The following is a 142,334-nucleotide window of genomic DNA, read 5'->3' on the forward strand; positions in this document are numbered from 1 at the left end:
TGCTATTATCATACTTCTTATGAGATAGTAAACATATATTTTGGTAATTTGTTAGACTCTAAATCCCACATTGAGAAAAACAGAAAAGAAATTATCTGCAATAATGTTCTTTGTTGATAAGACTTCATATAAATTACAGGAAAATAGGCAGAAAACAATTGATCTACACAGTAATGTCCATATGGATCACTAAATTATCCACTGTAAGGATAATTGGAGGCCTGAAAAATTGCAGTGACAAAATTTCAATTATATTTTAATGCATGACATATAATTAATTGACCAGGAGTTTTAAGCACTGTGTTTATAGCTGACAAGAGAAAACCAGTCTATCCATGAATAAATACTTCTATGCCTTGTTTCAATTGGTAGAAATAACAATAGGTTTCAAACCTGTTGAGGTAAAACAATGCTTTATTAAGAAGTAATGATGCCTTTAATTCCAGTACTCAGGAAGCAGAGGCAGGTGGATCTCCTGAGTTCAAGGCCAGCCTGGTTTACACAAAGAGTTCCAAGACAGCCAAAGCTACATAAATAGATCTTGTCTCAAAAAAAAAGAAGCAAAGAAACAATGATGATCAGCCAAGCTAGCTCAAGCGGCAGAGGTGTCTGCCACCAAGTCTGAGGAACAGAGTTCAAGCCTTAGGCCCACATGTTGGAAGCAGAGAATCAACTCTTGTAAGTTTTTCTTTGATTTCCACAGGACTGCTATGATACACAGAAATGCCTCCCGATGAAAATATAATACATAAAGAAAAATAAATAAGGCCAGAAGGATGGCTTAGCAGATAAAGGCCGCATAAACCTGATGACCTGGAAGACGAAAACTAACTCTGCAAAGTTGTCCTCTGACCTCCACATGGATCTCCACATGTATGTAGTGGCACACAAATATCCCCGATTGCACGTGTGCACGCACATACACACACAATTCTAATAATAAATGCAAATATTTTAAATGAAAATTTTCTTTCTGTTATAGAATTTAAACTCTTTAATAACTTTAACACTGAATATCTTTTTTGTTGTTTTTGAGAATAGGGCTCAGTATGTAGACCAGTCTGGCCTCCAACTCCAGAGACTTGCCTGCCTCTGGCTTCTAGGTACTGGGATTAAAGGCATTTGCCACCACACTCAGCCTAATATCAATTGTTTTTTGTTTTTTGTTTTGTTTTGTTTTGGTTTGGTTTTTGTTTTAAATGGAACTCTCTCCTTTCCTGCTGGAGCCTGTAATATGATATCACACTTCACCTAACCTCCTAGGCCCTCCTGAACTTGAGAATTTCTAGCAAACCTCTGGCCATTCAAGAGAAATGGTCCTCATTTCCAGATAAACTTAGGGTATTGACCTTCATTTCCACTGATGAGCTTACCCTATTATAATCTCCCAGCACAGCTCTTTTGGTTTTATTTTATAGTATTGCTGTGTGTGGAGGGGGCATGCGTGCCAATGTTTGTGTATGGAGATCAGAGGACAACTTTGTGGAACTGGTTCTCCTACCTTCAGGTAGGTTCAGGGGACTGCACTCAGGTTGCCAGGCCTAAGAGGCAAGTGACTTAATGTTGAGCCATTTTGCCCCTTTTTAATATAAAAGTTCTTTATTGAACTATGCACATAGACACAAAAGTGATGTTCTACTCTTTTGTATGTGTATTATAACTTAATTTTTCATTGGTATTATTATTATTATTTTATTTCGTTTAATATTTATTTATTTATTTGTTATGTATACAATGTTCTGTCTGTATGCCTGCAGGCCAGAAGAGGGCACCAGACCCCATTACAGATGGTTGTGAACCACCATGTGGTTGCTGGGAATTGAACTCAGGACCTTTGGAAGAGCAGGCAATGCTCTTAACCTCTGAGCCATCTCTCCAGCCCTATTATTATTATTATTATTATTTTGGCTTTTCAAGACAGGGTTTATCTGTGTAACCACAGCCCTAGTTGTTCTGGAATTAGTTCTTGTAGACCAGGCTGGCCTTGAACTCACAGAGATCCTCCTACCCCTGCCTCCAGAGTGCTGGGATTAAAGGTGTGCACCACCACCGCCTAGCGATTTTGTATTATTTTTTACATTTATTTAGTTAGTGTGTGGTTCTCTCCTTCCATATATGGATGAGTCTTAGGGATCAAACTCAGGTCTCAGGTTGTTAGGCTTGGTGGCAAATGTTATTATCTGCTAAGCTATCAGGATAATTGATATTATTTTTTTTGGTGTATGTGTGCATGTTTGTGTTGCTGGACTTGTGTGTAGGTACACATCATACACATGGATGCTTGTATGTGTGGAGATCAGAGGCTATCCACCTTGCTTTTTGAGACCAGTCTCCCTGACCTGGGACACCTAAAAGGCTGGTCAGCAAACCCCAGGGATCTAACTGTCTCTACCTCCTCAATATTGAGATTACATGTCTGACTTTTTCTTGTGGGTTCTGGGAATTGAACTGGTCTGCATGCTTCTAAGTCAAGCACTTTGGCAAACTGCTATCTCCCTATCCCTACTTATTTGTGAGATGTATTCCCCTGTTTTTCAGGCTAGCCTTGAACCAGTGATTCTCCTGCCTCAGGCTACTGAGTAGTCAGATAATCTCTCAGCTGTGTAGTTGTGTACAATATTTAGTGGATTTTTTTGTTTACTGATTTTTTTTTTTTTTTTTTGGTTTTTCGAGACAGGGTTTCTCTGTGGGTTTGGGGCCTGTCCTGGAACTAGCTCTTGTAGACCAGGCTGGTCTCGAACTCACAGAGATCCGCCTGCCTCTGCCTCCTGAGTGCTGGGATTAAAGGCGTGTGCCACCACCGCCCGGCTTGTTTACTGATTTTTGTAGTTACATATAATGTTCTAGTGATTGTCTTTGAGCTTTGTTCTTTAAACATTTTTACTAGTTTTTTTTTTTTTCTAGAAAGAAGTAGGATTGTTGGATCAGTGGTTAGGTAACACATAAATATTAGGAGATCCTGCCAAATAGTCTAACTGACTTTAAAACCAGTTTATTATTCTATCAACATCATTTGAGAGGGTACAGTCTTTACTTCTTATGGTTCATTTTTATTATTTTTAAGTGTGTGTGTGTGTGTGTGTGTGTGTGAGTGCATTCATGAGTGCAGGTGCCAATGGAGGTCAGGGGCATCGGATCCCCCTCAGCTAGAGTTACAGGCAGTTATGAACCATGTGGCATGAGTAGTGGGATTGGAACTTGAGTCCTCTACAAGAGCAGTATTCATTCTTAACTGTTAAGCTGTCTCTTCAGCCCACAAACTTTCTATTTTAGTGCTGTAGATGGACCCTAGACCACATGTATGCTCTGCAAGCGCTCTAATTCCCGAGCTATACCCCATCTCTAAGAGAGTACTCTTTTGAGTCAAACTTTCTTTAACTGGAGGCTCAATAGTGAGTAGTTGAGAATTTGATTCTGAACTGTTTAGTATTTATCTTTAATGACTACTGAGACGCTAGGCTTTTCTCCCTTAGAATATTTTAAGTTCCCTGGAGGCTGGGGCCATGCCATACACTTCCTTGGCATTCCCCATAGTGCTCAGCATAGGCTGGGCAAACTGTTGGTGATCAATACATACCCAGTGAATGACTAATAAACCGGTTTATATTTGTGGGCTACTCAATGTTTTGAGGTCAGCTCCTGGAATGAGAGGGCTGGGCAGAGTCAGAGACTAGAGATGTGCCAAGTCAGTATCAGTTGCTCTCACTTGGACAAGTTTAGACCCTAATCTGGGAACCTTATCTGTATCAAGCACCTAGCACGATTCCTGGCCCAGGGAAGTTCCCGATAAAAGACCTCTATTTTGCTGTTGTGATTCCCATTTAATGTGATAGTGTTAAGGGGAGTTGAAGGTTCAAGCAAGGCACCTAAAACTATTCTAGGGAGGGGCTGGAGAGATGGCTCAGAGGTTAAGAGCACTGGCTGCTCTCCCAGAGGTCCTGAGTTCAATTCCCAGCAACCACGTGGTGGCTCACAACCATCTGTACTGAGGTCTGGCGCCCTTCTCTGGCGTGCGGGCATACATCAAGGCATATGTTATATACATAATAAATAAATAAATCTTTAAAAAAAAACTATTCTAGGGAAAGTCAGAAAGCCGCAGCCCACACAGATGGAAACGAATCGGGAACCAGCAGGAACAGCCAGGGACAAGGACAGAGGTGAAATGGGTTTGGAGGGTGGCCAAGGTATTGTAGTCCTATAATCTTGGCATATGAGGGGCTTAGGCAGGAAAATCTAAAGTTTGAGTATAGCCTGCACCACACAGCAAGTCCCCACGTCAAAACAACAACAACAACAACAACAACAACAAAGCCACCAACAAAAGCAAAGAAGAAAACCGTGGGATGAGGCTCAGTTTCTAGAACCTGAAATAGATTTTCAATTGCATTATGGATAAACATTTTCTCTAACACCCCAGGCAGGTTTTTTTTTTTTTTTTTTTTTTTTTTNTTTTTTTTTTTTTTTTTTTTTTTTTTTTTTTTTTTTTTTTTTTTTTTTTTTTTTTTACTGGATTGTTGTATGTTTGGTTTTCATGTGTGGACAACTTTTTGGCTTTCTGAGACAGGGTTTCTCTGCGTAACAGCTCTGGCTGTGCTGGAGCTCACTCCGTAGATCAGGTTGGCATCAAACTCAATGAGATCCGCCTGCCTCTGCCTCCCAAGCGCTGGGATTAAAGACGTGCACCACCACGGCCCGGCTCCTGGTGTGGACATCTTAGTGGTGCTGCTTATTCTCAGAGAAGAGCCAGCAAGTCAAGTGTAGTGCTGTGAACAAGAGGGTGCTTACTGAGAGCACTTTCCATCTCTCTTTCACCTGTTGCAACGGAGACTGTGGCAGCGTTGTTGAGGATTCATGGAGAAGAACAGGTGTTCGACTAGACTAAGATTACTGGGCAAACTACCTGGTTGAAGTGAAACGTGGGACTTGGCAAGCAAGCCGCCTGTCAGATAAGGATTAATTCAGTGGTGAATGTAGAGAGTATGAAAACATGGTGGCGAGCCTCGTTCTTAACTCTCTATCCCTAGTCTGCAGCATGACTGAAGGAGAGAGGCGGGAGATGGCAGGCTGAACAGACTTGACTATAACATTCGACATGGATTGTGTTTCTCCTATAAGCTAAGCATTTAGAACACATCATCTCTAAGACCCTTTAAGATTCTATGAAGTAGGTACAGTTGTCCCTCATTATCCAAAGGGGATTGGTTCTAGGACCCTGTGAATATGAAAGTGCATGTATGCTCAAATATTTCATGTGGGATGGAATGGTATTTGCATATAGCCTTTGCAAGCCTCCCATGTATTTTATTTTATTTTTTCCTCCCACTTTTTAAGTCCAGATTATTTATGATATTGACTGCACAGTAGATGTTATACAAATGACGTTTGGGAGGCTAATGACAAGAAGAAGTTTCTATATGTTCAGTAGAGGTACATTTTACTGTCTGAAACATTATTTTTAAATATCTGTATTTAATACATACAACTGAATACATAAGTTGCTTGCCAGGATTACCCCAGATATTAAGTATCCTGAATTTAGATCTGCCTGGTCATAAGGCTTATGTTCTTTCTCTACCGAATACCATTCTTCGTCTATATTGTCCCCACAGAAGCAGATCTTGCTTAGAAACACTAGCTGGTCATGTGTGGGCAGGGCATTCGTGATTTATTTACTATTATCTATTTGTAGCCAGGGAGTGGGGAGAGGAATGTAAGTTAGACAAATGGGGTGAGAAGAGGCACGTGTGTATTGAATTGAGTATAGGAAGAAAAGGGGTTATCCTGAGCTCAAATGTAACCTAGGGTTTAATTTGATGCATATGTTCTTGGCCGTGGTTCTGGATGGTCTCTGGAACAACATTGACAAGCAGTGTCCAATCCAGCGGTGACATTCAGAATCGGAATCTCTTCAACATTACTTTACACCTACACATGCATAAACACATATGCCATAAATATGAAGACAAATTCTTAAAAAAATAGCATGCTAGACATATACCACTAAGTCATGAGCTGCTTATAAGATGGAAGTCTACCCCTTGGTTCTAGTAGTGTTTCTCCTACTTGCTGGATAACTGCAACTTCCTTTTAAAAGAGGCAGCACTGATTTGGGTGCATAAAGTAGGGAAGTTTGTCAAAAACAGCAAAGGGAAGAAAAGAAAGATAAAAGGGAAGGAAAACCCAGCGTCAGTTTATACTTTTTATTAAAACTTTAAGAGGCCGGGCGGTGGTGGCACTGGCCTTTAATCCCAGCATTTGGGAAGCAAAGGCAAGCAGAGCTTTATGAGTTCGAGGCCGGCCTGGTGTACAGAGCGAGTTCCAGGGCAGGCTGCAAAACTACACAGAGAAACCCTGTCTTGAAAAAAAAAAAAGTAATTGTGTAGAAAGAAATATTTAGTCATATAAAATTTCCTTAATTTTCTTTCAGTGAGCAAGACTAATAAGAAATTGTAATAAAGCAAGCCTGATTTACAAAACCATTTAATCCCAGAGGGAATGTGACCCAGATCAGGGAGGGGCAGAGCTCAGGAATGTGTTGCCACGTTCTGTTCATTCCAGAACTTCCTAGGCCTCACCTGCACCTGAGCGATGACCAAAGCATGTTTTGCTTTGGTCACTTCATCCTGATGGCTGTACACTCACAAGAATGACAGCTAGGCTGAGCATGCAGTTCCCAAGATCATCTCGTATGCACACGCTTGGGAATTCAGAGAGTTGACAGGGCCAAGAGAAGTTCCTGTTCCTTCCAAGCCAAGTGTGTAATAATATCAGTACCCTCCAGGAATTGGAGGCAATAATGCTGATCACATACTTCATAAGGAATACACCGATGATTACAGTTAGCTTGAGTGCTCAGGAACAATAGGAGGTTTACAAAGACATACTTTCAGCAACAAATTAATTAGAACACATCTCTCTTGTAATACAATTGGGTCATGCTTTTGAAATCCTCTAAAATTTTTGACTGAAAGATGTCATGAACGTCTCAAGAATAATTATCATTATAAAGGTTTTTATTTTATATCATGTGGGACTAAAATACTATAAAGGAAGACTAATTCTTGAACCATAGATGTAGTCCTTCATTAAATCTATCACAAAACTGCCTTTAGGAGAGCATTGGCAGTCACCTGTGTACTAATTCCGACTACTGTGACCCTAGGGAAACTTTGGTCAAGCTCTGGAAAACCTGGGCTGGTAACATAGTGTGGCAGGCAAGAACAGACCACTTTAAATTAGCAAGAAGCAAGCATGCTGGTGGAAACAGGCCTGGTGCCTTGTAACATCCACCCTATAATATAACGCTGTGTTTCTCAGCTCTTTTCCTCACTCCTGTCGTCTTCCATCTCTAAATGATGTTCCTCACCACAACTGAGAGCCAAAGCAGAAACTGCAGAGGAGGCATCAGAAGGACAGAGCCAATCTGCTGGATGTATGAAAATTGTGCCTTGGATGCCCCTCCCTTAATTATCATAATATCCCCAGTTCTTTTGTTTTGTTCCTTTGAAACAGGATCTTACTATGTAGCCCTGTCTGGCCTGGAACTCATGTAGAGACCAGGCTGGCCTCATACCTACAGAAACTGACTTATTTCTGCCTCACCACACCCAACAAGACCTCAGGTTCTAATAGAAATTAGTTACCTTCTGGCAATCTTTACCTCATTATCTACCTGGAAGTATTTATGTTTTCTCAGTGGAGTTTCTCTAGCTCCCTGAATGTCAATTACTTATTTTCAATATCACAGGACGTTTTCAGAGACGGTTATTTCTTTTATCATCTTTTTTTTTTTTTTTTCTGTTTTCTTCTGAAAGCTTTCGAGATTGCATCGGAGTCCCTGGCTTCTGAATGGTGGGGCTTGGGAAGCAGAGAACTTAACACGGAGATGCCCATTAACAGACCTTGGTTGATTTTAAGACAAACAGTACTGGAGAGGCCCAGGGCACACCTAATTCAGGGTGAGCGCCCGGATCTGTGAGCTCATGTTGCTTCAGCATCTCGCCGTGTGTTTGTGGGGAGCCTGCTTTTGGCTCCTCCCCTGCCCGGTCCACACTACCTTTCGCCTCCGCTTTTGCGTAACAATATTAATAGAAGGGAACACTCCACATCCTGGCGCTCAGGCCCCAGAGACAGGCTGGCTGTGGCTTGGCAGGTGGGCTTGTAGCAAGGAGATGGGTGGGGGAGTGGGTGGAGCCGCTCCGGAGTGGCGTTCGAAGTAGCCAATGGCAGGACGCGGCAGGGGCGGGCTGGAGGCCCTGTGACTGTTCAGCCAATGGAAGACGAGCAACTACTGGAGCGACCTGGTGACGTGAGGAGCGTTCCATTCCGCCAGCGGTGGGCGGTTGCCACAGCTGGTTTAGGGCCCCGACCATTGGGGCCCCCTGTCAGGAGGAGGCACCCTCCCTGTCAGGGAGAAGTCGCTAGCACCTTTGGCGGCTGACGCGATCCCCGGGGACAGGGCACTTTCTGTCCTCAGTTGCCGGCAGAGTTCGGTCTCTCTTATTCAGGTAAGCAGGGGTGGGGGTGGGGGGGGGTCTCCGGGGCTCGGCTGTCTGGAGGGCTGCATCCCACTTCAGCTCCGCTGGCACCCGGGGACGTTGGCACCGCCCTGCTCTGCTCGCCAGCTGCCAAGCCCCTGGCCCGGGGTGACTACACGTGGCGGGGCGTGTGTGAGTGTGTACGAGCTTGTGGACGCGTGTGCGTGTGGATGTGGCGCGCGTCCCAGTCAGCCTGGGGCGGTGGTCGGCTGCGTGGCGGAGGAGGCAGGGCGGGCCTCCTGAGAGGCCGAGCCCGCTGCTGCACTGCCCTGGCTTCTGGCACTCGGGCTGCTGAAGCCGGTCGCTGCTTCCCGACGGATTTTCATTTTCCTCCTCCTCCCAGGTTGGGCTCCCCTTTCCTAGTCTGTGTTCTCCTGCTGGGTCAGTTTCTGAGGAGGAGATTGTTTTCCAGGTTAGTTTTTACACAAAGGAAGTGATCTTTGCACCTCTGGGGGCCCCCTCCCCTTTCCCAGCGCCTTCCACCCTTTCCATCTCGCAGCTCAGCTTTTAGTCCTCTTTTGGACCTTTGCCCTCTTCTAGCTCCAGAATGATCTCTGGCTGGTTGTTTCTTGCTCATCAGGCTGCAGGCTTCCGCCTCATTCTTGCCAGCATGGGGCATGTGGTGCCAGTAAATAGAGGACACAGCCCCACACCTGAGAGGAAGAGAAGGGGGTGACTGAGTGGGAAGGCTAGGCCTGGAAATCCAGGATACTGAATTGAGCTGGTATTGGTGAAATGTCCCAGAAAGCCCCCAAGGGACTTACCTTAGCCACTGCCACCGCCCTCAGGCACCCCTCACCCCATCGCCAGTTACCAACCATCCCGGAATCTCTCCTGGTAAAGAAAGCCCTTTATCTACAGGGTGATGTGGTTTATTAAGAGTCCCACAAACGTGGGGCTAGACCAGCAAGACTTTCATTTTCGGACTCGGGAAGTTGCAAAAGGTTTGATTAGGGGAAATCTGGTTCGGGTAAATACAGTGTGTGTGTTCTGTACAGAATGCTCAGAACATCTTACCCCAGCCACAGGATTACTTGTTCCCTCCTGGAATGGATATTTTGAATGACTAACGGAAGAAGGTGAAGGACTGGAGGAGGGATGGGAAGGGCTACTTAGGGACAGACAGCAACAAGAATAACAAAAACCTACTACTGTTATTATAGGTGTCTTAATGAAGACTAAATAATATAGGGGTGTAGTGGAAAGTACCAGGGACTGGAAGTCAGTGCGCATGCTTTCTTGTCTCAGTTTTGTTGCTGCGTGACCCTGAATAAGTTATTTCATCTCATTGGTCCTCAGTTTACTTCTTTGTAATTAGGATGGACACGAAGAATTCCTGCTTCCTTCCAAGACTCAGGATTAACCAAATCGTCAGCATTACTTTGGAAACGGGATTATTATTTAAATATACTAGTCTCTTCCCCTTTTGGAGAGCTGTTGTGTGTGTTTGTTTTTCTCTTTAGAGAACAAACACAGATTAGAAATAAAAACTTCAGACCTCCCCATTTCCTTCAGGCAGTGCTCATCTTTCTGTCTCTGGTAATGAGGGTTCAGTTGCATTTTGTTATTCTTGTCTCACCCTCCCCCCTTTTCTTATTTTAGGGTTCTTGATAATGTTTGACCCAGTGGCAACAATAGTAGACGCCGTGATTTCAAAGCTGGGCTCAGCCTCTGTTTCTGCTCTCCTGTAGTCACAAAGCCCGTTTGGACCAGGATCTCCAGTCATGTCTGTGATGGTGGTAAGAAAGAAGGTGACACGGAAATGGGAGAAACTCCCAGGCAGGAACACCTTCTGCTGTGATGGCCGCGTCATGATGGCCCGGCAAAAGGGCATCTTCTACTTGACTCTCTTCCTCATCCTGGGAACATGTACACTCTTCTTTGCCTTCGAGTGAGTTTTCATTGACTACGGTTGTCTGATGATGGTTAATCTGGGTCCAAGGAATGAAACTGTCTTTCCTGGGTGGCTCTTGCATGATTTCACTCTTCTCGTGAACAGTGTCGATAGGTTGTGTCTATTGAACTCACTGCTTTGTGGTTATAGTAGAATACATACTCCCTAAAAAGACCAGGGACTTTAATGTCAACTTCATAGCACTGGTGGGGATAACCCTTGACAAACAAGGGGTTTGTCTTAATTATTTACCTTCTTTCATTGACAGTAACTTAGTAACAAATTACTTCTTCTCTACCCCTCCCAGGTCTGGGAGTAGCCCTCATTGTTATAACACCTCTCAACAATATCCACTTAATTTGCTATTTTGGATCCTATTTCTATAAGGCCTACTTCTTACTTAGCTGTTAAATTGAAAAACTGAACTGGGAACCTGAAGATTGGTTCCAGCATCAGCTGTACCACAGAGGAGCTGTGGGAATGCCATATAGGTGCTTTTGAAGCGTGGTTGTTCTTTCTCTCCCCCCACCCTCCAAATCACTCAGTATTAAAAAAAAAACCATTCTATGTCTGCCTAATGTTAGCCTTGAAATTATTTTTTTTCTGTGATGTGACACCCAGTGCCAGAGACGCTGTTCGTTGTGTGTATGTATAGGTCACTGCTCCAGGGAGGTGGCCAGTTGGGAGTCTCATGCACTGTGGCATGACAACTGGGTATGCTGAGAATGAGTCTCCACTAGGGATGGGAGCAGTGCTAATTGTTTTGGGATTACTGTGTTAAGGAGGCCCTTGAGGAAACAAGAGGTGTACTCGTGTCTACCGAGGCCACACCTGCTATGAGCCTGCCATGGCTTGTGTTCATGGGTGACCTGGAAATAAGAGTTCCCATGATGGGGTGTGGCTGGAAGGTGCCAAGGGGGCTCCTTGGCCAAACTGAGTAAGTCATTAAATGAGCTCCGGGTCATTGAGACTCACTTTTGTCTTTTTCTAAGGGCTAGAGGCTTTCACTGTGCAACTCAGAGCGAGGGGGGGGGGGCTTTGCTAGACTTTTGATGATTGCATCTGGCTTGAGTAACAGCAGTGGGAAGAGTGTTATGATGTTCTATAACAGGGCTGGTAAAATAAGATCAAATGAACGCTTAGTTAAAGGTCCTTTTGTTGTTATTGCCACTGACTTGATGGAGGTTTTCCATTAAGTTAGACAGGCTGCTGAAGGCTTGTTACCTGTTTTCCATTCTGAGTTTTACAACTCTGTGTGTGTGTGTGTGTGTGTGTGTGTGTGTGTGTGTGTGTACATCACCATGTGCTTATGTGGGTTACAAGTGAGCATGTGCATCCAGGAGGGTTATACATAGCACAAAACAGTTTGTTTTCCTTCAGCTCACTCTTCTTTCTATATTTTTCTTGCTTCGTTCCTGCTTGTCGTCTTGATGGAAGTACAACGTTGAATCTTGCTCCCTCTCTCTTCTTTTGGTCCCTCCCCACCTCTGTACTTAGATGTTTATGACTGGAATCTTTCACGACAGAGATGAAACTTATTTTCAGGCTCTGAGTGACTTGGTAGTTCTGGGTCCAGGAAACCTGTGGTTTGGTCAGAGAAACATGGGATTTAGAACTGTGGCTTTTGGGCCTGTTTTTGTACCTGGAAGGCTTAAAGAGACTGTGCCTTGGATCTGTTCCACTTAGGCCCCTGAAGGCCTCTGAAGAAAACTGCCCATGGGATGAAGCTTCTAATTAGCTAAATTACTGTTCAACAGAAGCTTGATAAGTTTTCTTCTAAGACAACTCCCATTTCAAAGTTATTTCTTGGGGTTTTTCTGTAGACACGAAGTTTTGTAAAACTGTCCCGAGTTTCAGCTGTCTGTTTGAAAGAGTAAATATTTCAAAAGTAAAGGCTGGGGGAGGGAGGAGAGAAGGAAGTAAATGTGTTAGCTTAGTGGAATGGGGAAGTGTAAATCTGACCAAAGAAAAGAGGACTCCCGTGATGAATGCTTTTAGGTGATGAATGCTTTTAATAAGGTAGAATCTGGTTTGTGTGTGCGCGTGTCTGTTTGGCATATGCAGGCACATCGATAATCTAAGTGGTGGCTACTTTGTACCTATCTAATGGTAGGCTGTGCAAGGTACAGCAAAATAAGAACGAGGAATTGACTCTTTTTTTCTGGTAGACTAGTCTATAATTTACTCTCAGGCAAATAGTGGAGGGTAGTAGGGTTTGGAAGCCAGAGTTGGGGCCCTAATGTTAGTATTAAAATGTGATGAGATCCAAGGAAAGCAGATCTAGTCTCTAATTTCAGGCAGCTGATGATGACATTTGACATTACACTCGATTTTAACCAAAACACCAAGAAGTGATAGGAGAGCATATTTGAATTCACAGATTGCTTCCTGTTGTCATTCTTAAATTATCTGTGAGTCTAGATTCCCTATTCTCTAACTGTCACACTTTTGCCACCCAGGAAGGTAGTTCAAATCTTGATACACATCTGGATGTGCTTTTTATCAACCAGGTCCTGTTAGCAGTAGGTGCTTAGGAACAAGTGTGAGCAGACTTATGACTGTGTTTGGCCAAGCTGTGGGCCTGCCAGATGGTTTGAGCATTCTGGTCAGTCGTGTGGGTGCCCCCTTCATGAAAAAAAAAGTGCCTTGTTGGTACTAGTGCCAGCCTTGCACTTTGAGATTTTGCTTTTCCAAATCTTGAGTGTTCAAAGGAGAGATGTGTAATTTTCAGTGAACAGGTTACATGTTGGATACCTAAAGCAACCTGAGAGTAGTTAGCACCAAATTGTTAGAAGTATTTCTGAAGAAGTTAGGTGGCCATCCCTTAAGGTTGCTGTCACAGATTGGAAATTCCGTGTGAAGTGGTAGCTCTGTTGGAATTCTGCATAACTGTGTCTGAACGGATGTGAGGGTGCATAAGGGGAGTATAGATGACCAATCGGTAGTTGTATTTGTGGTAAGCATGTATACATTTAAAAGTGGAGTGAAAGTTGTAAAAATGCATAAAGACAAAGGATTTTCTGATTAATTCGGGGGCGAGGTATTTAGGAAATGTGCTTGTGGATGCCAGTTTTAGCTTTCAGCACAAGGAACAATATTGAAGCCCTTCTGCTCAAACCCTGTCTAGCTTCCACCAGAACCTTACAGCAGAGTGACATTGATAACCTGCGAGCTGTCCAGCTACTGAAAAGCGTTGGTGATTAGGTGTTTTAAATCAACTTCCTGATGAAGTGTAGACCTGGGAAAAGGATCAAACACACTGTCCTCTGAAATGAACTTTATAAGCGTTCTCTTTTAACTGTCTGACTGGATTTCTAGTGGGGTCAAAGTCTCCAGACTTTATGTGGCAAGAAGGACTGTATGACTCTTGACCCCTACGTAGTAGTGCCTTGCTGCTGTGATTGGTGCTGATGCTCTCTGTGTGCTAGATGTGGAAGAAATTGAATAAAGGTGCTGTCAGACCTTTTTTTTTTTTGTCAGACTGGTCCCCATGGGTACCATGGGTGTGCATATTAGAAGAGAAGTCACTGAATCAGATAAACTAGAAAAGAGATTTATATTATTGCTTAGTAATTAATCTCAGTTCTCCTAGCACACCCAGATTTTCCTCCCTCCTCTTTCAAGTTCCTTGAACTGTACATTTGCTCATTGAACAATAATGTGACCTGTCTTACCTTTCTGAGTTTTTTCTTTGATTTTCTGTGTGCGTTGGGATCTCAGGTAGCTCAGGACAGCCTTGAATTTCCCCTTTGGCTAAGGATGACCTTGAGTTCCGGACCCTCCTGCTTCCAGCCCCAGAGTATTGGGATTAGAGGTCTGCGCTGCCACACCCAGCCTGGCTGTTTTTCTCTTTCTATTATGCTTGCACTCTTCCTGTGTCTGCAGAGCTTCAAGCTCTTTCAGGCTCAGGTGTTATCTCCTGTGCCTGTAACCCCTGTGGTAATTTATCCTGGAGTAGGTGGTCAGTAAATGTTGCCAGGAGAATTTCTGGAAGCTTTTAAAATTCCAGTCTTGACTCAGAATCATAGCATGGTAGAGTTATAAAGAGCTCTGGAGACTCTCTCCAATCCTTTTTGTGGTTCAGGAAATCAGGCCCACAGAAGTAAGCTAATTCAAGATCTGTTGACTGCTTTTCTTATGGCTATGCAATTCTGAAGACATTCAAATTATTAAAGTATGATGCCAAATGCTAAATCTCCTAAGCTCATGCTCCTAGGAAACCAAGGAGTATTTTGTAGAAAACTGACAACATTTTGGCACGGCATCCTTGCAGGAGCACAGTGACCTATCACTAAGTGAGCACTTAAAATGTAAGATGTTTTGGGAGTTCATGAAGGATTACTGTCTCTGTTTCCACTCCTTGGTCTGGATTCCAGTATGAAAATTGCTGGGAGAAAGATTGAGCAAAGTGTGCTCCTTACCTAGACACTCTGTGGGTACTCATGACTCAGTAGAAAAAGCAGATCTGGCAACAGTTAACCAGGTTTAAGGAAATACAGCATCACAGAGACCAAAGTCCCAGCTTGACATGGTAGAAATCTACTGTCTATCCTGAAGAGCCTTCTTCACCGAGACTGAGATGAGGTAAAAGTGACTATTATGACCTCTGGTCGAGAGAGTGTTCCTCTGCGAGTTGCTCTGGGAAGGTCAGTCTTGTACTTTATGTGGGTTAGAGCTGTTTTGTACTTGAGCAACCAAATGAAAGTTTTGGAACACTATAATGGCCACCGACCTCTTTGATATCAATCTACTACAGTTCTTAGCTAAACTTAACTTTTTCCTTTTTTGAGATGAGGTCTCATGCAGCCTTGGTTAGCTTCAAATGTACTATGTAGCTGAGGATGACTTTGAACTCTTGATCCTCCTTTCTCTCTCTTGAGTGCTAAGATTGCAGGCAGGTGCCGCCATATCTGGTTTTATGTGGTGCTGAGGATGGAACATCAGGCAGGATAGCAACCGAGCTACATCCCTAGGTGTAGCTCTGATAATGCATGCTCCTTGAAGATGAGTCTCCCAAACGATTTTATTTCCTTTAATAATTCCCAGTGGTTCTGTCATCCAGGATTCCTTTGTATGGCTTATTCTCTTCACCATCTTTTGTGATAATGGCATTACTTACTGTCAATCTGTTTTGAAAATATTTTTTAAAATTTCACCTAGATGAATATTGTTTTTTCTATACTACCCAAGGCCTCACAAGTGTTCTATTTAGCTGCACTCCTACCCCCCAAGAGGCAATTTTCTTGAGATGGCAATTTCTTTATGTTCAAATGACTTTGAACCCACGTGAGCCTCCTACTTCAGCTTCCCAATTATATGAAACCAGAGCCAAGAATGAGAGCAAGTCATTTGTTTGTATGTTTGTTTGTTTTAGAAAGGCTCTCTACTTAGCCCAGCCTGGCCTGAATCTGACCACACTGACCTTTCATCTGTGATCCATCTTGTCCCAGTCTCCTGAGTGCTAGGATAGTGGGGCTTGAGCCAACGTGCCAGTTTAGAATGAATCTTAATTAAGTCTGCAATTCTCTATATTGGAAAAGGTGAGCACAAAATACTAAAATGTTCCTGGCAATCTGACATGAGTTAAGATGCTCACTCAAGGAGAGAAGAGACCTCAGAAGTGTTCTTCCTCAGATGAACAGAGATGTCAGAGCTAGTATTGTTTAAGAATGAACAAAGGAGGCACCTTGTGTCTCTTGCCAAATCAGGAAGCTAGGTAATTCAGTATAATTAGTGGGATGGTTCTGAGATGGAGCAATGAGAAGGCAGGAGCCTTGAGATGATGATTAGATAAGGCTAGTTAATGGAAGGCCTTGGAATACTGGTCTGTGGACTTTGGGACTATACACACACACACACACACACACACACACACACACACACACACACACATAGTTGGCAGCAGTACCAAGCTCTTAAGCAGGGGTATACTATGATTGAAGTTTAAAAATTATCATTACAACTAACATTTGGCCATTTCTGAGTAGATTTTGTATCTACTGGTACAGATTATCTCTTCAAAAAGAATTTTTACCACCACAGAATAGAAAACGCCCATTTGATTAATGTTCTCCATTTCTACTGAAGCAAATGAGGGTTATGCATTTTCCTCTGACCTTTATGTAGCAAAATGTCTGGAGGTTAATTTTCAATTAAGTTTTTAGTGTTGAAGAGGACGTCTTCCCTTTCAGTACTCTGAGTGTAGCTATGATAACCTTGAAAATGTGTTCTGGGTGCTAATTCTACATGATTATTTTGCTCTAGAGGTAGTTCTTGCTAGTCTGTTTAGGCTGCCATTACAAACTATTATAGACTATGCTTTCTCAGTGATGGAAATCTGTCTTCCAATTCTCGAGGCTAGAGGGCTTTAGGTGAAAGTACGGGCAGAATTGGGGTCTGGTGAGGACCTATTTCATAGCTTGGACATGGCTGTCCTCTTGTCATTTTCTCATATCATAGAAAGGCAAAGGGGGTCTGTTAATATGAGTCATTAATATCATTCATGGAGATGGAGACTTAGGTGACATAATCATTTACCAAGGACTCTGCAGAGACTATTGAATGAGGGGCTGGGATTTCATCATGAATTTTGTGGAAACAGAAACATTTAATGTATGCCAGTAAGTAGTAAATAAGGAGCCAACTATCCACCCATATCTGGGAGGAAGTAAAATGAAGTGTTATTTCTATCATGGTGGATCAAAGCGCATCACTGGGCTCAGATCCTTAGGCCTTGCTTGCTGTTAAAAGCACAACTCTTCTTTAACAGCTGCTATTGGAACAGTTTCAACAGCCACCAGCTCCCCAAGAGAGCTCTTTCCTGACCACTTACAGTCCAGAGAGTCTGAATCACCATTCTAACACTTGATTATTGGTCTCATCTTATGCTTTAGCTGTTTCATATGTTAGTTATGTTTTCCCCAACAAAATTAGCTCCCATTTTTCTTGTTCTTCAGTTGTTAGACCAATACATACTTGTTGGCTTATTGATTGTACTGATAAAAGAACAAACAAAGCATTAAAAATGCAGGAAGAAAGCTATTAGGGACTTAGAGACAGAATGTTATATAGAACAATCCAAGATTGCAGTCTGTGAGGCAGAGCCCTAACATAGAATCTATTTGGTCTCTTACCAGCTCCGCTCATGAATCTATTTTGAGAGTTTTTTCAAGTGAATTGAAGTCTGTGCCATTACTATCATTCCTCTGATGAACTAGCATGCTGGGGGTGGGGCATGAGACATGATGCACTAGCTTAGCCTGGCACTGCTGGATACTGCTGGTCAGTACCAGCATGTGGCTCATGGGAACATATGGGAATCCAGTATTCTAGCCCAGCTATGGAAACCGGAGGTCAGTCAAGGAGTTGGGAGAGGATATTTGAAAATGATAATGCCCTTTCAGGTATCAGAAATGAATGCTTAGTGGGCACATGGCTTATTTATAGAGAATGGGAACTTCTAACCGCTGGAAGGAGGAAGGCCTCCTGGTACTTGGAAGACAAAAGGGACTTCTGTTTCCATGAGAGTGTGGATATCTTTATTCCAATAAATGATAGAGATGGAAAGTAGAGGGAGTTTAATAATCAATTAGCTTTTGTTTATTGATGACACATCAAGTATTTCTCTAAGACAAATTAGTGAAGTGTGAGGTTACCTTGGCTTTGGGGAATTACTACTAAATTTTCATGGAGCTTATTCCTGTCAAAGAGAGTTCCAGCTTACTGCAGCCATGGAACTAAAATAAGGTTAAAATGTTTGTAAAGTGGCAAGTACAAACTCTATTTATAGTGAACAACATATTTTTATGCATGTGTATGTTGTAGAATGGTTAAAATGAATCTCCTTAACATATATAGTATTTCATAGACATTTTTTTGTGCAGAGAACACTTAAAGTCTATTTTCAACCATTTTTATTATTGTTACTAACTATAGTCACTATTATGTGTGGTGGGTCTCTTAAATCTATTCTTCCTTTCTGAAATTATGTGACCTCTGACTAACCTCTCCACATTGAGGGAGTTTTTTTTTTTTTAAAAGCACACGTGTTTCTCTGTATTGACAAGGTGGTCCTTGAAATCATGAACTCAAACAGTCCTCCTGGTTCAGCCTCTTGAGTAACTGGGACTACAGGCATATGCCACCATTCCTTACTTAGGATGCTGTTTTTACTTAAACATGTTTATTTAGAAGTGAGATAATACAAGTTGTAGTTCACAATAGTCTTAGTTTTGACATATTCTCTTACTTGGAGTAGAAAGGCCTGCTGGTCCCCCATTTCCCTTTTTAACCACGCCCACTTACTAGGGACAACTGACTGCCAGTAGCCTCATCTCTGGAAGAGAATAATACAATGAGCTTGTTGTATGCTTGTTGACATACAGAATGGATTGTTTTAGCAGGTGCAGAAGATAGTCTGTATGGAGACTACAGAGACTTTTATCCTTGATGGAGTAGTAGAATTCAAATCCAAGTTGTCTTTTGTCTAGTCTACAGCAGGTGTTGAAATTGGGCTTAGTTAAGCATTGGTCCTTCTTTGCAGGGGCCAGCATTGATTTGATTTTTTTTTAATTTGGTGGTTGTTTTACTAGCTCCATGTCTTTTTTCTTAAATTAAAAGAAATGGGGTTGGTGAGATGGCTCAGTGATTAAAATTACTTGCTGCTCTTGAAGAAGACCTGGGATGTTTCCCAGCATCTATATGGTGGCCCATAACCATCTATAACTCTGGTTTCAGGGATCCAACACCCTCTTTTGACCTCAAAGGGCACACCAAGCATGCACATAGCATGTATACCTACATGTATACAAAACACACATACACATGAAATACAAATAAATCTTAAAAAAGAAGCAACCTCATTTTTGGTAGATAATCATAGCTCTGCTGTTTTAAAGCTTTAAAAAACTTAATTAAATCATTTCCCTTCTCTTTCTTCCTTCCAACCCCTCCCACGAACCACCCTTTTGCTCCCTCTAGAAATTATGGCCTCTTTCTATTTAATTGTTTTACACACACACACACACACACACACACACACACACACACACACCCTGCTCTGTCTGTTTAGTATGACATAACCAATTAGAGGGCTCTTCCCTGGGGTGGGAGATTTTTCTCCTGCTCTTAGCATTCCCCAGTTGCCTGTAGCTCTTTGTTTATGGGTGGGTCCCCATGCGATTTCCCTCTTCCGTGTTGACTGGAGACTATACTCAGGGCAGTTAGTCCTGGAGACATTGCTTCTTTGTTTTGAAGAGTGATCTTATAGATGATCAACGACTAGGAAGACAGTTGTTTTCTGTTAGTGTAGTGGTTGTGCTTGGCTTGCTCATGAAACATGGCTTCATGATTCCTCTTGTGTCATTTGGGTCTCTGGCAAGTGGGGGTGACTTTTGTTTTTGAATTTACTTTTTGATTATGTGTTCCTGCAAAGGGAGGAATGGAAAAGAAATTAATTTACAAACTAGTAATAGTCATGGCCCTTAGTTGTCCTGAACCCGTTTGCTAGGTCCTTCAGTTCTTGACATGTTCCCCCAATGCCCTTTTGACTTTTCAAAGAAGGAAGTAAATTGTTAAAAGGAAAGCTAAGACCACAAATTATGTTTTAAAAAGAACAAAAGGCCACTGAAATCATTTTGCAGGTTCAGTACATATGCTCACTTTCATTATAAATACTACTTAGCCTAATTTAACAGTGAGTTCACACCCCCACCCTGTGTACTTATATTGTGGAGGGGAGGCAGGGGAACATCCCATGGGAGTTGTTCTGCAACTAGAGCAAACATACAGCCTGGAGTTAAAACATTTGCCCTGAATAGACTGTGGCTTGCTTACTCTCCATGCTGATGAAGTAAGCTTTTTCCTCAGTGTACTTTCTCTGCTCTCCCTCTGCTTCTTGCTCATCCACTTATAGTCTGCTTCCAGTGAGGATCTCTATTTTCAAGGAGAAATGTGCCTTGGGAAGAGATGGCTAAAAATAGGTCAGTGATAATGCTCATCACATACTCTCATTCATTTGGTTTGATAGTCAGGTCAGATCAACAAGTATTTATTGATAGCTTCTTTGTTCCTTTACTTGAATGAAGATCTATCAAATATACAGTCGGATGCTAATGCTAATAGAGGTCATTTATTCAGGGTTTATATACATCAAGTACATTTCTTGAATTTTTTATAATAGTGCATTGGGTCTACACAGTGACCCCATGAAATACTACTACTATCCCCATTTTACAAATGAGGAAACTGATGTTAGCTATCACCCAGTTGGGAATTGGTAGAACCAGAATTTGAACCCAAGGTCCTATGAGACCAGTTTCTTACTCTTAAGAAGTCAAGTTGAGGGATGTAGGATCAACATACTGATAACGAGCTAGGAAATAATGCAGGGCTTTCACAGTAAAGCTGGGGCAGGAGGGAAGGGAGAATGCTGCTTCGCATAGGCCTTTAGGAGGAGACAAGACTTAACTTTAAGTCCCAAATTCTTCATCTATCAATAAATATAAAGGGTCCTACCTTGTAGCTTTGGTGTGAGAATTGGATGAACAAGGTATTTTAAAAGTAGTTAGCACAGTGCCTGGTATATGGTAAGTTGTAGTTGCATTGATGGCAGTGATGTTTCTAGGACCTGAAAGATGAGTTCACTTGGGATATGGAGAGGAAAAGGTGCATTTTGAGGAAAGACAGAAATGGACATTGTGTTGGAAAGTGGCACTAGGGAATTTTCTTATTCCATTGCTGATGATCGTTTATCACCTACTAGCTGAGCTATTTGAGGAGACAAAAGGAATGGATGTTACAGAGGCAATCAGCAGCCTGGAAGCTTTTCACTGGTCTTAAAGCATACTGAGATACCCTCTGTGTGCCACTATGAGCCTGCTTCCTGATTGATCCTATTTTTTCTCCTCCTCATTAAACTCAGTCCTAATGCCAGATAAGGGGATAAAAAAAGGTCTGTATATTCGCAGAGCAAAAGTACCCTATGTTGTTTACAAGTCCAGGCTCTTACTTCTCTTTCCCTAGCAAGCATCAGCCTTTCTTGAGATAGACAAAATGTTCCTAGAGGCCTGATAAGAGGCATGAGTTATAAGAGGTATGGGTTATCTTAGGCATAAGGGAGTTCCCTTGAGATTGTTTTTATATGCCATAGGTGACCCCAATCTATTAAGTATGTATTGAGGTTACATTGTATTTAGAATCAAATCTTAAGTGTTTGGAATATCCAGAGGAAGTAAATAACATAGTCTTTGCCCTGGAGATCTGCTGTTCTTGTTGTGGAGACCAGATTGATACAGTTGTAATAACTGCATATATATAAAATTAAATGTTAAATTGATTCCTTTCTTCAGGTGTCGCTACCTGGCTGTTCAGCTGTCTCCTGCCATTCCTGTGTTTGCTGCCATGCTCTTTCTTTTCTCTATGGCCACTTTGTTGAGGACCAGTTTCAGTGACCCTGGAGTGATTCCTCGAGCACTACCAGATGAAGCAGCTTTCATAGAAATGGAAATAGGTGAGTCTTGTAACCAGTTGGCAAGTTGTTATATAGTGGGTGGCCCCATTGGATAGGGGAGTGGGATCATCATAGTCACAGATTCAGACTACTATCCCAACTTTTCCTGTCTGAGATCCTAAATGACCACCTATGAATTCAGTAAGACTGCTTCAGTAAGCCTGTAAAGCTACATGCTTTCTTTTTCTGCATGTTGGGTTGTGTTAAAGAAAGGGTTTGTTGACTGAATTGTTGCCAAGAGAGTGTCTTTTCCATTTTTGGAGGAGGCCATCCCATCAGATATCTGCTTGTTGAGGGAAGCTGTAAACTGTCTTTCCATAAAATGTTCTTCTTTGCATATACATACAACTTGGGATATAATTTCATAGGTCTTCTGAAGTTCACTCATGAGTCCAAGACCAAGAATTTCTGCTTCAAGGAGTCATGCAAAATGAGAAGGGACAGCCATGGTACCAGGAACCACTCAAAGGAGTAAAGAAAGAAATTTCAGGCTCAGAATTTACAGTCTGCAACTCCAAGACTGAAATGTAATACCACCAGGAGCCATGATGGCTTCGTGAATTGAAACGGAACATCCCATGGCTAGAAAGGGGATATCCTGGGAGTTCCCACTGTGAAAAGTCAATGATGCGAGTACTAGGAGCAAGCGGGAGCCCACCAGCTCAGTAGCAGTGGTTGTTTCTCAATTTTGTTTTGACAGTAGCTTGATTTTTTTTTTTTTTTTGGTTTTTCGAGACAGGGTTTCTCTGTGGCTTTGGAGCCTGTCCTGGCACTAGCTCTGTAGACCAAGCTGGTCTCGAACTCACAGAGATCCGCCTGCCTCTGCCTCCTGAGTGCTGGGATTAAAGGCGTGCGCCACCATTGCCCGGCTTGATGTAGCTTGAGTCCACACGGAAACAAGATAAGAACAGATAAAGGACCCAGGACTTGTTTTGTCACTTCCTTGCCCCTGGGTTCTGGGAATCGAACCCTGTCCCCTGGGCATGCTATGCACATGCTCTACTACTGAGTTGTATACCCTGCTCTGTGACCGGGAACTTAGAATGCTGAATATCCCTGTTAGTAGAGTTCCGGTCTGTGGCTAGCCTTTAGTTCTTTGTTGTTGCTCCGAAGGCTGCCATGCTTTTGTGTTTGTTTATTTGAACTGTTTCCCCCTACTTTTATAGTATATTTATTTTTGGAAAAACTCGGCCAGTTTTAGTTGAGCTAAAGAGAAAATGGTTTGTACATGTCTGAGCTGAAACTACATGGGGTGAGGTGAGGGTGAAAATAGTAAGCATAAAGTAGAGGCAAGGTTTGGTGACATAGGCAGAATCCACATGGGAATGAGGAAGTAGCTATGGAAGATTAATTCAGCTAGAGAAAAGACAGTACTCGCAATTCCCCCTTTATCTTGCTCTTAAGTACCCCATGTTCTACCCCAGTGTCTCTTCTGGATTCTGCCATGAGCTCTGTGGCCCACACACCCTACTGTAAAGCATATGTAAATAAATATTAAAGCAGCATGCTGGCACTTATATCATCATCTTATGAATCGCTAGCCTCATCTTCTTAGGACGTGTAGCACACTGTTATTGTTTGATTTCACAGCACCTACCCCACTCTACAAAAGGGAAAATGTTCCATATGGCAAATATTTTTAGAATCAAAGTGGATTGAAAAATACTCTGTTTTTAGAATTATACTTTGTGGCCAAGGTGCAGCCAGCCCAGCACTCTCATATGCTGGGGATGGATAGGCATGCAAATTCATACAGTCTGCCTGGGAGGCAGTTTGGTAATAAGCAGAGTGGCGTTAAGGGTTCCTACCCTTTGTCCTAGTAATAAAGGGCTCCTTAAGAGTTTAGTTAAGGGAAATAACAGACATTTAAAACAACCTACTATAGAAATATTTTCAGTGTATTTTTGTTTCCTTTTCCTCTTTAATATGAATTAATTTTTAATTCATATTTTAAAAAACTTTATTATTTAATATATATTTAATTCATACTAAGTACAATATTTAATTCATATTTTAAAACTTCCTTGTTTTAATACAAGGAAGTAACTTTTGGTTTACCCCCCTTTTTAAAAATTTATTTATTTTTATTTGCAGTTGTGTTTTGCCTGCATGTATGTTGTTGATTGCCATGGGTGGGTTACTCAGTCTAGGGTTTGTAACCCACCCTGCAGTTCTGTAATTCCAGGGTCCCGGAGAGGCACTATCTGTAAGATAATGGGCTAGGAGAGAAGAAGGCCAAGCGGGGGTTCCTGTCAAAGCCTCCGTTTATTAGAGACAGGTTTACAGTTTATATAGGGTAAGGAATTGGGGGGGGGCACAGGGGCCTGGATTCTTGTCGCGTGGTTCACGTTGGTCACGTGGTTCATGTAGGCCAGGAGGTTACGTTTAGTCAGGTCACGTAGGCCAAGAAGTCACGAGTTGACACACCTAGTTCTCTAGTTTGGAATGTGGGGTGGGTTCTGCTAACATATAGCTCTCTATTAACAGCTAATTTGGGTGTGGGGTGGGCTCTGTCAATAGAACGATTCCTAATACAATTAGGGGTGTGGGGTTCTTTGCAGACTCCCCAGGGCGATGGTTCCTGTAATGATTTTAGGAGGAAATTGGCTCCTGACAGTATGTCTGTGTGAGGGTGTCAAATCTTAGAGTTACAGACAGTTGTGAGCTGCCATGTGGGTGCTGGGAAATGAACCCAGTTTCTCTGGAAGAACAGTCAGTGTGCTCTTAACCACTCTCTCCATCTCTCCAGCCCCAGTGTACCTCCTTTTAAAAACAATTTATTTTAACATATTTTTTATTATTTTTATTCCATTTATTTGTTTATCTTGGGGGTGGGAACTGCATGCATCATGGTGCATGCAGGTGTGTAGGTCAGAAGATAAGTTTCAGGAGTGAGTTCTGTCCTTTGCTGGGAACCAAACTCAGGTCCTTAGGCTTGGCCGCGAATGTATTAGCCTGCTGAGCTGTCTTACTAGCCCCTACTCCTATTTGTTTTTGAAAGAATTTTTTAAAGATATATTTATTTATATTTTATGTGTATGGATGTTTTGCCTGCATGTATGTAAGTGCACCATGTACATGCAGTGCCCATAGAGACGAGGATCCTCATCAGATCCCTGGAACTGGAGTTTTAAGCATGTTTGAGCTGCCATTTTGGTGCTGGGAACTAAACCTAAGCCCTCTGCAAAAAACAGCAAATGTTCTTAACTGAGGAGCCATCTCTCCAGGCCCTTGAAATATTATTTTAATTGGCATATATGAATTCCTTATGGTACTAGGTTTTGCAAGGACACTTTCATAGTAGTATATAATGTACTTTGAACATGTTCTTCACCTCTAGACATTGTTTTTTGAGACAGGATCTCATGTAGCCCAGGCTGGTCTCTAATGTGCTGTGTAACCACCAAGTCTTTCCTCAAATTCCTGATCCTACTGCTTATACCTCCTATGTGCTGCCATGCTGGCAGTTTTCACTATTAAAAAGGACATTATTAAAATGCTCTTGCATAACCATGCTTTGTTGTTCTCTTTGAATTTTGCTAGTAGAATTACGAGGTTACAGAGCACATGCATTTAAAGTTATGGTAGCTGCTAGTATGTTGATCACTGGTAAGAAATAAATTTGACCTTTTCGGGGTACACTGAGCATTTATTGTCTTTTTAATACTTGTTAATTATAATAGGCAGAAATAGTACTTTTGTGTTTTGGTAGGTTTTTTTTTTTTTTGACATAGGGTCTCACTGTGTAGCCCTGGCTGGCCTGGAACTTGTTATATAGACCAAGTTGACTTTGGACTCATGATGATCTACTTGCCTCTGCCTCCTGAGTGCTGGGATTAAAGGCATATGTCCAACATGCCAGACTATATTTTAAGTTCATTTCTCTGATTTTAGTCAAGTTAGATGCTTTATTTCATATTCTTGCCATTTTTCTTTTTTATGTTTTTTATTTGTAATCAACTTGCCCCACAAACACAATACCCTTGAAAAAACACCTTCTTACATGTACATCACATTAAAAATTGTATGACATTTAGTAGACGTGGGGGATGCTGTGTGATACTGAAATTCTAGTCTAGTAGCACTTGCATGGGAAAGAGGAGCGTTTGCCTTTCATGGCCTCTGTAACTTTTGGAGAGGTGCTGAGACTTTGGACTCAAACAAAGGAGAGCAGTGAATTAAATTTCTTTTTACTGACTTACAGAAGCCACCAATGGTGCGGTGCCACAGGGCCAGCGACCACCTCCTCGTATTAAAAATTTCCAGATAAACAACCAGATTGTGAAACTGAAATACTGTTATACATGCAAGATCTTCCGGCCTCCCCGGGCCTCCCATTGTAGCATCTGTGACAACTGTGTGGGTGAGTAAAACCAAAGGGATGAGGGATAGGCTCAGCTGAACAAGGGGTCTCACAGTGAGTGGCCAATAGTTCTTGGGAAAATTCTATGGGAATGAGAAGGCAGATTCAGATGAGAAACAAGGTAGATTTAGATAGGAAAGAAGCTCCTACACAACAGCGACTCAGCATACTTATGGAGATCTAGTCTAAAAAAATCTCTCTGATCAATGGGAAACAATACCTGTTTGGGAAATCTCAATTTTTCTATTCGTTCCTTGTCAGGTGTGGTCCACTTTACAAAGGGGGAGAATATCGTTGTACACTAGAGGGCAGGTTTGAGGAAGGCCTACAGCAAAAGTGGTCTTTGTGGTCCCACTATGTACTAAGCACTGGGCTGAGTGCTTGCCCCTGGGTTGAGTGTTTGCCCTTTCTCTCATTTAGTGTTCATAGCAACCCCTAGAAATCAGTATCATCCCCATTTTATAGATGGTGACAGTGAAGTTCCTTTGGGTAAGTTTGTGTAATTGGCATGATTTTCTTATGTCTTTGCTCTTACTATATGTGTATAGATGTGCAGGATACAAGTTCTATGTATATGAGTCTTAGATATACTTCCTACTTTGTACTGAACTCTGCGGAAAATCATACACAGATAATAAAGGTGTTCATTGATAGGTATATAGGTCACGCTGCTGTTGTCACTGATGAAATTTGAACATTCTGTATGCGCTGTACCATGTCTGCGAACCTTGCTTTCTTCCTACAAGCCAGGTGTTCAGGCAAAGTTTGGGGAGATATATATTCCTTTATATGGTCCAAATTGAAATGTGGGTTAGATTCTATAAATCAAAACTAATTTTAAATGGAATACAAACAATATTTAAAGTGTGATGAAGGTTTCATGAAGAATTCCCTCTATTTTTAAAAAGATTTATTTGTTATGTATATAGTGTTCTGCTTGCATATATCCTTGCTTGCTTGAAGAAGGTACCAGATCTCACTAGATGGTTGTGAGCCATCATATGGTTACTAGGAATGGAACTCAGGACCTCTGGAAGAGCAGCCAGTGCTCCTAACCTCTGAGCCCATTCAGCCTATCCCTTAATCCCTTAATCTCTCCAACCCATCCCTCTCTTTATTAATATTCTTAAATATAAAAAACTCATACAGTCAGATATATTGGTGCACGCCTTTAATCCTAGCACTCATGAGGCAGAGGCAGGTGGATATCTGTGAGTTTGAACCAAACTTGGTCTACAAAGAGAGTTCCAGGACAGCCAGGGCTATATAGAGAAGCCCTGTTTCAGCAAAAAAAAAAAAAAAAGAACTCATACAAGGGGTTGGAGATGGTTCAGTGGTTAATAGCCATGGCTGCTTTTCCAGAGGACGTGAGTTCAATTCCCAGCACCCACGTGATGGCATGTGTAACTTCAGTTCCAGGGGATTTGACACCCTTTTCTGGCTTCTGTGGGTACTAGGCATGCAGACATGTATGTAGGCAAACCTATACCCACGTAAAAAAAAAATAGAAGAATTGTATGATTGACTTTTTGAGACAGGGTTTCTCTGTGTAGCTCTGGCTGACCTGAAGCTTTCTATGTAGATCAGGCTGCCCCAGAACGCACAGGGATCTGCACATCTGTTTCTCCCAGGTGTTAAAATTAAAGGCATATGCCTCTACACCAGCTTATAAGTTGATTCTTGAAAAGCACTGATGCTTTGTGAGAAACATACAGTTCATAAAACAGAAAATTTAATTATCTAATTAATGTAAAAACCCCTACTAATCAGAGATAAATGTTAAAACTGGATGTTTCTTAAAATTGTATTTTAATTTTTCTTGACAATTTCATAATGCATGCAATGTTTCTTGACCTTCTCCAGAACCCCCAACACATGCCTCTCCCAACTTCATGCCCTCTTCATTTTATTTTTTTTAACACTTTATTTGATGTGCATTGGTGTGAAGCTGTCAGATTCCCTGGAATTGGAGTTACAGACAGTTGTGAGCTGTCATATGGGTGCTGGGAATTGAACCTGGGTCCTCAGGAAGAGCAGCTAGTCAGTGTTCTTAACCACTGAGCCATCTATTCAGCCCCCATTTTATTCTTTATAACCCATTGAGTCCAATTAGTGCTGCCTGCATGTGCATGGATATGGGGTCATTTATTATCTGGCAACCACACCCCTAAAGAAAAAAACAACTCTCCATTCCCAGCAGTCATCAGTTGCTGATGGCTTCTCAGCTAAAGGTGGAACCTCATGAGCCCCCCCCCCCTTCATCCGTGCTGGAATTAGCTGGCTTGATTTTGTGCAGGTAACCATAGAAGCTGTTCATGAGTACAATGGATCCTGTCATGCTCATTCAGAAATCAGCATTTCAAATCCCCCCGCTCTTGTACTCCTTCCTCTCCCTCTTCCATGAAGTTCTCTGAGCCTTAATAGGGTCAATATAAATGTCTCGTTTATGACTGAATTCAACAGTCACTTATTCTCAGCATTTTGATAAGTTCTGAGTGTCTGCATTGACTCCTGCCACTGTAGCGATGGGTGGGACAGCTTCTAGAACCAAGTTGAAAGCAGCACTAAAAATATGTTAAAACATAGATCTGTATAAATTTGCATTTTTCTCAACGTTTTTATATGGCAAGTTTGCTTAAAATGAGACTATAGCTATAATTCTAGGCATGATGCTAACCGCTTGAGCATGACAGTTTTCTTTATACATTTCTTCTTTCTGAAAAAAATATATATTGTAACCATTTAGCAAGGAGATATACTACTCTTACATTCTTAATTTTGATTAGTACATAGCTCACTGTTCTTCAAATACTACCCCCCCCTTTAGAGGTGTTTGTGTGTGTGTGTTCATGTGTATGTGGTTGCCCATGCATATGTAAGCCAGAAGAGAGCTTTGGGTATCATTCCTCCCTTTTTTTAGAGACAGGGGCTCTCTATGGGATCTGTGACTTACCAAATTAGGCTATCCTGGTTGCCCAGAGAGCCCCAGGGATATCCTTGTCTCTGCCTCTCTAGTGATGGGATTATAAGTATGTGCCACCATGTCTTATACTTTTTCTGTGAGTCTGGGGGTTGCCTAACTCAGGTCCCCATGCTTGCACAGAAAGCGCTACAACAGAGCTACCCTCAACCCCCATTTCATTTATTTTTATTTTATCTTAGCTTTTATTTTATACTAACTTAACTTTTGCCTGTGTGTACTTCTGTGCACCACTTGTGTGCTTGGTATTCATAGACCAGAAGAGGGTGTTGGAGCCCCTAGAACTGGAGTTACAGATAGTTATGAGATGTTATTTTAGGTGCTGGGAATTTAACTCAGGTTCTTTGGAAGAGCAGAAGGTGCTTTTAGCCACTGAGTCATCTCTCCAGCCACCAACCCCTTTGTTAAAAAGTCAATTAAAATACTATGCTGTGTTAAAAAATATGGATGGCATAAAAATATAAATAAAACTCAATTTTAAATTTACACTCTATTTTTGCTGTATTTCCTTCTAATTCCTTTGTTTGCAAAACAAGACATGATATAATATAAAAGATTTTTAATTTCTGGGTTTTGTGGCACTGAGGGTTGAACCAGGTCCTCACACGTGCTAGGCAAGCGCTTTATCACAGGTTATATCTCCCGTCTTTGTTTAGTTTTTAGTTATTGTACAAAATAATAGGTTTCATTATGCCATTTTCATCCACATGTATCATTACATGTTGCTCATATTTGCCTCAGTAATTTCTATTCAACTCTCTTTCACGCGCGCGCACACACACACACACACACACACACACACACACACACACACACACACATCCATACACACGGATCTTGTTTTCATGTGAGAGAAAACACATAGCACCTGACTCTGGCTTATTTTATTTAGCATAATCATCTCTAGTTCCATCCATTTTCCTGACAACGACTTAATTTCATTCTTCTTTACAGCTGAATAGAATTCGATTGTTACATGTCTAGGATATCTATTCATCTGTTAATGGGCTTCTAGACTGGGTCCATTATCTTGACTATTGTGAGTACTGCAGCAGTAAACACTGATGTGCAAGTATCTCTGTGGAGGATATATTAGATTCTTTTGGGTATATACCAGTGGTATAGCTGACTGTTATGGTAGTTTTATTTTTTGGTTTTCTGAGGAATCTCTGCACTAATTCTCTGGCTGCTCCACATATAAGAGGCTTATTTTATTTTTTTTGAGTGTGTATGTGTGTGGACATGTTCATGTGTGTGTCTGTCTGTGTTTGTTTTGGCTGTGTACATGTGCGGTTAGAGATTAAAGGTCAACATAGGATATCTTCCTCAATTGCTCTCCCCACCTCAGATTAAATTTAAATTTAATTTAATTTGTGTGTATTTGTGTTGTGTAATGTTTATTTGTGCTTATGTGCCACAGAGTGCATTTTAATGTGGTTCTCTCTTTCTCCTTTAAGTCAGCCCCATGGATTCAGCTGAGGTTGACTTGTTTAAGGTTGAGAATGTTTCTGTCCTCTGAACCATCTTGATGCTGCCTTCCCAACTTATTTTCTTGAGACAGGGCCTCTCATTCTGACTATATAAGTGGATCTTTGCCTGGGTTATGACTACAAAATCCTATCGACTTGATTGTTTAATCAACAGAATATGTATATTTCATGGTTTTGGAGACTGGGAAGTCTAAGACAAAGGTGACAGAAGGGTTAGTTTCTGGGAAGGCCTCTTTCTGTGGCTTACAGATGGCTTCTTTCTTGCTGTGTCCTCACACCTTTTCTTTCTACATTCACACATTTCTAGTGTCACATCCTCTTCAGAGGGGGACATAATTCCAATTGAATTAAGACCCCACTCTATAACTACATAGCGAGATAATGTCTTACAAAATAAAAACAAAGCTGGGTGGTGGTGGCACAAGCCTTTAGTCCCAGCACTCTGAAGGTAGAGACTAGCAAAAGAGTCTACAAAGTGAGTTCCAGGGCAGCCAGGGCTACACAGAGAAACCCTGTCTTGAAATAAACAAACAAACAAACAACCCAAACTGAAAAAAGAGAACTTCTCTCTTAGAAAATTTCAGTAGTCTTTGGTACTTTTCTTGAGGAAGTATGTTTTTTATTGATTTAGAAAGATTTCTCACAAAATTAGGCATATATGTTTGTTCTCTCTAGTTTTTCCTTTTGAGAGAGAGAGTAAATGTTTTGTGTGTGTGTGTTTGATGTGGGTGGGGCTTGTGTGCTGTGGAATGTGGAGGTCAGAGGACAACATTGTGAATTGATTCACTCCTACTTTATGTGAGCTCTGGGGAGCCAACTCAGGTTGTCAGGCTTGCAAGGCAAGTGCCTTTTGCCACAGAGCTGTCTCACTAGTATTTTTTTAATATTTATTTATTTATTATAGATACAATATTCTGTTTGCATAGATGCCTGCTAGAAGAGGACACCAGACCTCATTACAGATGGTTGTGAGCCACCATGTGGTTGCTGGGAATCGAACTCGGGTCCTTTGGAAGAGCACACAATGCTCTTAACCACTGAGCCATCTCTCCAGCCCCCATCACTCGTATTTTTAATGTATGGAAAGTCATTTTTTAAAGGGATTTCTTTTGGTTTTATGACACAGGGTTTCTTGTTTAGTCCTCAGTGTCCTGGAGCTTGCTCTGTAGACCAGACTGGTCTTAAACTCAAAGAGATCCTCCTGCCTCTCCCTCCCTAGTAAAATTTGTTTTTCTTTGTCCTCTACATTTTGTTGGATTACTTAGGTGCTTGGAAAGTCCTATATCTAGTCTTTGTAATTATTTTGTTATCTAAATTTGTTTTTTGCCTATAACGATTAATCCATCTGGAATTTATTTTATCAAATACTGTGAAGGAAAAATAGTAACTTTATTTTCTACCAGTTAGCTTATTGTCTCACAATTATTCATGAAATCATACTTTCTTTTATAATGGTGTGCTTATTGGATGGTAAATTTCTGCATGCTCTACAGTCTATTTCTATGTTTTTTCTGTTTCATGGAGCTATTCCATGCAGTTTTTTTGGGGGGGGGTGTTTTTTCTCTTTTTTCTTTTTTCGAGACAGGGTTTCTCTGTGGCTTTGGAGCCTGTCCTGGAACTAGCTCTTATAGACCAGGCTGGCCTTGAACTCACAGAGGCCTGCCTCTGCCTCCTCAGTGCTGGGATTAAAGGTGTGAGCCACCACCGCCCAGCCTATTCCATACAGCTTTAAGAATAGTGTATTGTAGATTTATATTTTTTAATGAATACAGGTAAAAAGATTCATACTGTTCATTTCTCAAATTTATTTTCTGAATTTAGTAAATCTACCCGCTAAGGTTTTTACTGGAAAGAGCAATGCCTCTGCCCTTAACTGACAAAATAACCCAACCATTAAACTGTTCAAAGCCTTTGTTTCCTGAACTGTAAAGTGAGAAAATATTTTTTAAACTGACATCCAGTGTAGTTGTGAAGATCTGTTTAGTCAGGGTTCTCTAAGGAGACATAACTGATAGAATATATATGAATGGCATACAGGCTATGGTCTTGTTAGTCCAATAATAGCTTCCTAATGAAAAGGCCAAGAATCCAGTAAGTAGTTGTTAAGTCCACGACTCTGGGTGTCTCAGCAACTTCAATATAATGCTAGAGTCTAAGAGGATTCCTAGTCTTCAGTCTATGTTGGAATCTGAAGAAGTATGTACTGACACCAGTGAAGGAATGTCTCAGCAACAGGATAGATAAACTTGCCAGCAAGAGTGAGGGTGAATAGGCAAAAAGCAAAAGCTTTCTTCTTCCGTGTCCTTTTATGTAGGCTACCATCAGAAGGTATAGCCCAGATTTAGGGAGATTCTTCCTGCCTCAAACAATATGATTAAGAAAATTCATGCCAGGCAGTGGTGGTGCACACCTTTAATATCAGCACTTGAGAGGCAGAAGTAGGTGGATCTCTGTGAGTTCGAGGCCAGCCTGGTCTACAGAGTGAGTGCCAGGACAGGATCCAAAGCTACAGAGAAACTCTTGACTCAAAAAAAAAAAAAAAAAGCAACAAAAACCAAAACCAAACAAAAACAAAATAAAGAAAATTCCTCACAGATTTGTCCAGCAGCTTGAGTTTTAGTTGATTACCAAAATTGTCAAGTTGACAACAATGATAAGCTATCATAAGATCAAATGAGCTAGAGGTGAAAACATTTTGATAAAGTGAAGGATGTCAACTGTAGTTGTCTTCCCTTCCACTGCTGTTGAGACAGGTATGTATGTAGCTCTTTTTTGAGACAGGTAGCTCTGGCTGGCCTAGAACACACTACGTAAACTGGGTTGGCCTCAAACTCCTAGAGATCTACCTGTCTCTACCTCCCAAGTGTTGGGATTAAAGGTGTGCACCACCATGCCCAGCTCCTTGAGTTCTTTGGGTTGGGTACCATGTGGCTGGTGGGGTGGCTTCTGTTTTGAGTCTGTCATTGAATTCCCTTTCTTCCACAGAGCGCTTCGACCATCACTGCCCCTGGGTGGGAAATTGTGTTGGAAAGAGGAACTACCGCTACTTCTACCTCTTCATTCTTTCTCTCTCCCTCCTTACAATTTATGTCTTCGCCTTTAACATCGTCTACGTGGCCCTCAGTGAGTATACAGGGCAGCATCTGTCACTGGAGTGAGAGTTAGGTGGGGAAAGGCTTGAGGGGTAGCTTAGGGGAAGTTGGATTTCTGGTGGGTCCTGGTAGCTAGGAAGACACCCCAGGAGCAAACAGAAGTGAATACTATTGTCTGTTCTTGAGTGATAACCAGTCTGAGCTCACATTGGTAGATAGATATTTACTGAGTATTCTGGCCTTCTCTCTGGCTGTCTGCTGGTGAGAATGGGGCCCTAATTCCTGAGCCACACTCAGAGTACTGAGAGGTTCTGAAGTGATATACAAGGTTGGGTATGTATTTGCCGCTACGCATCCTCTCATTCTGTCTTGCAAGCTATATCTTTGTGGTGGGAATATCTTTTACCTGTTTGTGGCTTATGGTATATACTTCAGAGATGGAAAACACACCCTCATGTGCATGTGCGTGAGTATGGAGCTAAGCAAGAGGTCTTGAAAAGAGATGAGCTCTAAGCTGGCGATCACACCAGGGAGGGGCATCTGTGAGAAGGTTCCTCTAGAGTACTTCTGGTTTCTCTCATCCGTTACTATCCCACTGCATGTCCATATTTGGGAACTGGGAAAAGGAACCTAATGCTTAGTTTCTCCCAGCTCTGTACCAGGGCTTAGTGCTGCATTGGAATGTGTTGGAAATGTGAACTCAGTCACATGTGTGCAGATGAAAGGGAAACTCTTTCCCCTTGCCTCGGTGGGACCTTCTCTTTTGCCAGAGTATAGTACAGGACAGGAATATGAGGAAGTGAGTAGGTACTAAGGGGCTTTTTATAGTTTTGACTGAAGTCACTAATTTTTATTTCTGCTCCTCTTCCCAATTTCACAGAATCCTTGAAAATTGGCTTCCTGGAGACATTGAAAGAAACTCCTGGAACATATCCTCCCCTGGCAGTTTACCCCTGTGAAGCGTCTTAAACTGCTTGCCAGCTTGTTTTCTTCCTGCGGTTCCCCCACTACCTAGCTTTCCAGACATCAGTGAATGCCAACGCCTAAAATTAACAAGTGCAGTCCTAGTGTTAGCAACTCCAATGGAAAATGGTCAGGACTTTAGGGGAAATTTGCCCCTCACCTCTTTCTTGGCTGCCTCCCCTCCTTCAAGAGTCCTTCCAGGCGCAGCCTTAATGCCTCTAGTTGGCTACTGTCTGTCTCAGTACACTTTTGTGCTATTTGCTGCGAGCCCTGCCCTACTGTTCCAGTGGAGGCTTATTTTGTGCAGTGGCTACAGTTCTGAAGAGGAGATTTAGAAGAGATTTGGATAAACCACATCTTGTTTCTATCCCACTGATTTTTTTTAATATTTATTTATTTATTTTGTATTTATTTATTTATTTATTATGTATACAATATTCTTTCTGCGTTATGCCTGAAGGCCATAAGAGGGCACTAGACCTCATTATAGATGTCTGTGAGCCACCATGTGGTTGCTGGGAATTGAACTCAGGACCTTTGGAAGAGCAGGCAATGCTCTTAACCTCTGAGCCATCTCTCCAGCCCTATCCCACTGATTTTTCACTTATAAAATTTATCTTGGGTGGGATTTTCATTAGCAGAGGTGGCCAACATTGTTTAGCTTTGGCACCTTCCTAAATGGCCTCTTCGAAGAACTGATGATAGTCAAATGCTAGAGATGCTAGAGATTTATTCATCATGAATAAGCAGAAATGCATTAACTTTCATAAAGGATCTATCCAGTGAAATTTAGAATTCATGTATAGTTATATACAGATAATTTGACTTTTGTGATACTTGTTCCAAGAGGTAAAGATGGTATAACTAGTATCACAAATGTAAACTGAAGCATCAGGTTCCCTAGTTTGCGTTCTTCAGTATTCCTTAACCTAATCTCACTGTTCTGGAAGTTCTCATTTGCTTCTTCACACTCTGGTCTGTTGTGGGACTGACTGGATTTCACACTTTTCTCGTGGCTCTCAACCAGACAACCAATGAAGACGTGAGTCAGCTTTCTCATGTTGCTATATATCCTCTCTGTTCCCATTCTCTAGTCACCTAGGAAACCATGTCGCCAAGGCCTGGAAGGTTGAGACAAGTGGAAAAGAAACCTGGCTTGGGAGATTGTTAAATAAAGGTTTAGAAGAGAAGGCAAACAGCTTTGTTTGGAGCTGAATGCCTGCAGAACATTAGGAAGAGGTTAAAAAGTTGGATAGGCACAATGTCTTTTAACTATTTATAGGTCCTTAAAGGCTAGTTGAAGTCCTAATGTGATGGAGCGCTCCTATAATCACAGTGGTTTCTAGAGATACTCAGACAAGAAGATCTCAAGTTGAAGGCTACTCTGGGCTATGGAGTGACGTGTTGCCTTAAAAACAAGCAAATAATAGCGAAGGCTTTTGGTACTATTCTAAATTTAGAATATAGAAGGATGATTACACCAAATAAATATTTACTTTTAATGAATTACCAATTCAAATTCATTATGGATATGAGAAAAATATAGTTGAACAAATAAATACATCCCCATAACTTTACCTTCTGAATATCACTTTTGTTAATGGTATGATTTATACTCTTCTAAACTTGTCTAGATTTGATCTTATTTGTTTACACATACACTGTATTTTAAATTTAATTTAAAAATTTTCATAGAATGTATTTTGATCATATTCTTTCTCCTTCCTCAACTCCTCCCAGATCTTCCCCACCTCCTACCCATCTGGCTTCATGTTCTTTTTCTTTCTTTTAAAAAGAAAGAAAAAAGTCACAACAACAAAAATCAAAAAAAGCAAACTAAAAAAAAAAAAAAAAAAAAAAGATAAGAAATACCAAAGGAAAGTAAACCAAAACAGAGTACAAAAGACAAAATACAGAGTCTGTTTTGTGTTGGCCAACTACTCGTGGGCATGGAGCCTGCCCTGGAAAGTGGTTGTTATATCCAGTGACACTCACTGGAGGAAACTGACTTCTCTCCCAGCAAGTATCAATTGCAGATAACTTCTTGGTTAGTGGTAGGACTTTGTGTCTCTTTCCCCTTCTCCATGCTGGCATTTTGTCTGCTCTGGACCTGTGTAGGCTTTGTGTATGCTGTCACAGTCTCTGTGAGTTTTTATATACGCTGTATTTTAGAATAAAAATAGCACATGTTCATTTGTCTTTTTTCTTACTCTTATAAACAATTTTCATGTTCAACTATCTGCTTTTTTAAAATTATTCATTAGTGTGTGTGCATGCATGACAGCACTTGTGTTATTTCGGAGGGAAACTTGGTTCTCTCCTTCTGCCTTGTGAGTCCTGATGACTCAGGTCATTAAACTTGGTGACAAGTACCTTTACCTACTGAGCAATCTCCCTGGCCCCTATTTTTGTCGCTATTTTTGGTAAAATATATATAAAATAAAGCATTAACCATTTGACTTAACCATTTTAAATTTTTTATTAATTTATTTTTGTGGGATTTTGAGATTACTATGTAGACTAGGTTGGCCTAGCACCCAGACTCTTCCATCTTTGGCCTCCCAAATTCTTGGATTACAGGGTGTGTGCCATTATGCCCAACATCTTTAGCTTTTCTAAATGTACAGTTCAGTGACATTTAGTGTATTCATGTTATTGTGCAATGATTGCCATTATCCACCTCTTGAACTTTTCCATTATCCCATGCTGCATGTATTTCTCAAGCATAACTTTTTAATGTAAACCCTGGCGTTTATCCTCTAGATCAAAGGATCATGGACAGGGAAGAATCGTGTGCAGAATCCCTACAGCCATGGCAACATTGTGAAGAACTGCTGTGAAGTGCTTTGTGGCCCCCTGCCCCCCAGGTACTTGAGTAACAAAAGTGTTCTTGGCTACTAAGATGAACTACTCAAAGCCATTTTCTTGCCTGCTGTGCTGCATTCTCCTGAATGGAGCTTCTTAATCTCAAATAGGCCTTTCTGGGAATTGTCACGTGGCACTATATCTACATGGTCCATAAACCATGGACTGGTTATTTCATTTGTTTGTTCCCTGGTTAATGTGACATCCTTTAGTTTGTGGAAGAGTAAATAGAAGGTAGATGTGTGCTAGGGTCAGGAGAGATTGCCAAAGGCATGTTTGTACTTTCTAATGTACATAACAAGATTCAGTGGGGACTGAGCTGGTAGAAGAGTGGCTGCCAATGGGTTTTTGATCCTACTGCATGTACTGGCTTTGTGGGAGCCTAGGCAGTTTGGATGCTCACCTTACTAGACCTGGATGGAGGTGGGTGGTCCTTGGACTTCCCACAGGGCAGGGAACCCTGATTGCTCCTTGGGCTGATGAGGGACGGGGACTTGATGGGGGAGGGGGACTAGATCGGGGGGAGGGGGAGGGAAATGGGAGGCAGTGGCGGGGAGGAGGCAGAAGTCTTTAATAAATAAATAAATTTAAAAAAAGAAAAAAAGAGTGGCTGCCAAAGACCTTGATTAATTCTCCTATCTCTGACAGTGTGTTGGATCGAAGGGGTATTTTGCCACTGGAGGAAAATGGAAGTCGTCCTCCAAGTACTCAAGAGACCAGCAGTAGCCTCTTGCCTCAAAGTCCAGTAAGTATTGCAGACTTATGCTGTGTCGGTGAGAGGGACCATGTAGGCTACCTCTACAGCTTCAAAATATAACTGTGATTTTGTATCCTAACCTCCCCAGATTCCCTGTCTCTGCTTCTGCCCTTGATAGTGCCTTCAGATCTTTGTGCCCTTGGCATAGATTAAAATTTATTCATTTCTTTGACACATACTGATGAGTTATTCTGTGCCAGCCACTTTTATAGGTTCAAGGGTTATACCAGTGAGCAAGTTGAGTGATGTCCTTCCCTGAAAGAAGTTATTGTCTGGTGGAGATGGGGGATAAGAAAACAGAACATTGCTCAGCGGGTGAAGAGTAGCTTGATTAGGGAAACACACAATGTTGTTGAGGCAAAGGTGTGGCCAGAGGACCATGAAAGAGTTAGTGATGTGTTTACATTGGTATAATATGCGGGTGCTGTGAGCATTCTCCCGGGTTTTTTGGTCAAGATATATTTTGTACAATTCTTAAAAGTTATTTGAACTATATGTATGTATTTATTTATTGATTGATTGATTTGGCTTTTCTTTTCTTTTCTTTTCTTTTCTTTTTGGTTTTTCGAGACAGGGTTTCTCTGTGGTTTTGGAGCCTGTCCTGGAACTAGCTCTTGTAGACCAGGCTGGTCTCGAACCGCCCGCCTCTGCCTCCCAAGTGCTGGGATTAAAGGCGTGCGCCACCACTGCCCGGCCTTTATTTGGCTTTTCAAGACAGGGTTTTTCTATGTAGCTTTGGAGCCTGTCCTGGTAGTAGCTCTGTAGACCAGGCTGACCTTTAACTCACAGAGATCCACCTGCCTCTGCCTCGCCAGTGCTGGGATTAAAGGCACGTACTACCACCACCCAGTTTGAAATTTATTTTAAGATATTTACTGAGATTCAATGCACATACCATGCAATATTTATTTAAAATGTACAGTTCCCTAGTGTAGTATACGAACATGTGTATAATTGTCACAAATTAAAAAAAGAATTTCCTTATCCTCTGCCTTAAGAAACCTTCTATACACTGGGTGGTGCCACACGCCTTTAACCCCTTTAATCTCAGGAGGCAGAAGGAGGTGGATCTCTGTGAGCTCGGGGCCAGCATGGTCTACAGAGCGAGTTTCAGTATAGGCTCCAAAGCTACAGACAAAAATCTGTCTAGAAAAACAAACAAACAGATACATAAATAAGAAAGAAAAGAAACCTTGCATACCTTAGCAATGAGATCTGGGGATGGAACCCAGGGCCTCATACATGCTAGGCAAACACTCTACCAATGAGCTCTTCCTATCCAGGTGTAACCTTTTGAATGCTGATACATGTGGCTGTACTTCATTCCTTTGTATGACTGACTCATATCACGTCACATGGATATACTGTATTGTATCTATCCATTCACCCTTTCCACATTTTTCTATTTTAAAATTTTATTTATCATTACTGTGGTATGTGTATATGCGGTACGTGTGTGTGAGTGTGGGCATGTGTATGCCACAGTGTGCATGTGGTGGTCAGGTAACAACTTTTAGATTCAATTCTCTCTTCTCACTGTGAATTCCAGGGATCAAGCTTAAGTCATCAGGCTTCCCTGGCGAGTTCCCTTACCTGCTGAGTCATCTCACTAGCCCTGTTTCCACCTTTTGGTTATTATAAGCAATGCTACTATGAACGTCTCTGTGCAAGTTTTTGCATGGACATATGCTTTCATTTTTCTTGCTTGTATTCCAAGGAGTGAAATTGCTGAAAGAAGTGGTAACACAATTATATAAATAAAACATTTACATCTTTTGGGATGCTGCTGAGATGCTTTCTAAAGTGGTTTCACCAGTTTTCATTTCCACTAGCATTATCTGATAGGTTATCTGATCTTTCTATTTTAGCCTCTGTAGATGTGACGTGTTATCTCATTGTCTGTCATTTGCATTTCCCTGATGACTAATGATGCATACATCTTTCCATATAGGTATTAGTAATTTGTATATCTTCACAAGGGAAATGTTTATTCAAATCTTTTGTTTGCGCCCTCTCTTTCTCTCCCCCAACCCCTTCAGCCCTCTTCACCCCCTATCCTGCTTCATGTGTGTAGGCAGATAGCAGGACAGAGGATAACTTTTACTGTTCCTTAAGTGCTTTCCAGATTTGTTTTTTGATGGCTTGTTCATTTGTTTGGCTTGTATTTTTGTTTGTTTGTTTTTAGATTCTCTGGGATTAGAAGTGTCTGTCACCAGTTTTGACTTTCTCCTACCCTGGGTTCTAAGGATTAAACTCTGGTCCTTATGTTTCTATATCAACCCATTGAGCTATCTCTGCAGCCCATATGTTCTAAATTTTAATGTATGTCAATTTTTCTTTTCTTTTTTGCTCATGTTTTTGGTGCCACATTAAGAAACCGTTACCCAATACATGGTTGTGAAGATTCCTCCGCTTCTTCTGAGAGTTTTATAGTTTGAACTTTTACATTTATATTTTTGATCCATTTTAAGTTAATTTTTATACGTGGGAAGAGGTAGGGAGCATGTATCTTATTTATTTATTTTGTCTGTGGATATCCAGTTATCTTTCTACCATTTGCTGAAAAAATTGTTCTCTTTCCCTCATTATTTTGGCACTCTTTTTGAAAATCAATTGACTGAAATGTGTGAGTTCATTTCTGGACTCTTAATTATAGTCTGTTGATCTATATGTCTGTTCTTATGCCTATAGTACACGACTGTCTCTGCTGCTTTAACACTGAAAAGTTTTTAAAACAGGAAATACTATTCTTTTAACTTTATTCTTTTTCATGATTGATTTGACTTGTCTTGGTTCCTTGAAATCCTAGGTGGACCTTAGGATTATCTTAAAGCTCATGAGTTTCTGTGAAGAAACCAGCTGGAATTTTGATAGAGATTATATTGACTCTACAGATCACTTTGAGGAATACTGCCAGCATGACACAAGTTTTCTGAGCCATTGTTAATGGCTATCTTTTGCTGGAGGTGGAGCTCAGTGGTAGGGTACTTGCAACGCTCACACACTCACATGCACATCTACATACAGGGGAGAGAGATTGAGAGACAGACACAGAGAGAGAAAGAGTGAGCCGATCTGCTTCTTTGACTGGCATACCTGCTGACATGTCATGATACAGTGGGATAGTAGCTCTCTGCCAGGTAGGAAGGGAACCCTTACCAAAAATCATGGGCTGTCTTTTGTTCATTTTGGTTTTCTTTGATGCTATAGTTTGAAATGAATCTTTTGTTACATAAATATTTTCTTTTTGACATTAATGTAAATGAAGTTGATTTCCTAATTTCATTTTTGCATTGCTCGTTGGAGTATAGAGAAACATAATTAATCTTTGTATGCCAGTTTCATATTCTGAAATCTAACCAAATATGTTTTCATTCTAATAGATTTTTAGATTTAAACTTTGTTTCAAAATATCATCTTATTTCATGTGCATACCTTTTGTAGGGATATTATTCTCTTCTCCCCTAAATTTTTCATTTGCTTTTTAGAGGATAGCAAGCATGTCATTGTCACCATCTTGAATATCATTTTTCTGATGAGGCTGATTCCAAATAATAGCAATATAGGTTAGTGGTTGTCAGCTAAATATAGTACAGGATTATTTTAGAGTCACTTATGAGACATTTTAAATCATATGTATCATTTGAAACCATGAAAGATTTCAACTCACTATTCTAATAAATTCTCTGTTAGGACAGAAACAGGATTGAAAACCATTGGGTCAAACCTTGTTAGATAAGCACAATATAATATTCTGTAGTGGTGGGTATGCTTGCATGTAATTATTCATGGTACTTCTTAGTATCATCATTTATAATAGTGGAAACATCTGTCCATAACAGTTTAAGGATAGACCTCAATAAGATGCAGGCACATTCTGCTGAGGAAATGGTCTTGGTCTGAGTTTGGTAACCATGGCTGCATATCTTAGTGTCACTGGAGTCAAAGGTTTCTAAGGAAGAAGTCAGTGCCTTTGGATTATCTGCATTTAGATTTTAAGAGAACTTTGTGTTGAATCTATCTTTTACTTCTCAGGCCTCAACAGAACATATGAACTCTAATGAGATGCCAGAGGACAGCACCACTCCGGAAGAGATGCCACCTCCGGAGCCCCCAGAGCCACCACAGGAGGCGACTGAAGCTGAGAAGTAGCCTGTCTATGGAAGAGACTTTTGTTTGTGTTTCATTAGGGCTATGAGAGATTTCAGGGGGAAGATCAACCTGAGACAGAGAGCAAATAAGCTGTCCCTTATTACTATTTTCCTTTGGTCTTTAGTCACCGAATTGCACACTGGCATTTTCTTGCTGCAAACTTTTTTTAAAATTTATGGACTTACGACAGTGGCAGAAGATGCCAGTTACCTCTTGGCAACTGGACAAATGGGTCTCTTGGGACATGGCACTTGTTTTCCATGGTCTCAGCCACAAGGTGTCCTTGGACTCCCCTTCTCTTCCCTCCAGATCCTAGCTCTCCTGCTGGGGGTCATTGGTCTCATTCTTGGGCTAAAGATGCTCAAGACTGACTCAGGTCCTTTCCAGCTGCTATGTATCCTGAGTCCAGAGGCAGTCACAGAGACCTCTGGCCAGGGAATCCTAACTGGGCTCTTGACTCCTTCAGACCTAATGAGGATTGGAGAGTGAGGTTGGAGGATTTTCCTGGCTACAGAAGTGCCAGCATTGCCAGCCAATCCTTTTAGGAACAGGGCAAATACCTTCCACTTGTATTTATTTGTGTAGCTTTTCCTCTCCCCCCGCCCCCATCCACTCTCTAACATCCAAGTTCCACTCTTTTCCCCATTAGATGATACATGTAAGTAGTCATAGTGGAGATAACAATTTACATTTCTCATAGGTTCTCCAGAAACGTCAATGCCTGTGCTATTCTCAGTAAGCATTGATGTGATGCCAACAGCATAGCCCCTCACACTCTCTGTCTCATCTCCCCTCTTTTCTCATTAGCCCATTTTAATTTTCTTTTTTTGACTCCTGCTTCCTTTGGGAGCAGGAATGGCAGTAATAAAAGCCTGCACTTTGGTGCTTCCTTTTCCTCAGAGGAAGCCTGAGTGCTCATTAAAACACTACCCCTCAGACTTCTTGTGTAAGGCCTACAGAGGCCCTGAATGCACAAATGGGGAAGCCAAGGCACAGAGAGGCTTTCCTCTCCTCTCCTCTCCCCTCCTATCCCTCTTCCTCCCCTCAAAAAAAAAAAAAATAGAAAACAAAACAAAACAAAACGACTAAACAGTTCTTCCATTAAGCCTTGGCTGAGTGAGGGAAAGCCCAGCACTGCTACCTTCCCGGGTATTCCACTCCAAGGCCTCAGCCCACCTCTGGCAATGGTAACCACACCAGGGGCTTCATCCAAGCCCTACTCTTCCAGCACTTCCACCGGCAGAGTCCCTGAGCCACTTCACCTGGGGGTGGACTGTAGCCCCCAGGCAGCTCTGCTCAGGACCTGCACTATTTCAGGGAAGAAGTTCTATGTATTATATGTGGCTATATTTCCTAAAGTACCTGTGTTTTTCTCTTTCTAAGCCAGGGTCTTGTCTGGACAACTTATGGGGACAGTAAGGGGTGTGAACCACAACTTTTAATCTATTTGAAGGCAATTAAACTGTGTCTAATGCAAGCTGCCTGCCTCCTCCTTCCCCTTCCATTTCAAGAGCCACCACGGGGTTGTGAATGTGTTTGTGTGTTGGGTCAGGGGGTGGGTGGGGGGTAGAAGGGGTTGCTTGTTACTTCCCATACTTCCATTTTCCAGGGTACCCTTGGGTTGAAGAGATAGATACCCCTCAAATTCAACCTCTCCGTTGATCTATTTAATTCTGGGCCGAAGTTTATCTTATTCTGGACTATGAAGACAGGACGTCCAAGCAATACACAGTGTGAGCGTGATTGGGAGAGTAAAGGGTTGACACTTAAGAGAACATGTTCTTCATTGGGATATTGTGTTAAGTAGGTGGACACTGTTGTCTGCAAGTGAGTCTTGGATTTTGAAGCAGGCTGACCAGGGCCTCCCCTTGGAAGTATTTCATTAGTGATCTTTTACAAGTGATGGCATGCATTTCTTTTCAATGGTCTATAATCAAGACTCCTATCTCACTCTTTCCAGTTAATTGTAATTGGTGAAATTGGCTGCTCCCAGGTTTCTCTGTGTCTTTTTGTTTTGGTTGCTGCAGGATTTGAATTTAATATCCTTGGGGGAGAGAGGGTCATTGGGAGAGAGCTTGACTCAACTTCCTCTCCTCTCTGCTTCTCCTTTCCCACTTTTTCAATGGCTCTCTCAGTTTTGTTCTTACAGTTTGGGTTCAGTTAGTTGAAAAGGGGGGCAATCATGTAGAGTGTGGAAGTTTTATGTTTTTGTGTTATTGTGTTTTCCAATCAACTGTCCCTCATCGGGACTGATTTCTAGTCACTCCGCAGCTCATGTCCACTCTTGGGCCAGAATGGATTTCTTTCCTCCCTCAACTTACCTCAGCTGCTCTTCTGCTGCCCCTTAGGTCAGCCAGAAGAGCTTTCTCTTCTGGTGGGAAGGATCAACATGGAAATCTTTTATCTCTAGTATAAAATGTTTTTGTTTGTTTGCTTGTTTTGTTGTTTGTTTAAATTTGCTTCTTCACCCTCCTTGCCCTCTCTCCCTCTCTCTCTTCTGTATTTAAGACTTTGGCCTGAATTCCTGTCCCATTCATATCCTATACCAGCTGGGACTGTCCCTAGTCTGAGCTCTGATCAGAGGAGAGATTGAAGACTTGATCTTTCTCTGGGGAAAGAGGCCTTATATTGTTTGATGTTTTCAATGGCTGACACTCTCTCCAACGCTCCCCTTCCTCTCCATTCCTCACACTTCCTATGCACCCACCCCACTTCTCCAGGCCAGGATGGTTGGCGTTGGTTCAAAACCTCTGAGGGAAGGGGAAATTTATGTCCCTTTGGCTCTGGGGCCCTCTTGGCCCTAGCTGAGATCATTATTGCTCCTTTTACATTTTTTCCTTTTTTCCCCAGGAATGGGGATGGAATTCTATAGCAACTAATTTCCTTTCTTCCCATCCTAACCATCCTGCCCTTACCTTACCCCTAAGGCCCCTTTTCCTACTGACCAAATCTCTTTATCTTGTTTTGGGGGAAAATATTTTGTTTGAAAATCTATTTTCTAACTTAAATGCAATTTAATATGTAAATCTCTGCACTTTTGTGTGAGCCTACAAATGTGTATGTGTTGGGGTTTTTCACTCTCTGGTACTTCTTAATAAAGAAATCTTTCTTTTGGGGGGAAGCCAATTAATGAAGGAGACTTGAATGGTTTTAGAAATATAGGGCTGTCTGTTTCTTTGTGCTTCTGCCTCATTTCTTTACTTGTGCCTAGTATGAGTGATCGGGCCCCTCCCTCACCTTTGAAACCTTCCTTTCTCCTTTGAGAGGGACTTCAACTTAGCGTGCTAGAGAGAGAGAGAGAGAGAGAGAGAGAGAGAGAGAGAGAGAGAGAGAGAGCTGTCCTGTATCTGGTACCCCTCTGGGACCACTTAGATTGGCTCAAGTGGTTACCTAGCAACTTAGCCTCCGTCTCACCCTCTGTAGCCTGGCCTTGTTAGTCCTTTATTCTAACTCAGTTCATTTTATACTCCTGAGGCTGGGGCCAGGCTAGAGAAAATCACCAAGAGATCACAGTAAATAGCTTTTTTCCCCCCTAAAGATAATTTTTTTTCTTATGGTGCTACTAAAGAAGAATCACATTCCCAGTAATTCAAAAGGCATTTGTGTTACTTTTGAGAATACATTCTAGGAATCTCTTGCTGTTCTCAGGCGATAGGTTTTAAAAATAGACTCAAAGGCTCACACTCCGAATATCATTAATTTTAAAGGATACAAACCCAATGCACAAGAAAAAGTGTTGGTTAATTGCATGTTTTGGGTAAATATGAAAGGGGAATAAGAAGTATACACATAGATCTTAAGAACATTCAAATGTCCTATAGAACATGAATACAGGTGCAAAATGGTATAATTACCAGTCCTAATAATTTCACAAATAAATATAAAATGATCTTATAATGTGACTACACACGGACTTTCCAGGAATGCAGCAACTGTGTAGATTGTGGAAAGGTAGTAGTATACTTTATTTGGAAACTTATTATAAGCTATCCTTGTCTATAGTGCTGTTCTTGGGTATTGAAGTTGCCAACACAAACTACCTGTGTGAGTCTATGTTTTTATTGCATTCAACAGTGATTCTAACGACAGTAGGCTGTATCTTGTACTTTATTATATGTCAGCATAAACATTCCCAAGTGTTTCTATTAAAATACATTATCTTATAAGTTACTTTTTTTCAGTTTTTCCCTTTATAGCATAGCTAGTACAGTAGGCTCTTTTTTCTTGAGTTCCATTTTCACAGATTGCACTAACCTTAGATTTAAGATATTCTTAAAAACATCTGTGTCTGGTGTGGGGGTGCATGCCTTCAAGTCCAGCATTCAGGAGGCAGAGGCAGGTGAGTTTGAGGGCAGCCTGGTCTACAGAATGAGTTCTAGGCCAACCAGGGCTACACAGTGAGACCCTATCTCACAACAAAAACAACCTGCATCTGTACTAAGCACGTACAGACTTTTGTGTGTCAATATTGCATAGTACAGTGCACCGAATATTTGAATGCCGTGGGTTGTAAAAGAACACTCTGTGACTCAAAAGTTCTGTTTCTAGAAATGTGTAAGGCTGTAATCACAGATATGCCCGTATATTTTTAGAAGCAGAACTATTGAGTCACAGAGAATGCTCTATTACAAGCTCTTGGCCAAATAGTTACATGGAAAGGGTGCCAGCACTGGTTAAGCGCAGAAAGCTTGCTTAACCCATGGTATTCAAACATTCAGTGCAATAATCTGATAGTGTAAACCTCAGTGTCATGCACTTGCTTGGTTAATAGTGAGACTGGATATTTTCTGCACTTTTTATCTACTTTATATTTATGGACATTTGAGTTTCTTCTGTGAATTATCTGTCCATGGTTCATGGCCTTTTGGTACCAGGTTATTTTCTGATAAATCAATAAATGAGAGCTCAGGGCTCCCACCCCCTCGGGGTCTGGAAATGAAAGGACCCTTGATTTAGAAATGATTCTAGAATTTCAGAATACAGGCTAGAATTACCTCCTTGACAGTCCACATTCCTTTGCCTTCTTTTTATATTTTATTATGTGTGTATGTTTGCTTGTGAGTACATACCACCTATGTACAATGCCTGCAGAGGTCAGAAGAAGGTGTCAGATCTCTTGGATTTGGAGTTAGAGAGTTGTAAGCCCCCAAAATAAGTGCTGGTAACTGAACTCAGGTCCTCTCCTAAAGCAGTGGTGTGCTTTTAATCTCGCCCTCACTGTTTGATGCCCATCTTCCTAGTCTTTGATGTGAGTTACGGGCCACATATTTGTCTATCAGTTATTTGTTTATTCCAACTTGGGTGAAAGAGTTAGATTTTTGTGTTCAAGACACATGATTAAATTGTTTGTCATAAAATGCAGGTTCTGTTGAACAACATAGCTGAAAGGAGCCTTTTGATGACATGGGCCATGCCGCTTGCTTTTGCTCTCATTTTCATGATCTTTCTCCCAATTAAATACAAAGACTTATGCAAGGTCTCATAAAGAGTTACCAGCAGAGCCAAGACCAAAAGGAAGATACACTCATTTCAAAATCCAGAGAGTTTTGTAGTATAACCTACTTCCTCTATGTTAAGTGGGTATAAACAGAAGGAGTTTGGATTACTACAAATGACATTTGAATGAAACAAGCCTTGGATTTGTTTCACATTCGATAAATAATTCCTGAGTATTGGGTGGTTTGTGCTACGGCAATGGCTCTTAACCTGTGGGTCACGATCCCTCTGGGGTCAAATGACTCTTTCACAGGGACCACACATCAGATATCCTGCATATCCGATATTTACATTATTATTCATGAAAGTAGCAAAATTACAGTTATGAAGTGGCAATGAAAATAACGTTATGGTTGGGGGTCAGCGCAACATGAGGAACTGTATTAACGGGTCGCAGTGTCAGGAAGGTTGAGAACTGCTGTTCTAGGGTGAACAGGAGAAACTGTATGACTGACCTCATTCTCAAACATGTTGTCACACAGCAATGGTTTTTAGGATTATTTGTCCTTTGGATTTATAGGATTGATGCTTTCTCCTTTTTCAGGCTTCAGGTTGACAAGGGGGTGGTTACTGAGTTTTTGTTTAAAAGTTAAATCTCTTCGATCTTTCTCCAGACCCCTGCACTTAGGTTGAACTGGTGGTGAGGTTTCTTTAGCATTCAAAGTCAGGAAATTGCCTTGCGAGTTCCCACAATCAAGTAGCCCGTGCCTTTGTGAAGGCCATTGCCTTGGGCTCATTCTGGCTTTCTGGCGCTGTCCCTAGCAAGTCCCAGAGGTAATGGTATACAAATGCTATATTGGTCACTGTGAAGTTATAGGAAAAGGTGAAGCCTACATATCAAGTACTATAGAATTCCATTTATTTAAGTACTTCCTGGAGGAGGAGTCTAGAGGGGAGGCAGTTCCTTCCCACTTGATTGTGTTCTTGGCTGAATAATAGTGTAATGTGGCCACTGTTGTGTGAGAAGTGACCGTGGGTTCTATTGTGAGAGAGAGCTGGGAGAACCACTTTTTTTCCCAGCTTGGAAACCTCATACCTCATCCTGAATTTCCTGACTCCGAGAGGGGGGAAGGTGTTGGGCCCTGCTGGGACTATGGTCTATGGGTCTATCAGTATACCCTTACCAGTCCGCCTTGTATTTCAATGTCTTTGGGCCCTGTGGTCCAAATACAGCCTCCACTCCTGTGAAAAGTCCGAATGGGAAGTTCAGAGAGTGAGTGAGAATTTGGAGGGTTACCAGCAGGGACTGGGGCCTCTGACATAGTTGGGAGTTGGGGGCAGGCAGGAAAGAGAATGGTAAGGGTCTAAAGGGAGCTGCTCAGATCCGGCCTACAGTGGTCTTAGATGGTGTTAATGAGTTAGGGGGTCTATGAGTGAGAAGGGAGGCAGTTTAGCTGGTGTGTGCCAATGCCAGGAGCTGATCCTCTGGTGGGAAGAAGGAAAATGTGCCTGTCACCTTGAATTGGACAAACTGACCAGACTTGAACCCTTTCATGTAGCATTTAGCAGATAGGAGTCTGGTGTCTAAGGCTGATATCTACAAACTGGACAGAGCTCAGGGCTGCTGTAGCTGCCCCAGACTCCTTAGAGGGACTTTATCTCCATCACCAGTGTCCATGGTAATCAGAGTTGGCCGTTCAATCGACCCTTGAAACCCAACATCCCCTAGGTATTTGAGGATCAGCTTGATTCTGGGCTATGGCAGGTAAGAGTGTCTCTCTACAGACAAGCATATATTGACATGGCCTCTCGGCCTCTTCTTGAGCTCAGTTCTCTGGAGATTACCAAAAGGTCAAATAACTGTAACTTATTGACACTGCATGCCAAAAATTTAGCATGTGCTCATCGTGTTTAGTTCTCCAAATGTACTATTAGACCACTTTTATTGACAGACCACTATTCCCATTTTATAGGAAAGCAGTGTGTATGTAACTTACCTGAAGTCATGTAACTAGCGAGTGGTGATAGCAGAACTTGAAATCTTTTTAACACCAACGCCTTTGTGCTCACTGTATTTACTAGAGGTGAGGGGAAGATGGACCTAGAAGGAAATGAAATGGAGGTGGCAGGGTGGTACAAAATAGGGATGGATGTGCAGATGCAGTATCCATTGGTAAGTACATACACTAGTGTGAGGCTAATACTGTTATCTCCACTTCCGAGTTTGGTTTTGTTTTTATTTTGAGATGGGGTCTCGCTATGTTGCTCTGATTGTCCTGGAGCTCACCATGTAGACCTGGCTGATCTATAACTACCTGCCTTTGCTTCCTGAGTGCTGGAATTAAAGGCATGTGCCCACCAGGCCCTGTCTCCCAAATTTCTTGATACAATGGGGAAACTGAGGGTTAAGGAAGTCATGTGGCTTGTTTAAAGTAACCCAGCTAGTGAGAGGCATCTAACACTTGAATTTAGTTAGTTTGGCTCAAGTTCCTAAAGGTTAGGCCTCGCCTTTTCTAGAAGATATGCCAGTTGCTGTCCTCTGGCTATAGCTTGGTTAATGAGCAAAGATATTCCCTCTTGAACTAGTCTGTCCCCATGGTTACAGTCTCTTAGGCCTCCAAGAATAGGCTGGGGTGAGAGTAGAGTCTCTTCCTTGAGATATTAGCCTTTTAGAGCCCAGACTTCAGTTTGCTGAGCTCAGGGTAATACTGTCGCTTTTCTTCCTGACATAACAAACTTTTACAAGAAAGCTGCACATTATATAATTTTTAAAATTTAAGAGTAAAGACAGTCATAAAGATTTCCCCCAGGTTATTAAACAGTCTGCTAAAACATGGCGCTACTAGTAGTGGCCCAGTTTTGTATGAGCACACTGTAGTGTAATTGGCCATTTGTGTTGTTTCTAATTTCTTACAGACACAATTGTGAATATTCTATCAATATGTCCTTGTGAACATTTTTATCAATATATCCTGTAGACATGTGTGACTCCTATGTAGACATAGGACAAACCATGGCAGAGGAAAGGCTAAGTCAAAGGGTCAGATTTCTTCTGAAGTGCCCAGAGCTATTGCTTGTGGGATGGGGAGGAAAATGTAAGATAAGGCTTAAGGACATGGCCTCAGGGCATGGGGAGGGCTGGCTCAGCAGTTGAAAAACTCTTGGTTGCTTTTGCAGAGGACCTGGATTTGGTTCTCAATACCAATTTGATGATTCACAACCATCTGTAACTCTGGTTCCAGAGGATCTGACACCCTCTTCTGACCTCCCTGGGCACCAGGCACATATATGGTGCATATTTATGTATTTATATATGCAGGTAAAACACTACTATAATAAGTATAACTTAACAAAGAATATGGGCTTGGGTGTAATACAGACATCTTGCTCCGTGACTTTCAGACCTCTCAGCTTGTTTCTTCTATAAATTGAATGATGATCATGATCAGAATGATGATACTGACCTCAGTACACAAAATGCTCAGTAATGGTAGCAACTAATCAGCCTGTGCTCAGGGCACTTCTTGGGTGGAGATAATGCGCATAGCTTTCTGATACCCAGAGTCACTAGGAGCAGAATGATAGAACAGCCTGGAAGCCCCCATGCTTACTCTAGTAGCATATCTCATTCTAATTGGCCCTCCCTAGTTCAGCCAATGCTGCACAAAGGAAGCCCAGGGTCTCTATCACCATGCCACTTCCCAGGAGATCATGACATTTTAGTGTGTACAGGAGGAGGCCCAGGAGGAGGCCTTCCGCAGAAGAGCCTGCGAATCCCAGTTGTTCTACTTTTCTACCCTTCCAAGCTCCCCAGTGTAGAGTTTTAGATTTTATTTTTAAATATTTATTTATTATGTATACAATATTCTGTCTGTATGCCTGAAGGCCAGAAGAGGGCGCCAGACCTCTTTACAGATGGTTGTGAGCCACCATGTGGTTGCTGGGAATTGAACTCAGGACCTTTGGAAGAGCAGGCAATGCTCTTAACCACTGAGCCATCTCTCCAGCCCCCAGTGTAGAGTTTTAAAAGGCTCTTGTTGAAGGGATTATAAGATGAGGGAAGTAGCTCTTCCTTGGCCAGCTCTCAGACCCCAGCAAGGCCTGTGGATATGGGCATCTGAGCCCTGTTCTCAGTAGGGATGTTTGGAAGGATGGAACCAGCTGGAGCTTTAGATGGAGGGTTAGGTTAGCAGAGTTAAGGATTCTTGCATCCCCAGGAATGGGGAAGATGGCCCTGAAATGACAATGAATGACTATTTTGCTGAGATCAGCTTTAAAGACCTTTCTGTCCCTCCCCCAACCCTCTCTCCATAGGAAGGAAAACGGGAGACGGTAATTAAGTTTTATTTCTATTTATTGCTACTTCTTTCCCTAATATCCCCTATTTACAATAATTCAACTGCTTCACCAAAACTAGATTTTATGAAAGTTTCTGGTAGTTGATCAGAAGCATGCCCACTTACTAAGCAGGTAATCCTACCTCTGATGGGCACAGATGATCCTGTATCAGGAAGGGCTGCTCTTGTTACTGAAATCAAGGGGGTAGCCCTTTAATAGATGCAGTGATCTCCCCACCACCCTTTGGAGCTATGGTACTAAAACCTTTAGCAGAGCAATGTTGGGTATAGTGGAGCCTCCAGTGTCAAGCAAAAGGCTTTTGCTTGTAAAGATCCACAGAAATGACCATATCTGGGCCCATACCTGCGTCTGGCTTGCAAAGAGGAAGTTGTGTCATTGGAAGCTGGGTGTAACCATCTTCAATCAGCCTGTGGGAAATCTTATTTGAAGGGGCCAAGGAACAGATTGGGGACACGTATCATATGTGCTGTGGGTATTGTTTTAAGCTGGGAGAGGGTGTTGCTGAGTCTGAGTCACTTGGGAGGATATGGTGTGGATGAGAAGGAGGAACTATTTCATTGGAAAGCCTGGGGCCCCTCCAGCCTCCTCAAGAAGTCCATTGGTGTCCTGGCTGGTAGGCAGCTGGAGAGCACATATTTGCAGGTGCAGACTATAAGGTGAGCCTGATGAGCCCTCAAAACGACCCATTTGAATCTTGACCAGGCTGAAGCCAAAAGAAGGGCAGGCATATAGTTCAAGTGTCAGGGTGACTTAGTGGTCAGACCTCTAAAATGTTGAGAACAGTGGGAATGTGTATGTGTAGCCTCATTGAAGGAATTCTGGATTCACCTATATTCAGCTGAGGTCCTTTGAAACAGCCAGCTTTCCCAGAGCTATGAGATTGGTTTGAAACAGTGGTTTTTGGTGTTCTTCTTCGAAGCAGTGTGGCAGTGGTGTAGGGATAAGAAGGTTTGGGGGACCTTGGTCATGCGACATGGCTAAGTTCCTTGGTGCCCCACTTGCATGGCCATAGTGGGAAAATGGGAGGCGCCAGATGGGGCCATACTGTCAGTCACTGGTAGAGGGAGGGGGTTCAGGAGTGGGATATGCTTTTGGGCAGTCCCTTATCCTCTCTATCTGAGCCTGTAGCACCTTGGCAGTGCCTTCGGCCATAAGCCTCCCTGGTGAAGCGGGGCCAGATTCTGTACCAGTCCTTTGGTCCTGAGCTGCTATGGAAGGCCACACCCATCCCCGCAGTCTCTGCAGCCAGGGTTCAGCCTTGGCCTTTGCCATCTTCACTTCAAGGTGCCCCGGCCAGGGAGAGACCCTGCAGCTGCTCCTCTGTGCCGGTCAGCTCTGCCTCATCACGCCCACTCTCTGAGCCCTCAAAGCAGCCAGAGTCACGTGGGATGTCCACCTTGGGTTCCGACACTGTATGCAACACGGGCTCCTGGCTGCTCTCAGCACCTTCTTCGGCCTCTTCACTGCCAGCTGCTGGGAATAAAGAAGGAACAGAGGGACTGAGTCCTAAGATGGTTGAGAGTGGAGGTGGGGTGGGGGTGGGGTGGGGGGGGGATAGCAGGGTGTTTTTAGAAGCCCTTGGGGCCCGGTCATGGACCGGGACCTCTGGGAAGTCTCCTGTAGGCAGTCAGCTCTTCTGACTTCCTCCACCATCTCTGCTTCTCTCCCCACTTCCAGCATAGAAAGTGGGAGTGTTCCCAGGCCCAAGAGCTCAAACAGTATCTCCAGCACTGAGCTGAAACCAGTCATCCTGGACTTGGACTCTGGGACTATTAGACAGCTTCATGCAAATGCCTTGCCTTCTCTGGCCTTAATATCCCCTCTGATCCAAAGAGGGATGGGCCTGATTACCCCTATGAACCCCCCCCCCCCACAAATTCTCCTGGAAACACCAATTCAAGTGTGGAAAAGCGCCTTCCTACTGCAAAGGGGAGGTCTAGGGCAGAGCATGGTCAGAGTACAGGATCTCAAACGCCAGTGAGAACATATGCCCACCCCTAGCAATGGCACTCACTGTCATAGTCCAGCAGCAGCTCTGCAGCCGTGAGCAGCTTTGCCCGGTGCTGTGGGTCCACGATGTTCAACTCATTGAGGTGTGTCTCCCGCAGCTCTTTGAAGTCTTCCAGTGTCTGGTAGCCATTGAGCAGCAGGGTCGATGTGTGCTCCTGGGGGCAGAGACGGGCCATCAGTAGTCTCCTTTGTAAGTCACCCTTGCCCGGAACCTTTCCCTTACATGTTGGCAGCTGCCCTCTTGGCCCCCATCCCAGTGACAAGCTTGCCTCCTTTACTCCCAGCCACTAGTGCAAGTCCAAAACAAACCTCCAGGCCAATGCGCTCCAGCAGTTCATGCAGAGTCTTGGGCTTGGGCCTCTTGCCTTTGCTCTGTCGGCGGCTGGGGCGCACAGGCCCCACAGCCTCCTCAGGCAGCACGTCCACATAGATGAATTTGAAAGAGCCCAGCTTGCCGTTGAGAAGGCCCAGCCATGTGCCCACAGGCGGCTTTTCTATGATCTGGATCACATCTCCTTTCTGGAGGGAAAAAGAGCAGAAGAGAAGGCAGAGGGGGCACTTGGCCTCTGCAGATCCTTTTCATACTTTGGCTCTAATTTGTTTTCTTTCTTTATGGCTGAAGCCTGCCAGGCTCTGGAGGGACCCAGATGCCAACTTTACCTGCAGTTTCAGTGAGTCGTGGTCATAAGGACTGGGAGTGAAGTCAGTGTGGACTCGAGCACGCCCACAGAAAGGCCCCATGTACGGGGGAGCAGGTGACTCCTCCATGAAGCTTCCAGAGCCTGGGCCAGGACTACAGAGTTCACTGCCTGCAGGAGATGGACAGTGAGGAAGCATATATTTGTCCCAAGGCAGCTGGGATGGGCAGGGCCTAGTGGGGGCACTACAGAAAGCCCCCAAGGAAACACCCCAGTGACCGAAGCTGCACTCTTGCAGGAAGTGCAAGAAGTGGTTCAGATCCACCCCCTCAGCAAATCTGGTGAAGCGAGGCTTTCTACCTCCAGGGCTTCAGACAATGAAGAGGTGATAGCCGGAGAGTTGGCTTTTAGAGACTAAAGAATGGGCCCAGCAGGGCGAACACCTTACTGAATAGGTGAGAAATGGGAGGCCAGATAGGCCAAGTGGCCCCCCTCCCCCACCACTTATACTTGGTGTCACCCGGTCTACCACACTCCAGGTCTCCTCATTCCTGCTATAGTGCTCCGTCCACACGGGAAGCAATAACTTGCAGATCCTTTAACTTTATTTTATAAGCCTTAACGTTTCGTAACAAGGTCTTAAGGAAAATGCAGGCATACTCTTTGTACCTGAGAAGAGCAGGGTGACCGGCAGTTTTAGTGAATTTCAGTGGGAGACAGAGAGAGGTGTCTGTAGAGCTAGAGAAAGGGTGACAAAAGTGGACTGAGCCTGAGGGGACTTCTTCAGGCAAGGCACCTCTGGTTTAGCCCCTGAACTTCTAAAAGGTGTTCAATGGTGCCATAGCTCAGTAAACAAAGATCTGAGGTCCAAGAAGCTGACTCTTCTGAACTGGAAAGTCTATCTCTGGACTTTAAGGTGGGATGCTTCAGATACTCAAGGGGCTGTAGCCTATAGGGTCCCTTGGGTGGCTAAGGACAGACTGGTTCAAGAGCACCATGAAGTTCTTCCTCTACTTGTGGGCCTTTCCAGGCCTGAGACAGCAAGTGGAAGCCCCTGCAAAGCAGATCTGAGTTCAAAACTGGGCCACTTGGAAAATGGCTTCACTTCCTTGAGCCTCAGTTTCCACATCAGCAAAGTGGGGATAATAGTACAGCCCTACCAGGTTGTGATGAAGATTTCCTGGGAAGTGGGTCGAGAAGGTTCCAGTAAGTAGAAGGCACATAGTCATTTCTCTTTCAACCCTTTCCCAGAAAAGGCCCTGGCACTGCCCCAGTCTGGTCCTTTTCTCCAGATTTGGCAGTTGGCCACTCCCTTCCCCTACTCACCTGTGGATGTCTGGCGGCTGAGTGCTGGCAGTTCGCGCTCCTCTTGCTCAGAAAAGGCTAAGCCCATCTTCTCTGGTCCAGGGCTGTCCAGGCTGCAGTCTGGAGATGTTGGGGAGGCTGAACCCTCCTCCAGTGTGTCTCCCTATAGGAAGAGTGTTGGAATCCCTGAGAAGCCTTGCTGTGGTGATACAGGCCAGTGCCCCTTGCAGGGAGACAGGAGCCTGAGCTTGGTTCAGATCACAGTTTTGTTACCTGCAGGCTCAGTGACCACATTCAGAATCTTAGTCTCCTTTTTCTGTAAAAATGAAGATGGCAGGCCCAGTTCTCCTATGTCAAAGGAAGAGGCCCCCAGGGCACTGAGTGGACATACTTTGTCAGTTACCAGTGTTGGTGGATGTGAAGACGAGGCCGGGGTGACTAAACTTGGGCTTGAAGCTTGGACCTGGGGCTGTTGCCATGACCCAGTCAGGCAGACAATTTCGTCTGAGAACAACTGCCCACATTCTTGTGTGCCAGGCTGGCCTGCCACTTCATTCCATCCTCACAGTAGCACTTGAAGTTAAGTGCTATGGTTGGCCTGAGTTTCAAGATAGATAACTTTGCCAAGGCCTGTGGGCAATTGACAGCCAACTTGCCTGGCTCCAGAGCTCCCTCCCATCTCAGCTCAGTGCATCTGAGCATGGGGTTGTTTAGCAGCTGCTTCTCTTCAAGTAAAGGACTGGATGATTTGCCAGTTCCTATTTTGTGAATGTTTCCTATCAATGGTCAACATCTGGGTACCATTGCATGTCCCTGGATGAGCCGTCAGAAGAGATATCTAGGTTATTTCCATTATGGAGATCCTATACACACACATCAGCAACATGGGTCAGAATAACAGGTTGTGCTGGGATTAGGAGATGATGAATTTTGAAGATTTTTGGCATCACCTTTGTCCTGGCTAGTGTTATGTCAACTTGACAGAATCTAAAATCGTCTGAAAGAGGGGACCTCAATTGGGAAAATGCCTCCATAGGATTGGGCTGTAGGGTAATTTCTTAATCAGTGATAGATGGGGGGATGGCCCAATCTACTGTGGGAGGTACCATTCCTGGGCTAGTGGTCCTGGGTTCTATAAAAAAGCAAGACTGAGCAAGCCATGAGGAGCAAGCCAGTAAGCAGCACTATGTCATGGCCTCTGCATCAGCTTCTGCCTCCAGGTTCCTGCCCTGTTTGAGTTCCTGTCCTGACTTCCTTGAATGATGGACTGTGATGTGGAAGTATAAGCCAAAATAAACCCTTTCCTTCCCAAGTTGCTTTGGTCATAGTGTTTCATTACAGCAATAGTAACTAATCAGGACAACCTTTGTTTTTAACACGCCATATTTGATTTAAAGTGCTCTCTCTCTCTGTGTCTCTCTCTGTCTCTCTCTCTCTGTCTCTCTCTCTGTCTGTCTCTCTCTGTCTGTCTCTCTGTCTCTCTCTGTCTCTCTGTCTCTGTCTCTGTCTCTCTCTCTCTCTCTCTCGTGTGCGTGTGCGTGTGCGTGTGTGTGTGTGTGTGTGTGTGTGTGTGTGTTTGGTAGAGTTGGTGATCAAACCCAGGGCTTTGCGCATGCTGGGCAAGTACTTGACCACTGACTTCTGTTAGTCTCTAGAAGTCGGTTTCTAATAATACTTTTATTTAACAACTGGCTTGTGAAATCCATGACAGTTAGCCAACTACCCTCACAAGCCAGTTGAGCTGGCTCCAGTCTTCAGTATGCCTCCTGTAAGAGCCCCAAGCATAAGCAGCCCTCTGAGTGCTCTAAGTACGGGGGCTGTGCCTGTCCCCATAGCTCTCTGTATCACCTTCCTCCCGGGGCTGAAGGTAACAACCTCTATTTTCTCTCCAGTCTCTGAGTTAATGAAGGTTCAACCAATCTATTTCTTTCTTTTTTTACAGATCTATTTTATTTTTTAAATTAGGTGCATTTATATGGGTGGGGTGATATGGGGGGTATGTGCATGTCAGGGCAAGTGCCTTTGGAGTCTGGAAGAGGGCACTGATACTTTGGAGCTGGAACTATAGGTAGTTTTGAGTCACCCACCATGGTTGCTGGGAACCCGTCCTTTGTTCTCTGAGAGAACAGGCTCTTAATCACTGTGCCATCTCTTCAGCCCCACACTCTATTTGACTTTCTGATAGTTACAAAAGTGACACCATTCAGTGGGAAGCACACTTTAAATCTTGAATTTGGATCTTTGCCCAGACTGGCACTATGTAGTGTGAGCCTCTCTGGTGATGCTGGGTAGCAACGGCACCATAGCTCTCCCCATCAGCCACGAAGCCGTGAGGGGAAGCAGATGACTCTCTACATAGTGCTGTGCTGCTAAGCTTAGCGGTGGGCAGTAGGTTAGGGTATGTATTCTTGACTCATGGCGTTTGGAATTTAGGGCTTATCAGGATGTTACCACATGGTAAATAGAGGAGCAGCTATATTTTTCTATTTTCCTGGAATCAGGCCTTTTTAGTCAATCCCAGGGGCGTCTTGCAATCAGAGCTTTGCACTGAATACATATGGCTCAGGAGAGTCCCTCTTCCTTTCAGCTGCCATCATACTATGCCTGTCTTTACAGAAAGCCTCTCTTGCCCAGACTTTCATCTTTCCTTAAACCCCATCCTTTCTTAGCCCAGCCTCCTGCTGCCCGTGACTGGTGTTAGTGCCCCGCCTCCCGCCACCACCTCCTTGTGATCATCCGGTTTGCACTGACTGAGCAGCACCTGCACGTCTAAGTAGTGATTATCCATGTGTTCATGCTTGCTTCACTGCCAGAATGTCCTCCTTGGCCCTCCTTGGCCTCACCCCGCCCTTGGATTCCAGGCCTCACCATCTCCTCTGACAGGGCCTTCACCATCATCTTGCCCATCTTCCTGTTCATGGTTCGGGAAATGACGGCCCTCCACTTCTTTCCCAACTTTTTGCCACTCTTCCCAGAATCCTCTGGGGTAAGAACACCTGAGTCATCTTCTGGAATCTGTGATGACAAAGGAAGAGGTACAGGGGCCATGGTAAAAGTGGCTTGGATCCAGGTCTTGGTATACAAAGAAGTCTTCAGGATGCTGAAGTGGGTGGCAGTGGTAGGCTTGAGAGCCCATCCCCCATCCCCTTTCTCACCAGTCCTGTTCTCAGACGAATTGATTTGTTATTAATTTGCTTTCTAATGTGTAACTAATACAAATAGAATGCTGGGGCCCAGAAGCTTGGTGCCGTGGAGAACTGGCCCTTCTGTGTTAAGGAAACTTTGTCCCAGTAACACTAATTCCCCCTATTTCCCCTCCACCCTGTCACCCCCACTTCCCCTACTCAATATACGCCAGGAATCTCAGAAACTCACATTATCATCCAGGTTAAATTCCTTCTCGCTTACAACAGGGGAGCTGGGCTTGGATTTGGCAAAATCCTTGAAGCTGCTGGAGCGCTGAAGTGAGAGCTGGAAGAAGCAGAAATGCTGTCTGGAATCATTGGTGCTCAAATGATCGCCCAAGGATAGATCTTGTCTCCCTTCTGGGCACATACACCCATGTCAGGGCTGGGCAGGACAACATAAACCTTGAGGTGAAGGGACAAGATGCATTGTTCTTCATTCTATTCCTGGCCACAGAACAAAGGACTTCTGGCCTCAGGCACCCCATACCTCAGTGCAACCCCACGAAACTCTAATTCCCACAAGCACCCGAAGTTTGGTTCAGCACTCTGGCATGGGAGAGTCAATGTACACTTCAGCATATATGAAAATGTCGTAAGTGAAGCAGGAGGAAGTGCCTCCCAAAAGCATTTCTTTGGCCTCCTCACTCTGGTGTGCACTGAGCCAGGTTGCTATCACAGTGACAGGGACAAACATATCCAAGCCTATAGCCTGGTGAACCGATGTGCCAGGAACAGAAAGACAATCCCCCAGATGCCTGGCATGACGCTTTCTAGAAAAACCACAGCAGAGGCTTACAGAAGGTATCTATAGATTTGGCTCATAAACAATGGGAACTAATTCAGTTCAAGAAAGCCACCATTTTCTCTTGATTCATCTCAGCTTTTAACCTTGGCCACTGATGTGAGAAGCTGGCCGGTGCCAACCTTTTCCAGAGTTTGGCCTTCCAGGGAGGGGCGATTGTTTGTGTTGCTGAGACTATCTTTAGGAAGTGATCTTTAACTGTATCCATGTGTACACGCAGAGCTATCTGGCCTGAAAACAGGACCAGACAGGTAACAGGGATAGCTGTAGACGTAGAGAGTTGAGGCTAAGCCTGTGTCATGATAAACAGACAAGATCAGAAGACACACAAAGGAACCAGGGTTCACAGATGGCCAGACAGATAGAGCGGGGATAGACTTCAGACACCCAAGATAAGGGCTTGAGGAACCAGTGCTCGAAACCCCCACTAAAGCCGAAGGTTTCACATCCTTCTTCCTACCAAATGGGGGCGTGTCCAGTGACAACCCCCCAGAGCAGGGGGCAATAGCCCTTGCCCCTCAAGCGCAATTTGTCCTGGCTCCCAGCAACTGCGCTACAGCTGCCTGGTAGATTTTCTGGGTCTTGACCAAAGCTGAATCAGCAACTGGGTTTCGGGGTCACGTATTCCTAGAGGTAGTTGACCAGAAACTAGGTCAGCAGTCAGGCCAAGCAGAAACCGGCTTCATCCGGGGCCACACAGGTGGGTGTCTGGAGCCCTGGTGGGTAAGTTTGCTTTGTGTTACCTTAGAGGCCTGGAAAGAGGGGGCTGTGAGTAGGTCTACAGAGAGGGCCATCTGACCATGGGGTGATTTCCATGATTCCCATGCATCTCCTCCGTCCTCCGTCCTTAGCAAACCCCCCCCCCCCACTCTTCTTTCCTCCTTTTCTTGCTTTCCCCCCTCTCCTCTCCTTTCCATCTATTTCCTTTTCTTGTATGGTAGGATGCAGCTGCCTGGATAACTTCCCCCTCTTACTGCATGGAAAAGAGGGAACAGAGAGAGGGTGGGCACCAGGCTGGCTTGGGCCCAAGGAGAGCAGGCTAGGTTGCTATTTATAGGCCGATGGGGCCTATTGTGGCCTTCCCTCTATAACTGTTTTACCTAGCCTCCAGAGGAGGCCGAGAGTCGCCCTGAAGCCCCAGGGACTGGTGAGGCTAGAAAGCAAGCCAGGGGGCAGAGGTGGGGTGGGAAAGTTGGCTTTGTTAAGGAAGAGTAAGCTCATTGGTGGGCCTTCTCTAATCGCACCTCTTTCTCCGGGCCCTTTCCTGTTATTAATTAGCAGACTGGGAAGCTGGGAGGAGAGGCCTACGACTCCCAGGCGCCTGTGATGGCCCCTCTGTCTTAGCTTAAGCCCAAAGCAGGGGGAATAACCCAAAGGGGCCATGGAGATAATTCTAGGGCTTGAACCCAGCTGGCCAGTCCTTAGTCCAGATAAACAAACAGTATAGGCACATGTTCTTCAGGTGGTCAGCGACAAGAGTCAGCTAAGGTGGTCATTTACCAGGCCTTCCTCCATCCTCAGGGGCAGCCGCAAATATCCTGGCTGATTTTTGCTTACCCTGGAATGGCCCAAAGATAAGGTGAAATCCATGAGCTCATTTAAAAAAAAAAATTATCTATCCTCCCGTTGGGATGAAGCCAGGCTGGGAATTGTGCAGGCAAGGAGGAAGTACCATGTACTGGTGACGTCATTTTCAAGTCTAGGGAGAGCATGTGTGGGCGTCTTGGAAACAGCTATACTTCAGGCATTGAGCGTTGCTAAGTTCAACTCTGGTATGACTCTGGTACGCGTGGCGTCAGATGACTTATTTAACCTTTCAAACCTCAGTTTCTTCTTTTCTGCCACTGGCCAGCTGTGTAAGTTACTATTTTCTCTGTGCTGTCGTTTCCTCATTAGTACAATGAAGACAAAAGCCTCTACTGCACTGAGCTGTTGTCAAGATGAATCGAGTACCCATCCAGCAACTGGGAACATCTGGCACATCTGTCTCTTCTAGAATGCTGCAGGTTTATGTTTAGCCTTTTGTATGACCCATCTGCAAACTTTTTGTTTGTTTGTTTGTTTTGAGACAGGGTTTCTCTACGTAGCAGTGCCGGCTGTCCTGGAACTCACTTTGTAGACCAGGTTGGCCTTGAACTACCTCTGCCTCCCAAGTGCTGGGATCAATGGTGTGCGCCACCACGCTCAGTCTCATCTGCATCCTCTTAACCTGGACATTTCCCCACCTAACACACTCTCTACTTCTAGCAATTGCCAGAAAGAACTCTTTAGATTTTGGTTTACCTAGACACAAGATAAATGTCCATCAACTGTAGAATGGGTTAATTCTGTCCGAGTCGTGCAAGAGGACAGTAACCAGCAATGCAGCTGTCTCAGTAATACTCTTTATTCCAAAAAATGTGACTAAATCTCACCAACACACAGTTGATGGAAGCTGGTTGGCTTTCCCCAAAAGCATGGCACATAATTCTTCCTCCACAAAGTTCAAATCGTGGAGGGACTCATCTACGCTACTGGAAGTCAGGAAAGTGGTTTTGGGGAAGAGGGTATGTGGTGATAGGTAGGGTTGTGAAAGAAACTTCTGGAATTTCAGAAATGGCGTATTTCTTGAGCTGAGTGCTGCCTACTTGGGGAAATCCACCTTATGGAAACTCACCATATGGGCATCATACTCAGATTTTTTAAAAAAAGTGATTTCTACTCCAATTTCCAAGGCAGCACCCCTACAGAAATTCTCCTCTGATCACCCTCATAGCTTCACACTACCCTAGATGGCTCACCTTCCCTGTATCTTCCCCAAGTGGCCCGCTAAGCTACTTCAGTGATCTAGGTCCTAGCCTCTGTGTGTATGTAAAACCGTCAAGGAAAGGTTAGCCAGTACCCACATGCCCAATAGCCTGCCGGCTTCTTCCCATGCATCAGCCTACTCCACCATGACTGAGCTCATATTACATCCCCACCTCTCAGCAAAGGAAATGGAGACGCAGAGAATCATCTCTCCAAGCGGAGTCCCATGACTTATAGTGGAGACCTAAGAACAATGCACTCCTAAACCCAGGCCCTGGGACTTAACACTGGAAGGCCCCATGTGTTACTGCATTTGTGCCACCCCACAGCCAGGGCAGTCACTCCCACGCCAAGATAGAAATGGACCTAGCACAGGGCCGACTCCGGGTGCTGTTCGCCTGGAGCCACCAGGAGAGCAGGTGGGGGCAGTTGTGGAGGAATGGGCTCAGGCAGGAGACGGGATGTTCCTCCACTTGGACCTGGGAAGCGGCTGAATGAGAGTGAGAAGCTAGGAGTCATCGGAGGTGATGTGACGGTGGTTATGCTCATAGCTGTTCTGGGAAGCAAAGCAGAAAAAGCCATGGAAGGTCCTTGTTAGCCATGCCCCTGAGGACAGTGGGGAGACACAAGTTGGGTGTCATTTATCTGAAATCCTAGGACCAGTGCTTGTGTAGCCCTGGCTGGCCTCTGAGATACTATGTAGCAGAGGATGAGCAATATTCGAGGGGTAGAGGATGATGCCTTTACCTCTTCAATCAATATTCACTACTGATTACATCTGTGGCTACCATATTCAGTTTATGTGGTGCCGAGGATTGAACCGAGAGCTTCCTGAGAGTTAAGCACTCCAGTGACTGAGCTACATCGTTAGCCCCTCCAGTATTAAAAATTATAACATTTTCATATATAGAATGAGGTATTTTGACAGTGGGACATCTAAACATGGATTTCACATTATATATATATATATATATATATATATATATATATATTTGAAGGAAATTTTATATAACTCTTACAGTGTGCCTGTGTTGTGACTGTGACCTGTTAGGTCAGGTGTGGAATGTTCTACTTGTGGCTGACTTTCAAAATCTTTCAGAGTTTGGTGCATTTCAGATTTTCATGATAAGGCTGCTCAACCTGTAGTGACACTACAAAGCATGTGTTGTTGGGGTGTCCTTCTAGAAGTGTGACATGGGGAACAGTGTTCCGATTGTGGGGAAGATATGAGAAGAACGAGACTGGAAGGAGGCAATAGCCTAGTACTTGGACATGAGCCTAGGTCCCTTTCCATTTCCCCTGGAGGGAAACTAGAAAATAGGGGTTCATTGGAGAAGTGCTGTCTTTAGGGGAGACAAGTCCAGAACAAAACCCTCTCTATTTCTTAGACCTTGACACTGACATTTGATGGAAGATACTAGCAAAAGAAATATAGCGCGAACCTGAAGATTGTGCGGGTGTCCACAGGGCAGCTAAGGGCCAACACTTCCCATTATGGAGAATCCTCCATCCTTTATGAACCATAGCAGGCGCATTGTTCTGAACCTCCTGTCCCCAAGGCCTAGCTCCTCCTCTGTTCTCTGGGCTTATCTCTTAGTCCCCAGTTATCTGGGTATCCCCAACAGAATGCTTTCACAATAATTATTCCAGTGATCCCCACCTCTTGAGATCAGACTTCACCTTTTCTTCCAGAGGTGGAGAACCTGAGGCCCTCCAGAAGTTAATGACCTGTCCAGGGTCCTAAGGCAGAAGGCAGGATTCCAACTCCACTTTCTTGCCCCTCCCCCCAGCCCATTCTCATTGGCAGAAGGGGATGGGACCTGTGGGAGAAGCTGCTTTTGTCTTTGTTCATTCCCTTCCACCCTAGTTGCCAAAGGGAAGGGACTTGACTTCAGTCATCTGACAATCAAAGATGGAGCTGGCTGTCTCTTGGCCTGGGAAGATGCCTCATCTTCTGGAAGTTTGGTTGTGCTAAGGCACTTTTATACTATGGGGTTTGGGTGTGGAGAGGCAAGCTCATCTTGGCTCCCGGAGGCTGGTATAGGCTCTGACAGGAGTAAGGTGCAGTTTGCATGACTATTCTTCCCCAAAGGATGTGAACTGAAGATTTTTCTAGAAGAGGCCTGGAGGAATTCCCAGAGGCCCATCTGCCAAACACAGTATCTGGGTAATTGGAGCCAAGAGAGAGGAAAGGGATTTCTTGTTCTGATTGCCTCCAGGCACCTCTGCCTGAGGTAGATTAGGGTCCCAGTGTCACAGTGTGAGCCCTTTCTCAGACTCTTTCGTCCAGCTTGATTCTCCTGTGGTTTGGGGCCTACCAGTGTCTACACAGCAGTCTCTGTTTCCCTCATGAGCTAGAGAGCAAGGGGAAGTGGCTTGGCCCTGAGGAGTGGCAGCCAATGGCAGGCCTTTGGGGCCTAGTTTAGGCGGGGAGGGGGGGCTGGGGGGTTGACAGGGCCCTGTGTGAAGATTCACAAATCTCCCCCTCCTCCACCTACTACCACTGCAACCTTTGCAAAGCAGCTGAGGTGGCGAGGCGTACAGTCGAAAGTGGCAGCCACCCAGATCCTCAGAGATGGGACAGGATGCACACCCCAGTGCTCTGAACCTGTTTCTCAGCTGTCTCCCTCTGCCTGGGAACTGATGAGGGGGCTCCCTCATAGTGTACCTGAGCTGAATCCCTGGGGAAGCTGGTAGGGAACAGTGAGAGTCCTGGGGGCCCCTAACTATGGCCTTAGTGCTTGGATCTAGGCCTGCTTTGGAACGTTCCCGGGCTCTCATTGGACACGTAGGCCAGACTGGATGGTTGCCTGAGAGAATCCTACTATCAAATTCACTCTATACACACAATCAGAGAAACCTGGGTCTAACAGAGTCTTCGAGAATCCTTCAGTCTAGCTCCTGTCACAGGAAGGCGAACACCTCAGCCATCCATGACAGCTGCTGCCTTCCTTCCCGGCCTTTGAAATCTCCCTCCCCTGGCAGCATTTTCCTCCTCAGCTCTCACACCTACTCACCGTGTCCTCAGCTCCAGTTCACATTTTTCAGATGTTCTCCCTGCCCAGAAAGAACCCGTATAACCCTCCCGAATCCCACTGGTTTTGGTGGGCCCTACTCCGGAGTCTGAAAAGCACCCATTGTCTCATCTCTACTGGCCTGGGGAGCTGTAGTGGGTATGCGCCTAGTGGGCAGGGGTATGGCTTCTGCCGAAAAGTAGGGAGCCTGGACCACCTTGGCTGGGTAGGCCAGTGGGGCCCTTTGAATGAGAAGGCTCCCACGAGGACAACACACTTGAACAGAAGTGACACAGAACCAGGGTAGAGGAGACAGAACCAAGTTCGCTCTTGGGACTCAAACTGGGCACTGTATTTTGTAATTCTTAAACTGAAGTCTGTGGTTCTAGCCCTTAAGTCATTTAACCTCCTTATTGTAGGGTTGTAGTCTATAACTTTAGTCTTCTAAAAGTTCAGTTCGTAGCTCTCTATGCCAGAGTTTAAAAAGCGTCTTCCGTACTTTTACTACTCTAGTGACCGTGAAGCCCATCCCTTTGCTTTCTAGGGGAATGGTCCTCGCCTACAAGCTCAATACACAGTCTTGGTTCAACTCGCCCCCCCCCCCAGCAAGAGTTTAGGAGGGGATTGGTGGAGAGTGTGGAGGAGGGCAGGAAGGAGTGAGTGCTCAAAAATGCTCCTCACCTTTTTCTTCTGAGTGGGCTCCTTGTCGCTGGCGTTGGAAGGTTTGCGACGCAACATGGTCCTCTACTGGGATGACGCCCCTGCTCTGTTCTCCAAGATGCTGAGATGCAAAGGTCTCTTGCTCAGCCTCGCCAGCACTGATGGGGGGCACGGCATAGACTGAGCCTCCGGCTGCCACTTTTACTGCTACAATGGCAGCTTGTGGGTGCGGGCCATGGACACCCAGCAGCAGCAGGAGCAGTAGCAGCAGCAACATACAGGAAACCTTGCCACGTGACCTGCTCTTACAGCAATCATGGCCCCTGCTGGCCTCTAGGGAGGAAGGAAGTCCCAGCTTCAGTCTCCAGAGATTCTGATGCAGACAGATCTTGAGTTGAACAGTCAGAGAAAAGCCCCAATCCTGTTGTCTCATGCCACTCAGCAGCAGTTTTTTTTTTTCTCTCTGGATGATTGAGGCTCTGGCCTCACTGACTAAACTTCGGATATCAGAAGGTGAACAATCTCTCTGCCTGTTGAGCAAATGCCCCCAGTCAATGTGCAGATTCCAAGTTATTACTGCTATCACAGTTACCATTATGGTCACCCCTAGGACCACTATCTTTACGGCCGTCACTACTGCTACCACTACCAGATAGTCACTACCCCTACAACCATGACTTCTACAACTGCCATCCCTCCTGCCATCCTCACTGCTCTGAGCACCCCTTAGCCATGATCTTAGCTGCCATCTCCTCCAACATTTCCACCGTTTCTATCATTCTTATCGGTGTCATCCTTGCAAACATGGCCTTCATGATGCTCTTGGTACCACAACCTTCAATAGCCCTGCATCCACAACTCCTCCAGCCATCATCCCAGCAACAACCCACATTCCCATCATCAGCACACATCTGGCTCTCGTTTCTAGATGAGGCATGCCTACACTCAGCACCCCTCAGATGTCACACAAACTAGGATCGCAAGAACAGCTGAGAAACATCTTTTCAGGCGATGCCGTGTCAAGAACAGGTGCCCCAGCCGGGCGATGGTGGCGCATGCCTTTAATCCCAGTACTCAGGAGGCAGAGGCAGGTGGATCTCTGTGAGTTTGAGACCAGCCTGGTCTACAGAGCTAGTTCCAGGAGAGGCTCCAAAGCCACAGAGAAACCCTGTCTCAAAAAAACCAAAAAAACAAACAAACAAAAAAAAACAACAAAAAAAGAACAGGTGCCCCGTTCAAAAGGCATTTATCAATGCCTGTGCACCACAGCCATCTTGTGACTTATGTGCAGCAGATGATAATAATGACAATGACAATGCTGATGCGCCATGCTTAGGGACCTAGCCCATGGCTTACATCGCGGGAGATGTTTACATACTTTCCATGACTCCTGCTTACTACAAAGCAACTGGTATGCATCATATACACTTTAGCAAATACGGATAAACAATCAAAAGAAACTTCAAAAGTCTCCGTAATCGGCTTCCACACAGTTTAGAGAAATATCCTTTATTGTCTTCAGCATCTAGCACCTCTGTTTAAATGTAAGTTTACTTCTTGCAAAAGTCATACCGTATAGGAGGCAGATCATTGGTTTGGGGAGACTTGGAGAGTTGAGAGGGACAGATCACTAAGGACACATAGAACTTTTTGGAGGTGATGAATTTGTATGCTATTTTGATTGTAGTAATAGTTTTATGATTGTATGTTAAAGCTTATCAAACTTTATGTTTTAAAAGTTTACAGTTTACTGAAGTTCAGTTATACCTCAGTAAAGCTATTTTTAAATGAAAAAAAAAAACACATTTCACAAACCGTTTGCATTTGCTTTTCATGTGGAATATATTTATATTTTCTCATGCACAGGGTCTTGCTTTCTATCCCAGGCTGGCTTGTGACTTGTGATCCTCATGCCTCAGCTTCCTGGGTGCACCACCGTGACTGGCTGAAATATTCTGGGTGATTATGTGTGTGCATGCGTGTGCACATGTGCACACTCGAGAAGTGTGCTTACCTGTGTGTTCACATGCGGAGGTTAGAAGTCTATGCTGGATGTCTTCTTCCATTGCTCTCTACCTTAAGTTTTGAGAAAGGGTCTCTCATTGAACTTGGAGCTCATGGTTTTCAGCTAGACTGGCTGGCTAGTGAACTTCCGGGACCCCCGGGTCTCTGCCTTCTCCATCCGGTGCTGGAGTTGCAGATGCATGTCACTTCACCCAGCTTTTATGTGGGTGCTAAGGATCCAAACTCAAGTACAACAAGAAATTTCCTCAAAGATCTATCCACCAGCCAGAATTACATGTGTTTTTTAAAGGGCTGCTTAGCATTTGGTGTGAACCCACAATAATTATCTTGTCTTGGTTGATTAAAAAACACACACACAAGGACTTATTGAAAGTTCGTAAGGTCAAATTTTGTCACATTTCTAAGTTTATTATTAGGTTAAATGTCCAGAAAGTTTGGGGTTGCTGGGGTAAGAGATATGCGTAACTCAAAGACAGATTTTTTTTTCTTAGACTCAAATAATTCCTCAGAGAAGGTAGAAGAAAACAAGTAAGAAATAACCCCTCGAAGCCGGGCAGTGGTAGCGCACGCCTTTAATTCCAGCACTCGGGAGGCAGAGGCAGGCAGATCTTTGTGAGTTCGAGGCCAGCCTGGTCTACGAGAGCTAGTTCCAGGACAGACTCCAAAGCTACAGAGAAACCCTGTCTCAAAAAAAAACCCAAAAATAAAATAAGAAATTAAAAAAGAAATAATCTCTTGAAGTAATGCAAAGCTGAATATTCCTCTTCAGTGAGGAGGAGTCTTTGTTACCTGATTCATGCCCTGCCTTCAACTTCTAGTTCCTAACCTCATGGGCCCTCTCAAAGACTCGAAGGCCACACCTTTGCAAGTCTTTCAAGTCTGTAGAACTTGTGAAATCTTCAGCTGGCCTGAGCCTGCTCCCAAGACGTTCTCGTGACTTCCTCCCTGGACCCTATGGCCTTCAGCTCATTCATCTGTGAGCTCAGAAGGACAAAGTCCATCTCTCTCCAGATAAAACCGTGTTTCCTCTGGCACTAGTCCAGCCCAACTGCTAAGCTGACTCATGAAAAGATTCTGCGTCTCCATTCCTTTTCTTTTTATTAGCTTGTGTTTTTTTTTTTTTCAGTCGGAACATCTTTCCCTGGCTGCCTATGGGCACCAAGTGTTAACTGGCTCGGGCTTTGCAGTGTGTTTAGGTGCCTGAAAGCTAGGAAGGGGACAGACATATTCAGTCTGTTGGGGTTCAGTGTGATCCCAGATGGGAGGCCATTCTGTCCAGGGTCTGGAATAGGGAGGGACTGAGGCTACTTTGTCCAGGGACACCTGAAGCTTACAAGACCAGGAGCCTCGAAGGTGGGAACAGCTCACTGAACCTTCCGGGCCTATGCAGCGTCCCTGGCCGGTGCTCAGGATGTGCCCACTTCCTGTTTGCCCAGCCCCAGCAACGAGCAGAGCTCACACACTAACCGCAGAACCTTCAAAGGCTGCCAGTGAACTCGGGTGGGCGGGTGGGCGAAGGGCTGCTGAGGCCTGGGAAAGGGCTGGAGGTGAAGTGGGAAGTGAGGTCATTCAGGACAGAATACAGAGAGGTGACAGACCCCAGACGGGCAGAGCAAGTGTTCTCAGCACCTTCCCTTCTCTTCTTTCAGATTTGCATAAGACCCAGTCCCCAGCCTGTGTTCTGGGGGTTCGGGGTCTCCCTCATGTAGACTTCCCTTCCTCTGGCCTTTCTTTTGGCAGGTGACCCTGGCCAGAATCCCAGTGGGCCAAGCTCCAGGAAGCTAATGGGTCCTAAATGCTTGTTCAATAGGCTACTGCACCGTATGTTGCCTTTCATGGGTCCCATTCCAGGTACACTGAGTCCTCAGCTAAAGTAGTGACCTGAGGAGAAATAGTTCCATGAGCGAGGCCACTTGAAACTTGAAAATGGGCTGACACGTGGGACCCAGGAGTTTGCTGGGGCCACAGCTTAGTGCTAGGTACTTGGTGGAGGCACGAGATAAACAGATGTCAAAGTCCCTTGCACCGGAGAGCTGCCATCCTAGGTGGAGCGGCAGGCGCTCATTTGCCCTGTGCTTGTTCTTTGCCCACTATGTCATTAGATAGTCACAAATGTTCTTCAGTCCTACTACAACTCTCCAGAGAAGAAAGGGGCGTAGTGCAGGCTGGAATAGATGATTGTGGAGGTGTGGCCTAGAAGAAAGTATAAATAACCAGGTAAGGGAGTCTTGATTAGTACACAATTGGGGTGTGTGTGTGTGTTGTTTGGGGGTTACACTACTTATAGCAAGATGAGTATGAACTGTCAGATGGTAGATGTAGGGGTGTCAAAGACCTCAGGCCCTTGTTGACTGCCCACACAGAGCAGGCCCCCACCAGCACACCCAGCGGAGATTCTCTTTTGGTGGTGATGTGATCATAGGCGGGATAGATAAGGCAGCTGGGCTCCAGATGCAGATGTGTGGCGTTCCATCCCTTCTGCCCCTGAATGGGTGCAACCCTGCTTTGTTGAGATACCAAGAGTGTGGATACTGAAGGAATACCTCCATTTCCCCCCGAAGATTCTTATCTCATGTCCTACCGCCAACCTTCCCTACACTCCAGGTGCAAACCTGTTGGCTTTGAAACACCCCTGCAACCCAGGCACCGTGGTCAGCCCCATAGTCCAGGAAGTCAAGCCAGAGGGGTTAAGGGACTTGTTCAAGCCTGCACAGCTAGTTTTGGTGGGAGCTGAGTTCTAAGCATGGGCCATGTCTTGGCTTGGGGCCACACGATTAAGCACTTGGTCGAGGTGTTTCTAATACAGAATGTTTTCAAGGGGAGAGGACAGTATCATGGAACCTTTCGGCATGCTTTTGCTCTGGGCTGGGACAACGCTGGGCTGGGTACAGGACTAGATGCCACAGGGCCACCTTGAAGCAGGCCATATGGGCGGGGACAGGATGAAGAAGGCATCGGAAGTCCCATCAGGTGGACTAGGGCAGGTTAAGTGGAAATGGGGGGGCCCTCTCATGGTGCCAAGGAGTACACATCTGTCATATTTTGCCTAGAGAGTTGGAGAAGGGCTTTGAGGCACGTTGGTTCCCAACAACTGTCATGTAGGCATCTATAAATGTCACCTATGAGGCGAGGGATGATGAGAAATAGGAAAATGTGACATTTGGATTAATTTGAAGGAATTTTGGCCCCTCAGCTGGTACTCATTCAGTTCTGGTTAAATAGTAGTTTTGTCTCTAGAAATAACTAAGCAAGGATTATGTAATCCCTTGAAAATACCTGGGGATTTCCAGGTGAAGCCTACCACTTTAGCAGCCCGGCCCATAATCTCAGGCAGACCCAGGGCTGGAGAGTAACTGCACGCGGGCGCAGAGGAGGCTGAGAGGCAAGGGGTAGGAAGCCCTTGTGTCTGTGCCTAACACAAAGCGTGTGCAAGAAGCACACAGGAACACTGGGGAGCTCCTACCAGAAAGACAATCATATCTGGAGTTCTGAACTCACGACAAGGTCTTGGTTTGAAAACAAAAACCACCTGCTGGCAGGCAGTTGCTCTCTGCCGAGGAGGCGGGGCTTTGGCGCTCAGAACAAAACACGCACCTGACTCATTGGAGGGCCTGACTGTGGAGACTAGGTGTGGCTGGCTTGCTCTGCCTAGAACTCAGTGTGGAGGTTACCAGGGCAAACACCTGTGAGCAGTGAGCTCCACAGGCCATAGGGACACTTCTCGAGGGTTCTAGGGATACGAAGAACACCTCCCAGAAAAGGAGGCAGCCTGAACTGAGTTCAAAATGTCCTGATTAGATGCAGGACCTTAGGCAAGCGACAGTGTTTATGATGAGCCTTTGTGAAGACTAGCTGATAATGTGGGTCTCGTGTGTGTGTGTGTGTGTGTGTGTGTGTGTGTGTGTGTGTGTGTGAGAGAGAGAGAGAGAGAGAGAGAGAGAGAGAGAGAGAGAGAGAGAGAGACTAGGCTTATTACAGATCACCTACACAGAGGGAACATGCTTGATCCCTGCCTGGGGGATGACCCTACATCAGTTTTCTCTGAGAGACTTTTTTTTTTTAACGTATCAAAGTAAAGACAACCTTGGTGATGAGTATTTTGGAACTATTGCCTCTTCCTGACATCACCTTGTGCCCCCTCTGAACTTCTGCCCCATGATCCCACTGACCCATTTCTAGTGTGTCTCCATAGCTAACATCTTTCTGCCTTGCCAAGTCAAGGTCCCTCTGCCCAAACTAGACCCTACATAGTGTTGACAAGTAAAAAGGCCTAAAGCTGCTTGGGACTGGCTAGGAGGGAAACCAGTTTTTCAGCTTCAGGGCCTTGCCACAGCCCACTGGGGTTTTCTCAACCATCCATCCTACCAGACCCAGGCTGCTTGCTAAGTTCCTGTTTCACAGACAAACAGAAGTTAAGAGATGGGCCAGTCTCAGAGCCAGGGTTGGCTGGGTGAGGGTTTAACGAGCACCTCCTGCTCCCAGCTGTGATGAACCACGGTGGAGGGTGCAGGGATGGACAAGAGGAAACGGTGGCTACTAAATCTTCATATTTCTATTTTTCTGAGACCAAGAGTGCCCAACTATTGATTTGAGGAAGTGTCCAGTGAGTTAGTAAAATTCGCTGCTGACGTGGGTTAACTAGTAAAGAGCAGATAGCCCAGCCCCTTCTGAGGTCCCAACTCATGACCAGCAAGAACAAGTTGGCTTTGCAAAGGAGTAAGAACCAACGTTGTTATCACATTTAGATGAACCATTTCAACTCGCCGGGAGCGTGTCTGTGCATGGACCTGCTGTTTTGCTCATATCCTTTTCTAGTCTGAAAAAAGACTGAGACATCCAAGTAGTGGTTGCCTGTACTATCAATACTTGGAGGCTGAGGCAGGAGGATTGCCATGAATTTTAGGTCAACCTGAGGTACCTGGTGAATTATAGGCCATCTTGATTACAAAGTAAGATCCTCAGCAAAAGCAAACAATAGTGTGGCTTAGAGCAGAGCTTGTTCCAGTACTTGGGAGAGAAGGGCAGAAGGGCCAAGTCTGAGGCCAGCCTGGGGTACATAGGAAACCTCAGTCTCAAAAGATGACCCAATACCTTACCACTCTCATCACAGTTACACGGCCTCACGCAGGCCTCCTTGGGTCTCATTTTGTTCATTACAGACTATATGGGAGTGATGGAAGCACACATTGAAAGTGAGAGGGGATAAGAGCGCATGTGCCCATGCCAGGCCCTGGCTGTCTCCGGCTCAGTTTCTCTCTGTCTCTCTCCTTCCCTCTCCCCTCTGCTTGTGGATCAGCTACCTCTCCAGCACCACACCTGCATGCTGCCATACTCCCTGCCATGATGACAATGGACTAACCCTTTGCAACTGTAAGCCAGCCCTCAATTAAATGCTTTCTTTTATACAAAGAAAAGAGAAAGAAAGAAAGAGAGAGAGAGAGGGAGAGGAGTCACCCACAGAGCTGAAGCAGAATATCTGGGGCTTAATACTTGCTCCTGGCAGATTGTTTGACCTTGGGTATGTCTTTTTCTCTCTTTGCTCTGAATATGGAACTTGCAGGTTTGGGTGCAAACTGGAAATGCAGGGTTCTTTTTCAAAAGGATTAAGACAGAGAAACAAGCAAGGCCAGCTTCTGCTACACAGTGAGCTTGAAGCCGTCCTGGATTATAGGAGACTCCGTCTCAGAAAACAAAAGCCAAACCAAAAACGAATGAACAGATAAGCAAAAAACAAAAAAGCAAGCAAGGAAGAAAAGAACCATGAGACAGGCGGCTGGGAAGAGACCATTAAATCCAGCTTGAGGCCCCTCTGCACACAAGCCCCTGAAGGAACGCCCAGGTCACTCCACTTGCTAAGATGACCCTTCAACTTCTTCAAGCACAGTCGAGTGAAAAGCCCGGGAGGGCTGCTTGCGGCTGGAGCTCCGCTTTTTGTGACAGGCCCTGCAGCGTTTCTAAGGAAACTCGGGCTCTAGGGAGCATAGTTAGATAAAGCCAAATTAGAAGCTAGCCCCAACAGCTTTTTCAGAAAGAGGGGAGTGGGCGGGAAGGAGGGAGGAAGGTAATTTGGGCCTAAAATAAATTGTTTTCCCATCCACCTCTGAAGGTAGCTTGTGCTAGGTGAATAACAGCATTATTATCTTTTGTCTGTGTAGCTTCCTGATTTACAGAATAATGCCACATCCGGGTCTCACAGGGCCGGTTCTCTACAACCTCTCCAGCTCCAGGAAGTCTGCTTGGGTAGTTTACAGAACTGATAACCAAAGACTAGAGAGCTGATGTGAATTGCCCAGGGCCACACAGCTGCTACCCTAAGGCTAGAATCCTAGAAAACAACCCCTAGGAACAAGGAGGGGCCTTTCCATCTGGCCCGCTCCCCAGCAGCAATAAGGTCAAAACCATGGAAGGCTGCCCCTCTGGTGTGAAAACAGGACTAGAGCCCAAGCGGGGAGTGAGCTATCTCCAATTCCTAAAGATGTCACAGGGGCTCCTCCAGGTGCCAGTGTGAACTGATACACATCAGTGTCTCTCTGATCCTCAGGGAGGCTCTTAACCAGGAACAGCTGGGGCCAGCCTTCCAGGTCCCAGGGAAGGGAGGAGCTGAGCTGGCCGGAGACCCTTCTACTGCTGTGCATCTGATGTGGGACTTAGTTGGGGGTGCAGGGGAGCTAAATGGCAAGAGCAGGTGGTGATCTAGGTTTTGGCCTGAATGACTAGCAGGGGGGCGGGGGAGGGGTCTTGGTCACAAGCATCAGGACACACAGGACAGGCCTGGGCAGGCAGGCCCTGAGAAACAGGGTGGTATGGAATTTGCTTCCCAGGCATGTGAGCCCAGTGGAGCCTGTTTTCTCCTTTGGAAAGTGGGAGGAGTCACGGTCTTTTCAGAGAGCAGGTCCTTGAGCCATCTGATTGGTCTGAGTTCTGTCTTATTCCCCAACTTGATACAAAACCACCTCAAGCAAGTTGCTTTCTCTCTGGCTCTAAATGCCTCACTCACTTTCCTCACATTGAGAATGAGAATGATACCAAGACCTTCTCATAGCTTGGGAAGATAAAACGAGAAAATTGGCACCAAGCTTTCTGCACAATGGTTCAGAATGTGGTGGCGATGGTGATGGTGACCTTCCTTCTTAGTAAGGAGCTCTCAGAGACCAAGTGACACCTCAAACAGCCATGCCAGGCGTCTCAGCGAGGGCAGGACATGTCTGAGGCCTTTGGAAGCAAATTTGGGTGGTCACATATAATTTTTTCATGTGTGTGTACATATGTTTTTGCTTGTGTTTGTATGCCCATGTCAAGGCAGGAGGTTTATACTGGAAATCATCTATGGCTCTTCTATCTTTTTCATCAAGGTAGGGTTTCTTGGTAAACCAAGTTTGTCAATATGGCTAGTCTTGCTAGCCGGCTTGCTCTGGGGAGGCCCTGTCTCCACCTTGGGAGACTAGTTTATAGAGAGGCCTCCACACCCACCCAGTATTTATAGGAGTTTCTAGGGTTAGGAGCTCTGATCCTCACACTTGTGTGGCAAGTGCTTTAAGCACCGAGACACCTCCCCGCCCTCCGTACATCACTTTCACACTTGGAGACTTAGGTCTGGTTGGCCCAGACCTGGCAAACTCTCAGCCTGTTGCCTTCGTCGAACACTGGGTCCGTAGAACATTTGTGTTCCCTTGAGACAAAAGAGTTGCTCCAACTTTTATGGACCACACTTAACAAGTTCTCAAGAGTGATAACCCCATCTCTGTCCCCTTCACCATGTTGCAGTAACCTTCATACAGGCTGGGCACAGAGCGCATGCATATGAACAGAAGCACGCACGCGCGCACGCACACACACACACACACACTAGCACGCATGCTCATGAGCACATTCTCAAGCCCACGTGTTTCCCTACTGAGACTGTGGGAGCCTCGCGTCCCTGCCCCCACCTTAGCTTCTTCTCTTCCTCCCCCACCACAAAAGCCACAGGTACCAGCAGCCTCCTCCAATACAGCAACAACAAATACAATGCAAAACCAGAGGCAGGCATCTTTGCAAAGTTGTTTTAAGCATCTAGCAGGATGTGAGCCCAGGTGGCTAACGGCTAGTCAGGGCCAGGCCAGAGAAGACACTGATGGCAGTGGCTTCAGTAAGTGAGGCAGTGGCTGAGATGCTGGCTAAGAGGCCAGGCACAGGGCTGATGGCTAAAAGAACTGGAATGCCAGCCCATCTGGCCCCGCCATCTCCTAACCCCATCTCCTAACCAAGTGCTGAGTCTCTTCAGGCGGGCCACACCTCCTGTTTTATAAAATGGGGAAATCAGAGTCTGCCCACACAAGGTTAAGAGTACTTCAAAGACATGGGAGGCTTTAATAGCATGGTCGTGGTGGTGACACCTTAGAAGATTAAAATGCCCACTGAGTGCCAGAGGTGTCTGGGATAGTGTGGCTGCCCAGGTTGATCCCCACATTACAGAGCTCCTTTGCCCAGCTTCCTTACTTCACAGCCAAAGTCCTATCCCTTGTGTCCCTATGTGGTCACTTGTCAAGGAGCACATTGGTGGTTTAGGAGCTGTGGGTTCACATGTGGGGCAAGGAGTGATGCACGTTCCCGACTGAGGTCTCCAGGTCCAGGCCACGGATGACTTCCGCTTATCAGTTCCCCCCGTGCTAGAGTGGCAGTCTGCAACCAGAACACCCAGTCACCTCCTTCTGTAGGTATATCAGGCAGCCGCAAGTCTCCCATATTAATTCTACAGTCTCTAGCCAGGAGGCCACTTTAGCGCTGGAGGGAAAGAAAAGTGGCCAGAGGCACTCCTAAAAAGTCTAGAGTCAGTGTGGGTGGGAACAGCTCTGGCCCTCTCCAGCAGGTGGGGATAGGATGGGCCCCTCTGCGCCAGGCATCCCTGTGAATAGGGACATTAGTCTGTAGGGTCCTTGGCTTTGGGAGACAGGGACTCACTGTAGCAGGCTATGTGGGTCTTCTATCCTGGGGCCCAGGGGTGGGGAGTCCACGATGAGGCTTGCCCATCTGGGAGAAAGTAGAATGTGCTGCCAGGGGTTTGGCTCTGGAGAAAGCTTAGGATAGTGACTTCAAGGTGATGAGCCACGGGGGCTCTTGGGGCACGCGTGGCACAGAGGGAGGATAGCTAAGCAAGAGCAAATGAATCCTAAACTTAAGTGTACAGTCGGCAGGAGAACTGAGGGCCTCTAGTTAATCCAGCTGAGGATGGCAAGAGTGGAGGCTACCCACAAAGAGGCCAAGGAGGGGGTATGAGGGGCCATCGCCGATAGGGGTTTTGTGTGCTCCTCCAGCCATGCAAGCTCCTCCAGCAGCTGGCGACGCTGCAGTTCTGGGCCAACCTTCTCGCGAATGGTCTGGTAATAGCGATTCAGGTACTGGAGCTGCAAAGGGAAGTGGGTTTAAGCTAAGCTGCGAAGAGATGAGGCCTTGGTACCATCTGGTCCCCTGCTATGGTACCAGATGGACTAGGGTCCCAGCCACTTTTAGGCCTCTGCCATTTTCCTGGGGCTTTCCAGAGACTGTGCTCCATGGTGATTGCTTAATAGTACAGTGATGCCCATGGAGAGGAGGCTACTGCCTGGCACAGGAGTAGAAAGGAAGGAGAGTAGTTATCCTCTTTTACAAAAGAGGAGGCGGGGCAGAGTGGTGAAGGAACTGTATATCATTCCATGCCTTTTTGGGGCAGAGCTCAAAAGCCCAGTCCCAGGGTCCCTAGGGGTTTACTGAGTTGGGGCATGCTGATCTGATTAGAAGGTTCTAGAAGGTTTGGGATCTCTGACAAGCTGGGAAGATATGCCCCCAACGAGTACCTAAGGTGCCACAATGTGGATCTTCCTGGCAAAGGGCAGAAGTCCTTGGAGTAGGGAGAAGAGAGGCAAGAAAGGCCTAGACAGCTGCCTGAAGATCAAGCAGCACCAACGACACTTACCTGCTCTGGGGATAGCAGGCTGACATCGATGAGGTTTCGGTCATAGGGTACAAAGGACACCACTTCAAAAGTCAGGTAGGTCCCTGGGTACTGCAAGTCCATAGAGAAGGTGAGCAAGCAAGAAAATGAGGATGCTTGAAAGACTGGCTGATGGCAGCAAGGGAACACTGCACTCAGAAGCCAGGAATGCAGGGAACTGATCCTTGCCAACGTGGGACACTGCGGCTAGGTTTGAGCCTTCCAGAGTCCCAGCCCTTGGCCAGTCCTCTTGTCCACTACTCAGCACTCTGCTTCACTGCTTCCTTCCTGGTTCGTGAAATTTAGATTAGACTCATGTCTGATTCTCAAACTGTGGCCATCACCAGTGTATAGGGAGCTCATTAAATATTTGGGTTGCAAGGACAACTTCCAAGACCCACTGGAGGTAGAATCTCTAAGGGCCTTGGAACCTATGTTTAAATGCTCAAACAATCTACTAATGTTACTTGATATCTATCTACCTACCTCTTTCTCTCTCCTCCCATATTTCTAGATAGGGTCTCCACTTGCCTAGGCTGTCTTCAAACTCACTATGTAGTATAGCAGAATCTGACCTTGAACATTTGATCCTCCTTCCTCTAACTCCTTAGTAGGATAGTAGGAATGTGCCAGCCAGCAGGTCCAATACATTTGGTACTGAGGATCAAACCCAGGACTATAACCGAGTCACATCACAGTGCCCACAGATGCCAGAAGAGGGTATAAGAGCCCAAGGAACTAGAATCCCAGATGGTTATGAACGTCCATGTGGATGCTGGGAACTGGACCTGGGCACTCTATAGTAGCAGCAAATACTCTTAACTGCTAAGTCATCTCTCCAGTTCTAAGATCTACTTCATTTTTAAAAAAATGGATGTATAAAAGTCTAAAGTAGAGCTGGGTGATGGTGGCGCACGCCTTTAATACCAGCACTTGGAAGGCAGAGGCAGGTGGATCTCTGTGAGTTCGAGACCAGCCTGGTCTACAGAGCTAGTGCCAGGACAGGCTCCAAAACTACAGAGAAACCCTGTCTCGAAAAACCAAAAATAAATAAATAAATAAATAAATAAATAAATAAATAAAAATAAAGTCTAAAGTATGGGGATATATCCTGATTTACTTAACCAGTCATGGGTTTGGGAGATATTTGCATTTTTTTTTTACTATTACTATCAATGCTACAAGTTGCTAACACTATGTAAACTTCTTAATGAACTTTCGGGACTATATCCGGATGTTTCATATCTGGTGGAGGGACAGCTGAGACACAGGCACAGAAACCTTAATGGCCATTTTGACAGATATCGTTACACTATCTTCCACCAAGTTTGCACCAACATATACTTCTCTCAAAAGAGAATGAGGGTGTTCATCATACTACCTACTCACCAGCACTGGGTGTTATCAAAGCCTCTAATTTCTACTAACCTGGTGACTGTACGTAACTTTATATGCAAGTTTTAAAGAGTCACACAAAGTGGATCCTACCATACAATACTTCTCTGTCCCTTCCTCCTCTTTTACTTAGTAGTAAACCCAGGGGAATGATATGCTATTCTATTGCGGCTTTGATTTCTACACATTTAAGGATGCAGTTGGGCATCTTTTCACATGCATTAGATTGTTGTTTGTTTTGGTGAAGTGTCTCTTCGTGTCTGTTGCCCTTGCCACCCAGTTTTGATCTTGTAGGAGTTCACAGCAAAATTAAGGATATTTATCCTTTCTTTGTTGCACATACTATACTCGAAACAGGACTTTTGATTTTGCTATGATTTTCATACAGACATTTTCTGTTTAACTTAGCTATGAACCGCTTCCCCCATCACTTCTGGGTCTTTTAAAGAAAGATCCTTTTCCACTCATGATTATAAATGAATTCACATAGGTTTTCTTCTGGGCCTTAGTGGTTCTATTGTTCACCATGAGACTTCAGTTCATCTGGCAGCAAGCGGGAGGAGGGAGTTGATCAAAGTACATGCTACCCCTGATTTCACGCAATGACTGTATGATAACAAAACCTCTTTGGTCCATCTGGGGTTTTATTTGCTATAACCATGATGTAATTTTGTTCGTTCCCCACAATGATCAGTCACTTCTTCCCTTGCCCATTTGTGGAGTGATTTCTCTCTTCCCTCCCGTGGTGAAGCATCAGTTATCGCCCCGTGTTTATGTGAATTAGAGGTTTATTTCTGGGCCGGCTGTTTTGTTTCATTATTCCTGCTGTCTGTTTTCATCTCCAGTCCCAACTTGTTTTTGTGGCGTTGGTTTATGGTAGGATTGGACAGGGCTAGTTTGCCTTATTGCTCCTCAAGCTTTCAATGTTTCCCCTAGCTACCTAGCTATTTTGCATATTTATTTTCACAAATAAACTTTACTATCATTGGTAAAGTCACAAAACTATCCACTTAACACTGAAATTGAGGTTGTCTTGGATTTATAGATTAATTTAGGGAGAATGGTATGTTCATAATATCAAGACTGCTTCCCAGAGAGCACCATTTACTTAAATCTTTTTTATGTCCCTTAGCAGAGTTTCTCTGTGTAAGTCTTTTAAAGTTTATATCCAGGTATTTCATCTTGTTGGTTACTATAATATCAAATCCTTATTTCTAACAATCTCCCCTGGTGATTATTATGTACACTGAGAACCAGTGATTAAGGACAGTGATACTGATTCACTTGGTCTGGAGTGGGGCCTGGCACTGATATCTAAAAAGACAAAATAAATAAATAAATAATAATAAAAAAACAGATTCCCAGATGATTCTAATGTGCAGCCTGAGAAATAGATTTATAAAATTCTTAAGGAGCCAAGAAAGACTTTAGATAAATTCATACTTGTACATCAAATGCCCTTCTCCTTTGGCCTTCCTTACTCCCATTCCTCTCCATTCCTCCCAGAGACAAGCTGTCCATATGTGTCTGGCCCATGGCACTTTACCTTGGTCTTTGCTTCTACCACAAGGGCCACATCTTCAAGACGGATTCCAAACTCCCCATCCTGGTAGTATCCAGGTTCTGAGAGAGACACAGAGAGATGCTAATGACAATAAGCAATGGGTGAGAGGGACTCATGCCCAGGTTGTCTGCACCAATTTTCAAGTAATTGTAGAGCCTGGCAGCCTGGTTGCCTGTGCCTTTGGCTCTGTCAGCCCCACAACTTGTTAGATGCTAGGCCTCAGATCATCTCAGGTATAACTTGGCCTCACCCTCCCTCCCTTGTCGTCTAACAGGAAAGACCAAAGATCTCACTGTGTGGACCATTGTCCTATTACTCTGGCACTTGATGGACAGCCCCGTAGTCTGGGGGTGCGCCTAGAAACCATTTCTCAAGGACAAAAAGAGAATTATGAAAATCCAGGAGGGGTGGCACATGCTTGTAGTCCTAGTACTGGGAGAAGTGGAAATAAGAGATCAGGAACTTAAGGCCAGCGTCGGCTATAGGATGAGTTCAGGGACAGCTTTGTGTTGCATAAGATGGTCTAAACCAAGGGTATGGGCAGAGCAAGCTTGGAGTAAAGACGTGAGAGCCATTTGGGTCTAGATCTAGGAAAGAAAGTAGCGATAGAGCTGGGGCTAAGCCTATGCTTAGCGGGACCCCTAAAGATGGGTGCATATGAAGTGCATTCCCCAAATTGCTTTACTTTGGGGTGGGATAGCGGGAAGGGAGGACTCAAGAACCGTACCAATGGAAGTGAACATGCCCTTGTTCATGGCGATGTTGCTGAGCTGGAATCCCACTGGCCCTGGGAAGGAAGATAGAAATACGGTTTCAGCTCTACGTGTCACCAACTTGGAAGTGAGCAGGTGCTGGGGAGAACAGGTAACTGGAGGGAGGCTTCCTGGGTACATCTGGAAGGACTTGTCACATTTGGAACCAGCATCCTCCAGATAGGCTTGGCCTTTTATTTCTCTGGGGTATATGCCATTTAGTCAGCAGACCTTGGTTCTCTCTCTCTGGAATGCCCATAGGCAATATTCTTCATTTAGCCTTTGGAGCATCATTCCCACCAGGGTGACCTTGGGTGGCTTGGAAGGCTCTATCTCCTAGGAAACGGTCCAATCAAGTATAGCTGAGAAGATACTTACACTCATGCACACAGAGGAAGTTGCCAATTCCATGACCTGTCCCATGACCATAATTGAGCCCGACTTCCCACAAGGCTTTTCGAGCTACAGTGTCCAACACTCTCCCTGAAAGAGAAAAGAGGTTGCTTCTGGACTATTGGTTGAAACTTAGACTGTCCACCGTGACCTTTCCTACTCAACTTCTAGGGTGATACCTGAGGAAAAATGCTCTGGAGAGGACACTGAGGTGGGATGGAGAAGGGCTGATGGATGAAGCCAGTGTCTCCGTAGCAGCCCAGCCTGACCCCTCACTATCTCTAGCACTCTGTACACTGGACTCATCACCTGGACTGATGAATCTACTGACATGTCTCCTCATGACTTAGGCCTGAGCACTTCTGACTTCCTCCAAGAACTGTATATGACTCCCGAAGCTCACACTGATCTCCCCTGCCTCTGAGAGACAGCACTGGATTGAGAGGCAGGAGGCCTGGGTACTAGGCCCAGTGCTCCCACAAATCTTATGAAGGACCCTGGGCAAGTCACCTCTCTTGGCTAGATTTTCTCATTTATGTGAGAGGGATGGGGTGTTCCATAGCCCCCCAGGATAGCCATCTGAATCCCATAAACTCAGGGCCTGCCTGGAGGCTCTGGGGTCCAGTCTGGTTTCGGAAATCTACCTGATGTAGCAGCAGGAAAGATGATTCTGGACAGATCGATGTTTCCCATCAGCACACGTGTATATGCCTCCTGGTGAGGAGAGAGGAGGAAGAGGTGCTGTGGAGGACGACAGGAGGAGCCAGGGAGCTCCCAGCTGCTTGGTCTGGGGGCAGGTGAGAATGGAGGCCCAGGTCCAGGAACAGGAGACATTCTCTTGTGTAGAGATTCCAGATTTTGGAAGATGACCAAAAGGAAGGTGAGGGAAGAAGGTGTTCCCAAAGCTGGGGCCAACTCCATATGTTTCTCTTAGGCTGATGTACGGGGCATTCCCATGTGCTGAAGACATGCTCAGAGAGGGAGTGACTGAGTGGGTGGCAGGCAGGTCTTTTTCATCAAGTCTGAAATTGTGGCTTGGCCACTCACAGACTCTCTTCTCTCTCTCTCTCTCTCTCTCTCTCTCTCTCTCTCTCTCTCTCTCTCTCTCTCTCTCTCTGTCTTTGACATAGGGTTTCTCTGTTCCTCTGTTCAGCCCTGGCTGTCCTGGAACTCACTCTGTTGACCAGGTTGGCCTCGAACTCAGAAATCTGTCTGCATCTGTCTCTGGAATGCTGGGATTAAGGGCATGCACCTTTGCGTCTGGCTCTCCCTCACCTCTTTGTACCTTGGTTTCCACATATTTAATAGTATGCTAATGGTACCTGGTTCCTGAAGCTATAGGATGAAGGAGACTGACAATGAGTATATGGCAATGGACAAATGTTCAAGCAGTTAGCCTGGTTACTCCTGTATCTCTCACAGATACACTTTCAGTTTTCTATGTAGCCAAGGTTGGCTTTGAACAGCCAATTTTTCCCGTCTCTCTACCTCCCCAGTATGGACCACCATGTCTTAGCAACTTTCTTTAGTTTTCCTAAGGCCTAAAGGTTGGGTTGGGCCTGATCATGTGACAGGGCAGGCTTCCTGTTGGGGGAGACAGATGGGCAATGGTGACCTGTTTTGGTCACTACTAGTGGCCATGTGGTTACTTCCTTTCCCCATACTCCCGCACTGGTTTGCCATCTAGGGCTCTGAAGAAGCAGCCTCCTCAATTCGCTAGCCGATGAGCTACTGGCGGCACGCACAACAGGCCTTCCTCCTCTCTGTTCCCAGCATGCTGCCTGCAGGTAAGCAGCTCCCTTGCCCACCCACCCTGGCCACTGTCCCAGGTTCCACTCCAGCTGTTTTCAGACCTGCTCTAGTTCCTCCGAGAGGTCCTCTGCCATTTTCCTCCATTAGAGATAGCTTTCCTGCCCTTTAGGCCATCATCTGTGCACTCATGAATTAACATGACAAGAAGATATGTATGGCCTGAGGACTTGGTGGTGGCCCCAGACTTTACACCGGCTTTCCTGGAACTTGTTGTGTGACCTTGAACAAATTACGTAACCTCTCTGAGCCTCAGTTTTACTCCCTCAATTTCAAAGGGCTCTTGAAGCGATCACTTGGGGGAAACTGAAGAGAGAAATTGGGGTCCAGTACTTACCTTTTGGAAGGCAGTAGGGGTTCCCCAATGTACTGTTCTGGTGATATCTGTGGTCCCATCCCTGTGGAGAAAGGGAACTAACATGTCCGACTCTACTGAGCACTCATGAGGAGGGGCAAGGGTCATGTGCTTCCCGTGCAGTTTCTACTGTTTGTTTTTACTGGGGTTTGAGTGCTTGGGATGGACTAGGACATGGCGGGAAGCAAAAGGAAGATAGAGAACGAGACTCGGTGGTACATGCTTGTAATCCCAGCATGCAGGAGATTGAGGTCAGGAAGGTTGCGCTGGAAAGTCAGCCTGGGTCACGCAGTAAGATCATGTTGGAAAGCAAGATGGCCAGCTGGGAGGAGTGGGGAGGGAGGACAGGCACCACCAGCAGAATCATAGGTCAACATCCATGCACCACAGAGACTGAGAAGAGTTCTTAAGGGAAAAGATCTATGTTCTTTGTTGAGCTCTCTTTTTTTTTTACAAATTACAGATGGGAGACTGAGGTTCAGAGAAGGGACATTATCCTAACACTCCCACGGTCACTGCCATTTGTCATCTGTAGGACACTTCCGCCACTCTTCCAAGGACAGCTGAGCCAGTCTCCTTACTAAAGATGACCTCACTTTAGTCATTAAGCTGTGAGACCATCTCCCTTTCCAAGATGTGGTAAAGCCAGACTGGAGAAAATGTTGACTCCTCCCAAGATGCTCTTTGCTATGAACATGGCTTGGAATCCCATAGAAGCGAAGCCTGAGCTAGCAGGTCCAACTCCCAATCACTAGTTCTAGTGCTTTCTCCAGGCTGCCGCTAAGCATCCCCATCCCAGGGCTCTGGGGTTTCTGGAGAGTAGGTCATGGGGCGTGGGGGAACTTCTTCCTCAGGAGAGAAGAGGAAGTGAGGTGACTATTTCCCTACCTTACCCTCTTCCGAGCATGCGCCAACCCAATACGCCCCCACAAATTTACTTCCTCTTTGCGGCCACCTCAAGTTCACACAGCATCGAACTAGAGATAAATACAGGCTGCTACGCTGAGCACATTGGCGAGCTGGATCCCCAAGAGCTGTGCGGTAAACAAGAGCCTCTGTCCTTAGTGCATTCGTTCTTCCCACAAGCTAGAAACCCGGTGCAACCAAGTGCTTAGCCACACAGTTTGAAGGGATACGTAGCTTATTCAGTATGACCGGCACATCGAACTGTACAGGTTGACGACGGACAAGAGAATCACAGCTAAGGGGTTTACTTCTTTCATCGGCCTCCATCTCTAACCTCAGATGGCCACTCATGTTGCCACTGGGAATGGGATGGGGCCGATGGCCCTGATGCAGGCTGAGTCTCGGGCTTGCATGAGTGGGTGAGAAAATGGGTATTCATGTCCGTGTAGCCAGGCCGATCTGCATAACTAGTTTGCCAACTTGGAAAAAAAAAAAAACGGACGTAAGCAAGTAGAGTCTTTTGCTAATTCCCACACAGGTGCTGCATGAGCGCCCCCATTGTTCTGATCTCCGTGTATTTTCTACTGTGCAGACACCCCCAGGGGGAATGTGAGGAGGTTGCTCAGGGCTCATTCAATGCAGGTCTGTCTGTGCTTTTAATCAAATGAAGACCTATGGCGCAGGAAAGCCAGCTTTAGGCAGCCCCTGGAAGCCCAGAATGTCTGAGTTGAGAGCTAGGCCAGGGTATAATGGAGTGTACGTACCAGTATTGCCCGCCGGAATCCACCAGATACATCTCATCTGAGGACAGCTTGCGGTGCAGCTCTTTGGTTGGGCTGGGGATGAGAATGAACACTGAGAGGGAGGAATCTGAACCCTGCACTGGACAAACGGTGAACGCGAGGATAGGGAATAAGGAGAAACAGAAGAACTCCTTCCCCACTTGGGAGCTAGCCTTCAGGCTCTCTGCTCTGGGGAAATAACTGTCTCCCAAGGGACCCCGGGAAAGCACTTGGCTCCGAATGCAGCTGCTATCCTCAACCACACTTGTTTGTCCAGCATGTGGTCAGCAAGTCCTGGATCCCCAGGGACAGGGAGCTAAGGGTCTCAGAGGCTATGTCTCAGCCATCTCTGTTCACAACAGAACAAGCCCAACAGAGGCAAGAGACTTGCAGAAGGCCCTCAGCAAAGCAGAGAGGTGCTGCGCCTGAGCTCTCTTTCTCTCTAACTTCTTGATGTATCCAAGAGGGTCTCAAGGAGCAAGGGCACAGGAAGAGGGGGGACTTCACGGATAGGGCTGGAGAGTGATATCTTAGAGGACTGAGGTATGCCTACTCTGCCACTCTCTGGCTTCCATGGGCAAAGCTTGGGAGACAGATGCAGGGAAGGGAATTCACAGACACGCTAGGTCTTTCTCTAGAGGGTATCTGAGCCCCTTTCTGTCATGCCCAGGCCAACCTGATGCATCTGGTCGCCTTGGCCCTCCATGCTTTAATCAGGCAGGCCTACCATGGTTTGCTTTCTATGGGACCAAGTATCCGGACTCAGTTAATCTTTTGGACTCACTGTGGTTGGTGGAGGTTAAGTGGACAGGCCTTTTTCTGTGGGGTCTTATGTCGTATTAATCATGGCTGTAATCAGAGAGGTCACCCAGGAGGATTATACGTTCCTGGCCAGCCTGAGCTACAAAGAGAAACCCCGCCTCCAGCTAGTTGTGGCGGTGTACACCTGTAATCCAGCACTTAAAGAGACAGAGGCAGGAAGATCAGGCGGTAAGATCCAATCTTGACTACATAGAGAGTTTGAGGCTAGCCTGGGCTATGTGAGACCTTGTCTCAAAACAAAAAGCAATAAAACTATCTCAGGCAAATGGATAACAGAAATAACTCACAGAAAGAAAGAAAGAAAGAAAGAAAGAAAGAAAGAAAAAAAGAAAGGAAGGAGGGAAGGAGGGAAGAAAGAAAGAAAGAAAGAAAGCTAGCTCCTAACAGCATCTATGCTTTCCTTAAACCTTAAAGACCTCAGAGCACCGGTCCTTCCCAAGTCCCAGCCTTTTAGGGACAAAAGTCACACTCCGGCCTTTTAATAAGGAGATTCCGAACATGGAAGTAGTTCCTTCCTTGACCACCCACAGTCCTGAAGGCCCCAAACCCTAAATGTTGACCCAGAGGTCAGAGTACCTCCTTCCCACCCAAGTCTCTCTGTGCTCACAACCACGACCCCTGCTCACAAGTTCTCTAGAAAATTCTTTGTTCTCAAGTACCTGTAATGGGCCAGGGCAGCATTCAGGCCACTAGCAGAGATGGTTTCAAAGCTGGGTCCAGAGGAGAAGTTTTCTTTCCTAGGCAGGGCAATGTGAGGAATGAGCAGAGAATGATCCTGGGACTAAGCTATGGCTGGGATAGCTTATACAGCAAAAGAAGACCCTGCTCCCTTCATCCCAGCCTGACTCCATTTGACTCCAAGCTCTGTCCTGTGACACTGAGAGAGCATTCAAGTGCAGGGAAGAGAAAAATCATGGATACCAATTCTTGGCCCTCTGCCTCCATTTTACTTACGGAAGAGGTAGTTCCCCGTCTCTGAAAAACATCCTATCCGTGTGCTATGTCTTGTACCTCAAATCTAGATGGTACAACAAGCTACCTCAGGAAGTCTCCTTACTCAAAGCTCCCGAGAGCTCCAGCCCTGCCCCCTCCAGGCCAGCCTTTTCTAGGGAGAACAAACTGCGTCTGAGGCAGTCGCTAGGGGGTGCTGTTGGGTTGTCCCGCTTCCAGCAGGGCTGAGGAATGTCTCACAACACCCCCCTGCACAACTCCCAGACCACCCACGAACCTGTCAATCTCACTTCCAAATACAAGCAGGATCTTTCTTCCTCCTAAGGGGACTAATTACTCCTCACTTCCCTACCTCCCTCCCCGCCCCCCCCCCCGCGGTGCACCAAAAGATAATAAGGTCCTGTACCGTCGTAAGTCATCAATGTATTCTGCCCCAGAAAATTCATCCACCGTGCCTTTGGGCACGTTCTTCTCCAACCAGACCAAGTACTGGATCACAACCACGGCATCCCGCACCTGAAGCAGGAAACACAACAGCGGCTGAAGCGGGCCACAGTGGCTGTCTCCTCACTCAGGGAAGAAGATCAGATAGCTGCCTGGGGATTGAGGGCTTTAAAACGGGCCAATTTCACTGGCTACTGGATAGGGAAGGATTCTCGTTAATGTTTACATCTAATCAAGAGTGTGCTCGTGTTTTAAAATGCGTTCTTATCTTTAGAAATACTTACTGAAGCGCTGACTGCCACAAAGATCGGCTATGTGGGATTTGTTTTAAAATAATCCAGCAGCAAGGGGTGGGAGGGCAGGGTCATGCCCTGGAGGGGGGTGTTTACCGATGAAACAGCGTTGGGCAGGACTTGATGGTTGTTGAAACTGGTTAATGGGGACGCGTAGGCTATTTTCTCTACTGTAGTGTATGTTAAAATTTTTCCGTAAGAAAAATTCTTTCAAAATGAGGGCTTTGATCCTAACGTTAAGAACATTCTGAAAAGTGAGCTATCCTCTTGCCAGGCAGGAACTCATTACTGCTAGCACTGATTTAGCACAGTGTTCAAAGCAATGCACGTCACCACATTTAATAGCAGCACATTTATATAGATATAAATATAGATATTTGTTGGGTGTGCCTCGCCTTCACTGAGAGTCTTCTTCAGGCTTCTCTCTGGAAGGTTAACCCATCAGACAGACCTCCCACAAGGCCCGTGCCATGGAGACTTACGTGACTGGCCTTCAGGAGGGCCTGCTCCTTGCTGTTCTTCACAGCCTTCACTCCCATTACTGGGGAGTACATCTGTATCCTGACTTTCTCCTGTTGGAAGCAAGGACCAAAAGATGGACTAGAAGCACCGCCTGGGATAAGCAGTGTTTACAAAGGACAGAGAGGACCCAGCTGGGGCAAGCCTGTGAGACAAGCTGATCTCTTTCACGGCCTCACCCTCTCCTTTGGCTACTTTGTGGATATGCAGGTCTTTCCTCATCTCTCACGTGTAGGTTTCCCTGATGAATCCTGTCCTGGTACCAGCAGGGATGCTGCAGTCCAAAGGTTGTTCTAGCAGCAGAACTGCCTTGTATGTATCAGAGCGGTTACCAGATCCCAAGCATGTCCTATGTCAGCCCCAGACATCATAAGTACTATCTCCTTGAACGCACACAGCAACTCCAACTCCGACAAGTGTTCAACTTCATGGCTATTTTTAAAGAAACAGAGATCTAAGGTCTCTGCGTGGCCGCTTAGGAAAAGAGCTCCGGGTAGTATCAAGTTCGGCTGACTCTAATGCTTCTTCTAGATCAGGCTGGCCTTTGTCTCGCTTCTGCAGCTGTACAGGCTCTGTGGACAGACACCCCTGCCTCCTCACCGCCCTCCTCTTCCTCAGCCTTCTGTCAGTGAGGCCTACAAGGGTACGCTGCGCACATTTGCTGACTGGCTAGCTGGCCCAATGGCTGAGGGACCCCATTTTAAGTTGACAGTTGCCGTGCCTAGAGCAGAAGGAAGCCAGTGACTGGCAAACCTACCTTGGGTATAACTTCATAGAGCCCATAGTTGGTATAGCTGGTACTAATCAAGATCGTCACATTGCCCGAGGCATAGGCTTTCACGCTGTCACGAACTTGACTGTAGTCCTCAAGCTGAACACACATGGAGGATATGCAGTTTGTATTCAGGTATTGTAGGGTCTCGAGGCTAAAGCGACTCTTGTTGACAAACAACCTGGGTGGAGAAGGAAGATGGGGAGCGTCCTTAGTGCCTCCCTACCAAGGACAACACAAGGAACCAGAGGCATATATTAGCCCTTTGATTCCAAAGGTCCCAGGAACTCAGCACAGGGATCCCAAAGTCAAGGGGTTAAGAACAGCCCGTGGGAAGTCTCCCAAAGAAGTCTGCTGGGGCAAGTACCCAGGCTCATGAGCTCCTGAAGGTTGTGAGGCCAGAGGTATTGGATAGAGTGGAGGTTGGAGGAAATTCACAACAGGAAGTTGAGGAGAAGCTACCTGATAGACGAGTCCGTGAGCAGTGTGTAGGAGTAGAAGAAGGGATTATAGGGGATGTCACTGCTACGAAGGTTGAAGAGCCCTGGAACAAAGAATTGATGGCACTTTTTGAGGCCATTCTTCATGGGGGCAGGCATTTCTGACAACTATGTTCCACTGTTTGCTTTGGCCACAAGATGCTTGTGGCATTTGCCTCTGGTTGCTTCTCAGTCTTCTTAGAGATCTTTGAGATGCTGAAGAGAGCTATGGATTTCTCCCCCCATAAAATGTCGATAGGGGACATTCAGCAAACATTATTGGTGCAACCTCCAAATGTGTGAAGCCCAACCATAGGAACTGAGCAGAAAGCCCTCGAGTCATGTGGGGACAGAGTAGGGTTACTCTGGCTGTCAAAGCTGGTGTTTTGAGTGGCCCGGATGACAGCCAGGGCTGCTGGTGGCTTTGCAGGCTTTCTTGCCCCTAAGGAGACAGAATCACCATGTTGTTCTGCTCAGTCCATTTCTCGGATGGCCCATGGGCTTGCCCCACGTGCTTGGAGCTCCTTGGCCTCCTTATTCTGCAGCCCTGAGAAGCTGCTCCCTTCCCCCTCTGAGTTCCTATGGCCCATGACCGTGGAGCTTATATAGCAGCTGGTGAATATGTTGCTGTTTCAGGAAGAGCTGTATGCTGCAAGGCCCAGGAGGATGCTTGGGACTACAGGACCCACTTGCACTCCTAAATCCTCACTCACAGGCTGTCTCATCAAGTGCTGATAGAAGGAGAGCAGTTGGAGCCATGGTATGGTTCTTCATGTAGCTTCGGACAGTGGATACTTTTTCCTGCCAAGTGCTCCCTAGAAGCAAAGGAATCCAAGAAAGTATGAGTGACATACCTTGTCTTTGGCACAGGGCTCTTGGCAAACACCCTAAGGGTAGTAGTTTTCCTTGTTTTCCCTTCTGGTGGAGGAGATGGAACCAATGGCCTTGAACATTGGGTCAGTTCTCAGTGACTGAACTACTCCAGCTTGCTATGTTTCCAAAAGCAGTAGAATTCTATCTTCAAACAGTTGGATTATTAATGATGTGGACCTTGGACCCAGATGAGGCTCCAATAATTGTCCTGCTATTTAGTAGCTGGATGTGATCTTGGGCAAATTCCTTGACACCTCTGGGCCTCATTTTGCACATCTGTTAGATGAGGGTATATTTTAACAGTAGTACCTACCTCAATTGGTTTGCTACAAAGATCAAGTGGATTGACATTTATAAAGCTGAAGAAGGGCATTAGCTAAGTCTCACACTGCTGTTTTGATCTGTCAATAAACGTAAAGAAGGAACAGAAGAGCTGCTCTAGATAGGCAAAGGGAGAGAAGACTTCCCTGTGGCAACTCCAGCGTTCAGGAAGTCATAGACTAAATCCTTCTTGGGCATCGCTTGAATTCTTACAGGTACCATCTTCCAGATAAGAAAAGTGAGGCTTCAGAGAGGTAAAGTTGCTTGGCAATAGTTTCATTGCTGAAGGGGTGGAACTGAGATTTAAACTCATGTCTGTGTGATGGGGCTGGCCCACAGTCCTAATCTGAACAAATACTAAACTCTTCTATCAACATTTTCAGTCTTCTAAGTGGTCTCCAAATTTGTCCAGTACTGTCCTTTCTAGAATGCATGCATCTATCTGGGTTCCAGGAGTTCATTTTTCATCTCCTATGTCTGCCTTCTCCAAGGCACATAAAGTCTCTCTCTAGACAGTACTGGGGAAAAAAATTGGCAGAATGTCATAAGCATCAAGACTCCTGCTTGGGCCCAGATACAGACGTGATAACAGTGCTATTAAAAACTTTATGTAAATGGGTTAAACTAGAAGCAAAAACTTTGAGTATTTATACTTCTTAGGTTTGTTTTAGTCTGATAAAACAGACAAAAAATATCATTTTAGCCTCCATAAAGTACACAATTCAGCTGGCTTCCAGTCCATTCCCAGTGTTGTGCAACCATTGCCAGTATCTAATTCTCAAACATTCTCAGCATCCCCAAAGGAAACTTTGTACCCATTAAGGAGTCACTCCCCATTTCCTATCCTTCCAGCCCCAGGAACTCTCTAATCTGTTTTCTGTCTCTATGGAGTTGCCAATGCTGGGTGTTTCATATGAATGGAATCATACAAGATGTGGCTCCTTTCACTTCAAATTATGATTAAAATTCACGAGCATTTCTTGGTATTGTGGCTCATGACTCTAATCCTAGCACTTGGGAGGCTGAGACAGGAGCATCACTGTGAGTTTGAGGCCAGTTTAGGCAATAGAGTAAGTTTAACGCCCGTCTGCAGAGTGAGACCCTGTCTCAAAAGCAAAACAAAATAAAACCAAACACCCTTCCCCCCAGCAACTTATAAATCACAAAAAGAAAGATGTGTGGAAAAGATCCATTTTGGGAAAACAAAACCACATATAAATGGTCTGGTGTGTGAGTGGCTAGCTTTGCACATGCCGCTCTTTGCCTTTGCCTCTCCACTGCGCCTTTAAAACCTACACATGAAGAAAAAGCCCTCAGCCCTGTGGGGACAGAGTAGCGCTACTCTGGGTATCAAAGCTGGGACTTTGAGTAACCCCCATGACAGTCAGGGCGGCTGTGTGTGTGTGTATGGCTGTTTTGCCTGCATGTTGTCTGTGGATCACGTGCATACCGAACTTGTGGGGTCCAGAAAGAGGTGTCAGATTCCCTGGGACTGGAGTTACACATGGATGTGAGTTACCTTGTGGGTGCCGGGATTCGAATCCACATCTTCTAGAAAAAACAATCAGTACTCTTGCTGTTGAGCCCTCTTCAAGCATCACCCCATTTCTGCTCCCCCCCAAAAAAAAACTTTCTTAAGACAAAAGGCCCATGATTTTTGTTGTTTATTTGGTAGTGGAAATGAGGAAAATACATTTTTGTCTAGGGGTCTTGAAACTTAACTCTGTTCTTTGGCTTCTGGGCTGAACTCTGACTCTAAGTAGCTTTTCCTTGAAGAGTAGTGATGCCTTAGCATCTCCTAGCTTATGGGAAGTGACAGAATCCATGTGACTTCTGTTTCAATCCCTGGGAGCCTTTTTTTTTTTCAAAGCCCTTTTATCCTCACGTTTCCCCGGCACCATGGTGGCCTTTGATGTCTGAGGAAGGTGAGTGGTTTTTATGATCAAATACTCATAGCTAGCCAGGCTCTTTCGGAACTAAGCCAGGGTATGCACAGAGATGATTCTGCCAGGTACACGGCAACACAGAAAGAAGTTGGACAGCGCTTCTGCTTGTTTCATCAGAGCCACGATTTTGAAATTCCCCTCCTGCTTCCCTAACTCCTCTCTAAATCAGAAGTAATATCTGGGATTGTATGTGGAAGGGGGGGGGGGTTCCTCAGATTGCCCAATGTGACGAGAAATGCAACTCCACTGGCCCATTCAGAATTTCCAACGAGGAAAAGGTAGTTAGTGAGCAAGATCCTGATTCATAATCGGTCCCCTGGTCTTGGTCAGGATTTAGTTATTGCTTACAAAAATCGTAATGCAAACTGATCTTTTATATCAGATTAAGATAGTGCCAATGAGGTCATAGTTACAGATGTGAGAATTTTCTGGGTCAGTTAACCTTCTTTTGTGGTCCAGCCAGAACCTGAACCCTCTTCTGTGCTGCAGGCTGACATTGAACTTACTCATTCGTTTCTTCTGTCCAAGTCAGTCGTGTCCTGAATCTAAATTTCTCCTTAGAGTAGAACCAGAAGTAAAGGGCCAAATGACTCCATCAGTTCCCGCTACCAGATAAACAACTAAAATCATGAGCCTTGTCTCTTAAGGGAGGTTTTTTTTTTTGGTGGCGGGGGGGGGGGCAGAGTGGGGTGATGGCTGGAGAGGGCTCAACAGTATGTGTACTCATGGTTCTCTCAACAGGATGTGGATTCGATTTCCAGCACCACACGGCAACACATGCCCATCTGTAACTCCAGTCCCAGGGACTCTGACACCTTTTTCTGGACCCCATCAGCTCTGTGTGCACGGGACACACAGACAACATGCAGGCATCTATGCACATAAAAAAATACTACTGATGTCTCGGGAAAAAAAAAAAAACCAAACAAATAAAAAACAAAACCTGAAACAATTTATTTTAAAAGAAAGTTTTTTTTTTTTTTTTTTTTGGTGTCAAACTTTCTTCAACTCTTTCCTCCCTTTCTGCCGCCTCTTTCTTCTAGCCCCAATACTGCTCATTTCTGTGTTTTCTAAATATAGCCTCAGCACCTTTGGACTCAGTGAGGAGAGAGACAAAGAAATTGTACATTTTAACCAAGTATCTCAGGTAGTTTGTCAACCATTACTTTGTTGCCTTGGTTACTGATGTTTTCAGGGAAAAAACACAGGCAGCAGCACCGGGGACCCATGCTGGGAGGGACCTTTGTACATTTGGGGAAGGACAATAGGCTTATGAAATCACCTGTAAATTCTTCTGGCAGGGCATAAATAGGTTGGCTTGGCAATGGGGGCCTCTCTGACCCCCATGCCAGGTCCACAAGGTTGGTTGTAATGGATACCAGGTGTCTTTTGGAGCCTTGGAATTCCAGATCAAAATCCTCCCAGGAATCTGTAGAGACAGGAAGGTGTCACTAGCCCCGTGTCCGTTCACAACTCAAGGAAAACTGATAAAAGCAAAGTCAATCCTGCAGTCTTGCCTTTGCTTAGCTCCTATGGCTCGAGCTGTCCAAAGCCTGTCCTAGGCTCTGGATCCTCTGAAATGCACATCTCTTCTTCTCAGACAGTGTCTTCCATCTGTCTCTTCCTGATTCCCAAACCTAATTGTCCTGCTCCACCTCAATACTGTCCACTGTCAACTTGCTAATCTTGCCCTTCTCAGCCCCACTCCCAGTTCCAGCACTAAGGATCAAATCCAAGACCTTGTGGATGCTAGGCAAGAACCCTAATCTGTGTATTTTTTAAAGAGTCAGTAACTGGGGACAGTCCCTGTGAGGTATATACCATTTTTATTAGGAATGAATGTCACCATTCGGAGGAAGGGTAATGTTCAGGGCTTTGGAAAGGAGTTAGCTTGGATGTTTCGGTGCCTATTCATGAAATCTGTCTTTGATGGTATGGGCTGTCCAGCTGTCTGGGGCCCCAGAACTTGGAGAACTATTTTCTATGGGATCCTGTTTTTCTCAAAGGCCCTGTCTACACTTTTTACCCTTCTAAGCTACCTTCTAGAAAACGTTTTCTAAGAGATCCCAAATATCATAATTGGTAGAGTCCCAGGACCCAGGGATGATTCTGGGGTCAAGGAGATCCAGACATGTTTATTTACCCACTGGGTCTTAATTATTCCAGGTCTTCTAGGTTGGCTTTTGGCGTTCATTGCTTTCTTGGTAAAGTTTGTATTAATTCCTTTGGCATATTTTAATTACACAATGCATGAATATTTCTTTGTTGTAAACTATTTCTACAGGCACAACTTCAAGATACCTTGTGGCCATATTGCACCTCTTTCTAAGTAAATATGTGTGTGTACCTCCCAGGAGGCTGAGCCACCCTCCTTGGCAGCTCACACAAATCCAGAGACTGAGAAAAAAACATACCAACAGACAAGAGGAAGGGGTCAAAGCCCACTCGCCCTTCAGCAGGGACTTCAGCAAGGACCCAGGAAGGAATGTTACCTACAAGATGGGAGGGAGCACAAAAGTCACTTCCCAGACCAGCATCAGACCCCATCGCCAGACTTCTGTCTGCGACAGTTCTGCCACTTGCATTCTTTATATTTGCTCAAGATGGAGATTCCCTCGTCCTGCACTTCCCACAGGGGCCAAGTATGACCTTGCAGACAGCCACTCACCTGTATTTTCCCCAAACCTAGTCTAGGGTCCAGGGCTCAGGGGACAAATCAATGTGGGCCTTCTACCTTCCCTATGGAGTTCCCAGTTGCAGTCCATCTGCCTCTCGGCCTGAGTCCAGTAGCGACTATCGGTCCAGAGAGCTGCCTTCCTCATGGTCACCACAGCAACACCTGCAGCAGATTAGAGAAGTCTAGCAGTGAGGGTGAAGATGAAAGTGAGGGATGTGACATTGTTGGGTGTGTAGTGAAGTACCGGCTCTGTCACAGGGACCTTTGGAATGAACTTCTCTCCTCCACTGGGAGGAACAGAGGTAGGAGATGTTCAAGAGACATGCTTGGGGGAAACCTACTGAGAGAGCGCTGCTGGCAAACCAGCTCTGGTTTGTGTTGTAGGCCCCTATAGAGGGCCTGTAAAACGTTGAGTAGGAAAAGAATTGGGTTGGCTTCTGCTGGCCCAATGGAGCTAAGGCTGCACATAGTGTTCTCCGGAAAGGTGGGGGCTGATAAAGACATTGGACTAGGCACCGAACTGAGGGCTGGGAGGGGGGGGGGAAGACGGGTACAGCTGTGGTAGAGAGTAAGGGTTCATAATGGGGGAGTCAGAGCACCTTGAGGCTCAGGAAAGACTGTGAGGATCAACAAAGAAAACTGCCTTTAGTTAAGGGATCAGGATAGGAGGACCCTGCAGAACCCGAGACAAGACAGCATTAAGAACCTCCATATCTCTGTCTCATTTGGCCTTGTAGAGTGATGTCTGAAAAAAAAAAACCCTATCAAGTAAAAACTTTATTCCAAATGAGTTATTATGCAAAAGGATGAGCAGGGTTCTTGTCAAGAGATGTGGAAGTAGCAATTGCTTCAGAAGCTAGGTCCAAGGAGCCTGGCGGTGGGCCTGGCTGTGGCAGAGGCAGCAGAACAGAGAAGGAAGCCAGGAGGGCCAGCTCCTGTGCAGAAGTGTGGCCACGGGGGGTATCAGATATTTGACCTGGGAAACGTGCTGGGTTCATGAGGGAGAATGAGAGTGAACACCAGCCTATGGTCCTGGTCACTGAGGAACTGGCCATACTAGGTCCCCTATGATCAGGTCAGGTCTAACAACAGAAATGATGAGAGTGGGCAACAGCTGTTACCTGCGGTCCCCGAGAAGCCTGAAATCCACGCTCGCCTCTCATCTTGTTTGCCGATATACTCGCTCTAGAAAGTCGACAACAGCATCATTAGCTTTCCTCGTGCCCAGCGGAAGGCCCCAACTGCACTGGGCTTTTCCCTGTCTTGCCAATACCTGGCCCTTCTTCTAGAAAGCTCCTGTGACTCCTTCAGCATACCAGCTTCCCCGCCTTTCAAAAAGTGTGTCTCTTGGGTTGTCAAGCCCACAGCGTGAGACTGAACTTGATCACACCAGATTGTTCTACAAAATGTACGGCCATGATCATAATGCAAATTCAGTATGGTCTTGGGCCATGCCTCTTGGTATTCCCCTTCAAATATCATGTCTTTCTCCCGAGTCTATCACACTACATTGGGTACTTCATAAAGAACTTCTGCACCGGGCTTTATACACCACTGGCCAGTTAGACATCCATATCCATGAATTCTGCATCTGCAGCCTCCGTCAACCTTAGCCTTGGTGAAAAATATTGGAAAAATGGTACAGTATTTGGTATATGCTTTTATTGTCATTATTCCCTAAGGGGAACTGTAGGGTAGCATTTATATAGCATGTGAATTGTATTTATTATAAGCCTTCTAAAGATGATTTAAAGCACAATGAAGGCTATGACTTTATTATATGCAAACACTATGTCATTTTTTATATAAGGGAGTTGAACCATTTGGACTGTGAATACCGGGAGATGACTTTGTTGTTTCTCATCCTTGAAGATACACCGTTGTTATTTTGGTTGAAAGAAGTTTGGATACTTAGTCAAACTTCTTAAGCATCCCCAGCAGGTCAGAAATTAATTGAAGCAGACACACTGACCTAGAACATGCCTTTTCTTCTAGCTGGCTGGTGAGGAGCTAGATGAGGTAGAGGCAGGGCTACTGGTGAAAAAGGGTAGTCTGGGTAGGCTGCCGTGCTATTTGGGGAAAGTAGGTCATGTACAGACTGGCACCTTGGCTTCTGTCTGTTCTCTCCCTTAGTCTTCTCCCCACGCTTGTATAGTCTAGCACTCGGTCATTTCACTGCTCTACCAGGCAGGGTCTAAGACAGCCTGGACCAGGAGGGAGCTTAGAATTCTTCCATGCCCATTCTTTCTGGAGCTGTCATCTGGGAAGTGTCAAAATCTCTTCTGAAGTTGTTTTAATTTTCAACACTTTGTGTGTGTGTGTGTGTGTGTGTGTGTGCGCATGCACACCATCTCCCTAGCCTCAAAGTTGTTTTTATAATGTCATTTCTAGAGGCCCTGTCTTTCCTCCAATAGAGAAAGGTATATTCTTCTTTCAGTTGACCTTAAACTAGTGTGAGCAAGCTTTCCAGTCTCAACCTTTTCACTGGGAAATGCTTTCTCCATCTTCAGCTTCCAACTCTTGCTAGCCTCTTGGTTGTGGCTTGTGCTTAGAGGCCAACAAGCCCAAGTCTGGGAGAAGGAGAGGGTAAAAGGGAACAGAGGTTCTCACCATGTGTGCATCTGTGTCTGGGATGATGTAGGCAGAGAGATTCCAGGCCTGGATCTGCTGGCGGAGGGCCGCGAGCCTCATTGTTGTGTTTACCGCACTAACTGGCAGGAACTGATCGATAACAGGAAGACATTGAAACATAGGCATTGCTTAAAGTAAATGATACCTAGGACGTTGCCTCTAAGGCAGTCCCCAGCTTCTCCTGAGGGTCTGTTTAGGGGTATTTAGGCTATATTAAGTCTTAGAGTTACCAAGTAGTGGTGGTGCACGCCTTTAATCCCAGCTCTTGGGAGTCAGAGGCAGCTGCATCTCTGTGAGTTTGAGGCCAGCCTGGTCGACAGAGTGAGTTCCAGTACAACTAGGGCTACGCAGAGAAACCATGTCTTGAAAAACAAAAGCAGCAACAACAAAAAAACTAAACAAACAAACAAAAGGTCAGTCAGGTGTAGTGGCTGTGGTAGAGGCAGGTGGATCTCTGTAAGTTCAAGCCAGCCTCTTCTATAGAGTAAGTACCAGGACAGCCAGGATGACAGTGAAACCCTTTCCAAAACAAAAACAAAACCAGAGAGGGGATGGGGTGGCAGCTGTTAGTATTTGATAGTCTAAATTAAGAAGCCTAAGTTAAGTAGAGATGGAGGTATTGCAGAGCTTGAAGAAAGACCCTTCGTGACAATTAAGGGACCTAAATGTTCACTGGTTGTGTGGATGAAGTCTACGGGGGTTTCATCCCTGGTCCTAGGACAGGCTATGGGCAATCCCTTTGGAAATATCTTGAGAGCCCAGTTGCCAGATTTAATGAAAAAATGTACAGGCCACCTATCTGGTTAGGTTTGACTTTCAGTTAAGTAAGGGATTGTACTTATATAACTATGTTCCACGCACCACTTGGAGCACACTTTAATACCAAAATATTATCTCCTGAAATTTAAATGATATCAAGTGTTCTGTTTTTCATCCAGCAACCCTACTTTTCCAGTAGTTACCCGTTGACCCCAAATAGTATTCCTGCGTTTGTGACATGTTCCAGAAAGATCCTCTTCAAACCAGATATTTCTTTAGAGGGCTTTTTGTTGTTCAAATGAAAACCATGTTTTTTTTTTTTCTTGTTTGTTTTCTTTGCCTTCTCCTCGACAGGAGATCCAGATTTGTTTGAATATGAAAATGTTGTGGCTTGCTTATTCACTTGCTGGCCCTTGTGGCCCTCTAAGTCGCTATTACATGCAGATGTTCTATGTTTCCCCTGTGGCTCAGACTACTACTGGAGCTTGCCCACTTCCTCACACTTTGGAACCCACGCCTGCCCGGAGTTCTTTACCCTCTGTTGTTGGAACAATCGCTTTAGAGGCCAGCCGTGAAGTTGGCCACTTTCTTCCCTTTGGCTTTCCTTTGCCAACCTTGGCCTCCCTCTTTCGCTTTGTAGCTAGATCTTCTGGCTCCCTGGCTCCCTCCTTCTGTGCTTCCTTCTTCCCAGGGTCCCTCTAGAACAGCGGTTCTCAACCTGTGGGTCGCGACCATTGGAAAACATATTTCTGATGGTCTCAGGAACCCTCAATCGAACATTTTTGTTGCTACTTTGTACCTGCAATTTTGCTACCGAGTGGTATCTCAGTCCCTAAGACCAACGGAAATATGTTTTTCAATGGTCGTGACCCTCAGGTTGAGAACCACTGGTCTAGCATTTCTATTTGTATTCCTTCCATTTCCTTCCTTGCCTCTGCCTATCCTCAGTTAGAGGTCTCTCGCACCATCCACCCTCTTTCCCTCCCTCCTCATGGAAGCTCCCCAGCCCCAGGCCAAGGCAGAAGCCGAAAAGCTGGGACAATCAGTGGGTCTGAAGAATGGAACACCCATATTGGGCATGTTAGATACCCGAGCCACTGCTGGGGGACTTTAATAAGAGACAGGGTCCCCGGAGAGCAAAACTCAGAAGAAAGCCCGTAGGAGAGGCCAGCAACTGGCCACTAGGGGATGGAGAAAAGGATGGGTGGGAGGGGTATGTGGGGGATGGGGCCAAGGCCTCACCGGAGGGTTGCTTGAACAGTTTCTCACATCTTCCCTTCCAAGGGATCCAGCTTGTGGGTAACTCCAGGCACATGCTAGCAAACAGGAGACAAACCTAGGGTTATTTGGGGACCAGAGAGCTCTCACAGAGAGGAGGGACATCTTCCCTCAGCCGGCACAGCCTGTATCCCTTGAAATGCACCATGCTGGCCAGCTCTACTTGAGACTAAAAATAATCACATTTCATGGCAAATCAGGCTGAACTGGATGGCTCCCTGGGTCATGTTCGTTGACAAGTGATTGCCACTTTTGAATGGGTTTGTATTCATTACATCTTTTTTTCCCCTTCTAATCTAATTGTCTTTTTAGGGTCTAGTAAAGTGGAGCAACTGAATAAAGTGTAAAAATAGAATTTTCTTTGAAATGCCATAGAAAGCCTTGATAAATAATCACCTCTGCTTTCATGTGTGTATGCATACGATTTATTTAAACACAAGGGTCACGTGCGCCCTTTCTCACAGTCCAAGGCACTGCTTACTATTCTAGGCTTCCATTAAACATAAGACAGCAATTCATCTTAGTCGAACATGATCACCTGGCGGGGAAAGGTGAAGCAGCGTTTCAAGAACTCCTACTGTGTGCCAGGTACAGAATTCAGTAATGTCCAGCTGAGCATAGCATTGTATGCCCATATTACCAATGCTGGGGAGCTAGAGGCAGGACTTCAAGACTACCTTTGGCTGTGTCGCAAGTTTGGAGGCAGCCAGAGCTACATGAGAACCCACCTCAAAAGTTAATACAAAACAAAATAAAAATGAGCTAAGCAATGTTTGTTTTTTCAGGACAGGGTTTCTCTGAGAAATAGTCCTGGCTGTCCTGGAACTCTCTTTGTAGACCAGGCTGGCCTTGAACTCACAGAAATCCGCCTGTCTCTGCCTCCCAAGTGCTGGGATTAAAGGTGCGCACCACCACTCCCAGGTGCCACCTGAGTTTTTAAAAGTACATTCCTTGTTGGCATGTAACAAAAAATTGCCTAATGCTCTCTTTCCCAGAATGAAGTCTTATTGTCGATTGGTTACAATTGTATCTCCTTTGATAGTTGTGACAACCCGTTGAGAAATGTATGATTATACCTCTTCTAGAATAGAAGAAGTCAAGGTCCAGGTAGGTTTCATAACTTATCCAAGTTTTGCCACAGTGAATCAGTGCTTAGATGGAGTTTTGAACCCAGGCCATCTAAGGAGGCAGTCTGGCTCAGTGGTAAAGCATTTGCATACTTGAAAGAACTAAAAAAAAATCCCCACTTTTAGTTCTCAGCACCACCAAAGAAATAGGGGTTCCCTTCCCATCTTTTCACTAGGTCAGCATAGGAAATGATTCTGGAAAGTGTATAGGTGTGGAGCGGGCATGCCACAAAAGGGTCACAGTATATAGAAATGGAGTTTCCAGTTTGGGCTCTGTAGCAAATTGGGTATGATCCTAAGAAAGCACCCCAATATTCACTTAACAAAAGGTTTTAAGTGCCTACTGTAAGCCAGGCACTGAGCTGTATCCCCTTAGCTCTGGCGCTATGTGAAGGAGGCCTGGGTTAGAGATCCTTCCTGACCTGAAAGTCCAGGGACCTCTTACACTTATTTCCCTCTTTCTGCCTCTCAGCACCTAGGGCACGTACTTCCCTGAAGGTCGGGGAGGACTGAGTACAGGGAGTGGCTTCAGGAATGCTCTGCTTGAATGCCTTGGCCTCATAGACACAAAGGAAATCTAAGAAATTAATCTAAGAAAACAAACCCCTGCAAAATGGCAGCGCTGAAGGTGCCAACATAGGAAGCGGGACCTAACCAATCCATGTTCCTCTGAGCACCAAGATCTCCCCCCTCTCTCTGTTCTCTGGCGGCACAGGGATGGTACCAAGGAGATCCTCATTTGCTGGATGCTGAACTAATGAGCAGGTACTGCTGACAGAGAATAAATAGATTTCCCCAGGACCAGGGATAGCCGTGGGGAGCTGAACTGGGTACCAGATTGGAAACAAACAGGGCCCCATAGATGTGATGTAACATTCTCCCGTTGGTCTGCTTTCTCAACAAGAGCTCAACACCGACCTTTTGTACCTGCCCTGTCCTACCAGGCCTTTTCTGTCTTAGAAAGAATTCTGCTAAATCAGTGTGGAGAGAACCTCTGCCCTTCAATATCTGATCATCACCTTCAAAAGTAGATCAGATACCTCATACACACCCACACCCATCATTGATACCTGATGACCCTGCCTTCGGCAAGAATCCTGTTAAGTCGGTTTAGCAAGAATTCTCCATCCTTGGACCTTCAAGGATTCCTTTTAGTAACTTTCTGGGCAACAAGTCCTCCAGTGCTCACGGGTTCTAAATCTCTAGCAGTCTGTGCTGTGTGTGCCCCACCTGTCTCCCTTCTGCACGGCCCTTACTGCAGTCATCTTTTTTTTTTTTTTTAAAGTAATCAACCCAATGAGTGCCACAATAATTTTGTCATGGGGTGGAAAGGTACCAGCAAGACTTGATCCAAATCATGAAGGCTCTGCAGGGGGGCCTTTTCTTCAAGACAGGGTGACAAAGAGAAAAGAGGTAACCTGAGTCCTAGCCTTCACTCCAAAGTTTCCTGAGGGGAGAAAGATCAGAGCTGCCTGCCAGCGGAGGCTGGGGTGCACATACCACAGAGGAGAACAAGCCAGGGGTAGCAGTGCCAGTGGGCTTGGGCCATTGGCTCTCCAGATGCTGACGATGAGTAGATCAAGGGACTGGAGAGAGGACTGGCTTGTTTTGTGGCCTCTTCCTCCTGGCCTTTCCTGGGCAGGAGCAGGCAAGGTTGACAGCTGTGTCCTGCTGCTGGATGAAGATCCTTCTCTAATCCTTTCTTTCAGAGGAATCAGAGAAGCCGCAGAGGGAAGGCGCCTCAGGCTGCCCAGGCAACCTGTGCTGGTTTCTTGTGGCTTGGAGTAGGGTGTGAGCCTGCCCCAGGGCAGAGTCCAAAGATCTCTGAGACTGAGGAGCTACAGCTGGTCTCAATAAACCAGCTTCCTCCAGCCCCCTCTTCAGTGGCCCTATCCCAGAAGTTGCTGAATTCTGCTCTCCACCCTCCAAGAAGCTGTTTCCCATTAGCTCCTTCACATTGGATGCTGGGGACAGCCCTGCTTTTGCTTTGGGATTTTGGGATGTATTTTTCTTCCTACTTCTGCTCCTCCTCAGATCCCTCCTCTGTCAGAAAAAGCAAGTGAGTGTTCTCTCTCTTTCTATCCCCACAAGCTCTGCCGTAGCACTGTAGGGAGGTTGACTGTGGCTAGCTGGGGGGGGGGGGATACTTTCTTATAACTGGCAATATTTTCCCCACTAGTCCATCCTAAATGATACCAGGAGACCTTCCCTCGAGATCCCACAGTCCCATTCGGTTGCATATTCTGGGCTTTGCAAACTCTAAGCTCCTTAGGGACCTTGATATCTGGGAGGAATACCTTAGGAGGCCCAAAGATTTGGAGGGACCACGGGCTGCCATTGAAGAGGGAAGAAGACCTAGGAGGTGTTTGGGGGCTCTGAGAAGGAATCCCATTGACATAGCTTCCAGAAAAGAGATCTGGTCACCCTGGAAAGTGGCTCAGTAAGCAGCCGTCAGTTTCATGCCACCCCAGAAGTAGAGATCATGTGCACATGTTCTGGCTGGCTCTGGTGCGCTCGCTCGCTCTCTCTCTCTCTCTCTCTCTCTCTCTCTCTCTCTCTCCCTCCCTCCCTCCCTCCCCCTCCCTCTCTCTCTCATAGTCTGTTTCATCCAAAGCTTCATACCACACCAATTCTAAAACAACTTGTGTCGGACTCTAGCGTCCAAACACCGAGGAGGAGTCGCCCCCAGAGACCATCTCACATATCATAGCCGATGCAAAAGCATGAGGATTTTATTAATTCTGTCATGACAGGGGACCCTATGGTATGTGAGAGTCCAACACTTGGAAGAAAGGCTTTCTAGAAACTTTGGGGCCCTGAGAGCCTGGAAAGAAATTCTTCCAAGTGACAAGTCATGACTGGTTTTGATACAGGGTTTTGTATCATAAGCCTAGCCTAGTCTAGCCTGGAATTTACAATCCTTCTGCCTCAGCCTCCTGACTATTAGGATTACAGGCATCAGCCTTCATGGCCAGCTTTGACTTTATTTTTTTAATGTATTTACCTCCTGTTTGTAACCACAATAGATTTAAAGTGACTTTCAAGAGTCCATTTAAGAATGAAGTGTAACTGGGCAGTGGTGGCACACGCCTTTGATCCCAGCACTTGGGAGGGAGAGAAATGCAGATCACTGTGAGTTCGAGGGCTGGTTTACAGAGTTAGTTCTAGGACAACCAGAGCTGTTACACAGAGAAACCCTGTCTCAAAAAGCAAAGGACAACAACACAAAGAATGATAGTGTTCCTAGCATGCATGTGGGAGAGGATCATGAAGTCCCACTCTTATCTGAGGAGCTCTTGGTAATTGATTGTTGTTATGGGAGGGAGCATTTTTTTTTCAGATATGTAGCCCCTGAGAGGCTAGCCATGCTTCAGTAGATGGTCCCTCACTCATGCACATATAGGCAATGCTAACTGAATTCAGTAGGTTTTTAAAAAAGTGCAAGAAGTTGGGAGGGAAGAGTGGTGGGGTGGGATGTTGTGGAATATTATTTTTACTGGGCAAAGATGTGTTGCATTTGTTTATGCTGCAGAATATTAAACTGTGTAATGGTGTGTTACTTTTGTTCATGCTGCATTTGTTTAATGATGTGAGCATGTGTGTTTAATTATGTGAAGATGTGTTGCTGCTTCACCTTGCCTGCCTAAGGCACCTGATTGGTCCGATAAAAAGCTGAACAACCAATAGCTAGACAGGAGAAGAACAGGCAGGATTGGTGGGCAGAGAGAATAAGTAGGAGGAGAAATCTGGGATCAAGAGAGAAGAAGGAGAAAAGAACAGGGTCAAAAGTCATTTGCCACTGGCCAGCCAGACACAAGAAACAGTGAAAGTAAGATATACAGAAGGAAAGAAAAGTAAAAAGCCCTGGGACAAAAGACAGAAAAAGAGAAACAGGTTAATTTCACTTCAAAAACCTAGTTAGAAACGAGCCTGAACAAGTCCAAGCATTCAAAACTAATAAGCCTCCATATCATGATTCCCTGGGAGCTGGTTGGTGGCGTAAAAGAAATAGCCCGATGCAGTGAGACAGTAGAAGCATTGGAGGGAGACAATGAGGATAAACTTTGTCAAAACACATTATATGCATGTATGAAATTATTGACCAATAAAAACAATGATGAAGTAAACTCTTTTGTAGAGGGAAAGGGGGAGCTTCCTGGGACTCCCTGACAAGGCAGAATAAAAATAAATGAGGAGGTTCTGTGACCTCTATCTTCAGGAGAAAATAAAATCAAAGGGCAGAAGTCCGCAACCCCAAGAACAAGAGCTGGTAGAACTCCACGTCTTTCTGTGATTGCCAAAGCTCTTGTGTTCCCCTCCACCTCTGCCCCACCCTCTCTTTCCCATTCTTTCCAGGACTGATGAAGTAGTTCCCAGAAACAGGAGGATAGAGGAAATGTCTGCTCAAGGGCAATCGCCTGCTCAGGTTGTCCCAGCAACCTCATAGGGTAAACCTGGGCTCACGCAGAGCTAGCCTTCAGGGACAGTACTGTCACTGGCAGTCTGCGTGGTCTCAGGCAGTAACTTCGCCCATCCAAACCCTCAGTTTCTTCACCTGTGGCATTCTGTCACCAAAACATGAAAGTTGTCTGGTTTGCTGAGGAGCCGGGGGGGGGGGGGCTCTTAGGAAGTCGCTGCAGCCTGCCTGCAAGAGCATGTTTGTCCATGAACATGTATGACAGCAGCAAAGCAGGGCTCAACTGCACCTTGTCCTTTCTGTTCTCGGCAGCAGGATTGCTGAAATGGCAGTTAGTGTTACAACAGCAGGACTCGGAAGGGATCTAGCCTTCAAAAGCAATCCAAGCCAGGCATCCTGGCCTCATCTTCTGAACTCTGTCCTGGGATGTCTCTACTCAGTACTTAGCCTTCCGCTTCCATCCCCTGGGACCTTGCCTTGGCCTTGGTGGTGACAATGACCTCACCTGCCTGTACCCTCAGCCTCCCTTATCTCCTTATCAAGAAACCACTGTCTTTGCTTTCAGTATTTTGGGGACTTGACCTCGACTATTGGCTACAGTTCTGAAGTGGAAAGCAATAATTCAGGATGGGCAGGGTGAATGGCCAAGGGTCCTTTGTACCAGAGTTCTTGGAGACCCATGAGTCACACATACAGTCCCCCTGTGTCCTGCACAGACAGTTCGCTTCTGCTGTTGCGTCTTTGGACTTCAGACCTCACTAAAGGCCATGTCCTGAACCTGGAGAAGTTGATTTACAGGGTCTCTCTTCGCCACGCCATCCTTTGCTTTCTTCCTTACCACCCCAGATTCTGACCTGGATCTGCCCTTTCTATATCAGAGCAAACAAACAATAAAGAACTCAAACAAACAAACAAAATCACATTTTATTTGAGCATTAAAAACCCACAAAACTTACTGGGCAGTGGTGGCGCATGCCTTTAATTCCAGCACTCAGGAGGCAGAGGCAGGTAGATCTCTGTGAGTTCAGGGCCAGCCTGGTCTACAAAGCGAGTTGCAGTGTCTGTTACACAGAGAAACCCTGTCTTGGAAAAACAAAAACCAACCAAACAAACAAAAAAACTCGAAACTTTCCCTTAACCCTCTACTTCCTTAGTTTTTCCTTTCCATATCACCTATCCCTGAGGGCAGGAGCTTGCTGTTATAAAATTTTGTCTTTGAATGTTTTGATTCAGGACAGAGGGTAGGAGAGCAGGATTAACATGGATTTGTTAACAATAAACCCCAACAATGCACGGGCCAGCCTCCCCAACCCTCTCTCAAAAAGAATATAGTGAATGGGGTGTTTTTTTCTTGCCTCTGGGGGTTTCCGGGATGCTGTTGTTGCTCCTTTCTTCTTACCTGCCCCACAGCAACGGAAAGCTACCTTGCTTTGAACTTGGTGATGTAGGTGCTTTGGGAGGCCGAGGCCCAGGAATTGGGAGGCTCAGGACACATGTGAGACTTCTGTGTCAAAATGGTTAAAAAACGTGTGTGTGTGTGTGTGTGTGTGTGAAAGAGAGAGGGGGGAGGGAGGGAGGGAGGGAGGGAGGGAGGGAGGGAGGGAGAGAGAGAGAGAGAGAGAGAGAGAGAGAGAGAGAGAGAGAGAGGTCTCCGTGGTAGGATACTTTGCCTAGCATGTGCAAATTTCCAGTTTTGCCCTCAGTACTGTGTGGGGAAAGCAAGGTCAGCAAAAGCGTGCTTGTGTGTAATGTGTGTGTCGGTGCTGGTGAGCACTGGGAGGGGATGGTCAGAGGAGACGGACAGAGTTCACTTCATGGACTGTGATCTTCGGATTATCTCGTAAGGAGTGTCATCTCCTTACCCGGACAGTAGGGCTGCAGAGATAATCACTTCTCCTGCCAGAGAGCATGGTGGCTGTTCCTTTGTTGTGGCTGGTAGATTGGGGGAGCAGCTCCGCTCTGGCACCTCCTAACTGCTTATGGCTGTTCCGTGCTGCCAGCTAAAACTGTCACCTTTTCTTTTTTCTTCTTCCTCCTTCTCTTTCTCCTCCTCTCTTCCTGTTCTTCTTCCTTCCTCTCCTCTCCTCACGTCTCCTCCTCTTCCCCTGCTCTCTCTCCTCTTCTCTTGCCCCTTTGCACTATTGGTGGTTATGGCCTTAGAACTAGTTCTCCCCCCACCAGTTAGTTTGGCTCCATTCTGTGTGTACAGAAAGAGTCAGGTCTTGAGCCCGGGCCGAGTTCTGTGCTTAGCCAGGCATGTCCCAAACCTGTGCTGCCACTTCAAGGCCCTCACATTGCATAAGGATACTCGGCTAGAGCACCACTGGGACTTGGCAAGATCCTAGTTGGTTTCCCTCAAACCTCCATTTGGTGGCCTTTTGGAACTTTGCTGACCATCTGTCCTCTTTGGTAGCCAGCTAATTTTACTTCTCAGCCATCTTGTGCCATCTTTCCACCATTTCCACCCCAGCCATGCTACCTTTGTGCTTTTCTAAGGGTCTTTTCTTTTTGGTTTGGCCCTGTCAAGTCCTCCTAGTCTCTCTTCAAGTGCTGCTCGCTCGGGAAGCTAGGTCGGCCCTGCCTGTTATGCCTCGACCTGTCTTCACCACAGGTCCTGTCGTCTGCCTTCCGATATCTCCCCAGTCATGAGGAAAAGCATGGTTACAAGTTTATGGGTGCCTCTTACTAAAGCGTGTCCACCTGGACAATACCTGTCAATGACCCTTTGGACTTCTTTCGGCCCATGGTTCTTCGGTTCTCGGCCCTTTCTTCTTCACACATCCTTAGCCCCTAAGCCATAGGAGCATATAGGGCTTTGGCATTGCTCAGAATTGTTGCCCTCTGACTTTCTGAACTCCAACCTCTTGTTTTTTGGGCACATCTTGCTATCCTTGGTAATAGACCTTTGGCCCTTATTCTTCCCACACCTGACTCTCCACCATGCCACATCTTCCTCTGTTTTACCTATGATGTTTCTGTCCACTCGTCAGCATCCTCTCGTCTCAATATCCTCCTCATTTGGTTCAAACTAATTTTTCCCTCAGTCCAACCCATGTATGGTAGTTTGGAAAAAAATGGCCCCCAGAGGGAGTGGCATTATTAGGAGGTTTGACTTCGTTGGAGTAGGTGTGGCCTGGTGGGAGGAAGTGTGTTACTGTGGGAGTGGGCTTTGAGGTCTCCTTTGCTCAAGCTATGCTCAATGTAACACATGGTTGCTTCCTGTTGCCTGCAGATCAAAATGTAGGACTCTCAGCTCCTTCTCCAGCACCATGACTGCCTGCATGTTTCCCATCATGATGATAATGGACTAAATTTCTGAAAATGTGAGGCATCCCCAATTAAATATTTTTCTTTTATAAGAGTTGCTGTGGTCATGGTGTCTCTTCACAGCAATAGAAACCCTAAGACACCATGTAACCCCACGACATATAACTCTTCTGTTCCTTTATCCATTCATCCTAACAATGCTCCCACCCCAAGACCCTTGCACACTCCATTCCTACAAATTAGATGTTCTTCTGTGTATATGTGTGTATGTGTTTTTGAGAGTGTATGCACATGTGTGTGCACATGCAAGCGCACCTGTGTGCACACGTATATGGAGGATAGACATAGATATCAGGTGTTCCCTTTGATCACTCATCACTGTATTATTATTATTGTCAATGTTATTATTATTATATTTGCATTGTGTATTAGAGAGAGTATAGTCATGTGTGTTCCATGGTCATCAGGTAGTCATCAGAAGATAACTTTTAGAAATTGGTTTACTCCTTCCCCCATGTGAGTTCTGGTACTAAAACTCAGGCCATCAGGTTTGCATACCAAGCGCTTTAATCCTCTGAGCCATCCTGCCAATACCATAATTTAATTTTTGAGACAGGGTCTCTCACTGAACCTTAGGCTCATCACTTTGGTTGGCCTAGGAGCTCCAGGGATCTGCCTGCCTTCATCCTCCCCCTTGGCTGGGGCTATATATGTGTGCCACTGAACTTAGTCTGAGCTCAGGGTCTCATGTTTGTATGTCAGGCATTATACCAAATGAGCCATCTCCTATCCAGGAATACTCTTTTTCCAGAAACTCCTCCTTCCCTGCATACTGGGTTCTGTTCATATGTCACCTCTGCATGGAGGTCTTCTCTGGTCTCCATGCTTCAGCAGTATTTCTGTCATCATTTATCCTTTATTTTAATTACTCCTCAGAGCATGTACTATTTACTTGGCGTTATATTATGTATTTTTGTGTGATTTTGTCCAATACTATATCCCAAGGCCTAGAATACGGCTGCCACTTAGTAGGCAGTGGAATAATAAATATTAATTGAATGAGTGTGTGAATCCCAGGGCATTTGAGCCATCTGTCTTCTCCATGGGAGAATACCTTGTAGCTCTGAGATTGAGGCCACTTCAGCCTCACAGCCCCCAACGTTGGCGGGCCTCTTGATGCTGCTTGGCAACCTTTTTACTTAATCCTGGGTCAGCTCCATTTCCTGTTGCCTTCGTTAGCAATTCCTGAGGCTTACCCCCATCCTTCAAGCTCGACTCTGCTTGCATTTCGTGACTAATGACCATTTGGATTGCTTGTGACTTCGCATTGTTATAAACAGGTACAGCCATAATCTGTGGGCATACAGAAGGATTTATCTAGGATCCATATCTAGAAATAGAAAATGTACATTTTCATTTTAATGGATTCTGCCAAACTGCCCTTCAAGAAAAGCTGGGCCAGTTCACTTTCTATCAACAGAGTATGAAAATAGCTATTTCCACAAAGTTGTCAATGCTGGATCTGATCAAATATTTTATTTTATTTTATTTATTTATTTATTTTTGTTTTTTTGAGACAGGGTTTCTTTGTGGTTTTGGAGCCTGTCCTGGAACTAGCTTTTGTAGACCAGGCTAGTCTCGAACTCACAGAGATCTGCCTGCCTCTGTCTCCCAAGTGCCGGGATTAAAGGCGTGCACCACCACCTCCCGGCTGATCAAATATTTTAAATAGTTATCATTTTTTGTGTGTATGTGTGTGCATGTGTGCATTGGGTATCTAAAAATACTCATTTATAATTTCTTTTTTTTCTTTTAGTTTTTTTTTTTTTTTTTTTAGATAAGGTTTCTCTGTATAGCTTTGGAGCCTGTCCTAGAACTAGCTCTGTAGACCAGGCTGGCCTTGAACTCACAGTGGTCCTGCTTGCCTCTGCCTTCTGAGTACTGGTATTAAAGGTGTGCGTCACCACCGCCTAGCTCATTTATAAATTTTTATGGTCTGTGACTTACTTCAAAAATGTTACCCTAAATTTTCTTATAGAGTTTTAGATTTGTGTGTGTGTGTGTGTGTTTAGCTTATTAATTAATCCATGTGGACTTTATCTTTAGATTTGATAAGAAGTACAAATCCAACAATATTTTGGGTTTTTCCTCAGTTCTTACAATTGTCCCCAAACCATTTATTGACTAGTGTGTCTTTTGCTCTGTGATTTACAATGCCTTGCTCGGCATGTATTATAACTGAACATACTCATGGGACTACTCTAAGCTCTGGCTTGTTCCATTGCTCTGTGTTTTTGCTAGCTAGCATCCCACAGGTTTGTTGGCTGTAGCTGATGTTGTGTTTTGATAGCAGGTAGTACAAGCCTTCCTCTGTTTTTCAAATGCTTCTTTGTCATGCTGCATAATTTATTCTCTACATAATCAGCTCATCAGCTCCTATGAAAACCCCTATTATTATTGGAATCAAGATAGCTTTAAATGTTTGGAACATATCAGGAGATATGTTTATAAAACACTTTTTAAAATCTCCGAACCAGTCTATTTTGGGGCTATTTTTTTTTTTTTTTTTTGCTTTTCTTTGTAAAGTTTCCCATCTTCACCCCAACCCTCGGTGGTTAGGTTTTTAGTCCCGGCCACCGCACTGAAAATACTCTTGTAGTCACCAGTGGCTTCCCATAGTGCTCTTTAATTTGTGACGAGACTCGCTGTTTGAAATGTGGCAGATTTTTTTTGTTGATTACTTTGAAAACTAGCAGATGGTGAAGCGAGGCTCCATCTTCCCCACCCCTGTGAGGGGCTTTTAGATTGGGTTAATTGTTGTGGGAAAACATAGTCTAAACGTGGGCAGCCCTACTCCATTCAGTCTGGGACTGAATACAGAGACGCAAGCAAGCCAAGCAGCAGCCTTCAGTCTGTCTGCTTCCCAGCTGCAGACATAATGTCATCAGCTGCCTCACGGTCCTGCTACCGGGCCTTCCCTGCCATTGGACTGTGCCCTCAGGCTGAGGAGCGGGACAAGCTTTTCCTCAAGTGTCTTTTGTCACAGCGCTGGGGGAAGTAACTAACACTATCATGACCCCCATGAGAATATCCTCATGATTTCGTCTAACTAATGACTTCCTAAAGGCTCCTTCTCTAATCCCACCCCATTGGAGGCTAAAATTTCTACCTGTGAACTTTGAGGGACGCAGCATTGAGTCCTGAACACACTGGATGAATCCTCAAGAGACTTCGCGAGTGCTCCAACTACCTGGGACTTCTGAGCTGCCCAGGAGAAAGGTGGCGTGGAGAGGTGGTGAGACCACAGGAGAGGCAGAGATGCTTAGCTAGCACCGGCTGCATGAGCTATCCCTCACCACCCCGCGCTCTGGCTCTGGCCACTTTCTGGACCGTATAAGAGACCCCAAGTTAGATGACCTCCAAGCCACAAACACTGAGAAATATCAAGAAATTGCAATGGTCTCGGTTGCTTGAAGTCATTACTTTTCCTTGCTTAGCAATAGCCTTCCTGCAATAACTAAGGGACCACTTTTTTGGGTTTTAGTTTATATTTTTTTCGAGACAGGGTTTCACTGTGTAACAGTCCTGATTGTCTTGGAACTCACTTTGAGTTTTGAGGCTGGCCTCAGACTCACAGAGATCCCCCTGCCTCTGCCTCCAGAATGCTGGTAGCATACGCTGCCTCTGCCCGGCTTAAAGGACCACTTGTTGAATATTGTCTTCTCTGTGGCAGCTGACCTAATAGAACTCTTCCCTCCTCAAAACTCTCCCCTGCTTTGGCATCCGTGACAGTTACTCCTCATTTTCTCCTTGTGCCCATGGCTGGTTCTTGCTAGGCATGGTGGCAAACGTTCATAATCCTAGCACTCTGGAGGCGGGGGCAGGAGGAACGTGAATTCAAGCCTTCCTAGGCTGCACCGCAACACCCTATCTCAAAGCAAAACAGATGACTATGTTCAAGGTTGTTTCTCAACTGTCTGCCCTTTGCACTGTTTTCTCCCGTACTGATAGCCTTGCAGCCTCAGAGCTCTTCTTTCCTGGAGGCTCGGGCACCGCTTCTGGATAATCTCGCTCCACTGCACCACCAACCCAGACTTAGCGAGCGCTCGACTCGGGGAACAAATTAGCTAGCTCATAGTCAGCAGAGCCAAGATGCATTCCTTCACTGTCCCCCACACTTACCAACATGCCACTGTTTACTCAGATGCCTGAGCCATAATCCCGAGGGACATTCACAGGTCCCTTCCTCTCCTCCATCCCCACATTCATCTAGGCCATCTCCTAGATACACGTAGAGACCATGTTCCCTGTGTTTTCTTAAGTGTTGCCACAGACCCTAACAAGCATGTCTGTCTTTACTCCCCCCCACCCCTCCAAACTGCCCTCCACGTCATGGTTAGTGGTTAAGAATGTAGAGCTTTGGAACTAGATAGACCTGCATTTATGCCTTATCTATGTCTTCTGTTGTGGCTTTGGGCGTGACATTTAATATTCTTCACCCCTAAGATGGGGGCAATAGTTTTACCTACTTGCGAAGTGGGTGCCAGCATTAGGATAACATATATGCAGCATGTAGTGGGGCACTAGGCACACAGCAAATGCTCGGGAGATGGTAGCAGAATGTGTGACATTAGGGGACCACGTGCCTGCTACAGAAGACTTGGACAATGCTTGAGAGTCCTGAGAGCAGCAAGGGCCGAAGAAACTGGCCGTTGCTCCCCAGAAGCTGGAGTCACACAGCAGAGGGCAGCAGAGGTTGATGTGATTGCAGCTCTCTGGGTTGGAGTAGGGCATGGGATGAGAAACTAAAGGAAGAGTCTGGGGAGTCCTCATCCCAAACTGGAGTTTGGCCAGCACTGTCCAGGGATAGCAGTGCCCTCGGAATCGCTTTCCTTCAGGGTCTGGGATGATGATGGGTAAGAAAGCAGAGCATCTTAAGAATAGAAGAGAGGACGGGAATTTAACGGTGGAAGCTGAATGAACTGGGCTGTTTACAAGCTATAGTTATTAAAATTGCATCAATCCTATCGATCCTATTCCCATGTCTGTTCGTATTTTCATTTTCTGAAAGTCTGAATGGACCTTCTAAGGGTAGAGTTGCCAAAGGGGATGCTCAAATGGTAGACATATTTTTTTATGTGAGGTAGATGTTGAATATACAGTACAGGTGAGCACTATGTTTATAAGGTATGGCTTACAGAAGGCTCATGAAGAAACCAGAGCTGAAGGGGAGGGAATGGCTTGCTTAAGGGCACATATCTAGAATTAAGTGTAAGCAGTAACTTGAATTGAGAAACAGACGTCCCTAAACACATACCCTCACAGTAACCATGTGAGGCACAACTAGATGCTGTACATATAACAGATGAAGAAGTCAAAACCCAATGGTAAGCCATTTGTCAAGGTCACATAGTTAATTGGTGTTGCATCCAGATGTCAATCCTGGACAGCCTGATTCTTGGGCCTGAACTCTTAACCACCCAGTTCTGGTCCTTGTCTAGACCCAGTTTTCTAGCCACGAGCCTTTTCTAACTGAGAAAACTATATGATATACTCTGACTGACTATATAGATATATAAAAAGAGGCTTGGGCATAGTGGCACATACCTTTAATCCCAGGAATCAGGTAGATCTCTGTGAGTTCAAGGCCAGGCTGATCTATGTAGAGCATTCAACATACTAAGACCCTGACTTAAAAATTATTTTACAAATCAAAACCAAATATTTACTGATAATAAATCACAAAGAAATTTATTTTAAAACAATTCACACACACATGTATGTATATGATTTTTTGAGACAGGGTTTCTCTGTGTAGCCTTGTATTCCTGAAACTTGCTTTGTAGATCAAGCTGGCCTCAAACTCAGAGATCTGCCTGCCTCTGCCTCCTGAGCGCTGGAATTAAAGGTGTGTGCAACCACTGCCTGGCTGTACTTACATCTTAACCATTTGTTAAAGATGAAAGTGGACCACTGAAATGGCTCAGTGGCTAAAGCTGCTTGCTGGGCAAACCTGATGACCTGAGTTCCATCTCCAGAAGCCACATGGTTTAAAGGACAAGCTGTCCTCTGGTGTCCACTGGCATGCTGTAGCGCACACTTACATACTTGTATATAAATGAATGTTTTAAAAAATCAAAAACAACAAAACAAAGCTGAGGTTTCGGCCAAGGGTTAGGATTCTAGAATCTCAAGGGTGTTTTTCCCCCATTCTTCTCCATTGTCTTGAAGGTAACTCAAGTTTAGGGACTCAAATTCCGGTCTCTAAGAAGATAAAATCGACAGTTTTCTACTTTAAGTGGGTTTTCAATTGATCCTTTTGTGAGGTAAATGCTGTAATTTTTCTTCTCCCATCTATAACTTACCTGTTGTGTGACATGCCTACATGTATGAACTACAGCTAGTTCATACGGAGAATGACTGCGGACATGTGTTCTGCTTTAGGGGGCTTCTTTCCCAGTCAGCCCTGCCTCTCCTGGGCTGCCTTCCTATGCCACATTGCCAGTGTAGCTCCAGGGACAGTGAAAGAAAGTTAATGTATTCCTGTTGTTCCTTTGGAAACTACAGCTCCCAGACTCCTCCTGGATTACCAATACCTGCGCACGCTGGCGTGCCCATGTGTGGGTCATTTCTCCCAGATAACCTTGCGCTTCCCGTTAAAAAGCGAGCTTCCACGAGGTCTCGTTCTCTCTTGCCCCCATCCTTGTGTGTCTCACACACCCATCCCTTATCGTGTCTCCCTCCCCCCATTAACGTGCACCCACGTGGGAGCCACGTGTCTTGTCTCTTCCTTTTGCGCGTGTCTCGTCTATCCTGTGTTCGTCTACACACCCCACCCGCCGTTTTTAAAGGAATAATAATTCCCAGTCATTGAATAATCTTCTATTCAATTGTTTTTCACGATACTGTTGCTTCTTGTTGATGAAGCAGGTATTCCTACTCAGTGCCTGTCTTCTTGGAGGGATCCACTCAGTTGTTCATAAACTCCAGAGCGCCTGCCATGTGTCATACATGATGCTAGGTTCTAGCGGTACAGAAACGAACCAAGCATGCATGCTCTATGCCCTGAGGACATTTTCCCTCTTAAATTCCTACCCCTCGGGTAGAACTAGGCATCGCCCATCTTCTCCATCACCACTGCCTTAGCTTGAGCCCTCGTCATTTGCCTCTGACTTGGAGAGCCGCAGCTGGTCTGCCAACTTCCTCCTCCCATCCCCCGACCCCCACTCCAGCCTGCACTTAGCAGAAGGCAGCAGACAGGGTCTGCCTTTGAAAACATCCCTTTCAACATGTCACATCCTTCCCCTGCTCAACCGGCTCAGAATTCTTCAATGACTCCCCACTTCCTGTCAGATTGGCTCCACATGCCTTCACCACCTGACCAAATTCAAGGAGCTATGTGAGCTGATTCTGCCCTGTCTGCTGTGTACCTAGATTCCGCATGTCCCTCTGCTCCAGCACACAGGAAGTCTACTTACTGTCATCATACTGCCAGAACATTCTGCGTATGTATGTATGTATGTATGTATGTATGTATGCATCTATCTATCTATCTATCTATCTATCTATCTATCTATCTATCTATCTGTCATCTATATATCTTGTGTCAATCATCTGTCTATCTGACAGGGTCTTGCTATATAGCCTGGGCTGGCCTCAAGCTTGCTGTCTTCTTGCATTCTGAGAAGACAGCATGTGCCACCATACCAATCTTTTTCTCACTTTTAGTTCCAGCCCTCCCCCAAATCTGGCCTGGCTCCGAGAAGCTCCGTATTACCTCTAACAGGATTCATCTCTCCTTTGATCTCCCTTCTCTGTGATCTTGGGTCCAAGCTCTAGCTGATGTGAGGACCAACTTTCCTCGGCAAATGCTTTGTATTGCACAATGAGTGTCTCTCGTCACATCTATCCTTATAGCTGCCATTTTCAGAGGCATGTGTTCTCTACCAGAGAATGTGCCCCAGTGTGTAACAAGGCATCCTGCCCTACAACACCATAATGCTCTCTGAAGTAAATCTGTTTGTAGCAGGCCCAGGATTCTTGAGAAAGTTGGGTATTTGGCATAAGATGGAAATTCCAGAGAGCCTGGGAAACTTGTGTTCTCTCAAGAGGTAGTCCATTATCCCAGAGGTAGACCATTACACCAACTTTGCCTTTCTCCAACAACCTAGACCATCTAGGTACAACTCTCCATGGTCTTTAAGCTCTTTATTAACAGCTGATTTTCTTGATATATTGCTATTTACTCTGGTTCTGAATCTGTATAAACCACCTCAAAAATCTTAGGGGGACAAGGTAGGAGCTATTAAAGCCTAAGCAAATAAAATATGCTTCACCCGTCTCCACCCTCAGTGCTCAGCAGGGAAGTGGATGCCCAGGCTGGGCGAGCCTTGTCAACTTCATGCTGCGTAAGACCTTGAGGAAAAGGCCGTACAAACCAGAAGCCAAAAGCCAGTTCCTTCTTCTAAATAAAAGGGCACAGAGTCTATACTGGGTTCTCTATCAAAATACCAAACCATCGCATGGACTCTGTTTCCTTCCATGGCTTTAATTTATATTTTTTTTTCAGGAGCCATCAGGTGGTAAGGAATGATTCATGCTTTACTTATGTTTCTTGTTTATTTCCTTTCCTCGACCTTCAGATTTTTTTCTGCTTCTTGTTTGTTCCGGGTTTTGACAAAGCACTGAGGTACATGACTTGTGTTAGTAGCGTTTTTCCTCCCGTATCTCCTCAGGAAAAAAAAAAAGAAAGGAAGTGACAGTATTCCCAAACCATCTTTTATTCCATTACTGGCTGGATTGCACCTGTTACTTCTAAGGCCACCCTCCAATCACTTCCTTTTCCAGTAAAACCTCATTAAAAGAAACTCCATGAGTACCGACTGGGAATGGCTTGGGCTTTACCAGGCCTTACTTTGTCTGCTAGCAGCAAATAAATGGATTGAATAAATGAGCTCTGAGCCTCGAGCCTCCAAACTTCCAGGAAACAAATGTCATTGCTTGAGCAGGACCATTTCCATTCAAGTGATTGATGGTGGAGATTCTTTTCATTTCATTATGGCAAGTCTCTCAAGACTTCAAATAGGCCACAATCTGTTAGCCTTCTTCGAGCGACTGTGAATGACTTGAAGCAGTGAAGCTTCATTTCCTCTTCTATGATGCTCTTTTACTTATGAGGAGTGATATGCATGTGCCGCAGCCCACAGATTGAGCTCAGAGGTCAATTTACAGGAGTCAGGTCTAGGCTTCCACTTTGTGGGGCCTGGGCATTGAACTCAGATCATCAGGCTTGGCAGCAAGCACCTTTACCTGCTGAGCCATTTTTCTGGCCAAGCTTCAGTTCTTTATAAATAACCTACAACATTGATGGCTCACTAATTTGAAAGGCTACATCTAATTAGTTTGAATAAATGAAGTTGGACTGCATTCAATAACAATGTATTGATTTCTTTCATCAGACAAATGTCTCTTCCTAGGTGAGAATTCCTTTGAATTGCCCCTGTACTCTAGAAAGACCAGATTAGTGGGCTGTCCTCAGAGACACAGGAGTAGTGTACTCTCCTGTCTGAGTTGGCACTTAGGCAGTAGGTAGCCCATCCCACTGATGTAGTCACATTCTCGTGGCTTTGCTGTTTGTGGTTAAATCTATGGACTGAAGCTGAGATCCAATATGTGGCTACGATGAGGGATTGGTTGTGTGCGGTGCTGACTAAATTGCTTTGCCTCTTGGCTTCGGTCCCCTTATTTGGTGACTGTGTACTGAGTCTTTAAATGCAATGAAGGGCTGCCAGTTGCCAGGGTTCATTCTATGAACTAGGTTAAGGGGCATTCTGGGATATTACTTCCGCGTTCGCAATATTTACAATAGCCAAGACATGGACCAGCCTAGGTCCCCATCAGCAGATGAATGGGGAAAGACAGTGGGACAGCTAAAGTCTTTTCTTTTTTTTTTAATTTTTATTTATTTATTATGTATACAATATTCTGTCTGTGTGTATGTCTGCAGGCCAGAAGAGGGCACCAGACCTCATTCCAGATGGTTGTGAGCCACCATGTGGTTGCCGGGAATTGAACTCAGGACCTTTGGAAGAGCAGGCAATGCTCTTAACCACTGAGCCATCTCTCCAGCCCCCTAAAGTCTTTTCTTTATTCAACCATAAAGAACAAGTAAATCCTGTCATTTGTAGGAGAAAGGATGGAACTGGACGACATCATGCCAAGTGAAAAAAAAAAACCAAACAAACAACCCAGAATGTAAAAGACAAACATCACATGTTCTCTCTCGTGTGTGGAATGTAGATTTTACACACACACACACACACACACACACACACACACACACACACAGAGAATGAAAGTAGAAGGGAGATCATTTGCAATTTTAGAAGAGCTAGAGGACCAGTGGAAGGGGCCTAAGACAGGGTGATTGGGATGTAGGGAATGGAAAGATAGCTTAGTGGTTAAGAGCACTTGCTGCACTATCATGAGGATCTGAGTTTGCATCCCAGGATCCATGAAACAAGTCATGTGTCCTTCAGACACCTATAGTTATAGCTCTGAGAGATCCAACTTTCTTTTCTGACCTCCATGTACACATAGGGTGCATGTATTAGAACACTCATATGTACACACACACACACCACCACCACCTAAAATAAATTTTTGATTCTTCAGAGACTCTCTTTTTTAAATTTTAATTTATTTAGGTGTGGGTCTTTTATCTGTACACATGTCTGTACGCCCTGTGTGTGGTTAATGCCTACATAGGTTGGAAGATGGTGTTAGGCCCTGGAACTAAAATTTCAGATGGTTGTGAGCCACCAGAGGGGTGCTGGGAACTGAACCTGGGTCCTCTGTAAGAACAGCAAATCCTCTTAGCTGCTGAGCCCTCTCTCTGGCAGTTCAAGGATGCTTTTTTCAAAAATGTCTACTGGAAATAGACAGTGTGCTGGAAAGATGTTTCGGTGGTTGAGTGCATATTGCTTTTGCCAGAGGACCAGAGACGAACTCTTCGCACCTATGATAAGCAGCTCACGACTGCCTGTTACTTCAGCTTCAGAGGTACCCAACCCTTCCGGCCTCTGAGAGCATCTGCACTCACATGTACAAACCCACATACATAGAAACTCACATACAAACACTTATGAAAATGAAGTAAATCAAAACGTGAAGAGTCTGCTAGGACTGGAGTATGGGTTCAGAGGTTATAAGAGTACTGACTGCTCTTCTAGAGGTCCCAGGTTGCATCCCCAGCACTGACGTGGTGGTTCACAAGGGCCTCTAGCTCCAGTCCTGGGGGATCTGGCGCCCTCTTCTGGCTTCTAGTGGCACTGCATACACAGCCGTACATGTAGGTAGAATACACATACAGACAGTAAAATAAATAGTCTAGTATTGTCGTCCTCACTGTAAAAACCACTTAAAATGTTTTTGAAGAGATTGATGAGGTAGTGTATATCATAAAAATACAGAACACACCTGCATGAAAATATCACTAAGAAACCCATTGTTTTATATAATGAATATATGGTAATAAAATTAAAGCTTTTCTTTTTTTTTCCTGCCTCAACTTGAGGTGCCATGTTTTGTGGAAGCCCGTGGGAGGCCTGCTCCTTTCTGAATGGAGATGAAGGAGGAGTGAATGGGGAGGGGATACATGGGAAAGAGGAGGGGATGGAAGGAGAGGAGGGAGGGGAAACTGGTTGGTATGTAAAATAAATGAAAAATTATTTAAAAAAATAAGATTAAATTTAAAAAGAAGGAAAATAAATTTAAAATTTTTTGAACAAGAAAAGGGAGCAGAGATAGACAAAGACTACTTTGAGTTAATGGTGGGGCTCAGTTAGAAGCTAGGGTGCGATCCTGTAGATGAAGAACTAAGCAGAGGGACCTTTTCTAGTCGTGATTGCCCACTTCTAGGTAGCTCTATAGTTTACCCCTCTGAGTTTAAAACCCAAGCTCTCTGCAACAACTGGGAGAGACTGGAGGAGGAAACGGCTCATTTGTTCAGCCATTGGTAAAGCAAAGAATGAGCAGACTCCAAGTAATATATTTGAATTCCGTGCCTTTCTTTGCTATGGATTTTTATCTCAGAGACTCTAGCCATGGGGTGCCCCTGGGGGATGTTCAAGACAAGTTGTCTATTTCCTCCACCGCTACTGAGGGCAAGGAAGAAAGGTGATGGGCTGGGCCACCTTGGGCCATACACGCGTTATGAACTGACAATAGAATTCCTGCTTCAAATGCTAGGGAAATGATTTCTCTGATCTCTTGGGAGGAATTGCAATTACCAAGTTTTGAAAAGCCCGGGGAACATGTAACTGGGGGCTGCTTCTCATTTGGGACAGGAAGAGACAGCCACGAGGGGTGAGTCTGATAAGTGAAAGGGCGTGAAACACCATTTCCCCCTGCAGGATGCTGGGGCTGGGCTGGGCTGGAGAAGATGCAGCAGCAGGAGGTGGTGGTGGTGGTGACGGGGAAACCCACCCTACTTGACCTAAATACTCCCAAGGACTCTGTGAGCTCATTACAATTATTCTCTTCCCTTTGGAAATCAGAAAAGTGAACAGAGAGAAATGCAGGGCGCATCCCACTCGTGAGCGGCTGAGCTGTGACTTCACACTTCAGTGCCTTGAAGAGTTAACGGCTATTGTGAAGACCAAGCTTGTATGGAGCAGTAGAAGTCAAGGAGATGTGGTGGAGGGGGTAGTGGTAGCAGGACACCATTAAGTACCCTAAAACGGTCTGGATGCTAAGGGTATATATACAGTATAATGGTTAAGGTTCTATACTGGAGACAGAGGTGGCACATGCCTTTAATAAGCGTATACTGAGTCTCCCACAGTCTAAGCCAGGAACCTGGATCGTAATCCCAGGTCTGCTGCTTCCTGGCTGTGTTATCTTGGGCAAGTTACTTGTCGCACCACCCCTCAGTTCCTTTAGTGGTAGCTACTTCAGGGGTTATTATGGGATTGAGTCAATATAGGACTGGATTTGGGCAATGCCTAACACCTAGAGAAGGCTCCCCTCTGTCTTGACATCAAATGCAGAGTCCAACAGCTGGGTCTGTGGCTGTTTTGGAGCGCTTGAACCTGGTCTCTTCTACCACCTACCTTAGCGCAGATCCACCATTACACTCCGTTTCTGCAGGAACTGGAATCAAAGCCAGGGCTTCATGCATCTTAGTAAATCCTCTGCCAGCTGAGCTACATCCCCAGCACTTGGAGAAGACTTTTTGCTCTGCTTTTGATGTAAGTAGCCTTTGGTTCAGCAGACAGTAACAAGGGAAAGGGCTAGGGCCTTGGATGCCACTGGGTCCAGTTCTACAGCCTCACTAATTCAAGGCCTTCAAGATGGCATAGCCAGTGGGTAAGAATAACTAGATGTGCCTGATTATAACTCTCAACTCTATCACACATTGTGTGTCTTCGGCATCTCCTTTCATCGCCCTCTGCCTCAGTTTCCCCACATTCACACCTTCCTTACAGGTGTCTTGTGAGAATTAACTTCACAGACATCCATATAGAGCTAAAAGCAGTGTCTGGCAGGTAGCGTCATTCATATTTGTTGTTATTATTCCCCCGGAGAAACCCAGGAGATGACGGAGAAATGAAGGAAGGCAGCCTCAATCCTCTCCACCCTCCCCTCTTCCCGACGGGCTGCCTGGAAGATGCTCCGGTCCAAATGGGAAATGGGAGCTAAAATAGCACAATAAAGGAAAGGAAGCGCTCAGGGAGCAGATGGAGTCCTGCTTGTGGTCCTCGGAATGTGCTGACTGTTCAGGAACAGGACTTTGGCAGTCACTTAACACAATCACGAAGCAAAGAGAAATCATCAAGTCTGTCACCAGAGTCAGTGCCAATTCGCTTAAGAAAGTGGTGGGGCTGAAAAGGAGGATATGGAGAATGAGAGACTGGCCATTCCCGGAGCCAGCTTACAAGACCTCCTGGGCAGCAGACCCAGGTGAAGTGGCTGGAGCCCTGCTTCCCCCCCCCCCCGTGCCCTCCCAAACTTCCCAAGTAAGCAGCCTTACCTGTAATGGTGGTGGCTAATGACCTACCTGGGCTTGGTCAAATTTGGCCTCCTGTGCTTCTTTTATTCTACAGACTTGTAGTCAGTGGTTACTCTAGGCACTGTGCTAAGAGCCATGAGGGTTCCTGGGACAAGTGATATAGGTAAGGTGCCCTAAGAAGGGCTCACAGAGGATCAAGGCCATGTTCCCTACAAACTGGAGAAATGTGTGAGAAAGAGTGTGGGGTCAGGGACTGGACAACTGCCCTCTTCCCAAGGGGTTAATCCGGCAAGAGAATGTCTGGAAAAGATACTGCTTAACATGAAATAACCTCTGATGGTGGAATTAGCGGGGGTGTTGTTTCCTGGGGGGTGGTGAGGCTAGGGCAGACTGTAAAGTCATTATTGGAAACATTTCTGCCTCCACCAGTCTCTTGACCAGTAGCTTTAGACATGGCAGGAGACTTACATGTAAAGCCTTTACAGTTCCATCATACCAGCTTTGACCAGGGACTCTTCCATGTTTTTAATATGGTACGGAATCTATGTGGGGTAGATTTAGAGTGATTGGGCATTGGATATAGAATGAGCGGCAGTGGCAGCTCATTCTTTGAATCCTCAGCATCCGGAGAACTTGTGGGGGGAAATGTGCATTCTCGTGGCCCTCCTTTGTATACTGTCAGACTCACAGAGGATAGGTCCAACCTTCCATCTGCGCAGCCCTCCGGATGCTGTTGATACATGCTGGAGTTTGCGAACTACAGCAATACATACCCGAGGCTGGCCCAGAACTCCTTACATAGACTAAGCAGCCTCAAATTTACAATGATTCCCCTGCCTCTGTCTCCGAGCCTTGGGATTATAGGTGTGCACCCCCCCCCCCCCATGCCTGGCTTTCTCGGTGATCTTTAACACAGGCTCTGGTTTGCTGGGCTGGGGACCCTCTGGGAAGGGAGGGCGATGATAGCAGTTCTGTGGTAGCTTTCCATTGTTGGGACAAAACCCCCGAGGATGCCACTTAGGGAGGGAAGGTCTCCCTTCACTACAGTTTCACAGTTGCATCTCATTGGTGGGTGACTCCGTTGCTTTGGGCCTGGGCTAAAACGGAATATGGCGGCAGCAGGAGCAAGTGGTGAAGGAGGCTGACTTCATAGCAACCAGGAGGTGGAGAGGATGGGCAGAACCCAGGGACCTAAGAGAGCCTCCTAGGGCAAACTCTAATGACTTACTTCTCTCAACTAGATCCCACCTCCTACTGTTCCATTTAGTTTTGAATTCATCAGTATATTAACCCATTGATGAAGAGAGAGGACATTCCAATTACTGCTCAAGGCTCACCTCTGAGCATGGCCGCATTGAGGACGAACCTTCAATACGTGAGTAGGGGGAGAATTAATTATTCAAACTATAAGTTTTCATTTGTCTTACATGTTGAGCTGTCATGTCACACACACACGCACGCACACATGCACACACACATGCACACACGCACTCTAGAAAGATGGCTCAATAGCTAAGAGTGCATACTACTTTCCCAGAGGATCTGAGTTCATTTCCCAGCACCCACACCAGGTTGCTCATAACCACCTGTAACTCAGCTCCAGAGGACCCAACAGCCTTTTCTGGCCTCTGCTGGCACCCAAACTCACTTGGGATATATACATGCATACATGTGAATGAAAATAAAATCACATATTTATAAAATAAGAAAGCCAGATAGTTGGGAGGTAAATGCAGGTGGATCTCTATGAGTTCAAGGCCACCTTGGTCTACTTAGGGAGTCCCAGGTCACTCAGGAGTGTATGGTGAGACCCTGTTCCCCCCAAAATACATTTTCCAAATAGAAAATCTTGAAAACCATGACCACTCTAGTGGATCGCCTTCTCTGCTGTACCTGTCTTGACTCGTTGTTTATACACATGAGAGGCACTGGACCTGCAGAGGGTAAGGCTCACAGAGGCAGGGATGCCAACCTCCTAAGTACAATCTCAATGTCTTGAAGCATCTGAGGCTGTTCCTTCACAAGAGGAAACAGGATGACAAGCCTTTGAGCAGTCCTTTATTAGGATCCTGTGGCTTCTCTTTCTTGTTATGCCAGGAAAGGCCAGAGGCTTCCTGGGTTCTTGTAGGAAGCCCTTCCGGTTCCTCTTGTGTTCTTGACCCAGGGCGTTGTTGCCAGCCATCCTGACCCCTCCCCCCAGCACTCATCTTAAAGGAGAATCTCATGGGGCATCTGCATGAATGTCCAACCCTCTTTGCACTCCTCAATAAGACGCCTCAGGCCCATCAGGTTTTCCTAGCTTCCATTCCGCAGACACTCCTCATCTAGGCAATTAATTCTCTCATTGCCCCCACACTCTGATTTGTAGCTCTAGGGGGTTTCTCTTGAGGGTCACTGTGCCACGCGTTGTGTTTTTCTTCCCAGCCTCTAACACTGCTAGGTTTATTGCCCCAGCAGGCAGTTCACAGGACCTGGTAAGCAGGCTAGGGATTGTAGAATTATGGTCTGCCCCACTAGTGGCTTGTTCTGTCAAGGCTTGAACACCCAGATAACCAGACTTCCTCATTGCTGCTTGTGCCCTTTCAAATGTCAGAAACCATCTTTAACTTTACATTTGAGCATCTTCCAGCTTCTGATGCTTTTCGTCTTCTAGGTCAAAAGCACTTACCCTTGCCATGAGTGAGGGTAGAGTATGATGCCTCTTGTGGATGCCAACTGTAGACACCGCTGAGGCTAGGGTACGTGTTGCCGGTCACTGAGCCTAATGAAGAAAAAAGAAGCAACTGTGGTGTACGAACCTGCTGCCCCCCCCCACCGTGTGTGTGTGTGTGTGTGTATTGAGGAAAGTGGATTTTGGAGAAGTAAGAGACTGAAAAGAATTGGAAACATGATCTCTAAATGACTAATAACATTTGCAGGGCAGGCCAGAGCCATCAGCAAATGAACATTTGAAACCCTAGTGAGGTCCAGCTGGCCTACCTTTTAGCTCCTGTGGCCTGCCTTTTAGCAGGGATTTCCCAGCTGTGGACGATGCGGAAGAACTAACAAAAGAGCTCTGGGATTCGGTGGATGAATGTTCAAATGTGGGCAATGGGCTCATCGAAAACTTCACTTTCCCTGGCTCTAAAAAGAGGAAATAGTAGGCTGACCACGAGAATGATATTTTGTCAGTCCGAACAGGTTAAGTAGAGTAATGGTGGAAGTCTGTAATTCAAAGAGGCCGAGGTAGGAGAATTGTTGCAAGTTTAAGGCCAGCCTGGGATACATCATAATGAGTTCCAGGCCATCTCAGGCAAGTGTGAGACCCTCATCTCAGGAAAACAAAACAAAACAAAACAGATTGAATATTGCCAGCTTCCTATGGGTCAGTCCCAAAGTACTTTGTCCTTAGGGTTATTGTGGAAGGTCAATGAGACGACAGACTGTTCACCCAAGCCACTGACTGTCCAGTAAAGAACAGTGATGGTGACAGTGCTAACTGCTATGACACGTAATGCCAGTCACAAACTGAGCTCTGACTCTGGCCATCTCACAAGGCAAGTCCTAGGCTGGCTAAAATCCACCCACTGCCTAATCTACGGAGTTAAAATGGATCAAGCATTCTTCCTCTGTGAGCTGCCTCATCCTTCCAATGGTTTGCTTATGGGTTACTATTTGTGGTGAAACCATTCCTGACCAAAGCGCCCATTAAAATGTCCCAAAGGGAGAATAGTTTCATTTATTGATTCATTATACATAATTTAACAGTTTGTATTAAGAGCCTAAGATCTGCCCTGGAGGAGTTTACAATTCAATATGAGAGACCCCCCCACCAGTCCATTATGTATGTGTTTGTGTGTGTGTGTGTGTGTGTGTGTGTGAGAGAGAGAGAGAGAGAGAGAGAGAGAGAGAGAGAGAGAGATGTGATCTCACTATTTAGCTCCTTGATGACCTGGAATTCCATTCATAGAACAGACTGGCGTCGAACTCAGAGAAATTTTCCTGACTCTGAGTCCCGGGATTAAAGGCACAAACCACCAGACTGGGTTCAGTCCACATTTAATACATGTGGGTGCATGCAGGCATACATATATGTGTGGGGTCATGTGCACATGGGTTCAGGCCAGACGACAACCTTGGATGTCACCCTCAGAAACAGTGTCTATTTCCTCTGAGGCCAGATCTCTCACTGATCTGGAGCTCAATGCTTAGGCTAGATTGTCTGGTCAGTGAGTTCCAGGCATCCTTCCGGCTCTACTTCCCTGGCTCTGGGATTGCAAGCCTGTGCCACCAGGTATTTTTGTATGCGCTCTGAGCATCAAACCCACATCCTCATGCTTGTGAGGCAAGTCCTTTCCTAACTGGACCCTCTCCCTAGCCCCACATCATTCCATTTTGACAAAGAGCTAGAATCATAAAGAGTGTGTTCCCAGATTTGTAGTTTGCTATGAGGAAGCATCGCTCTATTCCAGTTCTGTTTCATGGTTGGGAAAGGCTACACAGAAAACGTGGCATTTCAGATGGATTGTAAAGAATGGCTAAGAATTTTCTGCACAGAGACTGTGCTGGTCCAAGAAGGGGAAGCCTAACGTGCAGAGGGGCAGTATTGCAAAAGGAATCTGCACCGTTAGAGATTGCTCCTAAGTTCAGGGTGTCTGGAACACAGGTTGAAGAATGGTGTGCTTGAACTGAGGCTGAAGGTCCTGGAAGTGATTCTCTAGGCAATTGAAAACCAGAAAATTTAGGTTTTTCCAGAATGTCAGAAAAAAGGCAAGTTGATTTAGTTTAGACTGGGTTCTGGGAATCTGAGAGAGGGGTTTTTATTGCTAGTAATTATTTGCTGCCTTACTGAGGTGCAATTATATATTCAATAAAATATGGCCATTTGAAATATGCACAGGTCAATGTTTTGTTTTGTTTTGGAAATGCTCTCTCCCCATAGAACCCAGGCTGGCTTGGAGCTCACAGTACAGCTCAGGCTAGCATCAAACTCAGAGAATTCCTCCTGCATCAGCTTGAGTGCTGGAATTATAGGCTCAAGCTACCTCTTAACCGAAGGCCTCTTACATGCTAGGCAAGTATTCTCCCCTGAGCTTTCATCTCAGCCCTTAATGAATTTTGGTAAACATGTATATCCATGTACTATAGCTTGAATATGACTTACGTGTGTATCCCTAAAGGTTCATGCACTCACTGGGAGAGTGGTCCACAGTGTGAGTACATGGTAGGGGGCTAAATAGGAGATGCTCGTATCAGTTGGAAACATGACCTCCACAGGGATGGATGAATGTAGGTGTTCCTGGAAGTCTTGATGGTTCTCTAGAGGGTTTGATTAAAGTCTGAGCCTAGCACACCCAGCTCTCCTTGACTTTTTGGCAGCGCAGCCACTTGCTCCCATCGGTGTCCTTGCTGTTACTATTCACCAAGAGGTGCATCTTAGTTAGTGCCAAAAGCAACTCAGGGAGGAAAGGGTTTACTTCACTCACAGTTCTGTAGAACAGCTTGTCATCCAAAGCAATAGTGGCAGGAACTCAAGCAGGTCAGGAGCCAGGAGGCAGGAGCTGATGCAGAGGCCCTGGAGAGGTGCTGCTTGCTGGATTTTATGAAGACATTTTCTCAATGGAGGTTCCTTCCTTTCATATAACTATAGCCTGTGTGCACATATCTCCTTGTCGCTCTTTGAGATTCTAGACCATCTTCCACCTTGTGCTTAGGGCCCAGTAAATATCCCAAGGGAAAAAAAATATCCCAAGGAATCTAAGGATTCTCACACATCAGACCATTTATTGAACTTGTAGTAGAACATTTGATTTCAGGATGTCAGTGTGGCAAGGGGTTGTTTTACCAACTAGAACAATATTTCTTTGGCAGAATTACATGAAATTGGGTGGCCAATGTTGCCATTCTGACTTTGGGTGATATAAATTGTGTCTGGACACAAAATGTATTTACTATGGATCTGAGTACCTTAGAACTGTCCTAGTGTGGAAACCCACAACGTTCACACTATTATCGTCATAGCACAAAGTTTGCTTGAAGAGCTTTGCAGTCAGTCTGAGGCCTGTTTCCCATTTCTGGCTTCCATCATTCTGCTTTCTTTCACTATAGGCTAGTGCTACCTAGTCTAGAATCTTCAATAAATGAGACCCAAACCGTATTTAACCTTTGTATCTCATTTCTTTCAGTTAGCATACTGTTTTTTAGACTCTCCATGTGTTTGTCCCTTGTTATTGCCAAATGTGTTTTGTATACATATGTCATATTGTATGCTGCATCCTGATATAGATCTTAATGCATACTGATATCACATTGTATTGGTATACCACCACATTTTGTTTATATAGTCATCTAGACATTTAGACACTTGAGGGACACCTGGGCTGTTTCTAGGTTGGGACCTTCATAAAGTTATTGTGGGCACTTTTGTAGAAGGGTGCTTGTGGCCGTTTGTTTTTATTTTTCTTGGATAATTAATTCTGTTAAAGTTAGAGAGCACACTACGCATGATTTTGATCCTTTTAGATTTATTAAGATTTGTTTTAGGGACTGGAGAGATGACTCAGCATTTAAGAACACTGGCTGCTCTTCCAGAGGGCCTGAGTTCAACCACATGGTAGCTCACACCATCTGTCATGAGATCTGGCTCATTCCTCTGGCCTGCGGACATTCAAGCAAAACTGTATACATAATAAGTAAATAAATCCATGGTCTATTTTAACATATGGTCTATTTTAGGGGCAGTTCTATGTGTGCTTGGGAAGAGTTTGTATTTTGCAGATGTCGGCTGTACTGTTCTGTTAAAGTCAATTAGGTCAAGTTGATTGATGATGTTGTTAAACTCTCCTATATATCCTTACCAATTCGCTCTGCCTGTTTTTATCAGTTATCAGGGAGAGAAATGCCAGACTTTCCAACTCTAATTGCAAGTTTGTTATTGCTCGTTTCAACTCTGTCCAAGCTGACTTCATGTGTTTTGAAGCCTGGTAGTAGGTATGCATACATCACAACCACCAGGTTTATGTAGCAAGTACATTTACCTGCTAAGCCATCTATCATGAGTTTATATTTCAATTTTTTTATTTTTTAAAAATATTTTGTTGTTTTTATGTTCATTGATGTTTTGCTGATGGAGGAAGGTCTTCTATCTGTTGTTTCATTGGTTAATTAATAAAGGAAACTGCTTGGCTTGATAGGTCAGAATATAGGTGGGTGGAGTAGACAGAACAGAATGCTGGGAAGAATGGAAGTGACTCAGACGTGATAGAGCCAGCTGCCAGGTCAGACATACTGAATCTTTCCTGGTAAGCCACCACCTCATGGTGCTACACAGATTACTAGAAATGGGTTAATCAAGATATGAGAGTTAGCCAAGAAGAGGCTAGATATAATGGGCCAGGCAGTGTTTAAAAGAATACAATTTGTGTGTTGTTATTTTGGGTGTAAAGCTAGCCGTGCAGGAGCCAAGTGGGACGAAAAGCAGGCCTGCTCGCCTCTTCACTACATTTTGTCTGCATGTATATCTATGTGAAGGTGTCAGATCCCCTGTAACTGGAGTTATAGACAGTTGTGAGCTGCCTCATGGGTGCTGGGAATTGAACATGGGTCCTCTGAAAGAGCAGCAAGTACTCTTAACCAGTGTCCCATATCTCCAACCCTTTTTTGTTTTGTTTTTTGATACAGAGTTTCACTATGTAGCTCTGGCTGTCCTGGAACTGGCTCTGTAGACCAGACTGGCCTCACACTCAGAGATCTGCTTGCCTTTATCTCCTGAGTGCTAGGAATAAAAGTGTGTGCCACCATGCCTGGCTTATTATTTGGATTTTTTTTGAAACAGGGTCCCATGTAACCTAGGCTGTCTTTGAACTATCAGTGCAACCAAGAATGGCCTTGAACTCCTGATTCTCTTTCCCTTACCTTTCAATACATACTGTGACTGTAGGTGTGTACCACATGTCTGGTTAAAGACAACAATAATATTTTTTTACTTGACACATTGTAATTACTCATATTTTTATGGAATAAAGTGAAATTTCAGCCAGGTGGTGGTATCACACTCCTTTGATCCCAGCACTTGGGAAGCAGAAGAAAGTGGATCTCTATGAGCTTGAGGCCAGCCTGCTCTACAGAGTGAGTTCCAGGACAGTCAGGGCTACACAGAGAAACCCTGTCTTGAAAAAGAAACAGTAAGCAAAAAGTGTCAACTTTCAATAGAACAACTATCCTTCATAGAAAACATTTGCCCATGTGCTTGCTCTGACACTGCTTATTATAAGTGTATTTCTCTCTGACATCATTTTCCTTAAGCCTGAAGAATTTCCATTAATATCTGTAGTAGCATAGATATTTAAGTACTTTAAAATATCACTCCATACCTTCTGGTTTGCTACATCTTGCTCGAGAATTTTTTGAGGGGTCTTGAGCTTAGTTGTCTTGTATATAATGCATTCTTTTCTAGGGCCATTTTGATCACCTTTTTCTGTGATTTTCAGGAATTTACCCTATGTGATGCCTTAGTTTTAGTTTATTTGTAGACTTTGTTGGGGTTTGTTGAGTCTCTTAGATCTGTAGTTTATAGTTCTCATCAAGTTGCCAAAATTTCAATGATTGTTTATTGGAAGTTTTTGTCTATAGCTCCTCCTGAAACTCTAATTACATGTTAGACTACGACATGGATGCATAGATCATTGATCCCTGTTAATATTTCTGAAACAATAACGTTACTGGTATACAATTCACATGCCACAAGCTTGCCCATTGAAAGTGTATCATTTCATGGTTTTCAGCATATTCACAGGTCTGTGCAGTCCTTATTACAGTCAGTTTTAGGGCATGTTCACCAGCCTTTAAGAAACACTGAATACCTTGTTTCACTTCATTATCTTTTAAAAAAGATTTATTTTTATTTATATGTATGTGCACATATCCCTCTGTGTATAAGGTGTGTGTGTGTGTGTGTGTGTGTGTGTGTGTTGCCCACAGAGTCCAGAAAGGGGCATGGCACCCTCTCGAGGTGGCGTTACAGGTGGTTGTGAGCCATCTGAACTGAGTGTTGGGAATAGAACTGGGGGCCTCTGGAAGAGGAGTATGTGCTTTAACTGCTGATCTCTCCAGCCCCATACTTCAATTTATAGTCTTATATCCTCTAGCCAATTATTTTTCTTTGAGATCTGATCCATTGTTATGCCTTTCTAGTGGAATTTTCCTTATATATTTCATATTTAAAAATTCTCTGGTTGGGCTGGAGAGATGGCTCAGAGGTTAAGAGCATTGCCTGCTCTTCCAAAGGTCCTGAGTTCAATTCCCAGCAACCACATGGTGGCTCATAACCATCTGAAATGGGATCTGGTGCCCTCTTCTGGCCTGTAGTCATACACACAAATAGAATATTGTATACATAATAAATAAATAAATATTAAAAAAAGGTCTGTTTACCTTTTTAAAAAAAATTCTCTGGATATGATCGCAGAAAGATCTGGTAGAAAACACCATAAGTTTGAGGTTAGGCTGGGCTACATATTAAGACCTTGACACAATTATTTATTTGGTTATTTTTATATTTCAAACGACTTTCCTCACCGTAGCATCTTTTCCTTTACATACTTGAGCATCCATACAATAACTCTTAGAAGTCCTTGCTTGCAAATTCTTCCATCTTGCTCATTCTGGTCTGTCTCTCTTATTTTTAAATAATTTTATGTTTGGGATCATCACAACATGAGTAACTGTATTAAAGGGCCGCTGCATTAGGAAAGTTGAAAATCCCTGCTCTAGATGTTGGAGTTACGGGTGATTGTGAGCCCCCTGACTGTGGTGCTGGGAACCGAACTTGTCTCCTCTGTAAGAACAGCAAACACTCTTAACCACCAAGCCATCTCTCTAGCTCCAGAGATATTTTTGTTTGTTTGTTTAGTTGATTGGTTTGGGGTTCGGGTTTCTTTTTTTCAAAACAAGGTTTCTCTGTGTAGCCCTGGCTGTCCTGGAACTCACTCTGTACCAGGTTGGCCTTGGTCACCGAGCTTCTGGTTCTGTTTCTATTGATTGATATTTTTACCTGGCTATGTTTGGTTTGGTGATTGTTGGATACTATACTGCAAATGTTTCATTGTTGTTTGCAGTTTGGGTCTTTCTTTAAGGGGTTGAGCCTTGTTCTGGAAGGCAATTATGGTAATCACACATCATCCTGAACCTCTTAAAGTGGCAGCATACTGTTTTTGATGGCTAAGAATGTTCTGGGAATTTGGGGTTGTAGCTTCTTGGTAGTGTTTCTCCTGGTTTCAATGGGTTGCATGCACAGTTTAGTATTCCGCTATGTAATCAAAAGGATCCCTAGAGCTCCTTTTCTGTATTGTTCTCTCCTTTTCAAAACACGACCTTACAATTTCCAACCACTTGAGCCTCTCATCTTTCTCATTAATTCAGGAAGACTCTATGGCCTTTCCCTAGGAAGAAGCCAAAGACCCCCTAGACCGGACCTCATTCATTCCCCTTCTCTCATCAGGGAAATAATTCTTTTCTAGCTGTTTTACAACATCTGAAAGCAAATGTTTTGTGTGTGTGTGTGTGTGTGTGTGTGTGTGTGTGTGTGTGTGTGGTTTTCTAGGAAGTTCTAACATAATTTACTCCAACATGATTGCATGAAGTTACAGTAGAGGTGAAAGGCACAATCACATTCGATTTTAAGGGGAAACTGGTAGTTTCCTAGATGGGTAAGAGGGAATACAAGAGGTATAAAGACAAATTAGGAAGTTGTTTAAATATCTATCAGTGACCTGATGTTAACTGTCATTAAAGTAGCAGTGTAGTACTAGAGAGATGTGGACATATTTGAGGTCTGTCTGCGAGGTGGTAGTGGCAAGACTTGTTGACAGGTTGGATGAGTGTGGTGTGTGACACAGAGGGTAGAGTTCACAGGGCCTGCGTTTTTCTTGTTTAAATAGCTAAGAGAGTGGTGGTGCCATTCACTAAGATAGAGAAGAATGGAGTAGAAGATATTGAAGTTCTTGAAGAGGTATGTTATTTGGTGCCCAGGTAAATTGAAAATGATGGGGTCCCTTGTGGACATGTAGCCTTTGATGTATCTATGAGCCATCCCATTGGGTAAGGCTGTCCGATATGTAGGTGTGGAGCTCAGAGCAGAGCTGGGGGCTAAGAAATTAATGTGGGATTTGTACTCTAAAAAGAGGCTTTGAGGTTTGATGGGCCTGCGAGAAAGGGTACAGAGAGAAAAGGGCAGCCCCGGAACAGTGAATGCCCCATTTACCAGCAGAGTGCATAGACAATTTGTGATGATGGAGAAAATGGGATTGAACAGGAGCCTTACTGGTCTTTGTCCATGGAGATCAAGCCACAGAAGGATGAAGGCCCAGGAATGGCCGAGGACAAGGCTAGTGGAGAAGCTGGCAGGCAAAACCAGGGCACAACTTTGCTGACTTACTGCCCTGCTTGCCTCTCCCTGTCACACCTACAGGCACAACCACTGACACTATTAAAAAGGACAAAACAGGACACAACGGGAGCACAATAGAAATAGTTTCTAAATACCAAATAGAAGAAAACCTCAACTGGCATTTTGGAAGCTAGAGAAGAAGTTGCCACCCTGTCTCCAGTGGTTGGTATTGTCAATTTGGCCTTGTGCCCTGCAGCTGGCCCTGAGGGCTGGCCACATTCCAAACAGCCCACAAAATTGTATCCCACCTCTGGCTTTGGGAACCATGCCAGGTCTTCCTCAGGCAGCCAAGCATGTGCCCGGGCCTAAGGAGCAGAGTAGGAGGCCCCTTGGCACAACTAAGACAGTCAGGGAAAGACAGGAAGAAGGTAACAGCATGTAGCAGGGATAGGCCCAGAGCCCAGGCCTAGGTATCCATTTTCAGTGTTCTCTCTCCTTTAAACTCTCTCCTGCTTTCTCAGTGGGTTACCTAGGATACCACCACTCAAATCCTCTATGGCTTATTATTCTCCAAGTGAGTCCTGCCTCTTTCCAGTTCCTCTCAGGGCCAGGAATTCACTACAACTGTTGTGTGCTTGACTTCTCTACTCTATAGTCACAGTCAGTTGTTTTATGGTCAACATTGCTTTTAGTTCAGATACATGGCATGCTGACTTTCAGGGGTTCTGAAGAGTTCTCTTTAATTGTGAGCCCCCTTGGGACACGTGGAACAGGGTTGACTTTTCTCCGATTCAGTTTATGTTCACGTTCTTCAGCACACAGCTCTTGGGTGAGTGAGGCACACTGGGATTCCTTTTCGATCTCTAATTGAAATGAACAGACAGTTGTATATGTTGGGGATGATTACGAGACTTCCGGAGTTCCTAGATAAAAATAGTAGATGGAGAAAAAGGTCGAATGGTGGGCTGTTTAATCAAATTGTCAATTTGATTGGATTTAGAATGGCCATACATCTGGGTGTGTCTGTGACGGTGTTTCCAGAATAGTCTGAAGTGAGAAGATTCACCATGACTGTAGGTGGTACCATCCCATAGGCTTGGTTCCCCAATGAGGGAAAATGAGTATTGGCTCACAATTTCCTAAGTTTCAGTCCAGGCTTGCTCGATCCTATTCCCATGGGCCTGTATTGAGGCACTGTATCATGGCAGAGTGACCACAGTGAAGCAGACTTGCTCATCTCTTGACGAGTGCAAAGACAGAAAGACCTGGAACAAGACGTAGACTCTAAGACCATGCCCTCTGTGACTACTTCCTCCAACTAGGCTGCACCTCTGAAAGTTTCTGTCACCTCTCAATGATGTCACTAAATTACAAATCCATTGAGAATCAATCCATTGTTGGGTCAGAACTCTGGAGATCCAATCACCTCTCACTGATTGGATTGGCCAGCTGAGGACCAAGCCTCTACCACATGAGGCTTTTAGGGAATATTTCCAGTTCAAATGAAAAGTCTTTAGACTGTGGCGCTGAACTCGCTTGAGAAAGGACAAGATTAAGGGAAAAGTGACTTGGGTAGAAAATGTTCAAAATCCCAGTGAAGTTCTGAGAAAATCTTGGTCAGATGAATGGAAGATTCCAGAACAAAGTTTGTCTGCTGGAGGAGTCCCGTGTTGAGCAGGAACAGGCTAGATCTAGTATTCCTGCCAGAGTTCTGAGTATGCCAGGAAAAGCCTAGAGGAAGCATAGGCTTGGTGTGAACACCACCATAAATTCAAAGAGTAGCACCTGGGGCTGTCAATAACTCTGCTCCCAGTGGGAAGCTCTGTGGAAGGGAGGTCTGAGCAGTGTGTCTCTGTGCCCTTCCCATTATCCTTCCCATCCCTATAGTTTCCTGGTGTTTTACCTTGCTACCTTGGTTTTTATTTTTTCTTCAAGCCAGACATTTTTCCCATGCTAAACAAACTCTGGGCAGATGATGTTCCCAGGCCCGCCTCCTTAGGCTCCATAACCTGGCCCTAGCAACTAGTGACCTGCCTTGCTGGGATGCCCCCTTGGAGTAGATAGAGTGTGCAGGTAGTTCAGGAAGGGGATGTGGGCTTGGATTCCAGCACTGGTCAGTTGATCAGCACAGGTGCCAGGCATGTTAGCAGACCCCAGAGGAAGGGTGTTGCCACCGGTTTTCCTGGTCGGCCTCTTCTGCTCTGAGACTGCCCTGGAAACTCCCTCCTTGCCCTTCCTTTCAAGGAAGCTCAGTGTGTTCCCTGTTGTTGTGTGGAGGATGAATGGCCCTCTGTGAGTGCTCATCCAACCTGTCCTGCCTGAGGTAGGAGGGTAGTTGGTTGGTGGCAAGGCACAATGGAACTGCCTTCAGGTAGGATCCTTAGATGAAACATTTCCTTTGGAAAGATGGTCACAATACAATTCAGTACACTGGCCAAATACAGAACCTAGTCTAAAGTGTTAAAGGAAGCAGGTGACCGATTCCTGATGGGTGAACCTCCTGTAGCTTCCCTTTGACCTCCACTAAAATGACAGAATCATGAGGTATGGAGCCAGGAACATGGCTTCCTTCCTTCCTTCCTTCCTTCCTTCCTTCCTTCCTTCCTTCCTCCCTTCCTCCCTCCCTCCTTCTTTCCATCTTTCTTCCTTCCCCCTTCCTCCCTTCCTTCCCTCTTTCTTTCCTTTGCTTTTTTTTTTTTTTGAAGTAGATTCTTTCTATGTAGCCCCATCTGGTCTTTAACTCACAATAGCACTCGGGCTGGCTTTGAACTTGCAGTTCTTCTCCTGGTGCAGTCTCTCCAGTGCTAGGATTCGAGGTATGCACAACCGCATCCCTCGTAATGCAGTTTTTTTTCATTGTAGTGTCCTAGCTCAGAGTCTGGTAGTTTGTATGCGCTCAGGAAATATGTGTTAGATCAATGAAAGAAGAAGTGTCCACTGAATGCAAAAGTCCTGTTTGGACACAAGCAGCCTCTGGCTGATGAGAGCTTCAAGTTTGATGGAGCAGCACAGCTCCTTAGGCAACATATGCAGAACGAGACTGACCCTGCGAAGGAGCTAGACACATAAGGGCCCACTTAAAAGGAATCTGTGAACAAGAACAGAGTTAGCTGCAGCTGGTTGAAAAAGGCCTTAGTTTGTGGAGGACACAGGAATGATGGAGGTGACAAGAACTGCCTGAATGTTTCCTTTCTAAGCTCTCTATTTATAGAGAAACACATGTTCCGAACCCAAATTCCCGGACACCAGGGACTAAATGTGAGAAAGTAGGGCTGGCCCGCGAAAGCTGACAGGCTATTTCCTGGTCTCAGGCTGGAATTGCTCACCGTGAAGGCTGTCCAGATGGAGGCCAGTCTTTCTTCTGGTGTTGGAGCCAAGTTCTGGGGCAGTGGTTACCAGCGGACCATCTTTGTGCTGGATGGAGGTTGGCCCAACCCATGTGCTCCAAGGAAGGAGAAGGCTTGCTCTCCTTAGCGTGTTGGACCTAAGAGGGAGAACACCTGATTGCAGCCCAGCTCAGCATGGCCACCTCCGATATGCACATCCACACCTTGGCACCTGCTCCTTCCAGGAAAAGATTCACTGCTTGCCTTGGGGCTAAGATCAAGTGCAAGGAGAAGAAACATATTTACATGGATTACCATTGGATCATGGCCGCTCACTACCACATGGAGACAGCAAGTGCCCAGAGGACAAACTCCAAGAGTTTGCCTTCCCTGGGGAGATGATTCTCTGCGACTTCAAATTCAGCGAGGACTCAAAAGGGAGAGGGGAAGAATCAATGAATCGGTATGGATCCCATGAGATGTCAGGAAGCTATCAAGATGAATTTAGCTGGCGTCCTTCACATCTCATCCAAGCAAACAGATTAGGTTGGAGGCTTAGGCTATAGGTCGGGTTCAGATTCCCCAGGGTTTAAGCTTTGGCCAGAGCAAGACTGAAGGACAGTAGCTCACATCCAGATGGAATTCACAGTAATGGTCTTCCCCAGGCTGTAGCCACCTAAGTTAACCAGACAAGAGATTTAGCTAGGGTGTAAAAATCGATCCACAAAGACTTGTTTGACACGACTTTGAGGAAAAACTCAGAATTAAGAACGTTCATTCTAGCTAAAGACATGGCAGTTCCCATGTATTTAGGCATGATGGATGTAATAACAAACTCAACTTGAGCCACCGTAAAGTGACAGTTCTTTGAGGTTGAGACTTGGCTGAGAGCAGAGTTTGGTGGGTCCTGCCTTTTCTAGTGGAGGAGAGAACATGCTGTGTGAATGGAAGGTGGACTCTCAGGGAAAGGATGTGGAAGCTAGACACAAGACAGGGCTTCAACCGTGGACTCAATGCCCTTCCTCCAACCTTGGTTGCAGGTGGTGGTGCACGCGCCTTTAATCCCAGCACTCGGCAGGCAGTGAATCTACAGGCGCTAGTTCCAGGACAGCTAGAGGTGTAACACAGAGAAACCCTGCCTTGGGAAAAAAAATGAACTGTGCTTTTTGTTTCTTTGTTTGTTTTTACTATTGTCTTTTATTTTTAGAGACAAAGTTTCTCTGTGTAAGAGCCCTAGCTTTTCTGAAACACACTTTGTAGACCAGACTGCCCTCAAACTCGCAAAGATCTGCGTTCCTCTTCCTTCCGCGTGCTGGGATTAAAGGCTTGCATCACCATGCCTAGAGAACTATGCTTCTTGTCACCCAAGTATTGGCTTCAGGACATTCTCTGGGGAAGATCTAACATACCATCTTCAGATGAGGCAAGAAAAGCTGATCTGCTCCAAAGATTCAGAACAGGATAGGATTCCAGAGATTTTTGATAACTATCATTGTTTTAATAATTTAATTTTTAATGTTGTGTGCTCGTGTGTGTGTGTGTGTGTGTGTGTGTGTGTGTGTGTGCAGATGTCCACATTGCCTAGAGGCATTGGATCCCCTTGAAGGTAGAGTTAAGAGGTTGTGAACTGCCCACGTTTGGTTCTGGGAACTGAACTCAGATCCTCTGCAAACGCCATAAGCACTCTTAATCTCTGAGCCATCTCTGAGTACGCATTGTCAGTTTTTGCTGACTAATTTTTCCTGAGGCTGGGGCCTGCTATGGAACTCCCTGGGGGACAGGTAGGTGCTATAGATTTTTTTGCATCCCTGATACCAAACCGTCAAACATGACTCATTCAGAATACCCTTCCTCTCTCTCCAGTGTGCCTGAAAATTTGCTCCACTTTGCACTTCTTGGCTCTTGCTGCCCCCCCCCCCCCGCCGTGAAATTTCTCTGGGCCCATTTTGACCAGAGCCAGTTTCCTAGTCTATGTGCCATCTCTACAGACTCGCCCCCCCCAAATGACTGGGTTAGGGCTATGAACCCAAAGCCTTACCACATCCCGCCCTACTGTCTCCCTAAGTCCTGTTGCTGTCCACAGCTTTCCCGCCTTCTGTTAACTCTGGGGAGGATTTGGCAGCACACTCATGAGGTTTGCTGGCCTTTCTCCAGGCTGAATTTTACGTGGCTATTTTTTTTCACCATCCTTCTAGCCTCCTTGGCTCTCTAGGGACGCCGTCTCAGTCTTAGCTGACTGGGAACCGTTTAGGTTTAGCTCATCTGTGGATTTCATCAGCGTGTTATTACTGACATCTTCAAGTTTTTATTTAAAGCTCTTCCTGGAGCCTAAGGCTGGAGTTGCTTACTTGGGCTGGTCAGAAACTGGTGTAAAAGAAGCTGAGCGCGTGGACCTGAGGTTGTCTGGGGTCCAGTGACTTGGGCTAGAGCAGCTACAGACAGAGGCTGAGGTCCCATCTCATTTCCCATTGAACCTGAGTCTTGTACATTGTCTGACTCTGCTGCCTGAACTCTGAGACGGTAGTGAGCATGAAATATACTCACAAACAAGCCCGGGAGCTTGTAAAGATGCTGTCCTAGCAATTCGTCTTAAGGTCCACCTATCCCCTCCCTTATCTTTGTGTTGATCTCATTACAGGCAGAGATTTGGACCATGGACTTTATGTCATTAAAAAGATGGTCCTGGCTGGGCGGTGGTGGCGCACACTTTTAATTCCAGTACTTGGGAGGCAGAGGCAGGTGGATCTCTATGAGTCTGAAGCCAGCCTGGTCTACAGAGTGAGTTCCAGGACAGGCATCAAAGATACATAGAGACCCGTCTCGAAAAACCAAAAAAAAAAAAAAATCCTATTGCTTGAATGCGTCCTTCAAAAGTGTATATTTTGGAAAAGTAATTCCCAAATCACAGTCAAATTTGGAGGAGGGCATTTGAGGATGTAATTAGGATTAGATGATGTCATGAAGGTGGGTCCCCATGACTGTATTCCCAACGTTATAAGAAGAGACCTTATTCCTGGTTCCCTTGCCCTAGCTTGCCTTGTAAGACCCTCTGCTCTGTTAGGATGTACCATGATGCTGAGTAGACACTATGGCAGGGCAAGATAGTGCAGAGGTTCCTCTGACTTGTATTCTTGCTGAGGCAATTTCAGGTATAGCTAGAATTTGATCTCCTTCACGGAGAATCTCGCGGAAAATTACCCAACTCTGTTCTAGGAACCCGAGGTCAGGGTGTCCTAGCTAATTTATCTTAGCTTCTGTTAAACTGGCTGCTTGTGTGGAATCCCCTACAGCTGACTTCTCGTCTAAGCTTCTGTTAAACTGC

At 45.1% G+C, this 142,334-nt stretch overlaps 3 protein-coding genes and 1 long non-coding RNA gene across 8 annotated transcripts in view; 2 read left to right on the top strand and 2 right to left on the bottom strand.

The window, feature by feature from the left end:
* LOC126489624 (uncharacterized) overlaps positions 1-894 on the top strand; it is a 64,580-nt gene extending 63,686 nt beyond the window's left edge. For both annotated transcript variants that reach the window (XR_007588968.1, XR_007588967.1), the window contains exon 5: positions 704-894. This is a non-coding gene — a long non-coding RNA (uncharacterized lncRNA). The remainder of the gene's footprint in view (positions 1-703) is intronic.
* Positions 895-8,317: 7,423 nt separating this feature from the next.
* On the top strand, positions 8,318-44,082 carry Zdhhc9 (zinc finger DHHC-type palmitoyltransferase 9). 3 transcript variants are annotated; one of them, XM_050123975.1, is made up of 10 exons: positions 8,318-8,510; positions 10,232-10,431; positions 21,783-21,943; positions 26,148-26,306; positions 33,762-33,899; positions 34,749-34,795; positions 35,769-35,873; positions 37,595-37,698; positions 38,345-38,441; positions 42,489-44,082. In XM_050123975.1, the coding sequence occupies exons 2-10, from the start codon at positions 10,265-10,267 to the stop codon at positions 42,603-42,605; spliced, it is 1,095 nt and encodes a 364-aa protein (XP_049979932.1). In that variant the 5' UTR covers positions 8,318-8,510; positions 10,232-10,264; the 3' UTR covers positions 42,606-44,082. The 3 variants fall into 3 exon arrangements, with proteins under 3 accessions (XP_049979932.1, XP_049979930.1, XP_049979931.1); XM_050123973.1 differs by having other exon boundaries at positions 8,319-8,510; positions 10,143-10,431; XM_050123974.1 differs by lacking the exon at positions 8,318-8,510 and adding an exon at positions 8,929-8,952 and having other exon boundaries at positions 10,143-10,431.
* An 8,295-nt stretch (positions 44,083-52,377) lies between these two features.
* On the bottom strand, positions 52,378-67,066 carry Sash3 (SAM and SH3 domain containing 3). Of its 2 annotated transcripts, none has more exons than XM_050123989.1 (8): positions 66,826-67,066; positions 59,729-59,824; positions 59,222-59,368; positions 56,375-56,516; positions 55,071-55,219; positions 54,720-54,929; positions 54,415-54,565; positions 52,378-53,870 (listed from the first exon to the last, which is right to left on the bottom strand). In XM_050123989.1, the coding sequence occupies exons 1-8, from the start codon at positions 66,880-66,882 to the stop codon at positions 53,680-53,682; spliced, it is 1,143 nt and encodes a 380-aa protein (XP_049979946.1). In that variant the 5' UTR covers positions 66,883-67,066; the 3' UTR covers positions 52,378-53,679. The 2 variants fall into 2 exon arrangements, with proteins under 2 accessions (XP_049979946.1, XP_049979945.1); XM_050123988.1 differs by having other exon boundaries at positions 52,378-53,873.
* Positions 67,067-76,798: 9,732 nt separating this feature from the next.
* On the bottom strand, positions 76,799-104,456 carry Xpnpep2 (X-prolyl aminopeptidase 2). Its single transcript, XM_050123991.1, has 21 exons — positions 104,127-104,456; positions 101,464-101,537; positions 99,442-99,552; positions 97,953-98,016; positions 96,889-96,993; positions 96,569-96,646; positions 95,437-95,583; positions 91,728-91,829; positions 90,998-91,079; positions 90,521-90,716; positions 89,727-89,816; positions 88,914-89,023; positions 88,216-88,293; positions 86,717-86,788; positions 85,029-85,089; positions 83,527-83,596; positions 82,868-82,972; positions 82,465-82,524; positions 81,720-81,796; positions 78,761-78,850; positions 76,799-78,212 (listed from the first exon to the last, which is right to left on the bottom strand). Exons 1-21 carry the CDS (start codon positions 104,173-104,175, stop codon positions 78,018-78,020), a joined length of 2,016 nt encoding a protein of 671 aa, XP_049979948.1. The 5' UTR covers positions 104,176-104,456; the 3' UTR covers positions 76,799-78,017.
* Between the last annotated feature and the right edge of the window lie 37,878 nt (positions 104,457-142,334).

The sequence above is a fragment of the Alexandromys fortis genome, unplaced genomic scaffold (assembly GCF_014885135.2).
Source record: "Alexandromys fortis isolate MF-2015 unplaced genomic scaffold, M_Fortis_MF-2015_v1.1 scaffold_224, whole genome shotgun sequence".
NCBI classification, from domain to species: Eukaryota; Metazoa; Chordata; class Mammalia; order Rodentia; family Cricetidae; genus Alexandromys; species Alexandromys fortis.

Excerpts from the sequence above, each read along its gene's own strand:
- Zdhhc9 (XM_050123975.1), top strand. The coding sequence starts at position 10,265 with ATGTCTGTGATGGTGGTAAGAAAGAAGGTGACACGGAAATGGGAGAAA. Across the intron at positions 10,432-21,782 it reads ACACTCTTCTTTGCCTTCGA|GTGTCGCTACCTGGCTGTTC; the intron begins GTGAGTTTTCAT and ends TCCTTTCTTCAG. Across the intron at positions 34,796-35,768 it reads CATTGAAAGAAACTCCTGGA|ACTGTTCTGGAAGTTCTCAT; the intron begins ACATATCCTCCC and ends TAACCTAATCTC.
- Sash3 (XM_050123988.1), bottom strand. The coding sequence starts at position 66,882 with ATGTTGCGTCGCAAACCTTCCAACGCCAGCGACAAGGAGCCCACTCAG. Across the intron at positions 56,517-59,221 it reads AGGCCCTGTCAGAGGAGATG|GGAGACACACTGGAGGAGGG; the intron begins GTGAGGCCTGGA and ends CTCTTCCTATAG. Across the intron at positions 55,220-56,374 it reads CAGCCGCCAGACATCCACAG|GCAGTGAACTCTGTAGTCCT; the intron begins GTGAGTAGGGGA and ends CATCTCCTGCAG.
- Xpnpep2 (XM_050123991.1), bottom strand. The coding sequence starts at position 104,175 with ATGGCCCAAGCCCACTGGCACTGCTACCCCTGGCTTGTTCTCCTCTGT. Across the intron at positions 99,553-101,463 it reads ACTGTTCAAGCAACCCTCCG|TTCCTGCCAGTTAGTGCGGT; the intron begins GTGAGGCCTTGG and ends GTTATCGATCAG. Across the intron at positions 89,817-90,520 it reads TCTATGAAGTTATACCCAAG|GAGAAAGTCAGGATACAGAT; the intron begins GTAGGTTTGCCA and ends TGCTTCCAACAG.